Source organism: Pipra filicauda, unplaced genomic scaffold (genome assembly GCF_003945595.2).
Source record: "Pipra filicauda isolate LSUMZ 115617 unplaced genomic scaffold, ASM394559v2 scaffold91_size2508729_pilon, whole genome shotgun sequence".
Classification (NCBI taxonomy): Eukaryota; Metazoa; Chordata; class Aves; order Passeriformes; family Pipridae; genus Pipra; species Pipra filicauda.
In genome coordinates, this window is record NW_024105109.1 from 965459 (window position 1) to 1109637 (window position 144179).

Below are 144179 nucleotides of genomic sequence, written 5' to 3' on the forward strand. Positions count from 1 at the left end.
CCTTTGGTTAGTGGAGCGCAGAGACCACAGAACAATTAAGTAACTGTCCCTTCCTTACCTACAGCTCAACATGAACGGGGATTTCAGAATTGTATCGCACTGATATTTCTGGAAGAGCGACAGCTGGTGCAAAGGAAGTAGTTAAAAGGAGGGCTGCAGCGCAGACAGACTTGCATTATTTTGAGCAACATTGCACCATTCTCTAAGCAAGGGTAGAGCATATGGTAACAAAAAACTTGTCATGCTTTTTGTCTTACAACATTATGCTTTCAGTAAGTCCAAATGAGCACTAAAAAGAGAGCTCTGAAGTACCCCCCAAGCTTAGCACTGCAGAATAGTACATGCAGCACATCTAGCAACACACACCTGACTGGGTATTTGCTGTCCTCCTCTGGCTGCACATGAGTCGTGCTACTGAAGCATGTGCTTATGCTGTCACCTCCTGTGAAGCCCTGATTCTCACCTCAGGACTTGCCAACTTCAAACCAGCCAAGTCTGGTTTGTTTTCCCACCAATAATTTAGCCAAGAGATAATAGGTCATAAGAAACAAACTGAGTAGGTGATCAGGGCACGTGGGCTGATCAAAGCAAGTTTCACTGGGGTGCCTGAAGAGGACTAGAATTGCAAGAAGTCCTGTCTGGCACGCTTTACAGCTATGTTTGCCAACATTTCTGGTTGTGGGCCCTGATTTTTTTCCCGCATGCATAATTTACATTTTTGGATAATAAGCTTCTCTCATTTAACTTTCCAAGAGTCCAGGAAATGCTCAGGTACTCCCCGCTCCTTTCTTCTCCCACAAATGATCCACAGACCCTTCATTGAAAACCACAGCGCAGTATGGACCACAAAAATCTCCAGTGCCACAGTGCAGTGCTGTAGGTGGCAGGCATCATCACGCAGCTGAAGCTCAACTTGAATTTTTAAAAACATCTATTGACAGCTTACAAACCAAAAGGAAGGTAAAACCCTTTCAAACTGCTCAGGTAAAGTATCTGTTTGAGACAATATTGACCTGAATATATTACCAAAAACCTTCAAGCTACATTTTGAGAAATAAGCATATGATTGGAAACAGTATCCCTATAATGAACAGTTAATTTATAGCCACGCTGACAAGAGAGGGCACGGGGCAGTTCAATTCCACCGAAAATACAGGTGGGAAGAGGGTGAAGCCCTCCAGACTAAATAATTTCAATCAAGGATCATCTTTGCCCTCTTGTGGGCAAACTTCCCTCCTGCAGCTTCTCAGCAGGTTCCTGTGCAGATGGCATGAACAATTCAAAATACACTGCAGGCTTTCCCTGTGCTTCCTTCCGCAGGCAAAGAATAGCTATTCCGAATCCGAAGAGCAGTCACACCCAAAGACCAGCCAAGCAGTGAACCTTGCTTGGTTCCTGCACTATGGCAGCTCTGTGATAGAGCAGGTGGCCAGTTGTGCTCCTCACTGTAAGGAGAAACCCATCCCAAAGCAAGGAAACACATACGTGCCTTGGACAAAGGATGGACAGCCGGCAGCAACCAGGTGGTGCCTGTGCACTCACAAAGAAAAGCCACAGACTACCAGCCCATATTCTGCCTTGCTGCACTATGCTGATAATTTACAGTAACCTAGTTTGGATTACACGCCTGAAAAAGGAGTTGCCATGACTTAAAGTGCGTGGTCATGATTGGAATTATTAAATCTAGGACTTCTGAGTTACTTTCTCGTGGTGTGTAAATCCACCACTGACGTACCCTTTTAATACAACATTTTGCCTCAATTGTTTTCTTGCATCTAGTTTTCAAATGTAATTAAAAAGCATTAGGGACCTTTTTCCCTTATGAATCCTTACAGTTACACCCATCTCTGGCAACTTCATCAGATAATGTCACCTTTAACATTTACAAGGAAAATATACTGTGGCATTCCAATTTCAGTGCTGACAATGAAGGAAATGGCATTCTCCTCCTGTGTACCAGATGACCACAAGGTAATAAGCAAATAGGATTATGAGACAAAAAAAGCACTACCCTGCCAGAAAGCATGCAGGTTTATTTCCTTTTCTTCACCTCCCATCATTGATAATCAGCCAAACAATACTTAAAGTATCCAGCGGCTCTCCCTCAATCAAGTGACTTGGTCACCTGCATTTTTCTACACCAGAATAAATTGTTTGCACTCAACACCTTTTACTAGGTCATGCTCCTTCCTTTAGCAAGTCTGCCACTTTGCTTTTTTCAGATCCATGTGATCAATAGGAAAGAGCAGCACTTGGATTATGCTTGTCACAGTAACCTAAAGAGCAGGGTATGTAAAGGCTACTGCAAACTAGTTTGACCTTATCAGACCTTTTCTCCTGGGAGCTTTCCATGAGAACATCCAGCTTTGCAGGTTAGACCTTCTTCCCCAGTTAACTGGCAAACACAATGCAAGCTCTTTCCTCCAAACCAGGAACAAAGAATGATGTTATTTCCTATGGTTGGCTCTAGGAGAACTACATAGCAACACCAAATCATAGAGGCCAAAACAAGAAACACTTAGGTTATTTACTAATATTTTATTTTAAAAATTATTACAAAATATTTTATAAAGTTCTTTAGAACAAGAAAGCATAATACATTAAAAAAGATCACAGGTTTAAAAGGGAAAAGAATTTAAGCATTTCAAAATTATTTAGATGGAAATTCAAGGCAACATTGGGAACAAAATTGTATAAAATTTTTATTATATATAAAACCATTGTATTATCATCATGATTTCATAAACATTAAAAATCACTTAAGTTCTGACCAGCATAACATTTAATATCAAGAGAACTGCTTATGTTTACAGCAGTAGACTAAAACAGAGATGAATTTCCATCTTAAAGGCACCACCAGCATCTTGATTCATTAAAATTTTACAGAACCTTTCAAAAATTTCATAAAATATTTCTCTTCAGTGTAGAAAGCTTGGTATTTTTAGTGCACAAATCTGAATGAGGATTACCGTGACAGCCATTATGCAAAAACATCTTGTGCTGAGCTCTGAGATTTGCGTGAGATCACTCACTGCTCTTCCAGGTTGGAAGATGCAAAGGTAGAACTCAGCTGTAACAGACCACAACCCTTCCCTGCTATTGTGAAGCACAGAGTGCAGGCAGTAAGGCACAATTCCTTCCCATACTCAGAACCACACAGCACTGGTAGCACTGTGATTTTAATGTGGGCTAAATGCCAAACAAAAATTAACAATCTATATAATGCCCAATGCAGATTTTCAGAGAAGCTCACAGTCCAGCCACTGAACAAGTCCTCACATGTCCTGGAGAATCCTCTCCGCTGATTCTCAAGGCACTGTAAACAAAGCCTGAAAGTGGGTGCAGAACCTTTAAATATTTTTGGATGTGCTCAGCTGGAAAACACTAAAGCTTTTATGTGTCTGAGCAGGCTTGCAACACCACTGCCAAGCACTGTGGTGAAGAATGGAGAAGACAATCCCCAGACACATGTACTGGGACAGTTGCTTCTTTCCACAGGTTTTACCACCAGTTATGATGTACAGAGATGGTTGCTTTGCAAAAAGAAGAAGAAATTTGAGACAGTTGCCTCTAACAGCACTTTTACCAGAGTTCCCACCACTCTCCTTAAGAATTCCTAAACCACTTAAGCAAAATCAGCCACCTTAATGGAGACAATTTAAATAGGTGGTTTAAATAAGGTAGGCTGATTTCATCAGAAGCAGGGTGGGAAACAGGCAAACCACTTTGCTGACAGAGCATGGGAGGGGTAAGAGACATCCAGCCACACACACAGAGCTCCTGCAGAACCAGACATTTAATGCGGCTCCAACGGCATTCTCTAGGATCAGTCTAATTAAAAGGCAGACATATAAAGCCAGCACCTGACACCAGAAGCATCAATGGGGGCATGTCCAGACTGCAGCAGACCAATCTGCTCAGCCACTGCAGCAAGAAAGCCTCTCCCCTTCCTAACCTGGAAGGGCAGAGGAGCAAGGAGTGATAAGGAAAACTAAGAAGCTATAGGAAACTGATAAAGCATTTAAGAAAATGACCTAACAGAAGCAGAGAACAGCATACACACTACCAAACCTGCTTCTCAGCTACTTAAAAAAAATAACAAAAAGAGCACTTTATGAGTTGTTAGGGTTAAGAAAAGAACACCTGATGAGGAGCCTAGGATTAACAGTAACCACCATGCATGTTAGCCAACAACTGGTTTGAAAGCAACAATTTAGCAACTGCCTTAAATCTATAACCAATATGTGACTTGCTTGTAGTATTTAACTACTATGTGACAGATTCATGGCTGGACTTCGGGAATGAAGATTTGGGAAGGGCTCTACCCACGTTTGTCACAAGCACGCTGGTGGCTAAAAAGGCCAATACGAGACAGGCATGTCCGGTTGCAAAAGGCACAGCAGAAAGACTCCTTAGGTGGTAAATTCTGCAAGGCACAATTCTTTCTGCGTTGCCTTATGTGACAGATTATTGCCAGGTAAACTGCCAAGGCAGAGAGATGACTTTACAGATCCCTTTTGGTACCAGTGCCTCCAGTTCAGGAACGACACCAGCAACATAGCACTTTAGGTGGGGAAAAGTCTATAGAAAAAGCAAGCAAAACCCAGACTGCTAGTAACATATTTTCAAGCTGAGAAAAATTACAGAAAAAATTACCTCAAGATAAAAGTCATGCCATGGTGCCGCATTGCTTAATAAATATCATCAGCACAGTATTGCTCTTACACTAATATTTACAGCTATTCATTACAAATGAAGATTTAGAGACTACAGACATTTTGATGTGAAAGCAAATTCAGTAGTATCCTAGCCAATAAGAAAAAAAATGAGACACCCCCCCCCCGAATGTTAATCACATAGGCATGATCCCCAAAGTAAGAGATTGCAGATCATAGCAGAGATATTTCTCACTATGGATATTTTGTATCATCAGTAGCATCACTTGTAAACAAACCAGCTCTAGGCTACACAGTTATCAGAGACAGCTACAGCTCCGTACACCTACACTAAGATCAGGTTTTAGTGCAAATGAAGACTAATAAATACAAGGGGAAAAAAGCCAGTCTGAAGAGCATTTCTTCTTTACAGTACAGGAAATTCTAGGAAGGAAATGTCTCTTTCATCCATAGGTCTGAAACCAAGCTACAGCTTTAACTTGGTGCTTCACACCACCTGTCAAAATTTTACATCCTCCAAGCAAAGTGTAGTGTTAGGCTTAAGTCTCAGGCTATAGAGGGAGAACATCACAAACTCACATTCATCAGAAAGTGGCAGCAATGGAAAAAAAAAAATCATTGATCTGCTATTACAGTCCTTTGTCTTACAACAGCTTCTTCTTCCTTTCCCAAATACAGCTTGCTCAGCCTATTTCTGGGGGGCTTAGTCTCAATGCTGCCACAACAGGTGACAGGACTATGAACATGTCAGACTAGGGTAGTGATGAAATGGACTTAAGACATGGCAAATATCATGAGCACTCAAACAAGAACTGTTTTTGCATAATCAGCTTTTTCTCATTTGCTTTGGTATTTTGAAATGTCTCCTGGCTTACAGCAATTTGCTCTGCTTTTGAAGGCTTTCCTCTTAGAAGAGGTGCAGCATCTTGCTTCTACCTCAGACAACTGAAAAATGCTTTTGCACCCCTTCATTTCTTTTACAGCCATCAACATCTGGTCTGACACATCCGTCACTTGTCTGATACCTGTCATATCAGCAGTGTTTCTTGCAGACCTACAGACTGTCGCTTTCAAAGCAAATCGAGGCTAAAAATGCTTATTTACCTGTTTACCAACTGAGCTAGTCAGTAGCGAGAACTCTCAAGGTACTGCCACATATTTATAAACACAGAAAATAGTAAGGTTCACAACCATTCTGGCAGAACTTAGCATTATCTGTGCATAATCAAGATGCATATGTATTAACTTTGCAAGCAACATTCACCAGGATAGTACCAATGGGCTGTTAGGTTTTTCCCATTGATATTCTGATTTCTACTTTTGAGATTACTTCATGAAAATATCTAGTCTTTATCATGTTCCTCCCCCAGGTGGCTTTTCAAGTTTCTTCCTGCAACTTTTATAGCTTTTCAAACCATCTGAAAGAAGATTCTGGTACACAAGTCCAAACTTTGACAATCATGGGGTGCAAAACTGTCTCCTTAATATACCATTTACATTACCCTCCCCATAAAACCCCTACAGTCACTGTTCCATTAAACTGATCTCCACAGACAGAACTGAGACACAGGAATAGTAAAAAAACCCAAACCCCCTTACGTAAGGATAAGCATTTCTGTAAGGATAAGCATTTCTGTAAGGTTCCAACTAGGTATCCCTTTCACATTCAGTTTCATTAAGTACAAAAGTGAATTTTGCTGTTCTAATTTATAACTCATAACAGAAGCATCTGGTCCATTTATACAGGAAATATCTTTAGGCTATATCTCAGAATTTATGCCTCAGACATTAACCTTTTTTAGTTACCTCTGCCAAAATCAAATCAGCACACTGATTGTGTGTTGTCCTTAAGTTATTTTAGTTAGACTCAAGGTTTTTAGTGCATGTCACCTGGGCAGGTGACAAGACCAGTCATTAAGCAGGACCAGTTACCTTAGAACATTGTGCTCAAGATGCCATTACTTGACATAAAAATTTTGATGAGCAATGTGTACAAAATTGATTAGAATTAAGAGACAGAAGTTGTTACCTACAGTGCACTGAAAGTTCATTTAAGTTTGCTCCATTTAAAAAAAAAAAAAAAAAAAAAAACAATTTCACGAAGTTAGGTTTGTTTATTCAATGGCTGATTTTCTGTGGCTCTCGGAGTGTTACCAGGATTTTCAGATTGTCCAGCGACGTTTTGTTTTCGCCTGTGGATGCACTGTATAACAAATTCAACTACAAATGCAATACTTGCAAGAAATCCAAATGTCTGTGAAAGTGAAAGAAATATGTGATTTTAAAATGCATAAAAACAGTAACAGTATCCTAACATTGTCTGGAGAGATTTGCTGGACCATTTGCATACATTAATAACACTTACATATTAAGATTACAGTCCTCCTTATATTGATAGTTCCATTTAAATTAGAAACAGATCAGAATTCATAATTCTAGCACATTTAATGCAGAAGTTTTTACAGTTTTCATTCTTTTAATCACATGTGAACTCTATACTGTGTTCTAAACAGCCCGTAATAATAAAAATATATTAATTTTATTGCCAAAAATCAGTTACTAAAGCAGTATGGCATTGGTGATATAGCACAGATTTTATCCAAGAGATGATTGCTGATTGAAGAGAGTAAATGAAGAAGAGCAACACATGGAAGGTGAAGGGAGATGAGATCTGTAGACCCTATGCAAGTCCTTACAGGGTCAGCAAGGGAGAACAAAAAGACATTTTGTGAATGACATTTTGTTACTAGTGTTGGCAAGACAGTGGTAAGGAGAAAGCTGTTATTAGCTGCTTCTTTCAAACTAGGAAAGAAACATGCACTATTCTAACTCTACCTAAGTTTTACACAACTGGTTTGGTCCAAAGCAGTTTGACGCTAGTAAGTATTAAATCACAGTAGTTTTTATTTTTCCTGCACCAGAAAAAAAAAAAAAAAAACCTGAAAGACTTTATACTGAAACTATTAGGTCTAAATATATGAACATCACAGAAGATAACTATACAAAAGTGTGCATCTCTAGTAGCTCATCCTGCCTGTGGAACAGAATTATCTTGCTTTCTTTTCTAACTCATTTTTTCTTGTTCAAGAATGAAATCAAAATTTGATGTTTTAAACTAACATATTCACAATTCCAAGGTTATTCAAAAGAAGTGCCAAATGACTAAGGAATTATGATATCCACAGCACCCCAAAGCCTCTTCAGTGCCTTGCATGCCCTGACTATTTCTGTCACTGAGGAAAATGCTGCTCTTATTGCAGCCTTTGCAAGTCAGCATTGTCCACATATGCTTTGTAACACCTGGCAAAAGACACAGTTTCTTGCTGACTTTGTAAGTGGGTGGCATTATGACAGGACAATTGAAGGGAAAAAAGGAATTTCAGAAGCAGGGTATCAGAAAACTGGGAAAGCTGCAAAAGATAACAACATTGAAACAACAACAGACGACAGAAAATAAAACAAATTCAAGAGAGCTTCCCAGCAGGAAAATGCTGGGGAGCTGCAAGTACACACAGAACTTTCCAGCAATCCTCAGGAATGCCTGCTGTTTGGATTTCCTATGTTAAGTTTCTGGAAGTTCTGAAATAGTTAATTCCCCCTGAAACATCACAATACACTGAATTCTATTCCCTGCCTAGTTTCTTCCCTGCAAATTGAGTGAAGTTAAGAGGGCAGAGAAATTAACATACCAGATAAATACAAAGTAAATCCTGCCATTTTAAGACTTACACATGCAGCACTTTCAACAGCAGAGCCAGAGCTGGTCAGAGCAAACACTATTGATGCTAACACAAACCAGGCAGCTATGACTGGCATGGCCAAAAAATTCTGCAAATATAAAGAAAAAACGTTATTGAATTGTAGATGGGTTACCTGAAGAGAACAAACATCATAACAGCAGCTGAGTTAACCTGCCTGTGAATTTATGTTTTGAAATTTCATGCTAATGGAATCTTCAGAAAATATATTTTACAACTACATTCCAAATGACATTCAATATTATCAGCTATTTAAACAACAACAATTATCAGATATTTAAGTCTCCCCCATTTTTGTCTTTTTTAAGTATTTAATTAATTTCACCTAACTTTTTTTCACACTCAAATTCAACCTCAGAACAACCATGGTAGCATTATTCCCTATGTAAAAGATTTGGGAATTTAGAAACCTGTAAGTAAATGTGCTCATTCAAATCTTTTACTACACTCCCTTAACTTTACCTTCACATAAAACCCCAACTGTTTTCTCTGAAGGCAAGTAGGAAGGGACACTTGTAAGACAATATAATGTTCTTACTGACTTTACAGAGCAACCTTCTCCCACTGCTGGATTTTCTGAAATCTAAAACCATACACTGTAACAAGTATGATCATTACCAAAAAGGAGGTAGGCTACATCCAGTAGGAAAACAGACAGGGTAAACTGATAAATTACAAGTATCCTGCTGGCAGTGAACTTTATTCTGTCTATATACATATATGTGATGGCTATACAGCAGTATTAGTCTGTGTGAAAGATTTTTTCACACAAATCCTAAAATCCTGCAGGTAGCCAATGTGACAGTTTTGGAAAAGTTGTCAATATAAAAGGGAGTCTCAAAGCTTGATCATTTTTTAACTATAAACTACTTTAACCTACCCTTTAAATGGAAAAGAAAAGGAGATTCATTCTGCATAGCCTTTTTACTCCACAGCATTCTTTATGCACTTTGTTTTTTAAAAAAATAAATTTCCTTACCAGTTTCTCTACTTTATCTTCCCCCAGTGTTTCATATACATCAGTGCAATACACAGACAGAATCAGGAGGCTCAAAAGAAAGGCACTGCAGCTAGTGAATTCAAAGAAGTAAAGTCCACCACAATTGCCGCAATCCTGCACAATTTCTTCACAAGTAACAGCCACAAAGGAGAAAATCTGCAAACAAATAACATGCTTGAGTTGAAGCAAGTCTCTAATATATTCAGCAAACAGACATCTCTGATATGAACATCAATAAAGATAGCTATGAGGAAAATCCTCAATCTACAAAAAGTCTGGTAAAATGCTGCACTATTTTCTTACAGGCATAAATAATTATATGATGACATGGTTTACAGTTGCTGCTAAAGGTGATTGATAAACTACACTCAGGTAAGCTGAGCACACTGCCAAACACAAGCTTCTGGATTAACAGTCAAGATTCCTGTTTTGGGGTTTTGTGCAACTGCCAGTTGGAAGCAGACGAGGAAGGCAGCATGGGGAGCACACATCCTGCTCAGAACAAGCGAAAATGCTATCCCTTACTACTTACGGCTGCACTCAGTTTTAAAGGCATTTGGGTTCAGGGAAGTGGGGGAAAGTGGGCAGCAATGACACACTCAGCTACCTCCCTAATAGTTTACAGCTGATGTCACCTTCCTCGATAAAACTCCAGAGAAAGTACAGGGAGCCAACAGCTCGCGTGCTTATGACCCACTAACGACAGAAGCTCAAATATTTCTGTAGGAACCAAAACTTCAAACTGTGTTTAAGCTACGTTGGACAATATTTAATCTATGCAGAAGCTCATCTTCACCTTCCTGCCACAGTATGTTTTGAGGAAAGAATATGAGTTAATTAATAACTGCTGGATTTTCTACTATTTTATTGTACAAGAAAGAATATTGCTCTATTTAACTGTGCTCTTATTTTGGCCACTTCTTGCTCGTTTCCTTCATCCCATAAAGTTGACACAGCTTTACAGATCCTTTTAGTATGGAGTTCACCAAATTATAAGAAAACCATTAACAGGAATCAGACTCAGTCATAAAATTGAGAATGACATAAGGATGACGATCATACTTTTAATAAGAGTATATGAGCAGTAATGAGGTTGACAGTTCTTAAAAAAAAAAATCAAATTCTAAAATTCAGAATTCTCAGAAAATAACCACTGGTCTTCGGTTTCAGGTTTTTAACAGTAAAAACAAGAACAACAATTTAGCAGTAGGAACTGTAAATTCCCCCTGCTAAGTAAGACCTCAGAAGGGCACTTCAAAGAATGATGTTTTGAAAATGCTACAATCATATAAAGTAAACAGGAGCTCCGAAAGGGAAATAAGCTGAGCTGGGAAACTGCAATATTACTACCAGGCCTCCACATTCTTCCCTTTTCTCCTGCAGTGGCTGGCAACACAAACTTCTCAGCAGCCCTCGGACCTAAAACTGTGACTACAATGGCTGTCCAATGAATGTTTTGAATTCTGAATTTCCGATTTTTATGGGGGTTTTTTGCATTTAAAAAGATCTGCTTACAGCTACCTCCAATGACTTTCAATTTCACATTTTTCACAAGGTCAGTTGTGAGATATGTTTTCATGTGTAGTGCTATCTCTTTTTATAAGCTGAATGCCATTGCTTTCATCTGGGCTGAAACAGAACAGATAGGAAATAAACCCATCCTTAAATAGAAGTATAAGTCCAGATAACCATAATATAACCTAAATAACTGAAAAAAGCCTCACCACGGAGTGTACAAACAAACTGAACAAAAATCCCACTCAAAGAACAGTTTTAAGCGGTTCTGTGTTAAATACATGAGATTTATCAAGTGGAATCCTGTGTGAGGCTTTCCAAGTCAGTGTTCAATTTTTTATTAATAAGCTGAACAATAAAATAGAGCATACCAATAAAAAAACTTTGGCTGGAAAAAACTTTAAGTTCTTTGATTAAGTTGGTGTACCAATAGCACATTTATAAGACGCCAGAGAATTCTGCTTGGGTTTCTTAGTTTGCTTCTTGATACCATTATCAGAAACAAAAGGAATTATGCTGTTGTCCTACTGCAAAAAAAAATAGTTTTAAATACCAAAAGCATTGTTAGAGAAGGAGTTGTTTGGGGTTCTTTTTAATTTTATTATTAGTCCTATCTGCCTGTAGGTACACCAGAAATTAAACAGCTTTATCTGTCCCTTACCAGCAAGAAGTTATTCATTGATATTGACATTAATGTTGGAATTTTCTACACAAGTGTCAGGTTTGTAAAGGAGATTTAATAAGTAAAAAGCTACAAAAGAATGCTACAAACATAGAGCAGATCAATGAACGTGCTAACAGGCCTGTGAAGATGCTTGGCAGTGGTATTCCCAGCACAAAATCTTCTAGTTCAGATGGGTGGACTTGCTAATACCCTATACTATATATAATACTATAGAAAGTGAACAGCTCAGAAAAAGAGCAGATATTTAGGGCTGAATTACAGCTTTCCTTTCCAGTTAGGGCACTTTTGTTAAAGACAAACAATAGTTGATGACAACTATTTCTCTTTTAGATAAGAATTTGTTTCTACCTCAATCTTGGCACAATATACACTGTGCCATTTACCTTTGCACAGAATTTGAACCAGTCATGGACTAACAAAAACATTTCACCTATTTATAACAAAACAACAACAATCTAGAAACCCATGCAACAACATGCCTCTCAGCATCCTTTTGGCAGTCACATTTTCCTTATTTCACCTGCCCTAAAGAACAGGCTAAGGTTACAACATATGCCATTATTAATCTGAAGAAAAGTATTTCTTAGGTCCAGAAACCAGTTTTCTGCAGGTGATTTCACAGTATTTTATCAAACATTTGATCGCTATAATGAGGAGAGCTCACTTTCTGATTGCAATACCCTGTTTAGCAGAGTGATTATCCCACTAAAAACCACTATTGCAACACAAAGGTTATAGATGTTAAAGACCATCACTGGCATTTCCAAAAATCAACACTTTCCCAAAACTGGAACCTTTTTCTTACCACAGAGACTGAGGCTTCCTTCCACCTTCTGGAATTTCGGGGGCTTGTTTAAAGTGTTTTAACCAATAACTCCAAGATCTGTGCATTTTGATAAAGGGTTACAAAAATGGAGCAAAAAATGTTGGCAATTAGGAGGGTGAACAACTATAACTCCATCTTCTTTTTCCTCTCACTGACAGATGGGTGCAGGCCATAAACTGCTAATTATTTCAGAGCATATCGAGCACCTATTCATCCTGATTAGAATGATAATTTTTCTTCTTCCTACCTAGAAAGTTTTATAAATAATTAAACATTTTAAGACTTTGGTACACCAGTAAATTTGTATATGTAATCGCTTATTTTATTGTAGTCAATTAACCCATCTAAATAAACGATCTCTTTATCAGGGAGCAACAGCCAGCACATCTTACTTTATTAATCTCCAATAAATGAAGTTAATGTCCTGTTATATTTATTGAAAGCATTCTTGGGTGTTATTTTTTAAAATACTCTTAGAAAACTTTATTTTTGGCAGTGTTACCATTACCTTTACCAGCATTGAAGCGTATTATGTTTTTCATTGAGGGTTTTGACTGTGTATGAGACGAAGTTTAAAAACTAAATGTCCTCTGGCGAAGTAATGAGAAAGGGTTGGAAATCACCTACAATTCCTGTGAGCATGACACATCTGACTAAAAAGCCACTGTGTTGGCTGCAAAATGTACAGTGACACACATTTACAGTCAGCTGCCCTTCTCCACTGCTGGTTTCACTACCTCCCTGCCAGTACTTGAGAATGATGCACCTCACGTCCTTAGCAGCAGCCAAACTGGCACATTCTGGAAGAGCCCATCAGCAGGCACAGAACAAACAGGAGTTTGAACTGCGAGCCCAACTGCTTAATGTGTTCAGGAACAACATTGCATGCACCAAAAAAGCAAGCAGAACATGAGCCTTTTATTTCCTGTTGGGCCCAGGACTGCCTGAGATGGAAGTGACGTCTTGTGCAATGGGCCACCATCAACAGTACACTTTTCTGGTGGAATTTTCTACCACAGATTATGGGAGAAGTGAGCACTCTGGTTTTAGCACAGACAGTGTAGAATGACAAGCTTACAAAAGGGCTGCAGGAGCAGCAGGAGAGGGAGGTCTGGATATCATGACCCAGTAAACCCTTCCCTGTTATACTGCCCTATTGTGAGGTTCAACCAAAGGCTTCTACATCCTGTTTTCATCCAATGTGACCCTCAGAAAAAAATACTAAGTTTCCTGTGACGTTTCCCTCAGATTTTAAGCCAGAGCAGGTGGTTTTTAAGGCCAACAGGCAGCTGAACCACGCCGGCTGCAGCACCGCACCTCGGCCGCACGACGCCGACGGCCATCACATGTCAGCACCTACTCCTGTAGCTCGGACATGGAAAAGGAATACTCCTGCCACTTCCCCACCATGAAAAACTCTTGAGCCTGCATTATAAGGCACCGCGCCGGCTTTTCACCTGAGTTACAAGTCTACACAGCTTCAGTGACCCCATGCCACGTCTCAAGTCAGGACATCTTCCCGGCGGAGCCAGCCCTTTTCTAACCGACAGGAGCCCTTCCCACGAAGCCTGTCCACGGCCATCTCCCCAGCCCGCGCTCGGCCAGCGAGTTTAATTTTTAAGCGGCGGGAGACTACCCGAAGGTCATCACAACATGCTCCTTTCCATCCCAGCGCAGGGCACCACGACGGCCCCCGCCCGCTGCTCGCCCCCACCCCGCCGCCCGCCGCGCTCATCCCGCGGCCCCGGGCAGCCATTCTGTCAAGGGGATGCTGTCTCCGCGCCAAGCCCGGCACGCCCCGCCAGGCGAGGAGGGCACTCACCGCCTGGACCGCCTTCGCTGGCAGCCGCCACCCCGGCAGGTGCCGCAGGGTGCAGCCGAAGGGGCGGCGACGGGGCCGCTTCGCCTCCGGCTCGGTGGTCTCGTTGTAGACGGCACCGTTCTCCATGGCCGGGCCGGGCCGCCGGCTGTCAGCTGGGAAAAAAGCGAAAGCAAAAGGGCGGAGGAGGCGGCGGGAGGGGCGGGGAGGGAGAAGGGGAAGGGGAAGGCGGCGGGAGGGGCCCCGGGCAAGGCGGCGGTTGGACCCGGCGGTTGGTCCCGGCGGGACAAAGGCGCTTCCTGCGGCGCGCGCCATCGCTCCCCCTGGCGGCGGCGGGCGGGGCCGGTGTGTGAGGGGCGGGCGGCGGGGAGGGCCGGGACCTCGGGGGCTGCCTGAGGCCCCGGTCTGTGCTCAGTTCTGTAAACGGGGCTTATTAAATAAAGTTTACAAGATTATCCACTCTTCAGTTGTCACACGAAATTACGATATCAGAGGAGTTTTTTAAGCCAGAGCTTTCCCATGTCAACTAGACCATGGCACTAATTGCCACGTCCAGTCTTCCCTCAAATATCTCTGGGGATGTGACTCCACCACCTCCCTGGGCAGCCCATTCCAGTGTCTAATCACTCTTTTTGTGAAGACATTCCTGCTAATGTCCAACCTAAACCTCCTGTGGTGCAATTTAAGACTACAGCCTCTTGTCCTGTTGCTAGTTGCCTGGGAGAAGAGGCCGACCACCACCTGGCTACAACCTCCTTTCAGGTAGTTGAAGGGAGCAATAAGGTCCCCCCCAAGCCTCCTCTTCTCCAGGCTAAACAAGCCCAGCTCCCTCAGCTGCTCCTCATAGGCCTTGTGCTCCAGACCCTTCACCAGCTCTGTTGCCCTTCTCTGGACTTGCTCCAGCTCCTCAATGTCCTTCCTGAATTGAAAGGCCCAGAACCGGTCTCAGTAATCAAGGTGTGGCCTCACCAGTGCCGAGTACAGGGGAAGAATCATTCTCATTGAAGACATTCTTTGTTGTCAAAGAGAGAAAACATACATATCCCCAAGTCTATCCTAATATACTACCTTTGCCCAAATCAACTTTTAAAAGAAGCTAAAGATTTTGATGCCTACAAAGAGTAGATTAAGCCTGTTGTATGTAAGCAAAAGTGCGTTACATTCACTTCTATATTATGATCCACATAATCTATTATGGTCCTTCATAGTCAAGTTCAGTTATACTTCACTTACTTAAATTCAGTCAAATTTAATAGGCTGATTAGATCTACTGGTAGAAATCTGAGAGAAATCTACTCATAGAAAATATGATTTACTTTCTTAACGTTAGCTGTGTAGGAACAGATTCCCTGCTAGGGAGATCAGGCTGATCAGACAGTTCTTTTGGAACCACATGGTGCAGTGGGAGTGTGTGTGCTACAGGAGGTAGAAGTCTCTGCAACTCTGTCAAAGCCCCCATTAACTGGACAGATGCAGCAGTATGGGCCAGATATAAGCAGCTGGGCTATGCTCCATGCTGAGTGCATACCAGCAGTCTGTTTGCCTGACTTCTCACAGTAAGACAACACAAGCCAGGGGAACATATGGTGTCCCCAGGCAGATGGTACAGATTTGTCTGTGCCATAAACAATGTTTGGCTGCAGGAACTGGCTTGAGAGGCAAATGAGTAGGGCAAGTCCTGTAATTCCCAAGGCATGGGAGTTTCTGCTAAAGTGAGGTATCACTTTGGGTGTGCCCTAGCTTCTGCCTGGAGTTGGAATGAATCTAACATAGCTCTGTTGGCAGCATCCCAGGCTACAGGACTGAGCAAGTAGGTGTAGTCAGGCAAATTTACTGTTACTGCTTATAAGTCCTCAGTGCCTTCATTACCTTTTTTTACACTAGTACTTTATAAGTAAGATTATGTGACATCTCTCTTCTGAAGGAAATTCCCTTTTAGTTTTGTTTTATTCCTTGATAATATTTCAAAACTGGTTGAATAACTCCAAAGCCACAAAGCACATGTCTAGGCTATGCTGTGGTCTGAGTGGGACAGGACTTAACCAAGATAGAAGCAATTGTCAGCTCTTTTAAGATGTTTGGTAGCATTAAAGGCTATTTTGTAATTGTTCCGTTTTGAGTCTTTATGAATGCCTTCATGCAGCATGGCTAGGTTACCGACAGAGATGTTAGTACTGAAGACAACTGTCTTGAGGACAGCCTGCTTTCCAAGGAGCCACAGAAACACGAGAGAAGCCTAAGAAAGATAATATAGATGGCAACCTCTTTCTAGTTACTTCTGCCTTTAAAAAGAGTTGGTTTCCTGTTCAGGCCTTCTGCAGGAAATATCTATCAATGATGCATGAATGATAAAGGTTAGTGTGCCATTTAAAGCCTAACTTATTGAGGCTACCTTATTTATTTATTTATAAGGAGACACAGCAAAACAACAGCAAAACCATGGGAACTGTAAGTTCTTGGGACAGAGAAGAAATGAAAACTGGACAACAGCATAGGATCTGATAGCTTAAAAATACTTAAACCATGATGTTAAATCATACCAATGCTGCTCTTCACACAGGTGCAGCAGGTGTTCCTCACCCTTTTCATCAGCACTATCTTTCAAGTGTAGTTTCTTTCCCTTAAATAGGGAATCAAAATAACAGTTACAATAAATAATAATTATGTGTAATGGAAATAATAGTAATTGGCTGACTCTCATGTGATGGAAATCCCATTCCAGATATGCATCCATTAGTTTCCTTTCATTTATGTGCTACATCTGACAGTTTTCCGCATAGAGAAGTCTTTCTTACCCCACTGCAGCCTCTGCTGGAATGGCAGGACCAGAGCTAAAGGCAGGACATGGTGGCAGAGAAGCAGCCCTGCAGTTAGATGCTGAGCTGTGGTAACATCTCCAGTCAGCCAGGCAAAGTGGGAGATCGGTGGAAGCAGATTAGTGATGAGTGACCTAGTTTTCTCCCTCATTACATCTTCTCCAAGATACCTTCCATAGTGACCAAAAAACAAAAGCAATTAAGTTGAGAAAGCCACCTCATTAAGAGATTGCAGTGTATACAGCAGAGCTGTATGACAGTCGCCACTTCTTGCCCCCAGTGTTGAAATAATTTACAAAAAAGTGTGACAGGAGCTCCTTGAAACAGTTGAGTAAATGCCAGCCACAACGATAAGGTGGATTCAGGCCATGCTGCATCACCATTTTCATCAAGTGAACCCTGGTGGCTCTTTGGCACTATCTGTGTGCTGTGTTACAACGTGATGCTAAAGCCTGAGTCCCTTACACTCATGAATGAATGTTCTCCTTTTCCCATGTTCATAAATGCATTTGTGGGACTTTTTGTTTTTCTTCTCAGAAGGCGAGGGAGAAGGAAGTAGAGGAATGGGAAGGCAGCTTAAAAGCCCAAACCACCAAAGGACACAGACTTGGTTTCATTGTAAGAGCAGTGAGGTTTATTGCTACTGCACTGGCGAACTTTACTGAAAACAGCCTGTCAGAGGCATGTCTTTCTCCTTCATTTTGATGTTCTCACGTAGGCCTCTCAACAGCTTTTGTTCATGACTATCACTGTGTATTACATGAAGTAAATTCAGGATGACTAGCAAGCAAGCAGAATATTCCAAGTACTGCAACAAATTGCTCAGAAAAGACTGAGTTAAATGTGTTGCATCTACTGAAGCTTCTTTAGCTCTTGAAACTCTATTTTTGGGCTCAGTATTGCAACTGAACTTCACGAACCCCAGTCACCATACTAACATGCTAGAATGTGTGATTTTTAAACAGCTGAAGAATTAAGCTTTTAAGCAGCTATATCCCTTATGGCACAAGAGATGAAACCCCCCAAAATTCCCACATTTCTCAAATGCAGGACTAGGCCAACTCTTGTCAGTGTTTTTCTCTGTGCATCTGCATGGCACAGTGAAGAATTAAGCCATGAGGTATTCAATAGGCAACAGTTCTGCAGCTGCAGGTGTCCCACTACGAACTCTTTGCTCCCCAAGAGGAGATGGCAGCCCAACAGCCTGCTGCTTGCATTTCAGATGTATCACTAAAAATTTAAGTTTAATATAGTAGCTACTCCATATAACGTAAAGTCACGTACACATTTCAGAGACTGCCATTTTCAGCCAAAAAATATGACCTGTCTGGAAATAAAGTGGCCATTTACTCAAAAATTTCAAGCTTAAAATCTGCAGAACAGCTATATTATAAATAGTATACTCAAAAGAACTGATGTAAGAACAGGGTAGAGAGAAGCAGGAAGAGGAAATTTATAAAATTCCCCTGAAACAACTTAGTTTGAAGCTAACCAGCTCCTTGTCTACATAGAACTAGCCCTGAAAGTCTAAAGGAATCTACTTATTGTAGCATTTTTTTTCAGTGTTCATACTGCAAAGCATTTAAAAAGTATTGTTATTAAAATTGTCCCCTGTAGTTCTTGTATTACCTCTGCTTTTTGCATCTGATGTGCTAGTCTGAAACTTTGTACTTTGCACTGAAGTATTAAAGGCACACAAGAGTGATTAGAAGCAAAATCAATGTTATGCATGCTGTTACTCTTTTCAAAATTGGGGTAATTGCAAACTTACCCCCTCTCAAACTAGAGCAAGAAAGCACAATGACGGATTATGCAGAAGTATCCTTGCCAAATTAGCTTCATTGTTTTACCCAGCTTATTTAGTTTGGTGCCCGACTTGATGGGGAAGGAGGGATAAAAGGGAGAAGGATTTATTGGCACCACGTTTTGCAAAAAGAGCCTTTTGTCACAGAGACTCATTTTGCATAATAGTTCTGGTAGATCCCACCTTAATTGCCTACTCTCATGAAAGTAGTAGTTGGGGGAATTGCAGCTCAAGAGGACAAACCACCATGAAAATCTTGGTCTCATCAGCGGGAAACGAAGCCGAAGCCACAGCCATCAGGTTACACAGAAACATTCTCAGATGTTTTCCTTTTGCAGTAAAGATACCTTAAAATATTTTTTTCCTGCAAACAGCATGAGCAGACTGTAAGAAAATAGTGACAGTGGTATTAAAAGAATTTGTACTTTAAGGAGGGAAGCAGGGTGCTTTAGTCTTATGGAACTGAAAAGGCACGGTAGGGAGACAGCCTTTTTCAAAAAATAGTAATAAAAAATTAACCAAAGAACCCCAAAGCTACTGGTGCTTGGGGAAGAAATAAATTTAGAAGCTTTAAATGCACAGAAGTGACATTTGTTTTAAGAAGTGAAATTAAAATGAGTCATTAGTAAGGTTTTCCCCTGTTCCAGCCTCCCCCCAAAAAGGGCAATTGCAGGAGCTAAAGCTGTCTTTCGAAAACCTGGACAGTACCAACTAGTTTAAGATGTTGCCCTAAAATCCAAAGTTTCGCCCCACCAACACACGAGACACTGCAGTTGTGCAAGGAAGGGTGCTGTGATGATACAAGCAGGACCCATTCTCCCAAGTACATCTCAAATTCTGTTTCAAGAAGTTTACGTAAGGAATCTAGAGAACTGTTCTGATACTGATGCATGCTGTGCATCTATGATTGGAAGTCCAATTATTTTTTAAGACATAATTTATTCTACACAGCTGTTCATCAGCAGGTCATGCATTTCCCCATGTATGCAACCTTTACTGAATCGCTGCCACAAGCAAAATTTTGAGTTACAGTTACGAATCTCTACTGAAATTTGTCAGTCCACAATTCAATCTTCTAAGTCAATTTTAACAAGTGTGCTTAACTCTAGGGAGTTCAATGTACAAAGAATGTATGTTGTTCTTGAATAAGTTTAGGTATTTTGAAAATATGGATGTAATTTAGGTAGAGGGAGGTGATCCTGCCCTTCTATTTTGCCCTAGTAAGTCCACACATGGAGTACTGTGTCCAGTTCTGGGCTGCTAAGTATAAGAGATACATGGATATCCTGGAGCAGGTCCAGCAGCAGGCAACAGTGATTAAGGGACTGGAGCATCTCTCTCAGAAGGAAAGGCTGAGGGAGCTGGGCCTGTTCAGTCTTGAGAAGAGATGACTTAAGAGGGGTCCTCATCAGTGTCTCCAAGTATCTGAAGGGAGAGGATGGATCCAGGCTCTTCTCAGTGGTGTCAAGCAATAGGACAAGAGGCAATGGGCAGAAACTGATGCACAGGAATTTCCACCTGAACATGAGGAAGAAATTCTTTACTGTGCACGTGACCATGCACTGGAACAGATTGCCCAGAGAGGTTGTGGAGTTTCCCTCACTGTTTTTGAATATCCAGATATTCAAAAACCATCTGGACACAATCCTGTGCAATGTGCTCTAGGATGACCTTGCCTGAGCAGGGAGGTTGGAGCAGATGACCCACTGTGGTCCTTTTCCAACCTGATGCATTCTGTGATTCCATGAATTTGCTAGAACCACTACAGAATGCAGGAAGTGGAGGAGAAGAGTATCACCATGTTCAAAATAAAGAGATTTCTAAATAATCAGAGAAACTAATGTAAGATTTCTTGATTAAAAAAAAATAAAAAACCTGAACTTATTAGAGAAGTCACTTGATCAGGATATACCTTTTACACTTCCTGTTCTGAGGCTATAAGCGGAAAGTGACTACAAATTTCACAGAGTAAAAAAGTGACACAATATTTGCGTAGTGAAAGCTTAAATAAAGTCTCAACCTTAGTGGTCAACTACTTCTTAGACAACACACTACTACAGTCATCAGCAGGATCCTTAGTGTAACTAGTGAGCTTTTAAAACACATTGCAGCAGAAAACCACTCAAGTAGGATAAGCTAGTTTTACCTCTAGGAGCAAACACTGCAGACTTATCCCCTTCCTTCAGGATTGTATCCAGATGATTTCTGAATATCTGGATATTCAAAAACAGCAAAATAATGTTTTAAGGAAGTTTAAATATCTACCAGTGATATTATTCACTGAGAGATAAAAATATAAATGTACGTTTTAAGATGTTTTACACCACATCCTTAGATTTAACTGTAAACAAACAAGAACACCATGGCTCCAATGAAAGTTATTTAAATTTGAATGCAGAGAATACTTTATTAACTGATTACAGTTTTGATGACCAATTTTTAAACCATAAGTAGTGTGGGAAACATAGTGGGGGACATTAAGGCCAAGCCATATATATATAGACAAATCTGGATACTGATAATCTGTACATTTAACCTCTGCTTTTTCTTTATACATCTTTTATTCAGTGTCTGAAATTAATCAAAGAGGAAAAACCCAAAAGAACTGGCCGCTAATTTAGTCTTATACCTGGAGCTTTTCCATGGGTTTTTGAACGCAGTGTAAATCTCAGTGGAGATCAAACAGATTTTTTTTTTAACCATACTCCCAATGAAGTGTTCAAGTATAACTGGAGTTTGTTTTTGTTGTTACAGACTTGTGCAATTATTTTTCTCTTTCAAAAACTAGCAGTAGTTCTCTCGTGTAGAGGTTAATCTACTTAAGATAGTATTAAACTTAGCTAACAGATTCGGAAATCAATATAAATTAAGTGCCTGTGGTGTGTATCAGTTTTCCTGCTCTAAGCAACCCCTATCACTTAAGTGGACATACTTGCAATTTTACAGAATTACACTGACTTTTCAACAAAACCCAGAAAAAAATTAATTTACTATTCTTGCACCGTGAGCAGTGCTCCTACACAATGTGATAACCGTTTCCCATTTGTACAACTCCCTTTTGTAAAGTTGGGCAACACATATGAAAGGAAGACAGACATCAATTGTTTGTGTTCTGAAAGAAATTTCAGTTCTTTAGTTCCAGTCACTGAAGGAAGAGGCAGAGGCAAGTTTGAATTATCCCAGAAAACTGAACAATTGGTTTTATTTGGTGTCTTCAAGATGCTTCACCTTCTGTGGGAGATGTAGATGATGTAGGAGAGACCATTTCAGGTTTTCGTGAAATTCTGTCCAATTCTGCCTGAACATCTGTTAAAACTGGCTTCTGACCTACAAAATAAATGTGTAATATTCAGTCATGTTTATGGAAGTCATATAGTATCTTTAATTCTCAAATCAGAAAAATCCTAAAACTTGTTATCACACGCTTTGGGCGCAGAGTAAAGGCATAAGGCCAAAACCCAGAAGAAACAGAAAGGAAACAGTACAGAGAAAGTCATATCTTTTAATATTTCTGATTTCTCAAAGAAACTTCCATAATTATATACTGTCAGTACATGAAGAGTTAATGTATAAAATATAAAAGAAGTTTATTAAGGCTAGCAGTTATGACTACTTCTATGCAATTTTCTGTATATGTATTTTAAATAATTCTGAATGTAAATCAGAATTTAAATTGACTTTACCAAGCCCAGTAAAGTCAGTTCTGCACTTTTTGTCAGCATAAACATGACACCACTGCTCATGGGTGCACACAGGCTTGCAAATGGCAAATCCCTTTCTTTCCTCACCCACTTGCCTCCTCCCTACCTTGGAATGGCACAAACATTTGTGCAGTCATACTCAGACCTAATTCAAGCTTAAAACACACCATTTCCCCCCCATCCTTTTAACTCTTACTCCCCAGTCTAGGTTTCACAAGAATGGAGAAGACAAAATGGGAAAACAGAATATTAGAGTCTAATGCCAGGACAAGTGTGCATAGTTATCTTGGGCTGTAAGGGAACATTCTGATACACATGTAGTTTTTTTAGCAGTGTCCCAGCACCCTTTCTGAGGATGCAAATTAAGAGAATTACCCACAAAGGTAATTTTAGCCAGATATAATATGCTGCTCTTCAAATCATTTAACAAAAGTTAATGCTGTATCAGAATCAAAGCAGCTAATATTCCAACTAATAAGCAGAGGAATTCCCCACAGCTGCTGAGGGAAAAGTAATTGTCAAATCCCAAACTGCTCTTTTAACAGCCAAGTTTCAGATTTGAAGAGAGAGTGCCATAGATATCACCCAATACAAGACAGCAAATACTGAGGAAGGTGAGGAGGCCACATCTAAGCCAAATGTATGTTGTATTTATGGTAATCACTTAAAAGCACAGCCCTTTGCAACATTAAACTGGCTACACCGTAACCCTATTTTTGTTGCATATTAGGAAATTTCTGAGAACATTTTTGCTCCCTAATAGTTTAATTCTGTTCTTGAAGTTTCTGCCGTGGCCCCGGACACGACACTTTTCTGGAGTGCTGCCTCCGTTTGCTGGGCATCACCCAAACCTGCTGCCCAGCTCCCCACAAGATTCTTCAGCGGGTGCTCTCTGCACCTCATATTGCATCAGCTGCATTTGTTTGAATGATCTCCATATGCTGTTCAAACTGGAACTGCTGACTTTGCCTACAGCAGATTAGGAAGTACTCACACTTCACTTTGCCAACTGAGCTTTGCATTTAAAAAACGGAAGTGCACACATGTAGGAAAAAAATCCAAACAGGGTCAATCTACACAAAGTGTTTGTGGGAAATGTGTTCTTCTCTTTTACTGCATAGAATTAAATGCTGCTTGTGTGTCATTGGTACTTGACATTACTCTCCCCTAAGTGCAGCATTACTAACCTCTGGGGAAGCAGAGAGGGAAGGTGTCTGTATATGTATATTCTCAATTAATACAGAAATATTTTAAATTGGAATAGCAAGAAGCACCAGAGTAGTCCTGCATCTAGCTTTAGCACAGTCACTCTTAAACATTTCTAGATTAACACCAATTGTTAATCACATCATGTAATGTTAAAATAAAATAGGTAAGTATTTTACAGGCTGTCACCAAACTCAATCAAAGCATTCATCACATCAGAGCTAGAACACTAGAAGAAGAAAATTTAAAGCTATTTTAACACTGACAGTATTGTTAAAAAAATCAACTTGGAAATTTAGTCCCAATCTACCTGAATAATACTACAAGTGGCTTATAGCATAAGCCATTTTACTGGGATGGTGAGAACAAAGGAAAAAACTAAGAACTCATGTAGACACAATTCATGCTTAAAAAGCTACATGAAAAGTTTTTCTTTGCTCTTCTGAGAGCCATAAAAAGGCAATGCTAAACTGCTGTGAAAACAGAAGCAAAAAGCCATATAAAATATAAAAGCATAAATATAAAGCATTTATATATATACACACACATAGATAAAGCATTCAGTTAAATATAGCAGTGTTCATACTTCTGATAAACTATACTAACAGGAATGATCCACCACTTAATTTGGATTGAGTCGATCTTTTGTCATTAATCATACCTGACTTTTTTGCTGATGGTGCTAAATTGCCGCCAGCACCTCCAGTGCCACCTCCCCCTGGACTGCCACCAACACCACCAGGGCCACCAGGAGAACCAGTTTTCTTGCTCAGGAGACTATTGAAAAAATTAGCCAGGACTCCTTCAGATGTAGCTCCAGCTACAAGGAGAGGAAGGAAAAAAAAACACAACACAAAAACAACACAGATTTTTTAAGTAAATACTGATTCAGTGTGTTCACCAATCTAAATAAGCGTATTAAAGCAAGCAGGCAAAGCAGCTATTTTACTTCCCCAGATGTATTTGTACTCTCATAAGAAAAGGTACCTTTCATATTGGGATCAATTTTTTTTGACCCAGTAGGGATAGGTGTAACACTGGCAACATTTGATGTTACAGATCTATTTGGTGTCCTAGGAGATCCACCAGGAACTCTTGGTGAGGCATCCTATTAGAAAAAAAAACAAAACAAAAAAAACCCAAAAAGCAAAGTGTAAGCATATATGAAATGAAGCATTTTGTTATTTCTCACAGCTCCTGAGCTTTTTTTTTAAATGTAGTATCTCATGCAACTGAAACGACATAGGATTAGATTTTGCTGATTGTGTATGTGTTTTTTCATATTTATATAACATTCTTAAAACTACTAATTTTACTGCAACTAAAGCACTAATGAAACTTTTCATTTTACTCCAATGAGAAACTTGAAAATCCATCAGTTACTCAGTACCCTAATGAAAACTGTACCAATTAGATCACTGAAGAGCTACAGCAAATTTCACAAAAAGACAACACGTAGCACCAACACTGCAGAAAGGATTAAATGCAGCCCAGGAGAAAGAGCATTATTCATTACTTCAAGATAATACTTCATGTTTCTAGTTCATCTAAAGAGGTAAAGCTACCTTTGTAAGATCACAGGCTCCCCATTTAAACTTGTGTTGCCTTTTAGTTATTTTATTTGTATTTTAAATGTAGACAATAGTTTTCATTTGTCCTTAATTTTATGCCACTCTTAGTATTCCTAGAGTGATGGTGCCAAATTCAGGATATGAAACTCACCAAGGCAATTCAGCCAGCATAGTTTGCTCCTTGGCACACTCTTGGGACAGAAAGGGGAGTAAACTAACTGCTTAGATGCATTCTAACATATGAAAAGGAAAGCCATGTCATTTAGCCCTGGCTGTCAATACAAGTTGTCATGACTAGTTGTGAAGTGTCATAATTTTAGGGCACTATACAATGAGACATTAAATACTGTGTAGTTTAAAACAATTAGATGAAAGAATATTTGATAGTGCAGTTAAAAGCAACCCTCTAAATATATGAATAATTTTCATGTGATGATATTTAAAATTTTTATTACTAACCACTGGCCTTCCTGCAGCAGTAGGTGGTTGTTTCGCCAACTGTGACTGCAAAAAAACCAAACATACACATGAAGTGTTAGATATTACAGTGACTGAGAACAAACCCCAAAATCTGTATTGGGAATGTTGTTAATTGAAACACTGGCTGCTTGTTTTATAGACAGAAAGTTACCTGCTGCTTCATAAGAAACACTTGGTCATCTTCTGCTACAATTTCTTTTTCATGAACAAACTGCAATATAAAAACATAAACATAATTTTGACTAAAAGAAAGAAAGGTATTTCCTTTAATATCTCCTGGTGAATATGACCAAAGCATTCAATAATGAAGTACATGTATAAAATACTATGATGACTGCATATCACATTTTCCATATTTAAGACTGCTGCCTCAATGATTCCATTTAAACTAAGTTAATTAGAAGTGAAATAGAGGTATCATTAACTCCTTTGACCTGGCAGGCATAAAGCTCTAGATGTATTTGTAGAAAGACCCATTAAAAAGTTCATTAAAGCGTTCAGTAAAAGAGGAATGAGGTAAATTGCAACAGGGCACGTTCAAGGCTCTGAAGATGTGTAAGAAACATTCATGGATGCACACACTCTGCATCGTGCTCACGTCTCCGTTAATTTATTGAGGCCTCCCCTTAGCATTCCTTTATAGGTAACTATGGCCAACATGACTCTTCACAGGTGTTGCATTAGACTGGTATATTAACTGGACACAGACATCTCCCTGGACACAGATCCCAGTCCTATGCATCAAACTGCAAGCCCTCTCCTTCCAAACAAGCTCATCAAAAAGTTTGCCCAAAGAAGCGCGGCAAATATCAAAGTTTACAATCCAGGCCTGAAGTTTACAAGTATGCAAAAGAAAATATTGTCAGCTTTACTTTCCTTGGACACCTATTTAACACACTACTGTATGTGCTTTGATTTTTTCCCTAAAGATTGCAGAAATGACATAGTATTAGTTTTCTCAGCTAAAATAATTCCCACTTGGAAATATGATCAGTCACAAAAATCCTAGTTATGTTAGAAAAAAGTCATAGAAATATTTGTCTTCAATAACTTTTGCATGCATGGGGTCCACTGTTACTGGCATTTTGTTCAAGAACCTCATTTATATTTACAGGTAGTTCTGTCATAGCCTTTTGTTAAATAGTACAAGAGAGAAAACATACTGAACATATGGAGAATCTGTTTTCACATGTTTATTTTTGATTTTACACTGTCTCAAGCTTTCTGATTTTAAATACTCCAACAGAAACAGAAGGCATTATGAAGTTATAAGCAACTCAGAGCAAAATGGAATGTTTTTAAAAAACAGTAACTCAATCTGACAAACAGGCAAATGACATTCAGGCTTTTCAATACCAAATACATATTAAAAGCAAACCAATATATTTGTAGTCTTGAACAATGTAAAAGCGGCAGAAAAAAAAAGTGCAAGCTCAAGAAAAGCTATAAAATACATAGGGTTTTTTTTTGATAGCTGAAGAAGAACTTTAAGAACAAAACAAGAAAACCCCCCACAGGGTTTACCACAGTTACTATAGGCTGGAAGCACAGTCTCAGTGAAAGAGAAACAGTCAAAAAACTGACAGGCAAATAAATAGCAAAGAAGTTGAATGCCAAAACATCTCAATTTACCTTTCTGACTGGTGGTTTTGTTATGATATCTTCAAAACTGTCATCTGCTTTTAGTGTCTGAAAGTTCTCATGCAATATTCCTATCTTCTTGTCATTATCCCAACCTGCAGGACTAGAGAAAGGATTATTTGGCTTAAAATCCTATTGTTACTTCAGGCTGTTCATGTATGCACTCCTGAACTGCACAGAACTGAAAGCCAGGAAAGCTGTCATAGCTCCCATTCTCCTGTGCAAGCAAGTCATTGATCAGTACAAGCAGGGAGAGATTGGTTCACCATAACAGAGAAGAGGAAAATCTTCAGGTTTAACATTTCCCTTTGGGGCAGTGAAATCTTGATCCACTGGCACTCACCAAACTCATGAGAATGTTAAATGGAACTTTAAAAAACATAAACCAAAAAAGGTTCTAAATGCTGCCTTATGGTATTACACAGATACATTTTGCAGTCACGTACACATAATAATGCAAGTAACTTACATAAATACTGCATCTTTTTCCACAACAACAGCTGGAACATTGAAAGGAAATCCATACAACTTCTGGACTATATATTTATATACTAAGTCAATGTTTTTGTTTTCTTTTACTGAAGTGTAAATAAGTGCTGCCCCATCTGAATAAACTTGTTAAAGAAAACTTAGTTTAGTGGCTAGTAAGAGACACTAAAGTAACCTTTAAACTACCAAAAAAAGGTGATCTACATTGTAGAATTTAGAGCAGGAATACAAAACCAAGTCAACCAAGTTCCAACACTTAAACAGTCTTCTGCTTTTAGTGAACAAGGGTTTTCATGCCATATCCTTATATCTTGTCATTATCCCACCCTGCAACACAGTCACAGCAACATTAGCATTAGTAGCTTCAAAAATGCCAAAGGTCTTCCACTTTCCCACTCGGGTTTTTTTAAATAGGGGAGCAAGTTCTTACATTATACAGTGATCTGCTTTTGAATGAAATGAAGGCAAATGAGTTGTACTGTATACAAGTTACTAAAAGACCAAAAGAGTGCTGAGTATTCCGGCATGGCTCAGTATCAAATTAACACATCTTATGCACAGGATTAATAAAAAAGCAATTTTTACTTTAAGATTATAGAAATACCAAGGCCCCTACATGCTTGCAATTCAGATTCTACAAGAAAGTTATATAATGGGGTCTGATTCCCATTCAGTGAAGTTTAGAATAGAATTTCAAGTCGTACGTGGCATATAGACTCATGAGGCTGATCCCTATGAATATTTTGTATTTTTCCTCCACCCACAAGAGTTATTACAGTCACCCAGAATTCCATTTTCAAAAATTAGGTCTTGCAAGCCCTTTGAAGGAAGTGCCATTTCAACTGAGGTCTCTGGTTCTTGGGTTAACTTTTCCATCTGTCGTCAACTGCTGTCTCTTCAATAGCATTTGAACTTCCCTTTACTACAGCACAAGTGATGACACAATGTAGGCATGTTACTAGCATCTAAAATCTACATCTCAGCATGTCTAGCTGACTAAACAACACTAAACAGTATTTAATATACTTCTTTAAAAATATGAAATCTAAAAGTAATAAAAGCACAGCAACATCTTCTGTGCATTGTCTCTGTACCAATATAAGAGAAGTCACACACTTCTTTCCTTCCCTGAGAACCCCATCCTGTGAAATTACTGAACACAGAGGAGACTGCATATTTGGGACAAAAAGAATAACATGCCTTATGTACATCTGGAGCAATATCATACTGAAATGAATTATCTTTTTATTTTAGGCAGTTAGTCAGTTAAATTGTCCTGTTTTGCGAACTGACTCCTAAACATGGAAATGGAGGCAAGTAAAGAAGTTCATGGTAAGGGGACATGCTAGAGACTCCTGCAGCTCTGTAATAAAATAAAATTGAAAAGTTTAATTCAACATTGGCTGTAGGTGCAGCTGAAGCAGACTGCCAGCTACAGTAAAGGAGTTGCATCCTACTTTGGTACAGATGAAAACACTCTTTTAAGCTTGTCATAATTAATAGGAAGATTTGAGTCATAATCATCTTTATGATGTGTTAAAGGATACACTGTAAGCAAAACCGTCTGATATGTGACTGAATGAAGTCAAAGTGTTCATCTCTGTAGTCATGCTCTTTTTCCAGAACACTGATGGCATCACACTGTCAAAATAAACACAAAATTAATATACTACTTCCAGGCACCTGCTGAAATAGCAGTGCTGCTACACATCCAGTTCACAAGGGGAAAGGGAGATGGAGTGGGGAGGGGTAGTGTAGAGGAAAACAAAAACCTGCTAAGACACTTTAGAAGCATAATTGAATGTTTTTGTTTTTAATTATATATAACTTGATGTACATATACTGTGGTGAAAATTAACTGGGGAGGTAAAATGATTGGCATTTTTCATTCACTCCTCCTCCCCAATCCTGTGCAATAACTCAAAGTCTCTCTTGAAAACTTACCCACTAAACGACTTCACTATTTTTTACCCAATGTTTTTTTCACACACTGTAGTATTACAAGACAGTGTTTCAATCCAGTTACTAACTAGCCCTTTGTAAAGGGAGGCAAAAGCAAGGAATGTGGAAGCAGAAAAAGAAAAAAAAGGAGTGGGAAGAAGAACAAGAGAGCTGGCAGGTGAGAAGGAAGGTGCTGCTCAGATGAGAGGGTCAGAGTTCCAGTGAAGGAACAGCATATGCATCAGAAGGTTTATGCCTTCACTGTGGGCCAGCAGAAGCTGCAGATGCAGTATGCTTACTGCCAATGAGAACTGAAGAGCCAGGGGGAGAAAAAACAACAAAAACAGCCACAGGAGAACCACACCGTTGTTTTCTTTAGATTAAGAATATGGTTACATATCTAACAGAAATCAAAACAGATCACAAACACCCTAAGAACTGAGGAAAGTTAATAGAGCAGCACTTTACTAACTGTAACTCTCAAATACGTTCATCTTCAGAAAAAAAGATCAGAAATATTAAAAAAACTTATCAAAACACTATGTTCAGCCCAAGGAGGACTGTGGAAATCAAGGGGAATTCTAGTTGCTTACTGACTAGCTCACTTCTGTGAGCAAAACCAGATCTGAGGTGTTTCTCAATTCCTTGAAAACTGGTAGAACTAAAGGAAAAGATAATTCCAAAATAACATGTAATGAGAGGTTCCAGAAAATAACCAGTCTTCAACATTAAACAAAGAATTTTTCAACAAGCTATTCAGAATAACTTAACCATATGCTTCCCTCCCCAATTCCACAACTGACAGAGAGAGTTGCTTAATTTAAATATGCAAAAAACCTAAAATGTGAAACAAACCTTTGTACAAACTACTACTACTGGAATGCCTAAGTTACATGTTAGTGTATCTGCACCCAGGGGTAAAATCACACTGTCATCTTTGTCTTCCTGTAATGAAGTATTTCTTCTCTGTGGAGAAGCTGGAAAATCCTCGCCTGGTTCTATATATTCCTGGAAGTCTCTTACCACTGAAAGTAAAAAAAGTTATATTAAAACATCAGCTATTTTATTATTTCAACAATGATTTCCACTGGCATTGATCTCTAGCACTGTTGATTGCATAGTACTTCTGCATCTTTATGTTGAAAAAATGGAGCATGCATCTAGTGCTGACTAGTTGTTTGCTCTGTGCAGCACAGGAAAGAACTAGCAAGTGTAAGATCTGTTGGACTGGCGGCCAGAAGAACATGATCTAATAAAACTGTCCATAAGGACAACATGAAACCATTTTTATTTTATCACTGTGGAACCACTAGGCAGGTGCTATTAACGATTACCGTTTCATCTTTTTCCTGAAGGACATAAGTTTCCTTCCATTCTCCTTGGCAAAATTAATGGAACAGTTTGTCAGAATAAACAGAATTAAGCCCAACACATACTGCTTAGCTGCTACCATATACTAGGTTTTATCTACAAACTCTTTGTCCATTCTTCGCTCTTTGTACAGAGAATCTACGGTAGTAATAAACAAAAAAGAACAGAATACACAAACACTATTTATTACCTAGCTTTATAATTAGTTAATGGCATATTAAATATTTGGTATGCTTTTAAAAGAGATCAGACACTACTTTAAAATTTAGCAGGGAGGGTAAGTCAGAATGTAACTTTCTATTTTCTCATTCTTGTCGCAACTGTCTCGTCATGTTCCACTGCACACACCCAAGCCTCTCGTAGCACAGCCACTTACTATTCCTCCAGTCGGGGATGCAATCTTAGGCATAAAATGTCTGTATCTTTCACATCATGTCCTGTTCCACACAGCAGAAACAAGATTCTACCAAACCAAACCACTGATTACTATTCCATGAGTAGCACATGCTAATTCAGCAAAAGAAGTCAGGCAGCAAAGGCAGTTCAGCTGCATCACGCACAGGGGCAGCTTATCTACCCCCATGCATTCTCGCTTCTTTGTCCTGATTTGTGTTAACCCACTGCTACCTTTGCTAGACTGACTAAAGCCCTTCAAATTAACACCTAGAAAAGCACTTGTGGAATTAACAGAGCAAGACTTACTTCAACACCCTAGAGGAAAAATTATATTAGGTCAAGATTATTCAATTTTTCTGCAGCTCTCTGAGTTCACAATAACAAAAAGCACGTGCACCGATTATAATCTCTACTTGAACAGTCAACTTGGGCTCTTATTCAGGGACTGCTGCTACTTCAGTCTGGCCTGAGAGCCTCCCAAATCAACTGAATGTGTTTTAAACCCAGAGTCCTCACCAACGTATGCCAGTCACTCAACATCTTTCCTGCACAGTATCCTGTCTGTTCTGGGATAACTGCATAAAATAAAAATCACACTACTCCAGTGTGTGAATTCCTAAAATTCCCACTGTATGATCATAACATACTAATCTTTATATAAGTACAGAAAACAGTAAAAAGGAGGATTGATTTAGTGTATCACACCTCAAAGACTGTGAAATACAATCTCAAGTCTTCCTTAGAGACACAATTTCATTAGACACAGACTAATTCAGTAAAGAGAGAGGGCTTTTGCAACCCTTCACACACAGCTGCTACATACCCCCTAATATCTTTCCATATGAGTTCTAGTCCTCCCAGGGTCTGTCTTTGAGAGAAGCTAAGCTGCTAGAACGGGAAGACAAACACAGCAGCATATCTCCAGAAAACTACACACACAAACCCTCTGCAGATTTCAGCCTTGTTAGCAAGTTAAACCAGCTCGAAGGAGCACTGAGCTGACACAAGAATAAAGTAGGACCACGTAGCCAAAAGTCATGCAAGCAAGACTCCTCCCTGCTTCTTCTGGCAGTATCAAGCTCCTGCCTGCCTAGCAACCCATGAAGCCACATCACAAGAGGATCAAACAGCTTCCAGTCACATCTGGATTGTGTCCAGGGCTTCTGTTATACCCAGTGTATAGACTATCAGTATCTCTAAGAATTAGACCAGATGATAAAAGAACAAAACAACAGAAAAAACTAAACGAGTAGCATGTTTTCTTGACTTGCCTCATGGCTTACAGTTTCTGGATTTTGTAGAGTTTTGCTATTCTGTTCACTCAGTCAGTAAGGAAGCAAAACTACCAGCTACACATTTTCGATAACAGAGATATTGCATCCTTACTACTTTCATCCAGCAAAATCATATCCTGAAATTGTATGTCAGGATGTTTAATACACGTACACACACTAACTCCACTCCCAAAAACCAAAACCAAAACAAAAACCACATCCAAACAAGCTCAGCTCCTCCCTCCTAAAAAAAGTTATTTTCGAGGAAGATATGATTCTCAATGATACTTCCCTTAAAAGAATTTCTCTCTTAAAAGGATAAAGAAAACGACCAACTTTCCCCCCTTCTCCCCATTCTGAAGTATCTACAACCATCGCCTGACAGCTTATCACAGCACAGCTACAACCTGCACTTCTAAAATAACTATTCAGCAATCTGGCACTCAGATGCTTAAGAACACACCAGTTACAGAGTGACTTCAGACTTACAAAGTTTAATCATCCTATTTGATCTTAACACACAGCTTTCTCAAATACTTTTCCTTGCAGTAATTCACCAAGAGATGAATGGGAAAGACTCATGTTTTATTGCCCCAAGGGAAATCACTTGTGCCCAAAAGTAATATGGAGCCATAATGTTAGCAAGTTCAGGCAGACAGTTTAGGGAATCCTGAAATATTTTTGTGTTCTGCATGTTTAAAACTAAAAAGACAAGACACTGACAGAGCCATATCCTATCCATGCCAAAACAAATATATAGTTGTGTTAATGTCAATAACAATTATGATAAAAATCTTCAAGTAGAAAGGGCCCAGGCATAGCCATGTTGTCATGAACTCTCTCAACACTGACACTTTTGGCAGACACAGAACAAGTCCCAGATTCTCTGAGTAATTACAGGAACGATTATGAAGCAGATGTAGTGACCTACCTTTTAAATAAATTAATAAATTGAAAAATTGAAAGCTAAGGATTTTTTTTCTTGGAATATCTCATCTAGAAAAATATGTAAAATGCAAGATTGTCATTTCAGCTGTGTTTATTCTGAAAGTTTTTTCCCCCCCAAATTGTTATTCTGTTAGAAAGAAGTACTAGTATTGTTCATATAGCTACTTCAGACTTATCTGAAGCTTGACTGGCTTGATAATCCCTAATTTTAAGTAACATTTCCAAAGAATGAAAAAGACTGCAATGGAGGGATTAAATGGTGTAGAAAGCATTAAGCATATTTAAATGGATTCCCATGTATTTGCAGAATACTCACACTTCTGTTCCATTTCTTTCATTTCTTCAGGAGGAATTTTTAACTTGTCAATATGTTCTCTTACAACACTTGCCCATTTTTGTAAAGAATCCAGTGCAGTCCAGGGTCTAGACATGTCTACTACCAACATAATTAGAGTGTCCTTTAGAGAGCTCGCCTCCATTGCAAATTTAAGAAGACCTTTGTGATACAGGTCACCATCCAAAATCCATACATTACATCTTGTTTGGTCTACAAAAAAAAGGAAAAACATTTTATGAGATTTACTTGAAACACACCACTACAAAATGGCTAATAAATCTTCTTTAGACATGTAAAATACAAGGAAGAAAGCAGATGACATATCTTTATCAGTCAATTGAACATACATAACATCACAGCAAACTGCATCTTGTGGAGACAAGCTCCTCCTCTTCCAAACCCTGATGTTTAATGGCTGATAACTGAAGATCTTAAATACATCATCTGAAAGGGAGAGATAGCATTCAACATTTCAAAAATAGTTGTTCACCATTTTAGAGAGAGAAAATGTTTTCTTCAAGATGCATCTTAGAAGAGCAGAACTGGATGAACTCAGTCATCCCTTTGCAGCCCTCGGTCTGCTCAACTCTCAAGGGCTGCCATCTCCCCTTCAAAACTCTAACATGATACGCCTACATAACTCTTAAACTACAGAATGTACCTTGGCCATTCAAAAAACTGAATAACTGCAAGTTTTTAATGACTGAGATAGACTTGAAGTTATTCTTCCAATTTGTGAAAGTGAAATCAACATACAAATAGACCATCCCACTGCTTTTTTTCCTCAAAAAAAACCCCCACCATACTCCAGTATTCACAGACACTTCTACAGTTAATGAGCTGTTGATTCAAAATTAAGGAGCTTAACAGAATTACATTTTGCCTTCAGGTAAGTTTTTATCACTTGTTACAGAAGTCTGATTTAGATCAAACTCCCAGTACTCTTAACCCTGGTTTCAAGTTACCTTTGAGATCAATAGCCAGGCATGAAAGTCAGGAAAGCAGATGATTTCATATATTCCCCCCCAAAAAAAAAAGAGGCCAACTTCTTCTGGTTCTCCTTCTACACAGATTTGTTCTTATAGTATAGACAAGAATTCCCATTTTTCCCTAAAGCTTCCAGTACATCCTTATTCACACCCCATAACTCCAGGTATTTGGATCTTAAACAGGATCTTAAACATACTTCTTACTTTCTAGCAATGCCTTCACCCAAACTTTTGGATGGGTGAATTTTTCCCTAAAGAATTCCCATTTTTCCCTAAAGCTTCCAGTACATCCTTATTCACACCCCGTAACTCCAAGTATTTGGATCTTAAACAGGATCTTAAACATACTTCTTACTTTCTAGCAATGCCTTCACCCAAACTTTTGGATTACTGGTTTTTGGGTTTTCTTGTTGTTTGTTTTTTACATCTCCCTTAGCATCGTGCACATTTCCCCACCCACCAATCCATGACAGTAGTCGTGCAGATTCCATGCCACCAAGACAAAGGTTTCTCTGTAGGTTTATGGCAACTACTTGCTATAGTAATTGAAATGGAATATAGGAGCCTGGGCATCTTTTCCTCTAGGCCTGAGGAATGTACATCTATTCAGAACGTTGCAGCTAAGTCTGCTTCCCTGGTCTTTTCAGCCTTTTCTTCTGACGAGTTCTTCTCCTCCTCTACCACTTAAGTGGTCATTCATGGTATCTACTAAGGGAATTACACTGACAAACTGCCTTACCATACAAATCCCGTCTGGTCTAAGCCATGATAAAGAAAGAAGATCATCCCACTATATTATCACTATGTTATCACCCAGATATATCACAAATACAAACTTACCATCTCGGTCTTCATCATGCACATTTAAATACAAGTATTCCATTCCTCTTCCTTTTTTGTACTCCTCTATTCCTTGAATTTTTCCTATTAAGCTAGTTTTACCTGCTCCATCTTCACCTGCAGAGACAGAAGTAAGATAGCACTCAATCTTTAATCACTGTTACATATTAAAACCCACCTGGGGCAATAAGAAAACCATATCCTAACAGGGTGACTGACCTCACTGAAGTTTTGAAATATAGCAGGTTTTGCCCAACTTATCCATCTGTTCTAAGTGCATGTCTCAGCTTCAAATCTTATTTCTAGTTATTGATAAATGCAATTATGCCACTAACTATCTTATCTGAAATAGGTTCTTACACCTATCTTTAAAAAGCTCTGTTAAGGAGTAGTTAAATACCTCAAACAATTTCAGTCTTTCAACTACAACCAAAGTAGTAGCAAAGTTTTTCTAAAGTAGTTTCTAAGCTCCTCTTACAGGCCAGAAGAACATGATTTAGAACTCCCTCATATCAAACAGCACACAACACCAGGCTGAGTAAGGTAAATCTGTTTCCTTAGCTTTTATGGGTAGGTTCCTTTGAATATTTTCTCTGTTACAGGTCTGAAGAAACCTTAAAAAGAGGTGACAAACAGTAAGCCCACTGCCTTACAGTACACCTGTGTGTATTTGGGTAGCACAGAGGAACAAGCCTGCAATCCAGATCCATTCACTCCTATTCTCTTCCCTCCAAAAGGAGCTCAGGTAACCAATGAGCCTTACAGCACATGCACAATGTAAACACCTCAACTAGCACCAGAGGCTCTTCTTGAAAAACCTAATTTCTGGTCATATGTCCCAGAGTTGGAAAACTTCACATGCAGTTTTTCCAATTTGAAGGAATAATTAAGCTGAATTTGGTCACAAAGCAGGGTTTTGCCACTCTGATTTGCAGAATGACGTGGATGTAACAATCAGACATCAGAAAATTCTTGAAACTCACTCACAAGTTACAAAATTAAGATTAATCCCAGGTCCCTAAGAGGCACCTTATGAGTTTTATGTCAAACGCAACATTTTTTTCCCAAGTCTCTCCTATACGAGGAGAGTATAAACACTTGCTTTCAACCACATAACAAAGAGGAAAGGTCAAGGGCAGTAATTTTCACTGTTAAACATAATGATGTTTTCCCTTTACAGGGAACTGATCATGACCTTATAGACAATATTATGGCTACATTAAAAACACTACAGAAAAAAAAACACTGGGAAGAGCAGAAGAATTACACTTTGATAGACTGATTTTGAATTTGTTTAACATATCATTCCTAAGGTTACCACATGAAGCCTTCAGTTTAGAGGTAAGCTTTATTTTCATATTTCACTAACAGTCTAGAAAACTTAAGACTGCTGACTTTAGGGAGTCAAGGGGATTTTACTCGATTGAATGAAAACGCTATTTTAAATAAAATATATTTTTAAAAATAGAAAAAAGAGAAAGAGAAATAAGACCAGAACTGAAGTTTAAAGTCTAGTTTAGACAAGTGAAAAATTAAGTTGTATCAATTTAACTTTTTCATAATTGAAGAGCTCATTTGTAAGTTTCTTAACCATATTATATATATCACGACATACTTGAGCAAACAACTACAGCTATAATTAAATAGTTTTAAATAACTATTGAAAGGCACTCCTATTTTCTATTCATACATCAAGCTTTTCCTCTTCTTGTAAGAACATTCTATAAAATAAAAATTCTGACGAAGAAGTGAGGAGTTCAACCTTCATCACCAGAGATGAATTACAATTCCTCCTCTGCTCTCACCCAAGTACTTATCCAAGCTTCTCAAAATCGTCATCTAAAAACAACTGGAAGGAGTTTATTAGCTGCTACTCTGACATGTTATGAAGTTACTTCAACTTCTGCCAACAATGTCTGTATGATTCATTGGGCTATTTTAGCTTTTTGAACAGGTAGTTTCAATTAATTTGTGCTAGCAGAAGGCTCAACAGGTAAGACAAACCAAAATTATTCCTTTTAATGAGGGGTTGCACTCAGCAGCGTTCTTAGTTTCTCAGAACAGCTGACTCCCAGCTAAGTTCTCGTGTTTCACACAGGTGGCAATAAAGATTTCAATTGCTTGCATTGGGAAAGTTTAATATGTTCTGCAAAGCATATCTGCCAGTTCTTAGCAAAAGTTGCTGCAACAAGTCTGCATAACTGCAGGTGTTTTTTAAAGTTCTACATCTGACAAAAGACACACTTAAGCAGTCTAAATCATGCTTTTACAGATGTTAATAGCTATGCAACTATTGTTTGAAAGTGCTCATGCTAAACAATATAGAGAAACTTGAAATATATATCCCACAAGCCTCTTACTTATCACAGCTCTGTGTTATGTCATTTTCTCTCCACCCTCATATTTCCAACTGCCTAAAGTAAATTGGAGTTCAATATTGTTAATATCTTACGGCAAAATAGGAGCTGGAATTTTATTTCCTCCCCTAGATTGGAAGAAATTTTATCAGTACAGCATAAGACAAGTTGAGTTGATGTAAAACTGGTACCTCTGGACACGTATGCACACGGTAGAGTCATTTCTGTCTTCCATCACAGAATTACCTAAATTCACTCTGTTCCATGAAGAGGACTGTCTACTCCCTTCTCATTAGCAAATATCCACCCATTTCAGAGCACCAAGGTCAGGCAGGTGGATCACTGACACATATAATGGTACTGGACGAGTCACTGCATGCAGAGAGCAGCGCTCATCTTTCAGTAGAAAGCCAGAATGATGCATTAGTGAAGTTTAAAGGGATTGGTACTACTTTCATTAATTACTCAGGTAAGGAAGAGAATAGTATAGTTTGCAGAGGATGTAAGAGAAACCAGAAGATCTGTGGAGAAAAGAGTTAGAAGCAACACTGACAAGTGGTCCAAAACAAGTTAGTAATCCATAAACTAACAAGTTTACAAACAGGATGACCCACTTGCAAGAGTGCAAGACAGCTGCCTAGCCAAATGGGCCCAATTCCATAGGAGATCCAGAGTTCTTGACATATTTAAGCCAAATTAGTCAGTATTTTTTCAATATCACTGAAAAAGCTGTCAAAAAGTAAAACTAGAACCATTGTATATGACATAAGGACTTCTTCCTTTTTGTCCAAGCAATTGATCATAAAAAGTGAGGAAAAGATAACTGTCTGGGCAAGAGAATATAGAATCATAACTGAATAGTTTGGGTTTAAAGGAAATTTAAAGGAAGGGACCTCTATAGTCATCTAGTCCAACCCTCACACTAGTCTAACCCAACATGCTAAGACTTGAGGTTTCATCTGCCTCCACTTTCTATGTTTAATATGTTGAATATACCTTTTAAAATTGTGGAAACTCCAAATGTATTTGCATCGCTGTTAATTTTTCCAACCTGAGACTTCAGTATAAAACACTTGAAAAGTCAACACACTTTGAATATACCAAGTTATGCTAGGAAAGAGCAGCAGTAGGATTTTGTTTTGTAGCTACTCTTCAGCAAGAATATCAAAATACAAATCAATTCTAAACGAGTGCTTATCTAAAACTCCTAAGTAGTTACTAGAAATCTAATTACCAAATTAATTCTGAGTTCATGTAATGCTAACTCTTAAGACTTCTCAAAACTCAAACATTTTACTGCACTATCTTTAGTGTGCACAAAAGGTTCTCTCCCTAAGGAGGGGGAAATATTTGTAAGGAAATTAAAGTCTATTAGTCGTTTGAGGTTTGATGAATAATGTACAGCATAATAATGCAATTAGCTTTAAGTCCTACCAGGGACATATATAAAAGTATATATGCTTTGGAAAAAACCCAATAAGAATACATATATACACATATACTATATGGCATTCGAAATGACAAACTTTAACACACTTAAGCATATTTACCTTTGTTTGTTGTCTCTGGATATCTCTAAAATATCTAAAAAATAATGCTGCTTAGTTTCAGACAAAACTAAAATATCATATTCCCTAGGCTTAAACATCAATGCATACTAATATTATGAAACAGAAGTGGGTTTTTTTTTTAAAGTGCTACTGAAGGAGTACATAAAACAGAGCCTTATGTACCTTCAAAGAGAGTCATCATCATCCTCCAGTTCCTTTAAAAATTCTAAGATGGAAAATCCTCTAGCTTCTTCTTTATTTCTAACTGTGGGATTATTAAATTAATTATTGATTTCCATACACAAACTCACTGAGCAAAACATTTCTGACACCATTTTCGTAAGGAATTTCAAGGTAGAATAAAAATCAGGTAGATTTTGCATCCTGCTTTTGCAAACAATACAAAAGGTCCTCCTTTTGCAGAGTAAATCCTAAAGAACTAAAATGCCCCATTACATCAAACTGGACTCACACACTAATACTACAGTGAGGACACAGAAGTGATGCTTCTACCAAGCAGTGCTATGCACCAAAGCTGAACACAAGTGAGTCAACAGATTTAATTTTGCAGAAAAGTCAGGACAGGAAGCAGCTGAAACAAAGCCAACTCAATCTGCTTATGCACAGTATTTCACCATCTTGTTAACAAAACGGGAAGTCTTACACTCAACTAAGCGAAAGCCATTGCATTTTTATGCCCACACTTCTACTACTTCATCAGAGTTTGGGGTTGTCAAAGCTCCTCTGTCCAAGGTGCTACTCTGTCCACAAAACAGTTTGACAACATCCTTGTTGCTGCCCTCAAACATATAAGAAACTATAGTAATACATACCCTTGCCAGCCTCCTCCCTTCTCACTACTCCAGGCAAAACGCATGTTTACTGAGCAGAAAATCAAGCCTCACTAAATGTTCTGCTACAATACAGAATTTAGCAGAATGGTCACCCCCAGACAGGAAGGATGGGAAATGAGGTGAATGAATTGCCTTCTGCGAGTGCAGGCAAGCGGGCCCTTATCGATGTACTGCTACACAAACTGTTCAGCCATAAGCTATCACATTAGAGAGAACTTAGGCTCTATTACACAACTTCTTCAACCTTTCAATTACACATTTTAAAATTCAGAATATTTAACACTTCTGCTTTTTCCACATTTCTTTTTTCTTTTAGAAAATTCAAATAGAAGTAGATTTTCACTTGTCGTAAAACAAGACATTTCTTACTTCTCAGAGAAGTCTGTACATGGAAGAGCAACCAGTGTGTTATCTCCAGGACAGACATGGGGTTTGACTTTTTATTTCAATTGTTTTTCCACTGCGATTACAACATGTCAAGGCAAAGAAGCACAAAGTGAACATTTCTTTTGTGCCATCAGTATTGATGGTCTGCACCTCTTCGATCTAGGGCTTTGATTTTTTTTTTCAACAGTTCTTGGAAAAACCACGGATGCATTTAATTTTTTGTAATCTATAATCCTACTGGTGCCTTGATGGGAGTTGGTATGTTTGCATTTTAAACCAATCAATTAAAATTCAGCTTGATATGAGAATTATACAACTCATCTCTTAAAAAAAAAAAAGTCAACAAGGCCACACAAAACTAGAAATGGTCCTAATTAACACCTTCTGCACATCCCACACCCCCAAGCATATTTTCATGAATTAGCTTCACACGTCTTACAGTGCAAAAGACAGCTTCTGGGTAGAACAATTTAGAACATCTAATACCTGTAACATAAAATATTGAGTACTTTTATTAATAGAAAAACATCCATCTTGCTTAAATATGATAGAACAAAGCCATCAAGTCTAAACATGAGTTATTGAACAGGACCAAGACGCCATCCCAGACTACCAGAGCAATCACTATTGTACACCATGTGAATGACTGAATCCTGATACAGTGGTGTAGAGACATAAAGGTCTTCTTCCTACTAGAACCAAGCACATGGGTACTACAGCTATTTTCAAGATGAAGTACTTCTCACAGACTAATAACTGCTTTTTCTACAGCTGCATATTAGTGAAAGAGGCTTGTTCATACATTCTATACTAATTGAAGAATTTTATACTTTTGCAGAACAAGACCAAAATAATCCGAGTAAGCCAAATTTAGTTTGCTTTCAAAGAACCGAAGAACAAATGAACTATGAGATGATGAAATCCTTCTCTCAATCCCTCAAAACAACATGGCAGTCCACAATAAATAAGTCATATCAAGCCTTCACATAACTTGCCACTAAATTATTATTTACTCATTGGATAAAAAGTTTCTCCTCCTCCAAGTTTGTTTTGCACTGCCAGGTTAAGTCTTTCTCCTCACATATGATTTTTTTGGTATCTTTGTGGCACCAAAAAATTATATAACTTCTCTGAGGAGCACCTTAATTGCACTTCTGCATTTCAACAGGATAGAGAGCAGATTGTAGACAACTCTTCCAATATGTCTTTTGCCAAGTCCTGCACCACAAGAAAACAGGGCCTGACTGTGGAAAAACGCACAGCAGAAAGTGTTACTTATGCTTGGAGAGACCCACAGTCAGAAAGCCAAATGTTGCAGAGAATTCCATAGTGAATATGAACAGCATCCATCTCTTAACACAAGCCTTCTCCTTTAACATAGCAGGAAGTCATCTAGTGTATTTTACCCAGGCTCACTGCTAAAATAGAATAATCCCATGTTACTATCCAAGGGACACCTTTATAGGTACTCCTGCCACTAACCTGCCTGGAAAAACAGAAGCACGATTCCTTTCACTGTTCTTCACCTTTGAAGCTATTTCAGATACAGATCCGGTAACCAGCAGCATCTCTGACAATGATGAGACAAACTAAAATAAATGCAATTCAAGGATTTCAGAACTTCCTATGCTGTTCTAAGTGAGTTTTACTACACAGCATTTGTGTAATTCTGACTTTTTGGAAGGGTATTATAGCTGGAAGGACACTACAAAGAAGTACTACTTAATTCTAAAAAAATGTAGCTACAAACCAAACAACTAGAATTTTATCTAGGTCAATGCCCCATCAAAACAATTGACACTTTAGGAGTATAACTCTGCTGACTGAAACAATTTGGAAGGCTACGTTGACTACATTTGGAAGGCTTTCATTACCAGCAGAAGGTGAAGAAGTTGCAATAAGAGGAGGAAAACAAGCTCTCTGACTTAACTTCTGCAATCCTATGGAATTAAGAAACATTTGACATTAACAATATGGACAGTGTGAACAAGCAGTATTTCATCAGTTACACTGATGATCTGATCACAGTGGAACTTTCAGGTGTTTGAATAGGAAAAAATAAAATGGAAAACTAATTTTCCTGGTGTTGAGTACAAATTTAAGTAAGAAGACTTTACATACTCTCATGACAATTTGCCGTAATGGAACTTAAGAAGTTCACTATATTTCATGGGTCCGCTAGAAGAAAGAGCTCAAAGATTCAAACAGGCCTGGCCCTGAGAAGTGAGATGTCTAGGGTAAAGAGAAAATGTGGACACAAAGCAGTTGAACTCTCAGTGCCCATAAACTTAAAGCCTTTATTATCAAGTGGAGTAAAATGAATAAAGAAAACCAAAATGCTAGTGATTCAGTAGAAGCATAAGTGTGCAATACAAGACACGGAGTCAAGTGTACACGTGTCACTGGATGGTTTGAAATTGCTAGAATTGTAGGCAAAGAATATACTATGCTCCAGAGACAGAGGAACATATGAAATATAAAGCCACACAGAAAACAGCTACTCAATCCACTTGCCAGTTGGGAGCCTGTTTTCTGGTGCATCCTGGAATGACTTTGAACATTACTGCTCGAATGCATGCTACAGTTTATTGGATAAATGATTAGTTCGGGTCTCTGAATCCAAGTCTCCACACATTTTATAGCACTATGGATTCCATCTGTCATCTGCAATGGTGACTTGTCAGCTGCTCCCTCTACTCCACTGGCTGGTTAAGATATATCAGAAAGGGAACGAACAAGAGAGCTCCCAGTCATAAGCATCAGCCTTCTCATCACACTCAATAAAAAGTATCTCCTGCAATCAACTACCTTTATAACATAAGGGAGTAGAAGAGACAGTCCAGGAGAAAAAAAAAAGAAGCAAGAGCAACAAAAACACACTCTTTCAGTTATCTGCAAAAAGCAGCTAAAAATATCAATGAAAGCAGTCAATTTCCTTATGAAGGCAGGGACGTCGTATATTTTCTGCTGGTATAGTCTGCTAAATGAGGTAGCTATGGTCACTATGACAGAACTGCCTAGGAATGAGAGTGTGACTTACATAAAGTTTATGAAAGCTTGAGTTTTCATTATTTGTTCATACAAGAAGAGAGAAATGCTTTCATGCTACATGTGGTGCCAATCAGAGTGTAAACTCTTCACAGAAAAAGTGTTATTGAAAAAATGTCTGCAAGTGAAACAATTTTGGAGGAGTAAAACTGTGAGTTAATTAATATTTGGTTGATACTAAGCAGGGGATTACCAATATTATATGTTAACCTTCACTTCATGAAACTATGTGCCATATCTAGAGGTTAACATTTGGCATTCCAGTTTCCTTTAGTTATTGCTGTGATATGTCAAACTGCTTGCCAGATTCTTAAAAATGAGATGTTAACATAGCTAAAAACAAATACTGAAATAGGAGAATTAGCATGCCAGGTTCTCAGAACAACTAGGCATACAAATGTATGCACTGTTTGAAAAATATAAATGTTGTAGGCAAATTAGAAAACTTGTCCTAGCAAACAAAAGAACACTACGTGGTGGGTTTTTCCGGTTGGCTTTTCGGCGTGGGGGAGTGGGATGCTGGAAGCTTAGGGAATTTTTTTAAAATGCAGATTGTAATGAAAATAAGCACTAATTTGTTACTGTGTATCATGTTTCAGCTGGTAAGTTTTGACCAATATGACTGTTTATACAGCAAATATTTGTCTGCCACAAAATGCATGAAAACCATCAAGACTTTGGTCAGCTTTACAACTTCTGCTTAAAACTATTGAAAGCATAATGAAACTGAAAATAATCATGGCAAGAAGTGATCTGTATTAATAATAAAAGTTAGTAAAAAACTATCAAAAGGAACAAAGCTTGAACACAGAGGAAATGTGAGATAACAGAGAGACTGCAAACACACAGCTCAAGAACCCAAACAGACAGAACTTCACACACTGAATCCGTCCAATACAGAATACGTAAGTTCTCTCCTTTTTTCTGTGCCAGTGTGCTTCAGGCACAGCATCATGACTTGCAAGTGAACAACAAAGGTTAGGTATTCTCACAAAGAACATGGCCATGGTCCTCACTGGCTGGTCCTCAGATCTGATGTTCTTTTACCTAAACACACGTCAAGCTTTTTTTTCCCCCCTTTGGACCAAAAACCACAATTTCTAAGCAAGAATCAGAATTTCCTTTACAAGCTTGCACATCTTTTAAAAAATGCATCAGTTGAAAAAAGAAAAAAAAAAAGTATTACATTAAGTCATTCTATAAACTCTAAGTAAATGGTAAAAAAGAAAATTTCTATACAACAGGTTGAATATCACAAACTAAATGAGCTTTTGGAAACATTCTACGGTGCCTTCTCTAGCCCCGAAGGAAGCAGTCTCCAGTTATTGACTACTAAGGATTACTTGACTATGAAGAGAAGAAAAACAGAGTGTAATCTTCTTGATAAGGATCACAGTTTGAAGAAGAATCTTTCAACTTCAACAAGGACAATCATCCATTTTAGGTTCAAAGTATCACATGAAACGCTGTCAATCATTATGAAATCTTTCTTTACTACTACTAGAACTTCCAATCTCAATATCTTACTTAACTACATAACATTAAACGTAACAAATTAAAGGGGAGTGAGTCTTGTAACAGCTTCACTAGACCATCCTGTAGTCCTTGCACAGTCTTCTCAGTCAGTTTTAAGTCACCACTCAGCTTATCAAAACAGGAAGAAAAGGATCACAGTGATTGCTTTAGGATTATGGAGGGAAAAAAACCTTAACTTGAAAAACCTCAAGAGACTATAAACCACAAGACTATGCAGAATTATAGCGTGCATAGAGTCTGCATGAAAATCTTACTGAGTTTTAACCACGTTTCCAAATATTAACATGCAGTTCTTTCAGGGGACAGGGAGGTTGGCAAAGGAGTGGAAGAAGCAGCTAGTTATAAATCCATCCACTTGGATTCCTCATGTTGTCTACTGGTATTAGGATTTAATAGTCTTTCAGGGAAAAAAAACAACAACAAAGCAACAAAACCCAAAAAAAATCCCACTAATAATAATAGCAATAATATATTCATACATACATGAATATGATGCTTGGGAGCATCCATTTCTTCTCCCCCCGCCCCCGAAATTTTTAATTTTGACGAATCATTTTTCTTCTTTCTCTCAACAGTGAATATCAGCTGGGCCTCTCATTATCGCCTTATCAAAGTCCCCTTCCGTAACTCCTCGCCCTGGCCAGGTTGGACTAAGGCACTGGGTGGAGATAAGCGGGCAGCAGCCGGCGATGCCGCCGCGCCACTTGCCGATGCTGCCGCCACGCCGGGTGGGCAGGGCAGAGCCGGCACAGCCAGCACGCCCATACGGCCTCCCCGCCCTCCGGCCCACGGCAGCACCGTCACTGACACCGCTCGGGCCACGGAAGCAGTTTTTGTGTCTGCATGACACACCACCAGGACCGGCAAAGCAGCACCGCCGGCTCAAACGGGGGAGGTTTCAGGGCCCGCACGCGCCCCGAAACCAGCACTCGTGGGGGAAAAAGACAATAAAAGCTCCCCATCTAAGCCATCTAAACCTAAGGAACCAGGGTGGGGGAAGGACAGCGAGGGTATTATGGCGGGGTACCTACGATGAGGGGCGTATCTAAAGCATCTCTGGATATTACATATCCAAAATGAAGCTAAGCTATGGAAGGGAAGAAGCGAGAGGGTTAAGACAGCACCTTGCCACCCATCAAGCCCCCCTCCCCTTGGGGCGCTAAACAAGGGAAGCTCCAGAGAGGGCTCAGGAGCCAGCCCGTCTGCGGCGGGGATGGGAGAGGGATCGGGATGCTTTTCTCAGCCTGTGTGCGGCGGGGATGGGAGAGGAATCAGGATGCTTTCCTCACCCAGCAGGAGGACGTTCTTCCCCGAAGGCAGCTTAGAGCGGGAGCGCGTGGACACCTCGCTGAGGATGCAGGACCTGGCGTGGAGAGACGACACCGCTTAGGAGGGGGCTCCCGCTTCCTCCCGGTCCCCACCCTCGCCATCTCCCGGGAAAGGAGGATAAGGCGCGGGGGGCAGGGCAGGAGTTGCCGCTGCCAAGGGGAGGTGCCCCCCCAGCTCAGTGACTGAGCGGGACCGAGCGCCAGCGGGAGGGGAGGATTATCCAGTCCCCCTCCCCTCGCCGCCCGCAGGGCACGGAGCCGCTGAGGGCGGCGGCGGCCAGCGCGCCCGGGTCCGCGGCCGCGGGGCGGGGCGGGAGGGCGCTCACCAGAGGTTCTGCCCATCGTCCTCATCGGCGCCCGCCCGCAGCTCCGCGTTGTTGTTGTTGGTCGTGGCCGCAGAGGCGGCGGACGAAGCCGAAGGAAAGCCGGCAGCCGAGGAGAGCCCGGAAGAAGCAGAGGAGCCGAAGGAGCCGACTCTCCCCACCGCCGCCGCCATCTTCGCTGCTGCCTCCTCCTCCCTGCCCGGCCCCGCCGCCTCCCCGGGACGCGGAGCGGGCGGCGGCGCCGCGCCGGCGGGAACCCGGATGTTGGGAGGTCGGGGGCGGGGACGGGGCGGGGGGATCGGCGCTCCAGTCGCCTCCGTCGGCCGGCCCGGGAGCGGAGCGAGTGCCTTTGGGTCGGAATGTCTCCAGCGCCTCTCCCCGCTGCGAGGTGTTACTTTGGGCAGGGAGCTGCGCTGTGCCGTTTGCTCCCCCGGCAGCCCCAGCCCTGAAGGAAGCACCTCGCATCCAGGAGAAGTAAGTGCGGCTGGGGGCGAGACGTGCTTTTTGGGGAGGACAGGGTGGCCATCCTCTCCAGGAGGCCTCGTTACTTCATCTTCTCTCACGAGTATTGCTGGAGACCTGGAAAAAGATGGGTCGCATCAGCACCATTTTAACATCTCGACTCTTGCTGGAAGTCCCAGAAGAAGCAAGGAAGCAAGTCGACCCTTTTCCCTCTCTTTACTTTGGTAGCGTGTTTGTGAGTGTAACACGTGAATGGCTTTGAATTCTATAAAAGTTTAATGGGTGAGTTTTGTCCCTTCGGGGGCATTCAGGGAAAACCCAATGCAGGGGACGTTTCCTTGTGTACCTCTATTTCAGACAAAGGGTGCACATTCCCAGAACCTCTGGATATACAGAAAGGTATTGGCTAGATTAGGAACTTATGTATGCCAGCAGTTTGTACTTTAGTTTTTTCTTGCTGCTGTGTTAATTTTATTTTTTCCTGAAGACACTGTTTTTATGTAGTATTTCGAAACAGGAAAAAAATTATCCCTTTTTCTTAGCCATGCATTCCTCTCAATGCCTTTCTGTTTGCTTTGCAACCCAAAATACAAACATTCCTCTCATGCGTTTGTTGTTTTAGTAGAGATCAGGTGTTGCAACTTGTAGGTCACCATTCATGTAAGTGTATTTCTTTATTCAGGTGTAAAATAGGTGAAACGACAGTAGTCATGTACTGAATTACAGGTACTTTTTACGGCAGATGTGCAGTTATTGATCAGAAGTATTTTGTTGCGGGTAGAACACAAGTGTGGAAAACTGGCAAAATTCTGGTGGAGATGCATCATCTCGTTAACGGTGACCACTAAATAGAGGAATGCTGCTGAAAAGCCACCAAGAAAAAACACTTGCTGTATGACCCCACAAGGCCTTCTTACGACCTGCTATGAACTGCCTTCCTCTGTTATCTCTAGTTTTCCTCACTGTTGGGCTAACTGATTTAAATCACTAAAATAGCAGAAAACTGATTACTAAAATGGCTGAATAACACTTCCAATTTAGTGAGCTGAATCATCTTGTGGAAAGTGTTTGACAAGTGGCAGAGCCAGAACAAAGGGCGAGGAACAGAACTGACCAGAGATTAAGGAGAGAAGGGGTTTGAATTTGGAAATCAGGGGGATGGGAACGCCTTGCCATTGACAGTAAACAGATAAGTCAGCTCAGCTGCAGGTCAAGATGCGGTTCTAAGAGAAAGCAAAAAACAAACAAAGAACCTCAACAGATTCTAGAATACATTTCCTAGCAGAAACACCTTCTAAGAGTCCAAACTTTAGCAACCTACTTCAATCAAAAGGGATAATACTGGTTTTAACATAATTTGAGAAATGGATTGCTATTTATTCTGGTGTGTGGTCTTCATATTTTTGTGAAATGTTACTAAGAAGTGGAAAATCACTAAAATTCGATGAATTACCTTTTAACACCTTACTTGCAGAGTCACTGAAAATAACGAGAGTTTCAAACTACTTCATGTTGCTTGTTATTTTGAATTATGTTCCTTATCATATTGTTCACGTGTGAAGTATATTCAATTGATATACGTAAATGATATTCCCCTAGGACTTTTTTGGAACTACAATGTGTATGACAGAATTAATATTTAAATATGTGAAAGTAGTAGAAAATAAAAGGCTACAAGAAAGAATGATAAGAGCATGTTGCTTTGTGCTTAGTAAGGAACATATTGATGCTGAGAAAAGATGATGCAATTTTCCTGGGCTTCTGATTTTATAGAGGCTAATGTTGCTTCCTGGAAAAAAACCAAAACCTTGTGATTATAAATCTACCAAAGATTGTTCACAGTGAGAGAGAGACCACCTCTTTTCTTTCTCCACTCCTCCTTCCCCTGACATCCAATCATTCTGGAGTCTTTTTAAGGTGGCTTTCACTGCCTCATCCGCTTGTAATAGAGGATTTTACTGTGTACCTGTGAAAGAGATGTGTACAGTTAAAATTCTCTGAGGATTCACTTACCAGATTATCACAGCTGACAGTTTTGATGATGGTTGTGTGGTGTGTTTTCTACCTTTAGCAGAAGCCATCCCTCCCTCCCATTCTGCCTCCTCTCCATTTTATTTCTGTCACAGGAGCTATAGAGGAGAAAGTGAAAATGGAAATGCTTGGTCATCATACTCCTAGGTCAGGTTACAAAAAAATCAGGATGGAAGCGAAAATGTTGAGAGAATCAAGCCTTCATCAACTGCGGTGTGCTGATATAGTATCTCAAATTATTCACAGAGCTATACAGCATGATAGGAAGAAGAAATTTAGGAAAAGCTGTAATGAAGCAACCGTGGAAAAAGGAGGGGGGAATCAGTAAGACATTCTTTCCTTTCCTACCCTGTGAAATAAATTTCTACCTGGCAAAATGATCTTGTCAATGTATGGGAACAGTCATTCCATGCAGTGTTTTCCAAAATGTAACTGTGAATAGGAGCTGATGTTAATCATGCCTAGCAAACTTAAAAGCCTCATTTTCTCCTACCTCACCCAACCTGTAGATGTTTATCTAAGCAACTTAAATATAAGGTCTTCCCTAACTATCAAATTGTAAGTTTTAAAGTTAAAAGTATGTTCTCTTACCTAAAAGTACCATTCTGATTTGATAGGATCTTATATCCAGTGGCTGTTATGCTTTCAGAGGTAGGTATGACTATACAGGACAAAGACAATGAAGAATCAAGTCCATCAACTATGATGAGAAATAACATTGTTTCAGCTGTTGATTGTTACAACAGTTCTAACTTGAAAAAGCATTGCCAACAGCTTAACTACATGTACGCGCAAGGGCAAAGACAACATCTCATTGGCGAAATAATGTAATTTCCTAATACAGGCAAGATCTACGTCCCTCTGCTGCCAAAGTGCAGACCCTGAGAGGGAGTCAGCTGTGTAGCTTTGAGTCAGCTATGCTGTGCTGGCCAAGGAGGCACCAACAGGGAAAGGAACCTCCTCAGCACAGCTGGTTGGCAGTCGCAGGAATGGAGTCTTGGTTTCTCTCGCATTCTGTGCCTCTTCACTTTCTGATGTGCTTTGATTATTCTGTACTCCTCTGCTTGTTCTTAACATGGGGCTCCTTGTTGCCTTTCTTCACATAAAAACTTTTGTCTGAGTTGGCATTGTATGAAATCCAAAAAGTGATGGTCCATCTTCTCTGTCTGCATCTATTGTCAGTGGCCAAATACTATAAAATTGGTTGCAAATTTAGAAGGCTTTCTTTTTTCTTAAGCCTATGGAAATGAATTGTTGTAGTTCAATTACATTTAAAAGATCTGGTTTGGGTTCTTCCAGAGATTTTGCCTTTAAGGCAAAACTGGCTTCTTAGCAATGCTGACCTTGTTGTTGAAATCAAAATTATAAAGGTCACAGTGCTCAATACATACTTGGAGTTCACTGTGCAGAAAGCATCTCTTTGAAAAGGCAGCAATGAAGAAGCAGAATACACAAAATTTCCAACAAGATGTTTTGTTGCCTTTGGCTGTAGTGTATTCAAAAGTGTAAAACTAAACCTTTAAAAGAGAAAGATAAGGCTATTTGTCATTATTTGTGGGTCTGAATTTGTGTGCAATTAACATTCAGAAAGCATTCATGAAGATGGTAATGATTATTGAAAGTGCCTTTTTTGTAGTATTAACAGTCATCTGAAATTTAATCTTGAAAGTGAACTACTGATTATTTTCTTGTTTACAACATTCAAGTTATTCTGTCGGGAAATGAGAAAATAGTGTATGCTTTAGCTGAATAGTTGCAATAAAACAAATTACAAATGGGTAACTTCAGCACGGAATTAATTTTTCAATCTGAAATTTGTTAATATAAACTGTATAGATAATAAGAATAGCAAATATGTCTCAGGAGTCTTAATGGGAAGAATCCATAAGATATTATTAGACTATGACCAGCGTTGTGTATCGCATTTCTGTTTTTCATTTGATCACGTATAAATCTTGTAATTCATCTAGTTACGGTTTGTGCTTGTGGGTACCATAAGCTCTGCAGACCATGCAGCAATGTACCACTTATTTCTAAATTTATTTTCTGCATACTGCGCTGTAAATTTTTAAGAATGTGCATGGCTAACTAACTTTATGAAGTAGTGTATTATGGCCTGCTGCAAAGGAGACAAAGACTGTTCTATTTCACAGAGACAGTGTTTCATTTATTTAACCTAAATTGGTTACCATTCTGCAGCAGATGCAGAACCTTAAACATATGTTTAAGTACACCCTTACTTGGAATCTGTGGGATTTAAAATGTGCTCTACGTCTGGTTGTTTAAAAATATGTGCTTGCTATGTATTATTGTGGTTTAAATCCATTGGAAGACAAGGTATATTCCCTCTCAAGACACATTCAGTTCTTTCAGGGCCACATGGTGTAAAACTGTTCCATTGGTTTTAGCAGGATCATTTCTTCAAAGAAAGAAATGTCATTGGGTTTGTTTGTTTTCAATACAATACTGTTTATTCATAAAAAATATATATGAATGAATATTTCCCAGATTACTGTAGAGGCAGTCAGCAGCAGGCACTTTTCTTGTGCATTATCTACAATTCTATTCCTTTAGTCAGTTGTTTACCTCGGGGAGCTGAGTGACTGCTTCTCAAGTAGCTGGCTTGCTTTATACTGGCTTTTTGTTTGTCAGATGGCATGGCTACTTGGATAGGCTACCATAAAACAAGGAAGGATGTGTGTGTGTGGTGTGGTAGCTACTTCATGCAGGTTGTCCCAAAGTGAAAATTTAACTGCAAAATAAGTGTTCAGGGAGGCAATTACTGCAGAGTAGCTAAAGTAGTGTAAACCTCTACTCAGGCTACCTTGCAATGATTTCTGTAAACATGCTGTTCTAAGCAGGGACTGCCGAACAGTCACCCAACTGCTCTGTGGTGTGGTCTGAGAATCTCATCTACTGGACTTGGTTTCTAATTGTTCATTTCCCGCTGGCCCAGTCCTTGGGTGGTATTTCCAAAACTGTGTATAAAAACTGTAAAAGGGGCTAATGTTACAAAATCTGGAGTCCTTTGAAGACACTGAGCATTTTTAGCTGCCATCTAAGTAAGCATTTTGGAGTACTTAGCTTGGAAAGAAATATTGTGGTTATGTGAGTATTAAATATGTTTGGGTTAGGTTTTCATCATCTCAGTGGCTTAATGATCTCGACACATAACTCCTATTTTATGCTGCCTCTGCACGGGAGAGTTTACATTTTTTGTTACAGCTTTTGTTCTCTCCCTTCAGTTTGCTATCTGTTAAAAAGCAAAAACTTTGCAATACGTTTTATTTAGTTACACAAACCAATGTGAGTCTCTCCATTTTTTGCTTTCAAAGTCTAGTCATTGAAAGCCTACAGAGTTCAGAGATATATATACTTCCTTAAACTACTGGGTTAGAAGTTGCTATTTTAGCTAAGTAGTGTATTGTTTCTCGTGTTGTTTCATGTGTTGGAGGAGGATATTCTTTCCCATATGACTCTTTCTGTGAATTGTGCATAGTATCTCTGATAAGGATGATGTCCTTTTAAATAAAATTTCATGCTAAAATCATCTTGATCTTCACAACTCCATAAATGGATGACTTTGATTATTATAATCAAGTATAATTATAATTATAATCCTGTACTCTTACTTTCTGTGAATTGGTAGAAAAAATGTAGCCCAAACAAGATATAAACAAAAATTGGCAGTAGGGAGAATTGCCCTGGAATAGCCTCACAATGTCTTAGAATGATTAACAGAAAAACAAATAAAAAAGTTATTAATGGGGTGAGAGTGGAAACACTGGCAGTAAGAGTTCTCACTTGAAAGCCAACCTTAGAGAAATTATATATTCAGTAAACAGAATTAAAAAGGTTCTTTGGAGTGGAAGGAGGCCTGCTTTGGTTTTTTTTGGCATTTGTTTAAGTCCTGATAAAACCTATCCATAAGTTGTATTAAGAGATGTGATGCACAAAAACAATTAGCAGAACTGCACCCAGAGTGCCAAGAATATGCATTGCTGAGACACATTTCTAACATATAAGGCAACAGTTAAAAAATAGGGATGGGGATATCATGTCATGACTGGAGTATATGAGATCTCGGCAGGAGGCATTTGTAGCTGTCCTTGAGATAAACAGAGTAATGGGACAGGGCCATCATGGCCCTTTGCCTAACTGGTTAAAAATAAACACTGCGCACATTTCATGTGCATCTCTCCCTTCAGTGTGTGGGAGGAGAGAAAAATCCACACAGAACAGATGCTTTGTTCTTGTCCCTTTCGTGGCACCCTCCCAGGTTCTTATCCCTGCCCTTGGCTCAGTGATGCTACAGTCAAGGGAAAGGCCTCTGTTTAATTCTTAATCTCTGTGTGATGGGAGCAGGTTTGTGGATGTAGCTGAGGATTAACTGATTATTTTATATATTTATTTACTCATAATAAAGGAATAAATCTTGCATCTTGTGGATAATAAAAACAATTCCTCATTACTTTGGTAAGAATCTTGACAGAGTAAAGAAAAAGGATCAAATCTGAATTCAGAGAAGTACCGTCCTATGAAACTGATTCACAGCAAGGATACCTAGGTGAGAAAAAGTACCAAAGAAAATAAAGGAAAGAAAAATTCTAGGTTTATTCAATGTGACACACTTTGTAAGACAATCGGAATTTTTTTTTGTCAAAACCAAATATATAGTTGTCCAACATTCTGTTTTGCGCTAGGGGTTGCTGGATTTGGTTTAATTTTTTTTCTCCAAATTATTTGCAAACTGCCAATGCAGCATCTGTCTTTAAGATGATGATTTATGGTGAAAATTCGCTGACCCTCTACTGTAGGGCTAAAGTGAAAGTGTTCTAGCTAGATACTCTGAAGGTTTTGAAGCGAGTATGGATATTTATTAATGCAATGTTCTGTGTTTTGGAAAGAGATTAACGGTGGCGCTTCAGTTGAAGATTTGTCTGGCTCACATCACATTACGTTCAGATTGCATCTGGAATCTCTGATCGCTTTGTTTTGCCTTTGGACAGGCATTCAGAATGCTGGTCAGGAACGTTAAGGCCATGTTGCACAGGTATATGGGCTCAGTGGTGGTGAGGCTGATTCTTCTCTTGACTTGAACTAAATCAAGTGAAACCTCTATTAAGCCAGAGGTATTGCCGCAACGCAAAACAAGCGTGAAAGGACAGTGCAGCACAGAGACTTCCTGCAGGCTTTCCTCTTATTCATTCATTTCTTCAGTGTGTGAGGAACACAGAAGTCAGGTACAGTGGCAATAGGACATTATGATGGCAGAAAGGGAATGAGGACGTACCACTGTCCTGCTTCCTCTGCTGAGCAAATACAGATCTTTCTAATTACATAGTCTGATTTCAGATATGTGTTATATATTTCCAAAATATATGTTAAGGTATAAATTACATCAAACATTTTGTGGTTTCATATTGGGGTAAATACATATAGTCTTCATATTCAACTTCAGTAATATTTTGCTTGTTTTTGTAAGATTAAATACATGTACACAGCTATTATTGTTATGTGGTGATATTCAATAACTAAATTTAAATTTGTGCAGAAGGCCACACATTTAAAAATAGAAAATCTCCATTTTGAATGTTTTTCAGTATGTCCTTTCTCTTAAGCCACTTTGTTTTTCACAGCCCCTTTCTAATTAATTTATAAAACATGAATGCCCCTCATACTCCCATCCACCAAGTTGCTCTAGGTCATTAGGGTCCTGGCACCACATGTTGGTGACCACATTAGGGTCATTAGCACCACATGTTGTGGTGCTTAGGGACGTGGTTTAGTGGTGGATCTGTCAGTGTTAGGTTAATGGTTGGACTCAGTGATCTTAGAGGTCTTTTTCAACCTAAATGATTATATGATACTATATCTCATTTGCTTTGTGATAAAACTTTTCTTACTGTATCCCTGCGTTTTGGAGCCCTTTTATGCCTTCAAATCCTTCTATAAGGCTTTTGTTGCTCTTTGTGCTGGTCTTCCCTTCATGCTTGTGTCAGGATAGAATCCATTGCCCAAGCAATTGCTCTCATTCCCACTCCTAGTCCCTGCCCTTCCTGAATTCATAAAAAGTGCTGATATGACAGTGAAGCATTCAGTCAGATAAGTGGTAGACTTCCTGAAACTGTGTTCTCTATGCAGTGTCTGTTAGTAGGAGTGACTTGCAGCAACAAATCTGCAGTGTGGAACAGAGCCAGAGAAACCACGAGGACTGAAAGATGTCCAGGTTAACTAAGCAAATTGGCTTGTACAGGGGAAAGATTGGAATGTGTGAGAAATTAAGACAGACTGCTCTTAAAAGTGCAGAACCATGGTCAAGGGTTCTGTCAATCTTCATTTCCTACTGTTTTAACGTCATTTCTTCCTTTGTCAGGCATCTCTTAGGAAGTCAGTGATAGTGATACCAGTTATCTGCCACTACTATATTAGGGAGAGGTTTCTTCCAAAATGATAAGAAGTGATGTCATTCTCATAATAGAGTTGTCACTAAGCTTCAGAATCATTGTAGTGACTCGTAGGGCTCAGCATTCCAGCAAAGCCATCGGTGCAAACTGAAAATCTTTTCAGTTTGCATGCCAGACTTTGAGAAGTATGAAAAAATTGGAGTCTGTTCCATGGAAATTCTGCATTCCAGAAAGGCAAATCAGTACAAAATCAGTGAGGAGAAAGAGCATAGTGATCCGTGGGATTAGAAGTGTACAGTGTGAGTCTGGGAGCATAATTACACTACACAGTGAAGTATGGTATAGAAATAATTGATCTAACCACCACTAAACTATTTCCAGAAGTGAATTAGTACAGCCACGTTAGTTTGGCTTTGAATACATGTTGAAGAAGACTGGCTGTCTTGGTGACAGGGCACATTGGTTTGAAAGGAATGTGCTAACATATCTGTACCGCTCTTAGAACAAGGGGCATGCGGGTATAGAATGTCCACAGTGTCTGCACTGACTGGCGTGGCGTCCCAGTCAGCTTGGACCTCTTCACATTGCATACCATGTTGTAAGAGAGCTGTGCTGTAACAGAGCTTGACTTGAGCCAAGCAGAATGGGTATTAACAGATGATACGATTCCTTTCTCTGAATGTACCACCAAAGAGGTAAAGCTCTGTTTAAATTAAGGGACTGCGTTAGGAAAGAGCGTAAGTCGTTGACTGACTAGGAATACATGAAGTCTAAAAATCAAAATGAATTTTCAGTCAGGGCAGAGACACCTCGAGGCTGCCATCTGATCGAGTTATGAAAGGGGCTTTCGTCAGCTTCTGAAAGGGATTGAGTGATATGACTGCAAGTGTAAGAGTTGATTATTTGCAGTGATTCAGGAGTTCCCTTCTAGTCCTGTGTTCCGATGTCTCACAATTCTGTTCAAGTGGCACAGTCAACAATATATTCCACTATTGAATCATCTGGGAAGAGCAGGGTCCTAATTATAACCTTGTGCAGTTGTATTCTTCTTTTATCTTTCATATATTTATTATCTCCATATATTTCAACTCTTTTCAACTATGGTGTGTGTGTGCGTGTGTATATATATATATATATTTCAGTTAACACAGTTGAGGTGTGAAAGGAGTGATTTGTCTGGTAGCCAGAGTATATAACCTTAAAAATGTGTAGGGAATTAGGCTTCTTCCGTTGTACATTTAATGAAACAATTTTGTTTCATCTTGGTTCTTTTTAAATAGCAATGATAGAACCAGGGAGGTCCTGGTCAAATTTCTTGTAAAAATACACCAAACAATATACATCATGATTTCGATCATTTTAGTCATTAGGTTTTAAGAACTGCTGATTTCAGCCAGATGACAAGTCTCCCTAACCTAGTAACTAGATACTTATGGAAAAACATGTCTGGAAGCAGTCATGCTTACAGTGATTTTTCCATCATGCTCTTCTAGCCTTCAGTGGCTAGGAGACTCTTTTGTTTAATAGTTACTGCTGACCTACTGAATAGAACTGCTGAATCAATGAAGTCATGATTTTTTTGATCCATGTACAGTTTCTGCCTCACACTATCTAATGAAAATTAGTTTAATTTATTACTACCAAAAAAACGCATGCCTTTGAGTATTTATATTATGAAAACTAGTGAATAGCAATTCCCAGCTTACCTTTTTACTAAAATCCATGACTTAATACATTGCTGTCATATTCTTTTTTACATATTTTTCTAATTCTACCATAATAACCTTTTTGATAATGGAATGACTAAAACTCCACAGAGTATTCATAATGTGTCTGTGGCCTGAGCATTTACAGGGCAGATTTTTCATGTTTTTCTCTATTAATTTTTAAATAATTCCTAAGTTTGTTTGCTTCTTTAAGCACCAGATGTTTTCAGATTTCTTTCCTGGTGATACTAGCACCTTATGGATATACATATGTGTGTACTTTCTCTTCCTCTCTTGATGTGCATTGCACTTAATGGCACCGAATAGCCTCTGGCATTTTATCACCCATTCAGTATTGAACCAAACTCTAAAGCTTTTCATAGCCAGCCCTAGATTTTCTCAGCCTAATAGTTTTCTGTCATCTGATTTTTTTTCTTTGTCTTATTATGGGTGTACTTTTCCACATTGTTTATGAATATATTGAAGGGCCCTCATCTCTCAGTCGAGCCTGTGTCAGTGAATCCTGAGAAAGAATACAACCAATATAAAATCTGACCTGTAAAAGTCACTCAGCTTTTTTTTTTCTTCCTAAAATGAATCTTACCATTTTAGTTTTATTATTTATTTATTGCATAAGTAGATGTATTTTTAATTAATTTTCATGGTGCAGTTCTGCTTTTCAAAGCGTTTATAGGATAATGGGAAAAGAAGACAACAGAAATTCACTGCTTTCTGATGATTTAAATATCACACATGTTGACTTTAATGACTCTAATTAACGTTTTTATTTCATCACTGTATGGGATTCTGGCCCATACTGACAATTGAGAGCAATTGTCAGGAAAAAAAGTATACAAAAGAAACTGTTCTTTTTATTTTTTGAATGTTAGCATGTAATGGTTGTCTTTGACTGTCTACAATCTTCTATTGGTTTAATCCACTATGCTTACTTATTAAGCTATGAATACCTGCAAATCCTTTAAAGGATTAACTGTATCTGCCTGCTAAGCTTTCCAAGGCAGTTAAAAATAACTGCAGGCTGATTCTACTGACACACTAAAAATGGGACCTACTCTACATTTTATGTTGTATTTGCTGCTGCTTTGACAGATGTAATACAGTCTGGAGGTACTTAAACCTATGCAGTTTGGTTGACCAAGTGCTCTCAAAACCCCCATTATAACTAGCAGCTGTTTTCCCTTACAGCCCATAGAGAATTAGCATTTGCTTTGTCACATGAAAAATGCCAGTGACTGAGGACATGCAAGGTGGAAAAAAAAATTCAGCTTCATATCAGTTCATGAAATAAAGGTATTCTCTGATGAAAAGGCCTTGACTTGCACAAGTGGTCTGCAGTGTATGAGGTGGCTTTTGCTAGCTGCAGTCATTGACTTCAAAAAATGTGTCTCTTTTCCACATTTACAAAATTGTTATATTCTAATACAGTATGAACATGTTTGCGGGGTGCTGGTTGGTATTATTAGGAGGAGAGCCAAACAGATGAGATTCACTAGAGTGGAAGCCTTACAAGTAACACACAGTTTTTCTCTTGATGGTCCAGAGTGCATGAGACAGCAGTACATTAAAATGTGTACTGACTACCTCTATGCTCTGCTATTCCTTCTGGCTCTCAGGGAAGAAGAGTTGGCAGTCACCACCTTCCTTGGTCAGAGAAGTTAAATTGTGTAATATATAAAATGGAAGCTTTGAGACAAGGCTTTTCACTTTTCCTTTTGCCAGATATTTTCTCTCTGAAGTCTTGTACTGGTACAGCAGAAATTCCACATTGCAAAAGAGATGCTGGTATTTTCTTGTTGTCAAAGGACAGAATGCCTGATGTGGATCCTTCTTTGCTTCAGTGATTCCTGCTTTCCTTAACAGATTCTTTAGGTTCTGGCAAAAAAAAAAAAAGTAGAAGAGCTGAAACTGGTTCTCACCCTTTTAAAAGCTGAAGGAATATAACGTAGCATAAAGCTGTTTTGGTCCCAAGTGTTGGGCCTCGGGCTAATTAATACTAAAGGGGGTGCATGAAACCTGCATTTATTTCAAATGGTGAAGGGGAAATACTGAAAACCAAATGCAGCGAGATTGAGGTACTCAAAAGAGACGACTGTCAGCATTCCTTTCTAGTGAACTCCTGACTGCAAAGCAGTATGAACTTGGGTTGTGGCTTGCCAGCCACCCTGTCAGGGTGTAAAGCATTGACACAAGTGCAGGAAGAATATTGGATTGATCAGTGTGGATTCAACCTTCAATCCCCAAATAATATTTTACACGGCTGAAGGCTGCTAAAATTCTTCAGTTTAGCTACTGCAAGAGCTAAGTTGTTGCTACTTAATTATTCTTCTGTTCAGTAATGGGAGGTCTGTAGATTTTCCTTCTCTTCTAAATAGGTAAGCAAACTGCACAATCCAAGCCGAAGGTTCTAGCTCAGACACAATATTCAGTGTAACTCCATTAACATGTGCTACTTTATGTGTAAAATACTGATTAAATTTTGTGCTGAGACAACTTCATACTGAGCTGTATCAGTAGATTACATTATCCTTTTACTAATTCTTGCTAAGGGAAGTTAACAAAAACTTGGGAGAGTTACAACATTTTAAACCATTATTATGGTTAATGTCTGCCCATGTGTGGCCCTAGCGTGCCTGAGGAGGTGCCACAGTAAAGCAGCTTCATTGCTTCTGATACTTCAGCAGTGTTTCTTAGAACTATTTGCAGAACTTCTACAGTATTGCACTACTCCGGCAATAGATGACACAGACTTACTAGGTATATGGTACAGTTCTTATTTCAATACTAATTTTTCTCATTAGGCATATATTGTTTGTTTTTATCTGACCTTCGTGGCAAACTGTCAAGTTAAATTTTACTCAACATACGTTTTGGAGACAGGAAATGGACTTTTACAAGGTGCACTTCCTAACATAAACTACTTGGAACTTTGGTATGAATAGAAACTAGCATTCTTATGTTTCAAAAATAAAAAAATCATGTGGAACCCAAGCTTGTCAGATTTTTGTCAGAAACTTGCTGGTTGCCTGCCAGCTTATCTACCCATCCACTTGGCAGGTGGCCCAGCCTTCCAAGAGCTGCAGCTGCCTCTGCGTCAGGGATGGCAGCACTTCCAGGGCTGCCGGCTCCAAAGCAGGTGGCCAGATGGACTTCCTCTCAGGTACCACCCAAAGGGTCCCTGTCATCATGGGGTAATGTGCTGCATGTGCAGCCTGTCTCCTGGCAGGGTGGAGAGCTAAGGAACTTTCAGGTCTGGAAATGTTTTCTCTTGTGTCAGCTTTTGGTAGTTTTCTAATAAATTGTTTTGTAAGTGGACATCCTATTCCTGTCACTAAGGAAGGCCTTGTATCTGAAAAGAGAGATGTATGCCTTTAACACATAATTTTTTGGCAGTCTTGCTTCCAAGGTTCATGTAGAAATGACACAAAATCCAACAGCATGTCTAGAGGAATGTTGCTTTTTAAGTTGGAATTTGGCTTCTGACAGAGCATTGGGTTTCGTTGAGGTTTTGTGCTTTTGCTTTTTCTTTACAGACATTCTTGATTCTCCTACAAATATCTAATCTTGTTTTAGATTGAATCAGACCTCAGCAGTATCTTGTGGACTTACATGCAAGTTTTTAATCAGTTCATGGTAGTTGATACAACCTTGGTATTAATAATGTATTGTGAAAGAACTGTAAGAATAAATAAAAGCTGATAAGCTTTATGTTGGTGTGTACATGGTTGTTGACCCTAATAGTTTTTCTCCTATCTTTTTAGGGCTGAGAACAGTACAGTTTAATAGCACAGAGTATTATGGGGCTTGTAACTCTTCGTGTTTGTATAAAAGAAGTGCTAACTCAAACAGGTTAATAAATAATAAAAGCACAAAGCAATTTTTCTTTCTTTTCCTGATTGTTCTTTAATATGTTACTGCATTTCGAATAGCTTGCTAGAAAACTTATCTTTCCTAATTGAGCTCTAAAATAAATCAATTCACAATAATAGGCATGGTTGGAGAAGAACCATTTTTTCTGCTCCAGCTATTGCTTGTAGATTGCTACTAGATGCCATATAAATAAATAAATCTCAACTTTATTGAAGCTAAATAATGATATTGAAAGACACATGTTAATGAAATAAAGCAACTATGATATACCAAATATTTTATAGACTGTTGTCTGGAGATGATACCTTTTTTTATGATTGCCCTCAGTGAAATTTAATGAAGAACTTTTAATTAACATAATACACTACAGCATAAGATAATGCTTCTTATAATTAATTTGTCAAACAGAAACACTGATACTATAGAAGATAATATTCTGATAGAATTTCTCCAGCTTGGTAACTTTTTCAGAAACTTAGTGATTTAACTTCATACCTTGCCCCACTAAAGTTAGTAAGTTCATTCCTGAAGTTCCTAGTGGGGTAGAATAACAGTTTCAGGATCAAGGTGGATAGTCTTTTTGCTTGTATCTACAATGCAAGAAGTGAAGGAGCAAACATCGTCTTCTTTAATGGGTCCAATGGCCTGTCAAAATCAATACAAAAGATGGAAGCATTATAATTAAAAAAAAAAAATCCTCTCCTGTTTCTCATCTATTATAATATGTTGGGGTAGAGAAAGTTGGTCTTGTTGTACATTTAGCAGATGCTTCCAATGCTGTCCAAAATGAAACCAAGCTCAGTTGATTTGCCTCTGTGCTATGCTGGCTTTATGTGCATTGAAAGCATTGGAGCTCTGTTAATAATAAAACTGGAATGAAATAGAAATAAATCGTGCACACTGTTTCTTGCTGACGTGATGACAAGTAGTTTCTCTTTGATTTTATTATTCTTTTGCACTAGCCAATATAAAAATTTTGCTAATATGTTTTTCACAACACTTACAAATAGTTGCCTAACTCCATTTCTGCGTACGAACTTAGTAACAACATGCTTACATGAAGTAAACTGGGATGGTCACATCTTCAGCTGCACACTGGCATAGCTCCAACAGCATAGCTGTTGACTTCATAAGGATTTAGATACAAACTTAAAGTTAAGCCCATGCTTAACTGTTTTGTCAGTCTGTCTCTCTCTTCCTGTCTTATGGCTCTTACTATCAAATAACATCTATGAAATTTAGCTCATGCTGACATATGAGTGAATGTTCAGGTATTCCTGTATGCTCTTTGTACCCGAGACCGTGGTGGATTTATTTACTGTTGTTTCAAGCCTGAAGAAAACACTGTATCCACTGTGACTTCCAGGGTGGTGTGACCCATGTGTGCTCTGGGTGTGAGCATGTGTATGTGTATCTGTTTTCAAAGGCAATGTATGTGCCTCTCATCTAACCAAAACTTCTGTAAGCAGGTAGATTGTATTTCAGAATAAAACCTTATCTGGGAATCTGCTCTAAAACTCATGCTTTTTGCAGCAGTTCTAAATTAAATCCCCTTTTTTTGTGGCTTTTGATTTAAATCACAGGTATCGATAACTTGATAAACATTTTTAAATTGTATTTAAAAACATTTACAGCAAAATACTACACCAGTAATAGCAGCAAAGATTTAGAAAGTGAGTTGTGTAAGAACTATTTTATAGCCTGAGATTGTAATCTCATACACAAACCAAAAGTTATTACACAAAGGAAAGTGTAATCAAATTATGACTGTATGCAGTGGCTTTCATAAAGATGTAAGTTTTTCTAATACTTAATAAATGAAGAGATTTTACCAAAAGTGTAACCTTGTATTTTTGTGATTTATGTGCATTCTTCCCCAAAATAGCATTCAGATACAATAAGGTTTAGTTGGGCATGTATGCATGACAGAATGAGTGTGGTATTTGACTGTCTGGAGAGCTGTGGATATATTTAAACAAAAAGTTTTATAACTGCTTTAATTATCTTGATAAATCGGGAGCTAAGTGTTATTGGCATATATTAGAGTAAAAAAAAAATATTTTAAGCACACATTTCCTTAAATTTTAGTTCCTAAAAAGCATGTCCACATATCTCTTCATATTTTACTATTTGCTAGATGTACTGCAGTTTCCCCTGGCATGTGTGTCCTGTAAGACAAGGGACAACAGAATCAAGAAATAAACATCTGACCATGTCACAAATCCAATTAACTCTGACAAGGGCTAGTAAAGTCAAGTGAATAACAAAGCACTGCTGTCTGGAAGCAGCTTTGTGGACGGTAGAACACCAGCTGGACAAAGCAAAAGTACTTCAGGCAGCTGAATTTTCTGCATCCACTAAGACCATCTTATACCCTGTTGAGGTCACAGCACCATAGCATTTTCAAGTGTCAGATCTCATCTCTTCACTGTTTCTTAGCGGCAGAGAGGAGGAGGGAAGCATTCCCCTCACAGAATGTAAAATATTTGCTAATGTCATTACAAGGTAATGCAGTGAAGCAGAAACTGCTGTTAACATCACACGGCCTCTCCTCAGCCACCACTGTGGTGGGTTATGGTAAACCTTCAGTAGATTTCAGTGCAGCAATCCTCAGGCAGAAATTCTGGTGGTTGTCTAATGCCAGGACCCGTGCACGTTAAAAGTAGCTCTCCTTTCCCTAGCTCTTGACAGACATAGTTATGTCCCGTGTAATGGAACCAAACGATTAAATGAGTGCTTTGCTGCATTCATTCATGCTTGAGACTCAAAAACGTGGGTGAATTTCTCATCTTGAGTATAGCAGGGTCAATCTAGTGACATTCCTTTGGCAAAGTTATTTGGGATTTATCTTGAGAGGAGAATCTGATCCCTGACCTTCTGACTGGAAATTGAAATTTTTCACTGCTTGTTTCCAGATAGAAAGGAAATATGTGCTCCATTTACTTCATCTGTGTAACTCAGACAACACTGTATTACACTTGAAGTTCTACAGCTTGGTTTCTTTTCTTCCTCTAGCCTATTTCACAGTCACGCAGTATCCCTATGTAAAATGCTCGCTTGCCATTTACGCTGGAGTAATGGAAGAAATTTTAGACCCATCAAGTATTATACAATATTCAGTGTTATTACTGCTAATTGTCAGAATTATTTGCAGCTCCTAATAACCTACTTTTCTAGTTGCCAGAACAGTCAAATGTGTAGTTTCTCAGTTTTAACATGGGCACTAAAACTAAAACAAACAGCTATCCTCAGCTTTGGGATGGAGGAAGAAATGTTTCTTTGGGAAACAACATGAGAATTTGGGTTAGCTCATATCTCACAGCTAGTTTGCAGCTGACTAGCACTGGAAATTTCCCAGCACTTTTCTAATATTTCTATTTAATTGAAACTAACATTATATTAACTTCAGCAAAACTTTCCAAAGGGAGAGTTCTCAGGTTTAGAATGGGATTTCTGTTCTAGAAACCAGAGACAAATACACACAATGACTCAGTGGTTAGGTTATTAAATTATTAGATTTAGAGCAGGAAGATGAAACTGTTTCCTCTCTCCTAATTCTACATGCTTGTATTCACTGCACCTTTTGAATCTTGCAGAGGGGCAAAAAGTCTGTGTTTTTTTCTAGTTAATCTTAGTGTTGGTCCTATCTTTCCTGACACTGAGAAATTAACATGGGGGGAGATGGGAAAATTTACTTATAAGCATCAGGATGGTCTCTGAAGTCAGGAAAAGGAGCAAGGAAATAATAATGTGCAAGATTACTTCTACAGAAAATCAAAAATGAAACATATCATCATGCTTCTACATTGAAACTTGATCTTCTTGCTACAACTTTGGACACAAATAGAATTTAGCAAATGGATATATGCTGTAGATGCAGCAGAGGCATATGCTGACATACGATTACCATATGTCAGTCCACAGTGATTCTCGAGCTCCTGAGACATGTTTTGTTCTTTAAATAGCTTTCTGTCTTTTTAACATTTTGGAACACACTGACTATTTTCATTAGGCTTTTTTCTCTTTCCTTTGAAGCCACATGCATTTAGGACTGACTTAGATTAGGCAAAAAGGACTGATAGAACAAAGCTAAATTAGCTTTCGGAGATTACTACTACAGTCAAATATATTCAGCACTCTAAGAGTCAACATGAACTACTGAAATAAAATGAAGTCTACATTAATCTTTATAAATAAAGAAAACATATGGATTGGGATTTTTGTCCTGAGTTCATCCAGGATCACCTACAGTATTTTATTCCTGGTATGTAACATGGCAAGTTAAAATTTAATTTAAAAAAACCAAACCAAAAACTTTTGTATTTAATCACGTATCATTAAAACCTGAGATTTTGACTTGAACTGGAGACCATCTGAGTCAGAAGCTCACAGACTCATAGAGAGAACAATGGTATCTGTCAACTGGTATTTCCTGTTGGTTTTCACTACAAACAAATTTGATATTTTCATATGATCTGCAGATGTGCCACATGAAGGCATTTAGATGCAAGTTTTAGAGAGGCCTACAATTTTAGGCAAATAATAGGTAAACAAACTTCCTATCTCCTAAAAAAACCTCTATCACAATAGTGTTAACATATTTCAACAAATGGTGTGATGGTCTTATGTTCATAAGTTCCTACAAGTTTTAGAGGAAAAAATACTTTAAATTTACTTAAATGCCTGTGAGAACTCTAAAAAAGTAAGGAAGAATAACGAGAACATACACAAAGATTCTAATGCACCGTGTGAAGGTAAAAGAATTGTACTGAACACATTCTTTGGCTTTTGCAACATCTTATATAGGCTTTATTGGCAACATAATTCGTATCTTTAGTGAAAAAAGAATTGCTTTATACTTCTCAAGAGAGAAGTCATCTTTTTCTGAATGTCTGAAAAAACGCTGAGAATAATAACTACCATAAACAAGTCATTAGTAAGAATTTACTTTTCCCATTTAAAGATTATTCCTGCCTGGAGACATAACATAATTTCTCAATAAACTTCAGCCTCCTAGGAACTGCAAACCAAAGACAGCAAGTGTTAGACTTCCCTACAAAGTGTACATAGCAGCTGAGGCCGGCACAGGAAGAATTCTTAAGACTGTGCTGAAAGCAGCAGCGTTTCCTCAAAGCCTCTGATTTGATACAGGTACATTGGCTTTCTATTTCAGTGTCTCAGAAAGGGTCAAAGCTCTGCAGTGTGGAAGGGCATAAAGTAGCGCTTGACACATTGGACATAAACACATATGTCATGCAGACATCCTCCCGTTATGAATAAATCAATTCCTGCTTGCACTAAAAGGCACTGATGTAATCACAAAATGTTTTAGAGACCTTTTACTCCTAACTGTGTAACACTGGAAATTTTGCCCCTCTGCAAGTTATTGATTGGGCCTTAGTATCCTTCTGTTGAAATAAAGGCACTTCTGTCAATTTGAGTAAGTGGAAACCAAAGGCCCCTAAGCTTTGGGTTAGCCTTCTGTACAGGAAAGGAAACAACCCCAAAGGTATGGTGATATGGGGATAGTTCTCCTCCCACAAACTCTTTGGTTTCCAGATTCATTGTAAGTGGGTGCACAGATTTCTTCTGGATGACACTGGAAGGGAAAAAGGACAAAGATGATATGAGACCATGTTTTGTTTCTTATCCTAGGAAAGCCTTGGCACAATTTGGGTGTTCTCTGGACTTAAACCCATTAGCAGAAAAATATAATGATGCTATTATGAGACCAAATGGAGGGACAACACATAATACCATATACAAGCAAAATCAGAGCAGAGCTAGAATGTGGAAAGGGGGAGGTAAATAATGGCATGAGTTATTTATCAGGTACTATAATGTGAGGAAAAAAAGAGCACCTCTTTTCAAAAGGGAGTCATAGAAATTTATTGAGGATATTATGACATCATTCCTCTAAATCCCTTATGTTCCACTGTTCTCTATGTTTCTCAGTGGTACTCCCTTGCTCTCAGGAGTTTTGCACCTGCTTGTTCTATTTCTATATCCCAATATTAGCAAGGTCCTGTCTGTCTAAGCTTGTCTCTCAGGCTCAGCATCTCTACTTGACTGTGAGCAAAACTGTCACAGTGGTAAACACTGTCAGAAAAATATTATCTTTTTTTTTGCATGTGAAAGCAAGGGGTAAGAAGGCCTTACTCAAGATATTTTCCTGGCAATGTGGCTGCAAGGCAAAGGCTTTTGTTCCTCCCCTGCACCACTAAGCAACGCATGTTCCAGCATCAGAGTGAAAAGCAGGATCTGAAACAAGTAAAACAGTGTCACTCAGAAACTGCAGGAGTGAGAAAAATTAGAGGACTTCCTTCTGCCTGTGAAGTCTTTGTGTAGACAGTAGAGGCTGATGTGAAACATATCTGCATGAGACAGGTGAAAGGGGAACTTGATGCTTCTTAGAAGTTCCGTGGTTGAAGTTTTGTGAGATCGCTTTATTTCAGGTGGTTTCAAAATGGGTGATAGAGATGTGCCAGTTCTCACCTGATGCAAAGTAATTTCTGTGTGAGGATATACTGGAGATGTGAGGAACCTCAGCTCCTGCTGTTTACAGCTATCAGTCTACTCCTGCTGCTCTGAGTGACTTGCTGAAGTAAACATAGCCTATGCTGGTTTATTCACTGCACACAGACAGAACAAAAACTAATAGCTTGTGATGCACCATAATTTTCCAGGAAAATACAGCACTCTGAAAGCAAAAATATTGAATTTAGATGAGATTCACATCAGTGTGTTTTACTGACTTAGAGAAACAGTTTCAGAAAAAGAGGATTACCTAGCTGAGACTAATAGCTACATTCAGCATACTTACACTAGTTTACATTGTAAATAAGAATTCCATCAGCCCAGCAGAAAAGGACCTGGGGGTGCTGGTCGACAGCCAGTTGAACACGAGCCAGCGGTGTGTGCAGGTGGCCAAAAAGGCCAGGGGAATCCTGGCCTGTATCAGGAATAGTGTGGCCAGCAGGACCAGGAAGGGATTGTCCCCCCGTAATCGGCACTGGTGAGGCCGCACCTGGAGTACTGTGTTCAGTTCTGGGCCCCTCTCTACGAGAAAGACATTGAGGTGCTGGAGTGAGTCCAGGAAAGGGCAATGGAACTGGTGAAGGATCTAAAGAGTAAGCCTATAAGGAGCAGCTGAGGGAGCTGGGATTGTTTAGCTTGGAGAAAAGGAGGCTCAGGGGTGACTTCATCACTCTCTCCAACTACCTGAAAAGGAGGTTCTAGCCAGTTGGGGGGCAGCCTCTTCTCCCAGGCAACCAGCGACAGGACAAGAGGAATTGCCTCAAACTGTGCCAGGGGAGATTCAGGTGGGACACTGGGAATAATTTTTTTACTGAAAGGGCGGTTAAGCATTGCAACAGACTGCTGATCCAGGTGGTGGAGCCACTATCCCTGGAAGTATTCAAGAAACGACTGGATGTGACACCTAGTGCTATGGTTTAGTTTGTATGGTAGTGTTCTGTCAAAGGTTGGACTCGATGAACTTGGAGGTCTTTTCCAACCTTAGTGACTATGATTCTGTCACCTGCAGGGGGAAAACAGTATTTAAACATGCCTTGCTTTATTGTATAGTGCCACCTAGGGGGTAAAGGCTTTTAAACTTTACAGTGGCAAAGGAGAGGGACCTCTATTAATAACAGAGAAAATATTTCTTACATTAAATCATTTGTCTTTTGGAATGTGGGCAAACAAATTGCTGCTGAGATTTCCATACTGTGGAATCTGGCAAAAGAATTGTAACTTTCACAGTTCCCTTTGGAGCTGGCCATACTCTCTTCCATAGTCTGACAGTGACTGAAGGTGTCACAAATCCTGATTTTCTCCTCTACTAGCCAGGTCTTGCTCATATGATCAGTGGAGAGGTTATCTACATCTCATCTACTGCTGCAAAGCTGGGTAGGAGATTGCTGTATTGCTGCTTTTGAATCTCCAAGAACTTAAAGTAGAGCCTTGAAAAGTTTGCTTTGTGGGGCCAAAAGCAGAGAGGAAACCCTGGCCTACTTCTACTTAATCTAGTCTGCTGAAGGAAGGTACTGTACAAGGCAGGAATGAGATGCTGGGACTACTCTCTGTCTGGGAGCAGCTTTGTTTTATTCCCCCGAAACTTCCCCCCCTCCCCTCCCACATTACAAATTACATTTGGCTCCTTTGGGCTTCTTATGATTCAGCCTAGAAATGGGCAAAAAAACCCTAGAAAAATCTGCCTGTCTCTGTACCATATTTGTTTTCTTCAAAATGAGTTTTGGATTAAAAGCCTGAATTGTGGAAATTTCTTTCCTGAAAGAACAAAACTCCAGGAGAGCTAATATTTTAGAAGTGGGGTTCCCCCCCCACACACACTTTTTTAGTCTCTCAAATAGTATTTGATTTTATTCTGTACCTTCCACAGCAGATGGCGTGCCTGCCTCCCTGAGTCCGGAGACCCCAAGCAGAATGCAAATTATACATTCATGTAGGCAAGAAACCCACTTCCCTGTCCTTAGAGGAAGGTAGTGATGCTACCACAATATTTTTGAAGGAAAAATGTCAACATTTTTGATTGCATGACTGTATGTTTGAACTGCAATAAAGGGCAGGTGTCTCTTCCCTTCCTTTAGTACTCTCCACAACATAAACAATTAAGATTTTATTATTAATAAGAAGGGAGGAAATACCTGATTTTATTTAAGTTCCTTTTTAAAATCATACATACCGAAAAAAAGAAAAGGCCAGCTGACACAAATGCTTTGTCTGTCCCTTAGAAATGGAAAAAAAGAAATTATTTTGGAACTACAAGCCACAAACATGGTAAAATGATGCGAGAAGATATACCAAGCTTGCTGTAAGTACCCCTCAGGTAAATAAGTTCTGTGGTAAAATAATGGCAAGATGGATAAAGCAAACTCATACAACTGTCCTCTAGATGTCATGATGTAGAATAGAGAAGCAGCTGGATACCAGGGCTGCCACACTTGAAGCTAAATGAGTTTTGACAGGATTGTTAGAGAAAAGCTACAGCAGGGAATGGTAAATTCACAGTGGTGCCCATCCTGATGCGGAATGCTCCAGAACAAACAGGCTACTGCTCAGGTACTGGCAGTAAACACTGTACCAAGCCTAAGGGAGAGGGACACACATCCACATCAGGTCCACATGGGGCATTCCAGCTCTGTCACTCAGGGTGAATATTTGGTGACTTTATTGTTTTGATAAAAGTCAGAGAGAATATGCAGCTACTCTCATAACACAGTGCTTTTGCCTCTATTTCTTACCAAAACAGCATGGTTTTTACATATATATGTACCTATACATAAAATGACAACATAATAGCGGTGATAATAGAAGTTATTAAACACAATTTGGAGTATTCAGAACTTCAGTTACAAAACAGAAAGACTCATACTGCTGTTCAAATTCTTGAAATAACCTTTTCAGAATCTTTCATTTTACAGGGCCTGGCTCATTAAAAGCTGTGGCTTAAAGGTATTCAGAGCTAATGTGTCTTAAAGTGTGTTTCTTTTTTTCCAACTGTATCCCTCTGTTAAAGGAAGCATCACCTACCCTTGCCTACAAACCTTACCTCTCTGAAGTAAACCTTTATCTAATGTACCACAGGCATACCATAGGTGCAGTCTGCCTCAGATAGTCTGGTCTTTCTTGACAAACATTGTCTGCTGGCAGCAAGGCCAAAATCATATAATGTAAAACCTGTTAATCAGAACTGGGTATATCTACACTTGCTGTCACAAATAGAAAAACAAGTCAATGTTTAACAGGAATAAATGAAGAAGAGGCAGAGGAAGTCTTGGAGAACCACATCTGGAGAAATAATACAAGAAAGTGTTCCCATATTAAGAGGTGACAATATTGTGGAAGCAGTGTCCACACTGTGACACAGAGCAAGCACATAGAGGCGCAGCACGATGGTGGTGGCAATTTAGGGTAACTTCCTGTGTCTCAGGAGCTTGACTCCAAGGGACAGACGCACAGGAAGCCTTTTGGTGCCTGAGAGGGGACACCCCTGGGGCCTTTTCTTACCTCATCCCTCCTCCCATTGTATGTATATAGGGGTTGAAAAAAGAACCCCCTGTCTGGCTCCTCTGCACTCATCCAGGGAGACCCTACCCAAGAATCTGAACAACACGTGGCTGCTGAGCCCACAAAGATACTTCTTAGCACAGGTGAATGCTTAAATGCTTGTAGATAGTATATCCAAGTCATCACAGAATCAATTAGGTTGAAAAAGACCTCTGAGATCATCGAGTCCAACCTGTGACTGAACACCACCATGTCAACTAGACCAAAGCACCAAGTCATTTCCTGAACACCTTCAGAGATGGTGACTCCACAACCTGGAGCAGCAGCCTGTACCAGTGTTTAACCACCCTTTCAGTGAAGAAATTCTTCCTAAAGTCCCACCTAAACCTCCCTTGACACAGTTTAAGACTACGTCCTCTTGTCCTGTTGCTGGTTGTCAGGGAGAAGAGGCTGACCCCCACCTTGCTACAAACTCCTTTCAGGTAGTTGTAGAGAGCAATAAGGTCTCCCCTGAGCCTCCTCATCTCCAGGCTAAACAACCCCAGCTCCCTCAGCCGCTCCTCATAGGACTTGTGCTCCAGACCCTTCACCAGCTTTGTTGCTGTTCTCAGGACCCACTCCAGCACCTCAGTGTGCTTCCTGAACTGAGGGGCCCAGAACTGAACACAGTACTCCAGGTGTGGCCTCACTAGTGCCACAGAGGTACAATAATTTCACAAACATTTAAAAATCTTTTATATTCATGACTCTGCCAATGCCATTTATCCCATGCCTGGTACTTTAATGACAAAGATAACGACAACCACCACAAATGAGATTTGGACATGACAAAGGAGGTGCTTTGCCCCTTTCCCCCTCCGCACCCCAGCACTGAATTCCAGGGACACTTCAAACTCCTGGTGTGAACCTGGGCTTCCTCAGGTCTCTGGTGCCCAAACAGCCACTTGGGAAAGAATATAGGATGCAGACACTGGGCCACATTGTCTCTTTAAACTACTATGGTGATGAGCACCTTTACAATACTTTAGATAGTCAGGCTGATAATCCACATAAAGTAGTGAATATGTTGAAGGTTTCACCATCAGCAACTGGTGACACCTGATGGAAGCCTTCAGGTCACCACTACCAGCAACTCGCTGCTCCGGAGGGAATCACAGAATCAAAGAATGGGCAGGGCTGGATGGGACCACAGTGGGTCATCTGGTCCAACCCCTCTGCTCCAGCAAGGTCATCCTAGAGCACATTGCAAAGGATTGCATCCAGACAGCTCTTAAGTATCTTTAGTGAGGGAGACTCCACGACCTCTCTGGGCAACCTGTTCCAGTGCTCAGTCACCCACACAGTAAAGAAGTTCCTCCTTTTCAGGTGGAAGTTCTCGTGCATCAGTTTCTGCCCGTTCCCTCTTGTCCTACTGCTGGGCACCACAGAGAATAGCTTGGCTCCACCCTACTGGCATCCCTCTTTTAGATATTTATACACATTGATTAGGATCCAGCACGTCCGAACCTGGCAGCAAAGACAAAACCCGTCCGAGACAGCAGCGCCAGGGCACCTCGTGCCGCCGCAGTCCTGACCACTGCCCCCCCCCCGGCCGCTCCCGGCCCCTACACGCCAACATGGCGGCCCCGCCCCTCCCCGCTCCCCGTCGGCGTCCTGACGTCACGTCCGCGCTGCCCCGGTAACGGCCGGACGTCGCGGGCGCGCCGGGAACCCGGAAGCGGCGGCGAATCGGTGCGGGCGGCGCATCGGCGGGGCGGGCCAGGCGCGCGCAGGGCGGCGGCGGCAAAGTAGTCCCGGGGGGACAGTGGCCGGGTGTCGGCGGCGGCGGTGGTTGAGGTCGGCCAGCGCCTGTGGCGCAGCGCGAAGGGGACTCTCGGCAACTACCGGCGCGCTCGGGCTGCGTGGTCGGGTACGGAGCGGCAGTGGAGATGGCGGCGGACAAGTCTGCGGGTGAGTGCGGGGGGAGCGGCGCGGCCCTGCCGTGCCTGCCCCGGGCCCGGGCCGCCCGCGCGGAGGGATACGCGGCCGCGCGGGGGGCGGTGAGCACCGCGAGAAACGGTTGCTGGGCTGCAGTATGCTGTGCCCTTCCGCCGGGGAAGTAGTGCACCGCTGTCCGGGGCCGCGGTGGCCGCCTTGAGGGGGCCGTGTGACACCTGCCGGGTCACCGGCCGGCCCGTGTGCGGACGGGGCCCTCCGTGCCCTCGGCAAGCGGCGCTGGGCTGTTGCCCCCTCCTGGCCTGGAAGGGTTCGGTGGGGAGCGCCCTATGGACTTACTGGCGGGGAGGGGGTGTTTTCCAGGGTTTAATAACCCCTACAGAAGTCGAGCTTCTGGGTTAATTTGTTAAACTGGGGCATGTGGAAGGTGCGAGAGAGATTATAACTCCTAGTGGTGCTGCTGGAGTTCAGTCAGATTCCCTCAGGGATGCTGCTTTGGTTCCAGGGCACGAGTGGGTCCTCACTGAACTCGGGCCCGAAAGGACCCTGTAGAGAGAAATCACCGAGATCGCTAAAAAATAAGTCGTCATCTGGTAAACAGGCAAAATAAATTTCAAATGCAGTTGCTGTGTAACTCCCTGGCACTGATAAGCTCCTGTTTGTCCCTCCCCCATAAGATTCCCCATCGTGCAAGAAGTCCTCGTTGCCGAAATGGTCCTTCCCTCAGATGGCAGCTCAGGACAGGTTGGAGAAGAGGGCGATGTGGAGGAAAGCCTTACTTATGGAATTGCACAATTCTACTTAATAGACTTGTAGAATATCCTGAGTTGGAAGGGACCCACAAGGATCACCAAAGTCCAACTCCTGGCCCTGCACAGGACCATCCCCAAGAATCACACTATGTGCCTGAGAGCATTGTCCAAACATTTCTTGAACTCTGTCAGGCTTAGTGCTGTGACCACTTCCCTGGGGACCCTCTGGTAAAAAAATCTTTTCCTGATATCCAACCTAAACCTCCCCTGACACAGCTTCATGCCGTTCCCTTGGGTCCTGTCACTGGTCACCTGTGTTCTTCGGGTTTTTTTCAGTTGGTTTTATGTGATGGGAGCATTATTTAAAATCATGTTAAGCATTTTTTTCTCTGGATGCTAATTATGAAATGCCTCAGTATCTGGAAAATAATTATGGGGAAGATTAGTATACTGTATTGAGTGATGTTTACTAAACTATCATGTGTATTTTATAAGAACTGTAAGTGACTCCTAAACTACAAGAAAAAAATTGGCATTAATTTTTCAATATGTTTTATTGCTGTTCTTTGAAGTGTTGAAGGAACTTCTCAGTTCCTTGAGAGATGTGAGCTATGGCAAGATATTCTACATGCTGTACTTGTTCATAACAGCAAGCTACAATTAGCTTTCCACTGAGAAGTGTTTGCTTTTTATTGCACAACACAAAAGAAGCCTATTATACCTATACTGCTAGTGAAGGGCTTCATACAAAAACTAAAGTGTAAGTCTTGGTGCCACAAACTGTTATTATCTTATAAAGGCTGGACTCCAGCTGGTCTTCATACCTTTCAAAATGCTTTTGGAGCAAGAGTCACGTGATAGATTCCTCACCTTTCAAGAAAGAGATTATCCCCCTGCCTGTAGAGTTTGGAAATAAAAAATAATTCCAGAGATACTCTGGTGTTCAACAGCACAGTTCATGCAAGATGTAATTTACAGGGCGTAGGAACAAGAAAGCTCAGGAACAGCAGTCCTTGGAGAAACGGAGAGCAGGTATGAGAAGGATAATGATTGCAGTCACTCTCAGGTGTCTTCAGGTATGTGTATGTGGGAGATGTGACTTCTTGTTGCTTTTATGATATTGTGGCAGCAAGCCCATGAGGAGAGCAATCTCCCATGTCAGGTGGCAGTCTCATGCTTTTCCTTGTTCTCCTCTCATAGAGCCAATTTTCCTGAAGTTCTGCTGTCCACCATGATGTAACTTCTCCACTAGGAGCAGCTGCCTGCTTGTCCAAAGCAAACCAGCCCCCGCGACACAGTGTTTCTGCTTCTCAGCCCCAGGATCAATAGCTAGGAAGATAATTCCCTAGCTTGATTCTTTGACTTCCAGCTCAGTGCAGCAGCTTCCTCCAGATCAAAATCTGAGTGGTTGATTTTTACATACTTTTCCAGGTTGCCCTTTTTTTGCCCCTCATCACGAGCCTGACAAGTTTCAGTTTTGGAGTTGTTCTGTACTCATGAAGGTTGGACAAATGGAAAGTTAAACAAACGGGTCCGTATGTTAATACAATTTACAGACACAAATCAAGTCCTGTCATTTGTGAAGCAGAGAGTCTGCACAGTTCTGGATATTTCAGCTGATAGCTGTAGCTGCCGTACGGATGGGAGTGTGTCAGAGGTGACTGGTGTGCCGTGTGTTACCCACACCAGGTGCTTCTGTGAGAACGCCGGACGTCCGTAGGTCAGAGCAAGCAAGCGGCGTGCTGTATCTTTTGCCAAGGAACAATTTTCCTGCCTGTTTCACTTTGAAATGCCTCAAGGAATACGGAAGTAATAGTTTTATTTGCAAGCACTGAGACAGTCATTTGCAGCCAAGAGGAGTACTTTCCCCACCCATCTAGGTGGAATTGGTGGGTTCTGTTCAGTATCTTGTGCCGGCTTCCAGGCGACTCCTGTCGGAGGGATCTCTTGCTAATAAAGATGAGCTGAAGCAGTAGATCCTGGGCTAAACAAGAATGTCCGTATTATATTAGACTGGAATGACTTTTAAGTCTTTAACATGTTTCAGGTGTGTTTGGACAAAAAGGGTAGAGAGTATCCAAAGCATTTTTTTCCAAAGGATAAAACTATGCTGTGAAATAAGTCAGCTGGACTTTAGTTTTGTTTTCTTGATAAGCCTCCAGTTCAGGTTTCACAAACCTGCTTTGTTTACTGAGTGGTAGTAGGCGTGATTGATTGGATTACAGCCATACAACTGACTCTACAGGAGAAGGGACAGCTCTGTTTTTGCTTGAAGTAGGGGGTTTTTTTAATGTACCAGCAGGCTAACAGACACAGTGAAATCTGAAGACTTGTCCTGATTTTTTTCCCTAGGAAATATATAAAACAGCTGTGTAAGCAGTGCTTTTATTGCAGACCTTAGACAAGTGTCTCTTGGTTTATCTGTAACTTAACTGCAGACATTTTACTTCAAGATTACTTCATTTGAGATGCTGGTTTTACGAACCCTACATACAATGGCAGTAATCAGTAATGCACTTGGTAGTTGATGGCTCTCTGCTAGGTAAACTTGTATGTGAGGAACCTGTTGGTCAGACTGAGTGTTATCAGCTTCAAAAGTTTTGGAGTCCCAAGGCTCTGCACTGTGTTTACCTTTACTAGCACAATGTCGAAGTCATGCTGAGCAAGTAAAGCAGATATTGCCACTGTTAGTGTGAAAGTTTGAGGGAAGTTGCATTTGCTTATTTGCTGCTGTTCTAGAGATCCTTGAAGGGAAATAGCTTTCTGTTCATCTGTATAAACCAGAAGGTTTAGAAGGTTTAGAATGGGAATTAAATCTGTGCTATATTTAGCTTGAAGGAGAGGTGCTTCTTGTTCCTTTCCTTTTTTGTTGCAGAAAGCCTTTGGCACATCAAAAATTTTCTGAGCTTTTTTGTGTTTTAAATCTCTCTTCTACCTTTCCCTTTCAAGGAGAAGGCAATGCAAGTGGTGTTGATCAATGCCTTATGCAGTCAGATTTTATAGCAGGTGTAGGCCCCTGGGGGTCCATCCTTCCAGAGTACTGAAGTTGCTGAATCCTGAGTATTGTCCAAATCACAGTGGGTCATGCTTGCAGGTGTAAGATTGTTGAGATTTTAAAATCTCAACTTTGTTGACATCTTTATGAAGGATGAAAGTCACAACCAATTTATGATTCTCGTTCAAATATGTTATTGCAGAGGGCAGTGGAAGGGATGTCACCATCTTCCCAGCAACAGGCACAAACTTGATAGATTAGTAAGTCTGTTTTATGCTCACTGTGGATGTTAATTTATGAATCTTCTGAATTTTGGCTGCCCCTTACTGTTGTTGTTTGTCCTATATTTGTAAATGTTCCTAGTCGCTGCAAGGCGATCCAGATATATTGGTGATGATGGGGAATGGATTTTGCAGAGGAGCTCATAGCTAAGTGTTTTCATTTGTTCAAAGTGAAAACAAAATTAGCAGAGTTTGCATTATGTCTCTGAATTCTAGGGAAGAGAAAGAAGGCATTAAGTTTAGAAAGCCTACTAGCCTGTTAAGATAGCAAAAGGTAGCTTAGAGCAAATCTTCCACTGTGAAATTCAAGAAATAATTTTCTGCAAAAGTGGAAACCATTGCTGTTTTATAAAGTCTTTGTTTGAAAAACGTTAAATGATTTTTGTATGTTCTGGCACATTAGTTAACACTCTTAGAAATAATCTGTCTGGTGTGGTGGTTGTGTGGTTGGGTTTTTTTTCTCCAGTAGTTTGTGTTCAGCAAAAGGAAGGGCTTAGTGATTTGGGGTTTTTTTCAGCTTCTTTGACATGGAATATCCTTACTGGGCTTTTTAATGCAACTTCACTGAATTCTTAATTACATGATGAGAAAAGGATTTAGTTGACTTCTTTCTGAAAAAATATGCTCAATGGTGAGTGAAACAAACTATTAGGAATTCTATTAAAAGAAATTGAAGACAGTTATAACCTTATTACATTGCTATATAAATGCATAAAGGGTCCACCATTATAACTGCTGCAGGTTGTTCTTGGTGTCTTAGTCTGGAAAAGGATATAGCAGAACTGGAAGAGATTCTGAGAAAAAAAATGTGAGGAAGATACAGAATAAACTGCTCCTGCTTACCTTGAAAGAGAGATGATTCAAAGAAAGTTCTGTAAGAGTTGGAGTGAGGCTGAAAAAGTGAATAGGCAGTATTTGCTTGTGCCTTGCAGTATAATCACCAGACAGCATTGGATGGAATATATTGAAGGGTACAAAAGTATAGAGAGTTTTCTTATATAATGTTTCAGGTCTGTCAATTAATATTAACAATGATGGTTCAATTGCAGCCTCTTGTTTAAGGAGATACTTTTCCACAGGGAGCTGTGTGGAAGTTCCAGTGTTTACTCTGGTTTTTGTTGATCCCTAGAGCGTCCCTTGCTTGCTGTTTAGGAAGCAGTGTACAGGATGCATGGGTTTTTCATCTCGCCCACTGTGTGGTACCTATTTTATGATGCATGGCCCTCACTGCTGGTTTTTGAGCAAAATAAGACAATCCTAGTGTATGGTTGCAGCTTTAAACTGACAATCCATACATTTTAGATTTCTCTTAACTTGGAGGAGTTTGGTTGTTGATTGAGCACAGTAATTTACATTTTATGGAGAGGAATTCACTAGTATAGAGTAACTTGGGATACTGTAGTAGGAGATATAATTGGGATATAGATAGTGTAGTAGGGAGATTGCTGGAGTTATCTGGAAAATTGTTTGTACTGGCAGGAGGATCTTGAGAACTGGAAGAAGCAAAATGTTTAAGCTGCATAGCTGTCATCACACTTGCAAACTTTCTTGTAATCTTCTGTCCACTTTACAGATCAAGGTACTGAGAAACATGAAGGAGCGGGTACTTCTGGGATTACTGATCAGGAGAAGGAATTGTCGAGCAGTGCATTACAAGCTTTTCAGGTGAGACAAAGCCAAACTCTGAGACTTCTAATTTACCACATAACTGCTAAGTGGGCTTAAATAATTGTTTTTGCTGTTTTCTTAATACAGTTGCAAATGCATCAAGAGAATATTATATCAAAGTAGCATTAGTTGGGTTGTAAAACCAGCACATGCATTTTCTGTGTGATGTGATGTGAGAAGACTGAACGGGATACTTGAACAAGAGCATGTTTAAATCTTGATTCCAAAAACTTAGTAACCTTCAAAGCTGTATGATGATTTAATTAGAAGAAGCAGGCTGCTATTCTGTGTCAGCATTGGAAATGCATGATCTCTCTGAAGAATTAATCACTTCAAGCTAAAAATGTTGTGTTAAAGGGTCTAAAGGAACCACATGTATTTAAAAAACAGCAAGGAAGCAAACCTTTTTGTCACTTCGCATTAAAACATATTCTTCTATGCATAACATCTACAGGAAATATTTACTGCCTGTTTTGTGTTTCTCAGAAGATTTTTTTTTTGTGTGTGTTAAAATTCAGGTACCCGGACTTCCGGTTTATTTCTTTCCTTATATTGTCTCCTAATTTTGTTTAGTGTGACAGGAAGTATAATTGCTTTTCTTTTCAGTTGTTGTATCTGTTTCCAAAATGCCTTGTGTTAATTCAGTTTTGGATGTGTGAAATAAATTGGGGGGAAGAATTTAAATGCTCTCTTTTGAGATTCCTGCTTGTATGTGTCACTCAGTACTTTAATTTTGCCTGGAATGTTGTCATATGAAGTGCATGCAGTTGGTCATTAAACTGACTGTAGCTGATGCTGTTCACCGATGTCTTCTTGAATGCTGTCTAGCTCAATTATTCTTTTTTAATAACGTTTTTATCCCTGGCATTTGATCCTGAGAACTGAAGGCACATGAAAGAGTAGTTTGTTCTCCACCTTGCCCACAGATCTACATGCCTAAAATACTTTTGATCTGCTATTGACTTCATTTTTACTTTTATACTGGTCCAGTGTATCTGGTCTATCTCATGATGTTTTTCTTGCTTTAAGAACTCCCTAAATTCATGGAGTTCTGAGGTAGCAACAGATGAGAGCAGAATTAATTTGGTGCCTTGTTTGCCAATTTTCTTGCAATTGAGTAGCTGTGAATAGCGTTGTGGACTGTCTTGCATGCTGCTTTATCATATTACACTTCCAATTTCAGTCTTGATAGAATTCCCATAAAATTGGTTACTGCATTCTAGATCTTGTCTAGTAGAGGGGCATAAAGGCTGCTTAGCTGATAAAAAAACATCACAAAATAAGCTGAGCATTCAAAGGTTCAAGGTTTGTAGTCCAGCCATGATTAGAAGCTGTGTTGCTGTGATCTGAAAGCTACTCCTGATGAAGAGAAGCTCAGAGCATGAGCACGGGAAGAGAATCACTGGGAGATGAACTATCTCAATTTAAGAACACACCAGCAGTTGAGTTCCAAGTCCCCATGTTTGTGCACATGATCACTAGGCAATCCATGCTGTTGGTGCTTAGAGCTGTGAAAATGCCTGTCAAGGTCCTGCTGCATCTCTCTGTAGGTTGTATGACTGTGCTTTCATGGGAGACTGAAGGAACTGGAATGGTTCCGTTGAGAGTAACTGTAGAATGGCAACTTTCTTGGGAAGAGGAGAAGGACCCCAGAGCCCTTCTCTGTTGTATTCTTTCCTTAATAGAGGAAGTTAGTCAGGAGCCCAGGAGGAACCTCTATGGAACAGAAATTAAAAAGGAGGAGGAAGTGGAGGGTGGTTATGGTACTTAAGAGCTTAGCTTTTGGTTGTGAAGCACTGACAGAGATGGAAATGAATCTGCTTATCTGTCTGACCAGATTGGAGGTAACCCTGATATGGAAGAGCTGAATGTGATTATTACTGTGTAGGAATTGAGCAGTTCAGAGTGACGCGTCATTTAGGCTTAATGTAGTTGAAAGAGTCAGGAATTCTCTTTCATTCCTTGATGCCACTAAATTCCTCCTGTACCAACACAGAAAAGACCAAAACTGAAAGCAGGCGGAGGTGAGCCTTTCTGAAGTCTTTGTTTATTCCTGAGGTCAAAGAAAGGGATTTTTCAATTAAATCACACATCAGCAGAGCATCATGCTTGGCTCCTAGTTTCTGTTTAGGCGTGCCTGGGTGATTGAATACTTCATCCAACAGCTGAACCTTGTAAAAATGTTTTTTAAACCTATACTGGGAAAGTGGCAACCTTTTTTTTCCAACCTATCTTAAGCTGACTTACATAGATTAAATTGTAACTCGCTATATATCCAGATGAAGTGAAGGATGAACATAAAATGTTGGGCTGGGACTTGTGTAAGCAACTGCAACCACTCAACGTTCACATAATCGGGAAAAGTTTATGAAAACTGAGGAAATAAGAGTATTGAAACTTAACACTTTTCATGGAAACATCTGTTTATAATAATCAACTACATAATTTGTCCTTCCTCCACCAAATTATTTTTGAAGTTTGGATATGGCTTCAATATTTATATTTGGTTCTCATACATGTTCATCTGCATAAATAATGAAATGTGTGTTTAGACATCTAGTTCACTTAACTTGCTATTGATAAAGGAAACACTTTGTATCTTCTAATGCATGTTTCTGGTATGTGTGCAATTTCCAGGCTGGAAACTATGATGCTTGCTTACAACACCTAAATACCCTTCAAGACATCAACAAAGATGACTACAAAATAACTTTGAATACTGCTGTTGCAGAATTCTGTAGAAGTAACCAGACTACAACGGACAATTTGAGACAAACCCTTAACCAGCTGAAAAACCAGGTAAGGCAAATATATTGACATGGTATTTGATTTTGAGTACTACTAAAGGTGGTGAAATCTTCCATGAAATAGGAGTAAAACTTCTGCCCCTTGTCCCTTGGATTTAATAAAAGAATAAGAAAGTAACATTACTTTTAAACATCTGAGTCAGTTTAATCTTTTATAACATATTTGGTAGTTATGTTTTTAGTTATTGTTGCAATTGATATGAGGTTATAACAGTAGAAAGACCTGCTGTGTTCTTTCAGTAGAAAGTTCCTTAACCTGGAATAGTTTATGAAATAATAAAAAAGTGAAAATATTATTTTACTACTCAGTTGACAGCTTTCTATTTGATTGTATATTTTTTTGCTGGGTTTATGTGCAACAACAGTAAAGTTTATTAGATTATAACTCCTACATATCTTTAGAGACATTCATAGTTTTGGATTATCTTTTTGTTTAATATCTGACATTTTAAAATCATAGGTACTGAAAGTCTGTAGTGAAATGAATGGTTTTTTTTTTCAGGTTCACTCTGTTGTTGAAGAAATGGATGGTTTGGATGATGTTGAAAACAGTATGCTGTACTACAATCAAGCTGTTATTCTGTATCATCTGCGTCAGTATACTGAAGCTATATCGGTTGGGGAGAAGCTGTACCAGTTTATAGAGCCTTTTGGTATGTAGACAGAAAGAAGATTTTTGTTCACACAATAACTACAGAAAGATCATTCAGTCTTGCTCACTGTCAGACAAGTGATTTTTTTTTTTATTTGCCTAATATGCTTTTAAAAAAGTAGATAGGGTTTGGAATGAAGAATGTTTTACTTATATCAAGGACAACAACCAAATTTGGGGGGAAGGTACTTCAGAGACATTTAGCAGACAAATATAAGGAAACTGAAATGGATTTTTTGCAACTTGAAAAGGTATTTATGTAAATGATATGTACAAACTAGTGAAATTATTTTAAATCTGGTATTTTGAGTCATTGTGGGTCGATGTCTGTTTTTCAAGGGACTCACATTTTTAAATATCTGCACTAGGTCATACATAATTGTATGTGCTCATATGTGAATATATATAAAGTCTGCAGCTCTTATGAGCTATGAGACCTTGTGTAGTGGAATTGCCATACTTGTATGAAATAACTTCATAATCCCTGTTGAATTTTAGAAGTGAGAAGGCTGAAGAATATGCGTGCTTATCAATAAATTAAGTAAATGCTACTGTGTTTCTCCTTCAGTTCCTCACAGTTTTCAGTATGCATAATTGGGACTTACTCTGCTGAAGTCAGATATATTTGTACAGAATCTTTTCAAATTCTGTGGGATTCTGCATTTTCGTGTGACTCTCTGTTCAGATGCTGCATCTTTGGTGCTGATCTGCCTAGATCAATTCTCAGAATCTGTGAACATGAAATACTTGTTAAGCTGTCTTTAGTCTATGCTTCTATGCTGATGCCATTTGAATGAATGAGCTTTGTTTTCAGTATATGTACCTATCTATGTGTTTCACTATATATATTTATTTAGATGGCTGTATTTTTTTTTCTTATGTAATATATTGATTTTTCTCATAATGTTGCATAAATGCACTTTGTGGTAATTTTTTTTTCTTAGTCATGTTTGGAAGGATTAGTATTAGAGCTGTAAAATCATTTTTACTTCTTTGCTTTATACAGAAGAGAAGTTTGCCCAGGCTGTGTGCTTCTTGCTTGTAGACTTATACCTGTTAACTTACCAAGCTGAGAAAGCCTTGCATCTGCTTGCTGTTCTGGAAAAAATGATTTCACAGGGCAACAATAACAGCAAGAATGGAAAAAATGAGGTAAGCTTAAAATCATATGAATGCCACTACAACTTTATCAGAAGTATGCTTTAACTCAATCCAAATTTAGTCTTTTAAAATACTTTTGAATTTTAAAACTCTGATAGATCATCTGTAGCTTTAGACACCAACTTAGACCTGTTGTTAACTGAGTTAATTATGTACAGCAGTTGTTTATTCCTTCTCTTTCACCCTTTTCTCTTACACTGAGGGAGCTAAGATGTCTTTGAGTCAGAGACAGGCATTGGAAAGACAGCTGTCTTCAGGGTCAAATATACATGGTTTTCCTTGTTTGTCTTGGATTATGACCATATGAGACCCTAAATTTGAGAGAGAAGGGTCAGTGTCAGAAAGGCATTGCAACTATGTAGCATGGGATGGGAAATCAAGTATCTCTCTTGCACAGTATCTGAAAGTATGAGGCATACTTTCAAGTGAAATCTTTTATGTGTCTTTTGGAAAAATCAGTAGAATCAGTAGTGACTTGGAAGTGAAAAAGGGACTTCAGTCTTTTCCTGTTGATGGTATGTCACACTTAAGATAAAATATTTTATCTTTAAGTATATATTAATTCTGCTAAAGGAAATATTAAAGAGGTACACTAGAATGTGCAAATCATCCTTCTGGGTAAAAGAATTCTTCTCAACTGCGGAGCAATGTAATGTAACACTAATGTTAATATAGAATTCTGCTCTTCGTAGACTGGTGTGGTTGTTTGTGGACTTTGATTGTTAAGCTCAAGTTACAATTTTTTGTGGTATGTGTATATTTTGATGTTAAATAGTGTGAAATACTATTAAATACATATTTTTCCTCGTGTGAGTTGAATCTGTCAACTGAACTCAAAAGGTGACTAACAGTAACAGTTCCATTTTTTTGTTTGACAGTCAGGTAATAATACAAATAAAGATTCTTCGAATCAAAAAGCTGAAAGTGGAGCTTTAATAGAAGTTGCCAAGTCTAAGATACATCAGGTTAGTGTCTGCATATTATTTATACAAGAACATTACTTCAAGGGGTTTTTTTAACATGAAGTCCCATCTCCAAATCTAGTTCAGCATGAATTGTGATACCCCGTCTATCCTTGTTGTAAAACAAAGGAATGAATTTATCTAACTCTTCTGTTTTGTAAGATCCATGTACAGGAAAAACTGGCCTAACACACAACCCCTTCCCCCATTTCAGTCCCTGCAGTTTATGAAAATTTCTTTAAACTGCGGTTGGCTGCACTGATTTTGTATCTGTTAGACCTCCAACAGTCTAAATCAGCTGACATTTTATTTCATTGTACTGTTCTGTTGAAAAACATGAAGAAACAGAATGCTTCTCTATCAGCATTCACTTACTGGTACTTTCAGTTTAGTAGATAAATGTCTGGAGATTAAGAGGTTAGATTATTTTAATTAGTTTGTCATTTTAAGTGCTAGTATCTGTGTTTGAATATAGAGTAGCTGTTGAGCAGTGAACAAAATGTTTGTCTGCTTATTGTAAATACAAGGCCTATAAATGTGTTGTTTAAAGTCTGAATAGAATTTCTTTTTTATGAAGGCTTTTTGAACAGCTTTTTACTACCCAAAATTGTATATAAAATATTCCATAGTAAATCCCTAGATACAGGTCATCTTGCAAACTGCACAAGTTATTGTATATTATTTAACAAATTTCATTTTTTAACAGTATAAGGTGAGAGCCTATATCCAAATGAAGTCACTAAAAGCATGCAAAAGGGAGATCAAGTCTGTTATGAATACAGCTGGGAATGTAAGTATTCTTAAGGCTATTGTTTTTCACATCTAGATCTGTTCTCTATCTTAAAACTGAATTTGCTCATGTTCTTTACCAAAAAAAGGTCTTATTGAGGGTAGATGTCTGAAGCAATGCTTTATGTAGTGATTTTGGTTTGTAATCTCTTTTTACAAGTGTAATTAATGTAGAATTTTCTTATTTGAGCTGTTTTCAGTTGCTAAAAAATGTCCTGTGTTGTTTGCGATACAAAAATAACAGTGAAACAGTGTATAATGAACAGGTTCAGCTTGCTTTTTAACTGAAACAGCACAAAACAGGTTTTAGTTTACTACAGATGTTATGGTTATTACAAACTTTGTCATTGGTGATTTAAACCAGTTCATAGAAGATTAATTCTGGCATACACAGAAAGCACTTCCCTTTTGTTGCCCATTTCAACAGCTGCTAGTTTAACAGAAATCCTTCTGGATCATGAGGTCTCTGTTGGCAGACCAGGAAGATTACAGTCCAGGAGTAATTGCAGGGAGGGAAGTGTGGGGAGGAATGTACTAGAATACAGGTGGAAGAAAGTTTGGAGATCCTCTGCACTTAGCCACTGCCATAACAGAGTTCTCTAGAATAACAGTGGGTTTGAGAGCAGTCATAGAGAGTATACGTAGTTTGGTAATTTGGAGGTGACTGTTAATCATGTGTTCAACAAAGAAATGCTACTTCTTGAAAGTAATTGGGCCTAAGCCCATTTATTTTTAAAATGGCAGCAGAGGCAAGCTGTTTGTGAAGTGATTTAACACTAGCGGTAGGAACCATAAACCAAAAGAGGACTAACTGTTGTTTTCTCCTTCACAGTCAGCTCCTTCTCTTTTTCTTAAGAGCAATTTTGAATATTTGAGAGGCAATTACCGTAAAGCTGTCAAACTTTTAAACAGTGCAAACATTGCTGAACATCCAGGCTTCATGAAAACAGGTAAAATAGAAACCCTTCATCCTGCAAATACTTAAATGTGTAGTATAATAGGACTACTTGTTGATATTGAATTCAATCATTAATAGATTACTTAATTGAGAAGGCCCTGAATGTCATGAGTTTATATGCTGGATATGTTTTTAACACTGTGGTGTTTTTCAGTGAATGTTCTTGTAGACAATGCTGTGATTGTCTATGAAAATGGATTTGTGAAGGTGTAATATTTGCAAGGCTCATAACTGAGTCTTTAAATCAAGAAATGAAACAAAAGGCAACTTACTAGATCTAGAATTTGAGATCTCAGATTGTACTTGGAGAGGAGACTGTAGCAGTTGTAATGATGATTGTGGGGGAAATGTTTCATGAAGTGTTAAAGTTTGGCTTCTATTGTATGTGATTTTAAATTACTTTTATCTCTAGAAAGTATATGTGGATGTGCTCAGAAACAGAACAGCATGTAAACATGTAATTTTTTGGACATAAAAGTTATTTGTATACTATAAGTATATCCTCTGTATATATACACTCACTGTATACAGTACTTAAATTTATTTGAGATTTAATTGACAGTTTAAAACTTCAGTTGAAAAATACAGAGAGAAAACTGTCTTGGGTCAGTAAAGAGCTAGGATTTAAAAAAGTGCTTGTGCTGTAAAACTAACTGAATTTCTTTGCTACTTTGTTCAATGCTGTTTTTGTGATAGTACTACTAATTTCTTGTCCTGTAGGACTTTTTTTACCTAGTAGGTATTGCTGCCTAAATTACTGTTAGATGACAGAAGTTTGAGTTGACCCTCTTAGTAAATTGTTTAAACTTCTGTATTTTACAGATAAGTTTCATAGAAAACATTAAAAAAATTTGCCATAATGCCTATTTGCACAGTAGAATGTTCACTTAATAGTCTTCCTATGTTTTGGCTAAAATAACATCTGTTGAATTTGTTAATGATCTGTTTCTTGGTTATTTGGATTTTTAGGGTGAGTTTTTTTCTTTATTTCTTTATTATCAATGGTAACCCTTCAAAGATTGTTACCAGCAAATAAGTTTTGTCCTTTATTATTTAGAAGGAACCTTTTACAGTGTTACCTGAACGTGATATATTTAGAAAGAGTGTATTTCCTGCTTATGTGGTTGGCTTGGCTTATTTGTTTATTTTATAAAACTTAGGCAGGTAATGTTACTTGAGAATTTTGCTTTTACAAGAGTCATCTGTTAGAAAACTTGAGGTGCTTGCTTGCTAATTTCTGTGGAAACCTCCAGGTGAATTCACTTCAACTTGCAGTCTGTCAAACTGGCTTTATATCTGGCTCTCCTAGAATATGGTGCACAAGATCTGGAAGTCTGTGACTGCCTACATATAGGTCAACTCTCCAAGAGAACTAGAATGGTGTGCAGAAATGTATGTTATTAAAGCTGATGTGACACTGGGACGTAATTCCTTAATCCATGAGCATCTCACTGAAGAACATGTTTAATAGACTGCCATAATATGCTGACCCGTGAGAGAGTGGTTGGAGCGTTTCATGGGCTCACCAACAATTTTCAGTTTCTGGAAACGGTCTTTGCTTGTTCTCCCAGGTGAATGCCTAAGGTGTATGTTCTGGAACAATCTTGGCTGCATCCACTTTGCAATGGGAAAGCACAATTTAGGAATTTTTTACTTTAAAAAAGCCTTGCAAGAAAATGATAATGCGTGTGCACAGCTGGGAACAGGCAACTCAGATCCAGGTAAGGAAGAGATTATAATAAGTGGTGGAAGAGGGGTGGGTGAATCAAGAAAATAGAGGGTAGAAGGTTTCAGTAGTTATCAGCAAAATTTGTGTTCCATCTCTTTGTGGAAGACAGTAGGGTGAGAATTTTGATGATAACTTGATTTCAGAATATAGTTGCTATTTCCAGAAATACATGATGACGATGGTGATTTGTTTTTCCTGTTTTCCTTGATATACCTTGGAGGGGCTGGGACAACTATGTCCCTCATTTATAGACTTTGACAATAAGTTAGGGAGGAATTACAAAATAAAGTTTTTGTGACATATTTTGTATAGGTTATTTGTAGTCCTGCTGACTGGGTAGAATCATCAGGGCATGAAGGATGAGTGGGGTTTTGTTGTGTTTTGTTGTTTGGGTTTTTTTTAACATGGAAGATATAGAAAATGTGGAGTATAATACTGTTAAATTAGCATTTGGAAGATGATGTGTTTCTCAGACTTTCCTACTGAACAATTTCCTACTTGTATGAGACATGTTTATCTATTGTTTAGTTTTATGGGTACTTTTATCCATCAACTTTTGTTGTAAGGATACAAAAGCAAGAAAATAAACATAATAAGTTTTCTTGCTTTGCTTAATAATACTTTAGTTTGGTTGTTTTTTTTTTTCCAAGTAAATGATTTCATAAAATCATAAAATGGTTTGGGTTGAAAGGTACCTTAAAGAACATGTAGTTCCAACCTCCCTGCCATGGGCAGGGATACCCTCCACTAGACCAGGTTGCTCAAAACTCCATCCAACCTGGCCTTGAGCACTTCCAAAGATGGGACATCCACAGCTTCTCTGAGCAACCTGTTACAGTGTTTCACCACTCTCACAGTAAAGAATTTCTTCTTAATATCTAATCTAAACCTACCCTCTTGTCAGTTTAAAGGCATTCCCCCTTGTCCTATCATTCCATGCCATTGTAAAAAGTCTCTCTCAAGCTTTCTTGAAGCCCCTTTTAGGTACTGAAGGGTCTTCCCACAGCCTTCTTTTCCCCAGGCTGAACAACCCCAGCTCTCTCATCCTGTCTCGTAGGAGAGGTGCTCCAGCCCTCTGATCATCTTCACAGTCCACCAGTTCATGCCCGGCTGTGTTGTCCCTTCAACGGATAGCAGAACGAGGGCCTGTGAATGTGAGGCCGCTCCTGTCTGACTATAGAGGGCCTCATCACTCAGTCTTCATCATTTCACGATCAAGTTATAACTTTTTTTATTTCTTGTTTTCTTTAAAATCTGCTTACTATCATGCATTTCATTGTTTTTCCTGTTCCTCCCCTGGACCTAAGTGCAACCTTAGGTATCAGTGTGAAGACAAGAAAACGTTTCATGCTTGTTAGCAGCAAAGTGGTTTTCTTCTGGAATTTCTATGAGTAACAAAGATGTGTATTCTCACATATCTGGGATTCAGTATTATTGTGTAACATTTATCTTGAGTGACAAGGAACATTCGTGGTTAGCATTTAATGTACTTCAGTCTTTATTAACGATACAATTAATTTATCTTTGACACCACTTGTGATGTGAAAGAAATTTGTTTACAGAGGGAGCCTAGTGAATTTCTGCAATGAAAGGGGTTTTTGGTAGTTTTGGGGTGTTTCCCACAGCTTCCCTCTTCCTCTTGGAGTTATGTTTTCTGCTCTCCTGAGTTGCACATCCAATATGATGTAATCCTTTTCTGCAGGTAAAAAATTTTCAGGGAGACCCATGTGTACACTACTGACTAACAAACGGTATGAGTTGCTCTATAATTGCGGAATTCAGCTCTTGCATATTGGGAGGCCCTTAGCTGCCTTTGAGTGCCTGATTGAGGCAGTCCAGGTATATCACTCAAACCCTCGTCTGTGGCTGAGAATAGCAGAATGCTGCATTGCTGCCAATAAAGGGGTAAGTAGCTTTGCAAACTTCTTTTAAAAAAATGACATGTGGTCATGGGTAGAATTGATACCTAGAGTTAAGCTATGCATTTTAAAGGCCTAATATTGCAACACCTCTGTGTAAGTCCAGAATTATTATTTTTTGTGCATATGTATTTTGCATGTTTAATCTGAAGCTGCAACAGGTGGAGGGAAATCTTTGCATGTGATCTTCTCTTCATGCAGCCAAAGCTCATCTAAAGTTTCAACGTTTCCTCACTCATTTGCCACTAGAGATTTGAGAGGGGTGAGACTGTGCTGTGGGTAGCCTGAAAGTGGCATAGTCTTAGGGAACAGTGATCAGCCTTCTCCATCCTGAAGCTCTTGTGATCACAGCTGATGGGGAACTGAATGTCTTAACTGCTGAGACTTCACCTTCTTCTGCAGGCAAAGTTGGTGGAAACCTGCTGATGGCAGCGTATTGCGTGTCCTCTGGGGCATCTTGGTTTCAAGTCTGTTTAGGATAAACCCATATGTTAAAATTCAGAGAAGTGGGGACAGGATTGTTTGCTCTTAGAAGAGAAAACTGCACTAAAATAATATGTCTGTGAAATTGATTCCCTGTGAAACTGTAATTCACCCCTTATGTGTGGGGGAGTGAGGTTGTAATCTGTGATTGCATGATCCTATGCAGTTATTTCCACAGTGTGCCCATTTCACTCACTGCACAGGATGTGTGGGATTAATTGAACAAATACCTAACTTGAACAAATACCTTTATCACTCTATTTTCCCCCCACCCCTGAATTCTGTTTTCCTTCTCTGGGTGGTCTCTGTGCATTTATTTACAGCACATTATTAAAATCCTTCCAAATACAAAATTTGTAACTCTTCTCTTGGGAAATTCAAAGGTACTCATTATTTTGGTATCTCTATTTCAGAAAATTTAGGAAAGATATAACTTTATAGCTTGATAGAGATTTGCTTATACCCCCATTTCATAGACACGGCACTGAAGATTCAAGAGTGTGGGGTCAAAAATGGGTTAACTTTGATTGTATATGTGCTAGCTGTAATCAGATTGCTCAAGTTTTATAAAGCACAGAGAATGCAGGAAGAACAGCTTTCTTCATGCTCATTTTGCAGTTTTCTGCGTCTGTCCTACTGGCTACAGGTCACACATAGATAAAGAAGACACATGTGATCATCTCTAGTGAAAAGCTGAGTATGAAAGAGCGGATTAGCTTAGGTTTTGTGGCAAAAAAAAGCAGTGCTAGGATTCCTTTCACAAGGATAGTGTTTAGCAGTCTGGAAAAGGGAAATACAGATCATTATGGAGCACTTCTCTGTTTACTGCAGAGTAGCCAAAGCAGCTGATTACGCCAGGCTCCTGAGGCTTTCTTCCTGCTACAGTGATGATCTTGTGTGGTGTACCAGAGAGCCTTGAATTCATGTCACAAAACCAACTGGTTGTTTCCTAAATGCATGATCTCAGAAGAAAAAAATTAACTTTGGATGCTGTTAATATTATAGGCAATGAGGAAGTGTCTTTAAATTATAAATTAGATTTGTAACATGACAAGTGAATCTCTAAAGTCAATACTGTGCTTAATTTGACCTTGTAACTCAATTTGCAATAATATTTCTTGCAATATATGTGTGGATTCATATTTATGCTCTGAATACCATATAGAAAAGTAATTTCACTGAAGCTAGTTTTACCCACTTTAATATTTTTGTTTATAAAACATGGATGGAAGAATATTCCCTCTTAAATGCCTGCATTTTAAACATCTTTTTTGAAATATGCGCTTTATATCCAAACTCATTGTATTTTTATTTGACATCAAATGCCATTGTTTCAATATTCTTTTTCACAATAGATTCTGATAAATTTTCTGAAAAGTGATAGCTGTTTAAATTGCAGATTTAGCATAAGTTTTTCCTTACAACTGTGACTCTTCATCACTGATTCTGCTTACCAGTGAAGTTAAGATGGCTCATCCTAAAGCAACCAAACAAACCCCAGTAAATATGGTGTAGAGATAATTCTTGGGACTGACAGAGTGTTTTAAGTTCATTTGACCCCCAGAATGTCTACATACTCAAAAATCTGTTAAACCAGTTAATTTAATGTATCTTTGCATGTGTTGTTGTTCAGCTTCGTGCTCCTCATGGAACTGTTTGAGATCAGCTTTTTCGGAGAGCGTTTTGAATGCTGTGTAAGCAGGGAGAGAAGATGGCAAGCGTTGCAGTGTCAATTCTGAATATTATTTGGCAGATCATATTATTTCTTTTTAGATATCCTGTCAGTTCTTTTAATACGACTTGGTTCATTGTTTTTGTGCTTTCAAAACAGAGGAGAAACTAGGTCAGTAGGCTATCAGACAAGCTGTCAGAACTAATCTGTGCTTACGCTGTGTGCAGTAAAACCCCTCTGCAACACAAAGACAATAGAAGATGCTTGATCCTTCATTGTACTTAAGATTTAAAACTGTACCCATTATTAATTCTTACATTTTAGCAGGGTTCAAGGTCTTCTAGCTTTCACTTATTTGTCAACCTCTCATTCAACAGCCTTGATATTTTAGTTCATTTTCCTTTCTCCTTTTAGACATCGGAGCAAGAGACTAAAGGTCTTCCCAGCAAAAAGGGTATTGTGCAATCTATAGTGGGTCAAGGCTACCACCGTAAGATAGTCCTAGCATCCCAGTCCATACAGAATGTTGTTTACAAGTAAGTATGTTTTCCGTGGGTTATTTATTTTGTTATTATAGCTTTGATATGTATCTGTTTATCAGAGGTTTTAAAAGTGTTGTGGAATAACTGTTCATTCATGTAGTGAGGAGAGAGGCGTGCTAAAATGCATTGTGAGTCCCTACTTAAGCATCATTTTGTGCCTCCTCTGTGATGGCCAGCAGAGGGCTTAACTGTGTATTCCTTGTAACTAAGAGGAGCATTAAAGCTTGAAATTGATTATCTGAAATTTATATTTCCTGCTTACTAAATCTGGCCTCTTTTTCTCACTTAAATCTTTATTTTTAGTAATCCACTTTACAAAAGTGCAGGAAGAATCTAGTTGTTCTGCCATAAAACTTCAGGAAGTGAAATCAGGGAAAACAAGAGAACTTCTTAGAATTACATAGTTGAATCTATTTGGGCATTGTGTTGTGCTTTCAGTATGTAAAAATAGCAAGATACATACATCCTCATAAGTTAAATTTGTTATATTAAAACATTATTTAACATTTTTAGGATAAAGTTTTCTCTGCATTCAGGTATTTCCAGAGCTTTGCTTTTATCTTTTAATTTAGTAGGATTGCTACTTACTGGTTAAAACTTCTGTGTCTCTTTAAGTGATGGGCAGTCCTCAGCAATACCTGTAGCCAGTATGGAGTTTGCAGCAATTTGTCTAAGAAATGCCTTGCTGCTACTGCCAGAAGATCAACAGGAGCCAAAGCAGGAAAATGGATCTAAAACTACTAGTCAACTGGGGGGAAATGCAGAAAACAGTGAAAGCAGTGAAGCATGCAGGTAAACAGAATTGGATATAAACCTTTTTTTTTTTTTTTTGTCCAGAGTAACTCTGGGCTGACAGTCTATGTCTGCTACTTATCCTCTTTGGCTAGCAGAAAAAAATAACATATTTGTAAATTGTCTTAGCAGTGTTGGCCTCTCCAAGGAAATTGTTTAGCTGCTCATTGTTCAATTGCTGGTATGCTAGTTTAAGAATAAAATACTGAGTTGATTCCTGCTATTCCTAACAACTTTATTAAATTAGACAGTGAAATTATTTTTTTCACTGACCATCTTTTTTTCTGTGCTGCAAATGTTATGTTTTCCCACACCCTCCCGCTGTGCATATTGGTATTTCTCTAATTGTAAGTGAAGTTTCACATGTTACAGTGATTTAGTGTGCGTGTGCACGTGCACCATGTACTTGATTCAATATATATATATAAATGTCGAGCAGCTCAGTTGTAAACATTTCCCCGTGATCAGATTTGACATTCATCAGCCCTAGTATGCTTTGTTGTGTTTGTTTTAGACTAAAAATGGGAAATGAGATTTACAAGGTAAGAAGGAAAGCAGCATGGAGCTATTGCTTAATAAATCATATTTTACAAAAAAAGAGTTTAAGAAAAACCTTTTTCTGTCCTTAGTTTCAGAAAATATAACTTGTAGACAGTGTATGTCAAAGGAAAATGTCTTGATTTCTTGCATCAGTCCTGATGCCTTCTGGACTTGCTTTTGAAAAGTAGCTTTGAGCATAGTCTGCACTTTCATTACAGACTATTTTGAAAGGGAAAGTGTTACAATAATTAATCTGGAAAGTGTGTTAGAACTTGAACTACTTAGAGAGTAATGAAAAAACAAAATGTTTTTGTCAGACCCAAGTACAGATAAATTTTAAGAAGTTAAAATCCATTTGTCACATGGCAGGATTTACTGCACACATGCTGTATTGCATAGGCACAAAGTGCATCCTTATATATTCAGAAGTTGCCTGGGCATAGAGTACGGCTGGGGGTCAGTGGCTGTTACTGCTACAACAGTATTTGAAAGCTATTCTCCATAACCCTTTATTTTCCCACTTACAGTTTATCTTTTAAAGTGACCAATGATTTATGAAAGTCTGGGTGGGATTGTGGTCTGTTGTTGTTGTGGGGGGTTTTGGGTTTTGTTTGGTTTGGGGTTTTGTGGATTTTTTTTTGGTTTGGGGTTTTGTGGATTTTTTTTTGGTTGTTGGTTTCGGGTTTTTGGGTTTTTTTTATATTTTTTGGTGGTTTTTCTTTGGTTGGTTGGTTGGGTGGGTGGGTTTGTGGGGTTTTTTGTGGTGTTTTTTGTTTTTTATTTTTTCCTTGCTGAGGTTGGAGGTTGTGAACTAACTTCCCCTGGCAAGTATGTATGCAGCCTATTGAGAGGAAGCTTCTCTTGTTTAACTGTGACTTCAGTTTTAAGCTTATGGGGCTCACTAAGGAGCAGTGATGAAAACAAAATGGTGGCCCTCATTCAGACAAACTCCCTTTTTTGTTTTTTGTTGGGGTGGTTTTTGTTTATTTTTGTAGGAGTGAAAAAAGGAAAACATGTCTTGTATGGGAAGATCCTTTACTACCTTCTGTTTTCAAAACCAGATGCTTCTTCAACTGAAAAAAAGTTAAAGAAAGGACTCCCTCATATCTCCCAGCGGTCACTGCCAATTGCAAAATATCCACAACAAAGGAGGCTGTTCTTGAATTTGTGTGTCACATTCTGAAAGGTTCTCTAAGGATTTGTTTCTTCTGACAAGGGAAGCTCTGTGAGAGAACAGTAAAACATATAAGGCATTTGAAGAAAATCACACTAATTGAACAGGATGGTTTTGAAGCAAATCCCACTAATTGAGCAGGCCGACTCTTAAGGCAAATTCTTATTCACAAGAAAACAGTGAATACTTTTAGTGGTTAAGGGTATTTTTTTAATCTAATTTTTGCCAAAGGCATTAAGTGTATACTCTACAGCAGTATTGAGTATAGATTTCCTTGGAGTTTTTTTGCTATCTGGTTTGAAAGTCTAAGTTGGTGTTATCTTACCTGTTTGCAATAGACATATATAAAACTCATCAATGAAAAAGTTCTCATTAAGTAGATAGACTCAGTTTCAAATCTGAATTTTTTTTTAATCAGTTTCCAAACCTTAGTGTCTCTCTCTGCCAAGGTACAGCTATTATCCATCTCTTCAGTTCTCATTCCAGGAGGTTCTTTCAGCTTATTGGAAAGTGAAGTTTCATACCCTTAAAATAGAATGAATATGTGCTCCCCCAGAAAAGCCAAACATAATTTTAAGACAGTGGAATTTTATTTTTTAAAAAAGACATTTTGAAATAAAAATAGAGGGAGCTAGGAGTCTAAAGAAAGATGTAGCACTTTGTGGGTTATCTTTCTAGAATATTTATGTAACTAGTTTTTAGATGTCTAGAGAGAGAACTAGTTTACTGCTTTTCTTCCAGTCTGAAAGAAGAGGCTACAAATGCAGTGAATTCTGTGTCCCTCCAGTTAAAAATGCATATCCTACACTGAACTTCAAAAATAGCTCAAGGCTGTGGAGAATGGTGTGGGTTGTTTGGTCTGTCAGTCAAATCCTTTCTAGCAAATGTCCCACTTCTTCCTTCTCAAATAGAATGGTTAGAATAAGAGCACATACCTCAGTCTCTGCATTGCCTCAATTCCCTGTATTTTAGGCTGCAGAATTTGTGTCCTTTTAAATGGAGTGAATAAATACCAATGCTTTTTACACTGAGAATTTTTTAATTAATTACTATAATAAGTCATTCATTATCATTAATACACTGTTTTTATTCTAGCAATAAAAGTCATGAAGGGGATAAATTCATTGCAGCTCCTCCTTCTTCGCCTTTGAAGAAACAGGAATTAGAGAATTTAAGGCAAGTAAATAATATAAAATATTCACCACTAAATGAGCCTCCTCCTAAACTGTGATTCCCAGCTTTTTTTGTAGGCACTTGACACGTTGAATTGTAGCTGTTAGCTTAATCTCTTTTCAAATGTGTGTGCTTCCTTTCTTCTGGGCTTTGAGTCTAAACAAGTAGAAGCCATCCAGATTTTCAATTTAGGAGGTAGATAAATCTGCTTGATCCCACTATTGGAAGTTCGGTGCTATATATTGGGCAAAACTAATATCGAGTTCCATAAACAACAAAACTAAAACCCTGACAATGTCATTGGTGGAAGGGGATGGAAAGTATTGTATGGTACCTTTTCCCTTTCAAGCTATGATAAGGCTAGTTTGGAATTCATTCCCCGTGGAAAGCGGCATAGCTACTTTAACCAATGAGAATGGTGTTCCTTTCAGCAGTTTGCATAAAATAGAAAACAAAAATGCCTCTATCCCAGCATTTGACTTTCTTACCATGGAACAACACTGGTAAAATTTGACTGTAGATTTTTTCATGTTCTCAAAGATCCTCAGACTACTTTTTCAGCAGTCATAGTGTTCTCCAAACAGTAACTTGCATGTGTCTAAATAAGCATGACATTATCTGGAACCTCTTTACTTGTCCACAACAAGATTATAATTTGCTGGCAATGTTAATTATTCCAGGTGGCTGCCAGCCCATTGAAAATCTCTTACGATAGCGCTTGCACCTGTTAAGAAAAAAGAAATCTGTTTTAAGTTTCTGTATACTGGTTTTCATACAGTAATTTCCCACTTGAACTCTTGAGCAAACACTCTGTTCCAGCCTAGCTCCAGGTAACTTGTATTTCATAATGACCAGCTTAACCTTTACTTTGCTCCCTATGTGTAGCAAATCTACTTGTATTCACTTAAAAGCACTTTAGAAGGAATCTGTGAGGAGATGCTACTGAGACCTTGATTATTTATTCTGAAGTGGTGCAAGTGTGCTACCCGAAATAGAAAGCGCTAGATTAAAAAAACAGTGATGTGGGTTGGTCGTGGGTTTTGTGGGTTTTTTGTTTTTGTTTTTTTTTCTCCTCCTGACTGTTGAAAATGTGGCTGCCATGTGTCAAAATTACGTGGTGTCACTTTGTGATTATTTTTTTTTTTAATACGTAGTCTTTTCTTTCACACTCAGCTTTTGTTATCTACTGATGAAGTCTGACAACATATCAGAAAAAACCTATCAGTTTAGCAAGAAGTACACTTCTTGATGCAAGAACATCATATAAGGAAAGGAAAAGCATTGATTTATTTTTTTGCGCTACTTGCTTTGGTTTAATTTTGAGGAGTTGACATCCCTAGAAAGTGATTCTGCTGAAACTATTTCTAAATTTCTGAAGATAGTTGTGAAAAGCAAAATATGTTACACTCAAATAGTAGACTTGTGTGTATATATTGTATATAGTTAGAGTGTTCCTGTAGTCTTGCTCACTAAGGAGCTAAGTGAGAAAATTTAAATTCTTGTCGAGTCAGGGAAAATTAAGAAAAAAATTCTGGATATTGTCAAGGATTATCCTAAGGAATGAGTGTCTGTTGAATTCAGTTTTTCCCTCTTAAGTCACTGGACTGAGAAACCTCTATTGCTTCTAGAACTGAAATGGGCAACTTAAGTGCCCTTTTTTCATGATTTTGTGCAGTTGTGCATCCTGGTAAGAGTTCAAAATGACTGAGTTAACTTTACCCCTGAACAGTTCTTAAAAAATTAAAAATATCATCTAGAAAAAGTTTACATGTCATATGTGTTGTTTGGTACTTGTGCCTGAATTCATTGAGTGGACTGTTCTCATAATAAGCAGTAATTCAATTGCAGGGTTTTAAAAGTAACAAGCGGAAGTCTGAGTACACCAAACATTGCTAAGAATGTATGCATTCAAAGTAGAAACTCCAGATTTTTCCTCTGAGTTTCTTCTAAACAATTCTCCTCCTTGCTACTTCTCATCCTCCAAGAAGCCAACTCCCTGGTCTGCTCTCAGCCTGTGTATGTTCCAGCACACCAGAAGAACCCAACACTGTTAGGGTACTTTGAGAGTAAAGGAGTTCTGGTAGACCACAGTGCTACATTTGGAAAATTTTTTGGATTTTATTATAAAAGTTAAGGTGGATAGCAACAGACTTCTTGTAATCTCTTTCTCCCTAGATTGAAGGTCTTTGTGTGAGACCGTTAAATTTACCCTTCAAAGCAGCTGGAAATAAAGGAATCATTTGATCACCCACTTTGTCTTGAATAGATTTGATCTGTAAGCCCTTGCTATAAGGCATGTGATCCAATTTGACCCTTTTTTCCTTCTCTTTGACTCTTCCATTGGCCGTTTCAAGTCCATCATTATCCTTTATTTATTTCATTTGCCTACTTATATTTTTCAAGCATATATACCTAGTATTGTATATGGTATTCCAAGAGCATCACTGACATTGCTAATAACTTCACAGGTAAGTTTGTAAGAACTACCACTGCCAATCAGTATGCATTATCTCTTCTCCATACCTTCCCAGTTTCACCTTATTTCTCTGTTTAAAGGTTGCAGTGGTCTGTTTGGCCCTGTCACAATACTGAAGGCTTACAATGATCATCACCTGTAGCTGTTTCACACTTTTCTTCCTCACTCAGACACTGTAGTTCTTCCCTATCTCCCCTTTGCTGGTGCTGAGTTTCCCCATTGACTAAGCACAGTCTGCATTCTGTATTTCTTAGCATTTTCTATTGTTTGCTTGTGTTGAAACATAAAAAGTAGATAGTTTGTATCCACTGTTGTGCTTAGTTAGGTATTTGAAATTACTTCAGGTTAGTGATGTTCTCAAATGGTTTATAAGTGTCATTTTTGGTAAGTTTTGAAGAACTAGATTGGCTCTGGCTCACCCTTTTCCTGAGAAATAAGGCAAGTCAGATGTGGAGTTCAGGTTCCATAAACTTGCAGTCTGTGTGGGCTGACAAATCTTGTTGCCTAGACCTACACAAGAGGCTGTTTGACATAATCTGGCAGTTTAAAAAAACATTTTTCTTTTTCCTACTGCAAAGGCAGTTTTATTTAGGGCATGCGGAGGCTCAGTGATGCTGGAAGTCTGCCGTGCTCAAAGGCGACCTGTGGAGTTCTGTCAGAATCCTGACCGGGGTGAAAAACTAGTTTGTCTTTTCCCTTGTGGTGCAATTCTTCTGCTCCGGTTAGCTGTCAGCTCTCCTGAGCATTTGGTTCAGCCAACTCAACAATGGATCCAAGTGTGCAGGAACATTACTGCAGGGAAGAAAACCTGGATATTTCCCTCTTCAGATGGCTGTTGCTGAAGAATTTTGCCAGCTCTTACGTAACTTTAACAGTGATGAGTCCTTAGAGCAGAGGAGTAGGTTTCAGTTTTGCTGGACTTGCCTATGGTGTGATTGGAGCATGTCTTGTGATTGAATTTACACTTTCAGAAATAAAAATAGGCTTTAACAAAGTTGTGGGAAATATAAAACACATTGATGTAAAGGGCAGTAGCAACCCACTCTGCAGGGCCTGACTTGTCTAAGAGTATTTTGCTGGTGACACTCAGCATCTCTGCTGATTTGCACTGTGCTTCCTTGAGGCAGAGACAAAAAGAGGCTAGTTAGAAGCAGGCTGTTATTACAGAGATTTTGTTTCCCAGTTCCATCCCCCTTCCCCAGTCACAGCCTTTCAGAAATATTTTAGGTTTGGGACTTGAGCTGGGGAAGCTTTCCTCTCCCTCTCTCAAGCTTTTGTGTGTGTTCAGATTTGATGTGACATCTGGGCACAGTGGAGAGGAAGTGGGGGGTAGGGAGAAACACTGGAGAAGTTTCTTATCCTGCTTGTGCATAATTAAGGAGCATGCCTCCTGGGAAAGGGGAATAAAGACACCCCAGGTCCTGCCACGAATTACATGACTTACTGCTGGACCGAAAGTGGGCTTGACAGTTGCCAGAAGGTTGGCATAATAATAGCCCGCCTACCAGCGGGAGAGGCAAAGGCTCTCCTCCCATCGCTCCCAACGTGAGACCCCACTCAGAGGATCCACTTGTTCTCCCTGGAGAAGAACAGAGTCCTGCTCACAGCAGGGTGTTGTGGACAGAGGCTTGTGCCCTGAGGACAAGGCAGGCTGCACTGAATGATGTTTTACCAAGTGGAAAATATTCCCAAGTGCTGTGTTTGGGAAGGGGGGGAGTTATTACAACGTGTGAAGCTTGGCCTAATGATCGCATCCTGACGTTGGGTTATTGTTTGAAGGTGGAAAATGTGAGTAGTTCAGATTTTGTTACAGAAACTGGCAGCGATTTTGTGGTTTTGGAAAGACAAAAAAGTCTGTGACAGCAACAAATGGCATGGATCAATCAGAATCTTGGCACCGGGTTACAGGTCTCAGTTGAACACAAAACTGGAAACACCAAATTCTCCAGTGTTTAGTGTCTCCCTCTGTGAAGACACTGTACAATAGATGAGTGAAATATGTTACAGCTTAACTGATTGCTACTGTGTCTGTAGGTTGTGCCTTACAGACATCTAAAAATCTGCTACCCTTTGCTGCAGCAGAAGGTGAGGGCAGGGAAGTACAAATGAGAGTCCAAGGCAAAACAATAATAAGAGCATAAGAAAGGGAAACTGTCCATGAGAAATATGACACGTGGTGAAGTCCCATCTTTTTTTTAATCTGATATTTATGATCAAAACTGCAAAATCTTATTTAGCATACCATGGTGATCCTTGGTTTATACTGTAGAACAATTGAGCCCATAGGTAATGAACACTAACTCTTAAAATGATTATTGAAAGTTTGTGATTTATTTCTTCAGCACTTAACAAGAAAGAAAATTTAACAGCTGCTTTTGGAATCACAGAATTCTTCATTTAACATATTGTCTTTCTCCCCTTCCCTTTTTTTTTCTTTTTTTTTGTCTGTTTCCCTCCAGGTGCTCAATACTTGCATGTAGTGCTTACGTGGCTCTGGCTTTGGGGGATAACCTTATGGCATTGAATCACGCAGATAAACTTCTTCAGCAACCAAAGCTGTCAGGGTCTCTTAAGTAAGTCTGATGGGGTAATTTCTTCTTTCTCAGCCCTTCTTTCTGCTGGAGAGTTGAGTTGAAGCTTCAAATGTCTGTAGTTGCTTGCCAATTCTGTATCTGATACAAAGAATTGCTTGGCCTGCTCCTGTTCTTGTTGAAGCCCTGACTGAATGTCCATTGACACACAGCAACATGAATTCCCTTCTTTGTGTATGAATTCCATGTAATTCAGAATCTATTGCTGCTTTTGTTGCTATTTTTCCAGCTCTGGGTCCTATGCCACAGCAGGACCATCAGGTCTCTGTCGTGATTCACTGTGGGATTGCACGTGCTTGTGTTGGCACAGCACAAGGGGCAGGAACGTGCAGCTGGGAGTTGGCAAACCAGCCCAAACCAGCATGCTGTTGAAAGATCACTATGAAACTACAGCCTTGGAGGGGAAGATTTGCTCAGTCACTTGGGTACCAGATCTTGTGTGTGCAGGACTGTCGCTTCACCTGCTACCGTTGCTTATATAGGTTCCATTCTTCTGTTTCTCTTCTTCAGCTCTCACTTGGCACTGTATTTTTTGAAGGATATCCAAAGCTTATTCTGTTTCTACCCACTAGTTGTCATACAGCTCTACAAATTCAAAAAAGGCAACTTTAGCCCTATCCTTCTGACCTTGTTTGTCCATTTAATACCTATGTCATACACAGGGTAAAATATAGCAGGGGTTTTAAGGTAGTAATATTTTTCAGAACTGGTTATGTACTTGTAGAAGGCAAGGTAACTTTTGCTTATTTTTATATGCTGGCAGCATACTTTTAAAATGGTCCATGCCAATTAAATTCGTTGGCTCCTGCGCTTCAGACTACTGCAGGAGCTCATCTTTTTGCACAGTCATTGTACAAGCAAGATTTTTGAGGAGTTTGCAAGGTAACACATAATTTTATGTTACCATTATGTAATGCAAGAAATACTAAATGACAGTTTTTTCGCAAAGACAAAGAGCCATATGTCTTGATCTCAGGAAAATAGGCTTTTTAAATTGAATCTGAAGTCATTTAACACTTTAAATTATAGATATATCTGTATTCTGGGGTGGCTTTTTTTAATTCTCTGAGATAAACCCATACCAAGGTACTTTCTTTGTGGAATGGCAATTCCTGTGCATGGATTGTCTTTACTGAGGTGCAGATTTTTTTTTTTTTTACAGCTTTAGTGCCTAAAAGCAGTAAATGGTAGAACTGGGTTATTATGACAATACTGTATGAGCAAGTTAACTTCCATGCAAGTGTTTCAAGTAATAGTTTCCATGTGCTCATGTTAAAAACTGCGTTCAGTTTGTCTTGCATAACAAACTGTGGGGATTGCTGTGCTGATATTTGTACCTAACCCTTTGCTGTTGTAGGTTTCTCGGGCATTTGTATGCAGCAGAAGCTCTCATCTCTCTAGACAGAATATCTGATGCTATCACTCACTTGAATCCTGAGAATGTCACTGATGTTTCCCTTGGGATCTCTTCAAATGAGCAGGACCAAGGTTAATGCATCCACACTTCATTACAACTGGTTATGCTTTCAACAGCCTTACTGCTGTAACTTACTAGACACAAATATCATGATGATTAAGACACTTTGTTTTAAGACCATAGGTTGTTCGGGGTGGGGGGTTGTTTGTGTTTTTGTTGGTGAGTTTGCAGTTTCCTGGCTTTAGTTCCTACTTTGTGTTTGGTGTGTCTTTTCCCTGTTCTTATGAGGTGGTTAATTCTGTAATGTAAATAGAACTGTATATTGTAGCATTCTAGCTTGTTTGAAGGGCACTTCAGAAAGCTGCTTTTAAGAAATGTGCAGTTATGGTTACGTTTGGGCTTCATACTGTCTCTTCCAGCCTTTTAGTCTCAAAACCAGGCTTTGGAATACCAGTGAAATCTACTTAAGTGAGAGAGAGAAGTGGGGAGAATTTAGTTAATCTATATCTTAATTTTCTTGATGGGTGTGTATTCTTTAAGAGAAAAATACTTCAGAGTCCATCTGTATAATGAAGTCTACAACAACTCTGATTTCAGTGACATGTCTGCAGTTTAAACTTCACTGTACTCATCTGCAAATCTAAAACTGCAGCACTGAAGATAGGAAGTCTTAAGTGACATAAACTCTTGAGCAGATTGATATGTTTTCCCTCTTTAATGTTAGACTGTGAAGAGAGGAGCAAATTTGTATCTTTGTATTATTTTTGTAATAAGCTTTAAAAAAGCTCACAGAACATGATGGTTTTTGTGGTTTGGTTTTTCTTTTTTTTTCTTTGCAGGGTCTGACAAAGGAGAGAATGAGGCAATGGAATCTTGTAAGTACCAGCCACTGTATTCAGCAGAATACAAGAATTTACTTGGCCAGTAGGAATAAAAGTGTAAGAAAAATTTTTTTTTTATTGCAGCTGGCAAGCAAACCCCACAGTGCTACCCCAGTTCGGTCACGTCTGCACGAACAATGATGTTATTTAACCTTGGAAGTGCTTACTGTTTGAGAAGTGAATATGACAAAGCTCGAAAGTGTCTTCATCAGGTAGGAAAAACAAATCTCAAGGCAGCATTAGGGACAAATGTACTTCCTTCAAAGTGCCATTTAGATCACAGCAAATTCTGGTGATTTTGTAGCCCAGGTCTGTTTGTGGACTTTGCTGAGGTGGTGACTCTCTTCTATCTTTATGAACCAGTCCCTATTAGTTACATAAAATGCAGGATTCCAAAATTCTTACTTGTGTAAAAAGTTCAGCACCATCATATGAAGCTTTTTCCCCCCTTAGGTCATATCAAAATAGGGGAATATGACTAGGAAGCCTTTTCACTTTTTCTAAGTTTGCTTGTTTGGATTTTTTTGTGGATTTTTTAATGGTCCAATGGTAATTATTATATTTTGGAGGCGGTTTTCTCCCTAGTTAGTTAATAACTCACCATCAGAGATACTATCTTTAGGGCTGTGAGAATAAACTGCAATTCCACTAGAAGTATGTTCCTTGTCTCCCTCTTGTCTCAAGAATTTTCAAGTACTGCTTTTGAAATGCTGTCTTCACTTAGCCTGTGTCATGTCACTTGGTCTTTCTCATGGCTGGGACTCACCTCTTTCAGTGATGATGTTTGTCTCTTTCTGCAGCCACTCCTGTCTGTCAGGAAGACTATTCGGATGCATTGTTGAGCTACACACAGCAATAGCAGTCTTCCGAATTACTTCACATTAGTTGTGTAGGTGAACAGATTCGAATTCTGTGAGGCTCTCAATTACTTAAGGCAGTTGTCCAGCCCTTTTTCCTCCTGAGACTTCTTATGATGAGGCAGGTATCTGTGCTCAGGCTCTGTAGCACCTGTGTAAAGCCCAAAGGAGTGCAAGGCCACCCGTGGATGTAAAATATAGGTCTCTGCATCTATAACAAATTCATTGACTTCATAGCTGAAAAATAGTTGTATCTGGAAAGCTAATGAATGATCCTTGTTACTGTATTCTGAGCTTTGGAGTAGTGGAGGTTACCTCTTTCACCTGTTATCTCACCAAGAAACCACAGTAGGCTGGCCCAAGAATTACAGATGCATAGGAATGCATCTGTATGCACACAGCAGATGGTCTTGCTAATTAGTGTGAAACAGTCTTGCTGTGCAGATAATCTTGTGGTCTCTCCTTGCATGCTTCAACCTGATAGAGTGTATTAGTTTGAAAAAATGTGATCTTAGTTAATGAATTATTTTCTTTGGTTTTGTTACCTAAGATGGTGGTAGCAATCTTGTCAAGGGACACTTTCTTTGTGCTGGATCTTTCTCTTAAGCACTTTTTCTCCCCACCCTCTTCTTTTTCAATAAGGCTGCTTCGCTGATCCACCCCAAAGAGATCCCTCCAGAAGCTATCCTGCTGGCTGTATATCTGGAATTACAGAATGGTAAGTCTGGAAATGTTCTATCAACCTAAATTTTGGATACAAAGGGAAGAGGGCAGTAGTCATTATTCCTACTCTACAGAGAAATGTGCCAGTGTTTTGAATTATACCCTTTAGGCCCTGCCTCCATTTTAGACTGCTATGGATCCACATATCCACACCTTCATTTCCACAGTTTATTGCTATCCCGTTCTTACACACTCCACATTCATTGCCTGAGGTCTTCTATGCTTTGTGCAGAATTGGATAGCCTATTAAAACCCTTGATGAGGTATATACTATAAAAAGGATTTGAAAGGCTTTCCATTAAAAGACAACCACAGTCCAGTTTCCCAAAGAAGCCATGTCAAGGCCCGTGTAGCAAGTATAGCAGCAAAGCTTGTAATATTGACAACTCACTCTTCCAAAATGCTTTCTTTTGAAGGTTCACTGTGTTTGTATGGGGGGAAAAACTCTACATAATGGGAAACTGGAAAGGTTGCATCTGAATTCTGCAGTGTGAGCAGACTGGTGCAGCTGCTGATTGAAGCTGTCATGGTTGCAGATCTGTGCCCCTTGGGACTTGATATCCAAGTGTTGTGAAACGTTCTGTTCTGCTTCAGTTGTCTTGCATTGCAGGCAGGCAGAGGACTCGAGTATTTGCATTCAGAATTGAGACTTTTGCAAAGCTGTTCTTACAAAGATATTTCTAAGTTGGAATTTTGGAAACCTTTCTGCAAAAAGATGTATGGAGCAGAAGAGAGTAGAAAGTGGGATTTACATCTCCCACCCCCTTTTAAGTATATAACAAAAAAAGACTGAAGACATTTTTTGTTCTATAAATGACAACAATCTCTTCTGAAACTAAAACTTCAGTGAAAGAAAAGTATTTGTAAGAGGGAGAAATATTCCTTCAGAACTCAGCATCTTTTCTCCTAAATTGTACAGGTTTAATTTTTAACAAAGAATAGGTTTTCCATTTATGTTGGTGTTTATTTGATGGGCCATGCATACAGTTGAAAATGAGATTTCTTGTTTTAAAAATGTTTTATATACACCCTCAACATTTGCATTACTGTCTGCAATGTCACAATGTGAGGGCATTTTGTGTGAGATCTAGAGTCTAACAACACAGCTGGGAGAGGGAGGAGGTGCCCTTCAGGAATATAGAAGGTGCTCTGGCATCTTCCAGCTCTGAGGTAAAAAATTGATGTCTTCAGCTAAGAATGACTCAAGCAGAAGTATTTTTTTCAAGTTAACTGTTTTCTAATGCTTTTCATGTCCATGTCAGTGTTTCACTGACTAGGAAGACTGCTGGAGTCTGTGGGCTGGGCTCAGGGCTGGCTCATCAGCTCTGTCCCTAGAACAGCAATTCATAAGTCATAAAATGGTATTTTGTTTTTTTAAATCAAATTTGTCTTGTAGGTAACACACAGCTGGCACTGCAGATCATCAAGAGGAACCAGCTGCTCCCTTCTGTGAAAACACTCTCTGACATGCGGAAAAAGCCTGTTTTCCAGCCAGTCCACTCAATCCAGCCCATTCAGATGCCAGCTTTCACTACTGTTCAAAGGAAGTGAGGTTGTTCTTCAACTTGCTGCTGCTGTGCCCATGAGGGCTTGGGATTTTGTATATTTTTTTAACCTAGGACACCTGAATACCCCAATTGCTGGAGTGTGTTTATGTAAATTTTTAATAAAACATATAACCAAAACCCCTTGTTTTTAAAGGTTATTTCATGAGCAATGAGAGATGGGTATCTGCTTTGAATGGGAGTGGCACTTTACTTACCAAGAAGAATTGGTTAACCAAGTGTGTAATTCAGCTCTTTTTGAAGAGAATGGGGGGAGGGAAGTGACTGGAAGGAGAAAATCATTTACTTGAACTAAAGTTCTTGAAAGACCAGTTGAGCTGTTGTGTTGGCTGCTGTGTTTTAACATCTATGAGCCATGATATTCCTCAAAGAGGCCTTTGCCCAACTCGATGTAGCTACACTCCTCTACCCTGCAGCAGCTGGGAGTTGGGGCCCTGCCATTGATGAAGCTGCCTCTTCAGCTGTGGGGGTGGATGATGCCTGAGGGAGAGTGTACTGGTGTGATGGGGGGGTGTCCTGGGTGGGGGGCTGTGCTGTTAGGTGAATGCCCCTTCAACAGTGCTTCCCTCTCACACTGGAGGGACTCTGACTGCTCCTCCTGTCTCTGCAGCAACACAGGGGGCAAGAGCTAAAAGGCTGTTTGCCAAAATAATGGATCAGCACCTGCAAAGCATTTATCAGTGCTGGGCAACAGTAGCACTTTAGCTGGATGGGGCCTGTTGGCTTTTTTTTTTTGTTGGTTTTCTTCTCCCTGGTTTTCTTTGCCCAAAAGAAAGATGTAATGGTGCAGGTACAGTGGAAAAGTGCTTGGCTGTAAGAAAAAGGTATTTTGTTTTCTGGTTGGGTTTGTTGTGGTGGGTTTTTTTTCAAATGCAGTTTCCATTGTAGAGGAATACCTCTCAGGAAAAAAAAAATCTGCCTTTTACTCAAACCAAGAGTTTGTAAGATAATCAAGGACTCCCTGGTTACTCATTGCAAGCATAGGCAAAGCAGTGAGCCACCCTGCCTTGGGACTTAATGCAGGCATAAGATAATTGGTGCCCAGCATGGAGCCTAGCACCTCTCCTCACATTCCCTCCTGGGCTGTTTTGTGCTGTTCCAGCTATTTGAGCCTTTGCCCTGATAATCTCCAGGATAGAGCTGAGCTAACACCTTATCTCCTGGTGCTGCTGGCACTGTACTTTGCCTCCAGCCACCACCAAGAAAATCACTTTTCCAAGCAGCACCTGGGATATGAGGCCTGCAAGTTCTGCACTCAGTCTCGAGCATGAGGCAGTGCAGATGTGTGCAGCAGAGGAAGGCAGCAGGGTAGTCTTGGGTTTGTGCCCTTGAAGAAACAAGCCACAGCTGACAGAAGCAGAACAGTGAGTATTGAACAATGTGCAGGTTGTGGAATGAGCACAGATGTGTCTCCTGCAGGAAGCAGTACATCAGCAAGCTTGGGACCTGCTACTAGCCCTCCTGTTAGATAACTGGCTTCCCTGTTTTTCATGCCTTTCAGAGCAACGACCAAGTAGCTGCCTCTTTCAGTAACTTTTCTATCACTATAGGAGGTGGCACACACCCTGTCCTCAGCTAGGGCCAAGCGGTTTAGAAAGAGTAGGAGTTAAAAAAAAATATCAGTAAAAAATAGGTAGAAATCGCTTTTCTGAAAGAAGGAAGAAAGGGACTTGATACATCCCTCAAGTCAAAGTAGATTGACTGACGAAATACAAAAAAGGTTAAAGATGCTCCCTGTGTGGTCCCAGGCCCTGAATAGAGAATATTCTTCCCTGCCCTTCCCCGCCCCCCAGGAATGCGGGGCATTCACATGCAAAAGATGCTCATGCCTTGCTCCAGCAGTGGCCAGCTCGGGCGGGAGCCATCCAGCGCTCCCCCCCTGCCCCCCCTTCCGGGCTGGGTGAAGGATGCAGTTGTTCCCCAGATAACACGCATCTTACTGCAGCCGTATTTTGCATATGTGAGCCACAGCCTTTTCAACCCCAGCTCTCCCCTCTACCGCCTGCTCCTCTGCCCTAGGGCAGCTGCAGTCACCACAGCAGCTCTGCACTTTTCTTCCCCCCCCACCCCCCCCACCCGCGTTGCGACTTGAAGACACGGATGGATGAGTGGAGATGATGGCTTTCAGCTTTTCAGTTTTACTATTAACAGAGAGGAAAAAAATAAGTGTAAAAACACAGCTCAGGAGGGAGCAGTCAAGGACTTGGCTTCCTCTCTGGCACTGCCATAGAGCCACAGTCCACTTTCTCTTCTCTCTGTTTCTTTTAGGCTCTGGTAGTAAAGAGTGAAGATCAAGTAAAACTGCAAGCTAGCCTGGGATAGCAGCAGGGGAGAACAGGAGCAGCACAGGCTCAGGTGTGTGTTAAGTTAGTAAACTCAACAGTGCATATAATTTTGGTTTGGGCTACTTCTTAAAGGGAAGGTTGCCTGTCCCTTTCTCCCCCTCTCCTCCCATTACCTTGTGGCCATGCACTGGCTCACATTCCCACAGAAGGAGAAAGGGGTTGCACTCCCTTTCCCCCCACCAAGCACCAAAAGCCTTGTTGCTGCCTCAGCACAGTTCTTGCACCAGGGCCATGGGCAGTGCTGTCCACTTCCTTGTCAGAACCTTTAGCTGAGCCCATGGCTCTGGTGCAAGAACTGGACAGCCCTTGTTTAGCAGCACCCAGAGCTATCTCATAGTGTTCAATTGAGCTTCTAGGTTCCAGCTGTTTCCAGAGAGCACAGAGGAGCCAAGGGAATACAGAGTAATACATGAAGCTGGACAAACTCACCTGGGCAGCCCTTTGTCCTCTTCTTCACAGGTCCTTCCCTCTCCCTCCCTCCCTTCAAATTGATGTGTTCTCTGTACTGCTGATGTGTTGCCAGCTGCTCCAGCAGGAAGAGTGAGCAATGGTCTGGTCAAGGATTTTGATAGATAGAGCCCAGCATAGTGCTGAGAGTCCTACAGTTGTTCAGGGCCAGAAAGCACCTCGGCTTTGAAGAACTAAAGCAGTCAGCACTTTCAGAGCCTGGAACCCACCTCCACTACTGCCCGTGCTGGGAATTCAAGCAGTGGCCTTAATTCTCAAACTTTATTTGAAGAGCATCTTCCTCTGCTCACTATTTCAGTAAAGGAAAAGGGCACCTTTTCCCCTTACCCAATTTGTGATGGCAGTCTGCCCCGCAAGGTGCTAGAGACACCTACTGAATGTTCGGGGGGCTTTGCTTTATTTACACTGCCACTCAGAAGCAGCACTCCTTCACAGTTGCAAAGGTGAAGAAATGGAAGCCTAGAAATGGACCTAACAAAGTTAAACCAGGAACCTTCTGGCAAAATACTATGAAAAATGCATGGAGTTACAGGCAGTGAGTTCAGTATCAGAACTCTTTTCTCCAGTCATGACAGTGACGATTTTTTTCTAATAGCACAGACAACTAAGAGTTTTTAACACTGCATCACCTCTTTTTTTTTTTTTTGTAATCCCACTTCAGTATTTTTCCTCCTCTCCCCTTTCAAAGCAGATGCTTCTGGTTAAAGTTTTCAGCAGTCACTATTCTGGAGATAGCCAGGTTCAAATTTAGGCAGAGGCTTTTCTTTTTTGCATTCTGACAGAAGAGAAGGCTTTGTCTGGGTAATACTGAAACACACACACACAGATTTGCCATGGAAAAACCCCCTCACATTTATTTGATTAAACAAAAATAAAATAAACTGCATAGGAACATTTTAAAGTCCAGAGAGACACTGACTTTGTTTTAAGGCTGCCAGTAGCTGATACATTGTCTCCTTGCTACATCCTTCAGCCTTCCCTATGGACCACAAAGATACATTCAGAAACCTCCATTAACACAAGGGTTCTAACAGTTTGCTCACTTATTCTACATAAAAGTTTGCACATAACCTGTCATGCTTTCTTTTCTGCAATACTCAACATCTGTCAACTAAAAATTATGTCACTTTTTGTCCAAGTGGAAATGTGATGCCCTGTTTGCAGCATAGCAGTTCTTGCCACAGCCTGTCTCATTTTCAATTAGATACAAAAGCTCTGAGAAGGTCATTAAAAGCAGAGCACTGTCTGTTCTCCTGAGATATTTTATTATTAGGAGAGCAGCATGATTAATCTACTAAGGCAGAAAAAAATCCAACTGCAACAAAGGAGGAAACCACAAAACCAAATCAACTCAAGACATCCAGCGTCCAAGGACTGACAAAATCATCCTGGATTCCAGTGCAATCCTGCACCAAGGCAATGCTTCTTATAAATAAGCAGTGAAAATTTTGTAAGATGGGGCCATACATCTACAGTCAATTAAATAAGGGGAGAAAAATGCATGTTTTACATTGTTTTCACATGGATGAGCTTTACTTTGTTCAAGGCTTCCAATTTCTATTTGAGTTAAATCACAGGCATGTGTTCAACACCCTCAACTACTGCAACAAACTGTGCAGCAACCAAGCAGTGCATGACAGGTAATGCACAGTACAAACAAGAGTCACATACATAAGAAACCCCCACCAACTCAGGTGACTACGCAAACCTTACAAACTAGTTAAAAACTTCTTAGTCATATTAGGAAAAAAAAACTAAAAACAAAACCCAGAAACAGACATCTCTCCCTCTGAAGGAAAAACTACTACATTGTCTGAAAAGTACTCTACAAACCTATAAAAGGACTTTTTTTTTAACTAGTCTGGTAGTTCAAAAGGAAGTTACTTAACTACATCAGTACACAGACACTTAACATTCAGTCAGTAAGGCTCTACAAAAAGAGCTTAACAAATTATCTACCTGAGTTTGTAAGTTGATACAATCATTAAGAGAAGGTCTAAGACCATGCAGGTACACAAAGCATTTTTAGAACCATTACTGGTTGAACAATGATGGAAAAAGATGCCAGTCTGGCTTGTTAACCCGTAAGATCACTTAGAGACATCAATGTATATTTTCCACCACAACATTTACCAAACCCAGCATAGCCTATTGTTATTAGGGTACCCTGTGCCCACTTTGCCACCCCTTAATATGAACTGGGGAGGAAAAAGGATTCCCCCCCCCCTCAGTTGAGTAGTCTGAAAATGTACTTCTGCAACTCTACTCCACAGGTAAAACACAGGGTGTGTTCCACATCACTACTAAAGTTGCATAAACCCCCAAGACAGTGGTTTTAAACTGCCTCTCCTGAGTATGTTTGAACCTAAACTGCCCTCCTGGAATAGGAACTTGGTTGCTTTGTCATGGTGGAAAAAATCCCATTGAGTCAAGAAAGCTAATACAATCACCAAAGTCAATTAAAAAAAAAAAAATCAGGATCTTATTCCCTTCAAGCATTTGGTATAGCATTGTGTTTACAGCAATCATAACACCAGTCTTTCCAAGCAGGACACATCGGTAGGCATGCGTAAGTTTTTCTCTTGTAGAGAGAAGACCTAAAGGTCTTACGGGCATAGGAACACTGCAAATGAACATGAAGTATGTCATGTCAGCTAGTAGTGTCATAATACTGAACAAAAGTTTACGCTTCCATGCCCCATAGTGAAACCAGAACAAACTTGGAAGTGTTTCGGGTCTCAGTCCAGTTTGCCTGAACATTTGGTTTTATTTACAGATTCTCTAGCAAGGGCAGCTTAATATCTCCATAGGCAGGCAGCAAAAACAAAAGCAAACAAAAGCAAGCAGTCACCACATAGTACACACTTAGCATCTCCATTTTAATTAAAATGCTTTTCCAATAGGCAGGATGAATCCTTCCCCCAGGCAGATTATCAACTCAAACCTGTCAGATGCTAAATTGAGGTAGATGATTTACTTCTGCTAAGTGAGGTAGAACTTCAAACAAAAGATAGTGGCATCTCTAGTTGTGCATTTTGTACCACAGCAAACTGGGTTTCAAACTCCCAAGGACTCAAAGACCAAAGGTACAATATTTGTCTAACTCAAGTACCAGTGTTCCTTTTTTATACAGTTCCAAACTGTTTGTTAAATATATCTACTTTTAAATACCCTATTACCTTTTGGCACCATTTGGCTTACACTCCTTTAAAAAATAAACAAAACTTTGGCACAGTATTTTTTTTAACCTAGAACTGAACAATGAAATCTTATGATCAAAGTTATGGCAAGATGAGCCTATAAACCTTCTCTCTTCAGAAATTAATTTTGGTTTAACTGTAACATAAACAGACCGGGCCCACTTTCCTGCAATTCCAAGGGAATGCCACATCCAAGTGCCTCGTTCTTTCTCCCAGCTTGATTATGTCTGGCCCCAACACATATTAGTTTTCAGGTATTGTCTTCCTTCCCTTGCTTTCTTTAAACGTTTAAGGTTTATGGGTTTCCTTAAATAATTTATATTTAAAAGGTACTAAATAAAAAGGAGTGAGTTATCTGAAGGACCTGTGTTATCAAGTACTGAATCTGCTTCAGTTTGCTACTGAAGTTCCTGCTTAAATAATTCTGAGAAAGGACAAGATTGCTCCTAGGCTGAACACCCAAACCAGCCATACTGACTGCTGATTACATTTTGTCAAACAAAAGGTTTACCTAGAGCCACTGGTTTAACCTGGCATAGTGAAAATCCTTTGGGAGTTCTAGCAGACAGCTCTGTCACCCACATTTGCTGTTCCCCAACTGAGAGGCACACGCTCACTTCAACCTTTCTCCAGGCTATTTCCCCTAGCTAAGAAGGTTACTCTGAATGCTTGTTTGGTTTGCAATCCAGCTTCCAAGCCTTGCTTTTCCTTTCTGCATGTATGTTATGATACTTGGGCATTAACCTGAGAACATGCATGGAAAAGCACAGCAAGATTTGAATCTCACTTAAGTCCATTACTTTTTAAAGGCCCCTATGGGGCAGCTGATGTTGGCATTGTATATTAGCACTACTTCTTTTCATTGCATATAAACCACTCCATTTTATAAGCTACACTACCACTTTTCAATGAGACCAAGTGTGCTTAGCACTATCTATGACAAAGATAAGAAATTCTTTTTGGGTAGCTAAATAGTAGTGTTTTTAAAACGAAAAAGCTCCTCAATACATGAGGTCAAACACTTGAGGTTCAGTTTGCAAGCAAATCCCACTGAGTTAAATAGATAGCAACTTATAAAGAGTTCAAGTCACTTCTCTTCCTGACTGACCTGGACTGGGGGTTTGTGCGATGGCTCCATACAAATCAGCAAAGGGCAACTTAAGTGTCTGCCACCTTCTACGCTGTGCAGGCTGGAGAGGGGCAAAGGGTTCCTCCAGTCCAACACAATCCCGACTGCACACTTCTTTTTTTAATGTCTGGAAAAACAACTCCCTTCTAGCCCCAGAAAAGGGTGAACCTGACAAGCATTAAAGCACAAGAGCATTTCTAGGACACTCCAACACTGTCAGCCACTCTGGTCAAAGTATTAAGAGACCTGGCATTTTCATTAAGACATGATAGGATAAATGTGAGGACACTGCAAACTATACATTAAAGCTTTTTTAACCAGTTTTCTTTGGTATTTAGATCTTGAAGGGTATTAGTTTTCAAAGCCCATGTTGCTGAATAATACAAGACAAACATGGACATCTGTCACAGCTGTAGGCCACCCCCTGGAAGGGAGGCATGTTTACAAGCAGAACTTGCAAAAGTTGATGGTAAACTAGCTTTCTCTCATACACATATTTTGAGTGGCCACAGAAATTTAATGACAGACGTCCACAAAAAACATCATCCTTTAAAGACTGTTTTTAAACCATGCCATCCTAAGATTAAGCCTAACTGAAACACACTGCTTTGAAGAGTTTGTTTCCGTGAGGCTTTGGCTGAAAGGCAGCACAGTTGTTTTATCTCATTTAATTTAGGTGTTTTTCCTCACCCTTCTTTTGAAAGGTTTTGCCATCTCATTAATCTTTGTCTCCTTCTGGTTCTTTAGTTTAAACCTCCTCTAAAGTGGCAGCTATATCTGTCTGCACACGTCATCAGTATTTCTACAAAACCCAGAAAGTTAATGCTCCTTGGAGGGAAAAGCAGCAAGAAGGAAAGTGCACCTTGTGATTTCTCACAAACTTGTAAAGAGCCTTTCAATCTCAGGTCACTTTTGTGCAGGGTGGCTGGCAGAGAGATGAACCCTTTCCTTGGAGGATGGTTAAGGCTCTTCAGACTTTTTGACAATGACCATGTTTACGTTTCAGAGATCTCTTGCAAACAGTAAGGCAAATCCCGTGGCATTTCCAAGCCTTAAGAGTACTGATACAAGAGTTTCCACTGCAGAGAGAAAGAAGAGCCCTCTGTTCCCTACTTTAACCATTCTTGTTTGCCAACAACAGAAGGTGAAGCTACACATCTGTAGAGGTCGTATCTGCATTAACAGCTAAACTGGAATGCAAGAAATTGAAGAATAAAACCAAATCCTTCCAGGGACTCAAAGTCACATTTTGCTGAAGAGATCTCTATTTTCCCCAAAGGTTTCTGCTTTTCACAAAACGCGTTTTTGTATCCCCAAAAGGGCAAACTTCCCGTGCCTCCAAGCTTTTAAGGATCATATACATGGATTTTACACAGAATTCTTTGGTACTGCCCTGGAAAAAAAGCAGCAAAGTTTCATCTTGATGCAGTTTGCCTTACGCTGGTACTGGTAACTCTTCACTTGGATCTGTAGCAAGAAATCCTGTAGTAGGGAGCTACAGGCCCACCCTAAAAGCTACAGTAGACATTCCCAAATTCTTCAGTCCAGCTCTTTGGGGAAGCCAGAATACAAAAACAAAAAATATTTTTGTCACTGATAGAGTTATTGCAATCCTCTTTAAACAACAACAACAACAAAAAACCTCGATCAGCTGACTTCTCCAAAACACACCCTGAATCTCCAAAGCTGTGCTTATTTCTTACTTTTGGAAAAAGGTACCACTTCTGTTCTAACAAATTCAAATGTTATTTCCCTTAAAGTCTCTCTATGGGGAGGGGCAAAAAAAGCTAGTAATTTCAAAGAAAGTAAATCAAAAGGGTTTTGATTTTCCCTGTTTCAATGCTCCTTGTAACCTCTTGTTACCCAGATTAGGTGCACTGATAAGAAACACTAACTTTTTTAAAACTAATTTAGCTTTCAGGTGAAAAGGAATAAAAAGAAATACTCAATGACAGAATACATTAAAGGAAGCCTTGCTTTTTATCTAACCTTTACAACAACAGCACTAAGTCACTAAAATGAACAATTTGGTTTAAACTTAAAGAATTTTTGTGCATTTTCATCAGCTTCGCTTTGTGCTGTTATATTACTGTCTTTCAGAAAAAAATATACAGAAATGCCAAAAAGATGCAAACTTGCTCTTCCTGGCGAGTGAATCGCACTCACTTTCACAAAACGTTCAAAGTCATCTGGGAACAAGATGCTGTGCTCACCAGTAAATCAAACACACTGAGGTATAAAAAAGGAGAACAGGAAAAAGTTCTCTGCTGCAGCAGCAATTCAAAAAAAAAAACCCAACAAAACAAAAGTTCCGCCCTCCCATATCCCCACCCACAGAACTGCAGTATGGTCAAGAAAAACAAATTCTCTACAAACACCTACTACCATTTTCTCCACTTAAAAACTTACATAGCGCCTTTTTTGGCTTAGTCTAACAGAACTCACCACACAAACCACCTAATGTGCACAGCAACACTTGTTTGTGCATGAAACCCCATTGGGGGGAAAAGAGGTAAAATGTTCTGAACTATGAGTGTGTGGGGATGGGGAGAGGGCGAGAAACTGGGGAGGGAAAGGAGGACGATGAGGTAGATAGAATTCATTTTTACAGGCTCACTCCCTGCAGAAAAGATAAGTACATTCATCTGTAAAAAAATTAAAGATGAGGTAGGTTTGAATTAACGTTGTATTTTTTCATTTTCTCTTAGAAGAATTTCCCTGAGACAGTTTCTTCCTAATTCAAACACAGATTAGAAGACGAGAATTCGATTGTTTCCAAAGTCGACCACAACAATCATGCCATCAGGGGTGACAGCTATACCTGAAGGACGGTCCATCTGACCAAAGCCGCTTCCCTGAGTGCCAAACTTGCATAAAAAGCTACCATTTGACTCGAATATCTGCACCCGGTGGTTTCTGGAGTCGGCCACGATGATGCGCCCTTCTTGATCCACCGCCACTCCCTGCGGGCGCAGGAACTGGCCATTCCCGGTGCCCTCCGAGCCCAGAAAGCGTGCTGACTGGCAATCTGGATGGATGACCAGAAGGCGATGGTTGTTGAAGTCTGTCACTACCAAGTGGCCCTCGTGATTGAAAGTCACACCTCTGGGGGAATCAAAGTGCTTCCAGAGTGCCCCTTCGAAGCCATACTTGTTAAGGAACACGCCGTCGGGCCCAAACAGCTGAACGCGATGGTTCCTCGTGTCAGAGACCAGAATCTTGCCCTCTGCGTTGACGGCCACGTCCCATGGGTAATTGAATTGCCCGTTCTTCGTTCCTTTCTCCCCAAACTTCAGAATGAACTGCCCCTCAAATGTGAAGATCTGGATGCGATGATTGTCCTTGTCAGCCACAACGATCCTACGCGAAATGTCACAGGCTACGCCGGCAGGGCGATCGAACTGTCCTGGCCGGCAGCCCAGCGTGCCAAACTTGTGATGGAAGGTCCCACATGGCTTGAACACCTGGATGCGGTTATTACTGCGGTCGGCAACAATGATGTAGCCTTCTTTGTCGACGCTAACCCCCCAGGGGCGGCAAAGCTTGCCGTCGCTGTCTCCCTCGCTGCCAAAGGAGAGCCCTGGCAGCCCAATGCCTATGTAGCTGCGCCCAGACTTCACCACCACTTTGAAGGGGCTGTTCTCAATGTGTTGGTTGCACATCATCACGGACACCAGGTGCTCTCCCTCGAGCTGTGGACGGTAGCTGACCAGGTAGGTCCCATTTTGCTGATCGCTGACATCTGCCCCGAAAAGGTTTCCATCTGGGCCCATCACCACTGCAGAGATCATGTCGCCTCCTGAAAGGCGAGGCTCACCATCGTGGTCGTAGCCGATCACGGTGAAAGAGGTCACTTTGCCCTGCAGCGCACGCTTGAGACCTTCCCCAGTGGCTTTGGTCAGAGGAGCAAAAGCCCCACTGCTGACAAAGCCCATTGATTTAATGGCCATATACAATGCCTGGTCAGGGGGAGTGAACATGATCCTGTCGTCTTCCTGTGGCTGGAGAAGGCCTCTCACATTCTTCAGCTCCTGCACCTGAGCCAGCATGCGGTCCCGAGCCAGAAGAATATCCATGGTACGACCCTCCTCCAGGACCTGCTGAACAGCACTAATGGTGTTATCCAGCTTGTTTAGGTTCTGACGTAACTTTTCAACTTGCAAGTAGAGTGACTTAGCCTTGACTTGACGAATCTTTTCCACCTTGCAGGAGACAAGGGAGAGAGAAAAGCACACTTACATTAGGAAAGACAGCCCACACCACAGACATTACCTAGTGTCACCCTTCTACATAAAAACAGCTGACCAGGTGTTAGAGCACGTTGACACAGCTGCAGAACAAACCTCCAGAAGCCACAATGTAGACAAGTAGAAATGAGGAAAAGTAATTAATTATCCAAATTCAGGATTATTACTATTTCCTACCCTCCATGCAAAACCATACATTCTTATCCTGCAGATCTGCTGCAGAGTGCCAGTTGAAAGGGAGAGTCACTTGCTTACTAACAAATATTTGCTTCCTCAAATGCTATTCTGTTTTCTAGTTGCAAGGTATTTGACAGATCAACTGAAAGCACATCTCATCTAGCCCCCAGGGAGAACAGAGGTTACTGCAGGCTCTCAAGAAGGAGCAGAGGCTGAGGCTTCGCTAACCAGAATTGAGACCAACCTCAGAAAGTGGACTGTTATCACACAGAGCTGACTGAGGCTCAGAGTCAGCATCAGCTAACGCATGTGGGCTCCTGTCATTCCCCTGCCTGCCAGCAACGTTTTCATCCGACTAGCAATACCAGACATCTATCTCCAGGGATTTTTAGGGTCCTATTATTTTAATATTTTCTTGTAAATACTGGCAGTCATACTGAGCTCATGCTCTACAACAGGATGCTTTGTCAATGTCACTTCAAATGACACAGAAGGTTGCTGCCAGTCCCTGTTTGGGGGACTGAAGTTTGTGCAAAAACGATTGGCTTGTAACTCTCCTTTATATAAGCCTCTGTTTATCTTTACTTGTGAAAAACCACTTTGGACCATCTGGCAAAGACACCTGCTTTGTGAAACTAATGAAATGTATTTGCTTTTTTGTTGCAAAAATACATTTCCTGATGTCTGAATACCTGCTTGGCTGCAGAACAATACCTGATATGTTTTTTAATGAAGGAAGACTCAATGTCTGAAGACTCCTTGGCTATGCACTGTCTAGATAACATATGTACAAGCATACTATTTCATTTAAAGTTCAGGCATGCAGGTTTTACCAAACTATTTAAAAAAAATTAGAGAGGTTTCCTCCAACAGATTTCCAAGACAAATTACTAATCTTAGGTCTCAGCTCAATCCTTAGACTCAGCTTTGGTATCCGAAATTGTTCATTAACACACTTGATACAAGGGCTTGGATAGCTTGTTTTGCTAGAATCATTTACCATCACCACCAAGTTTCCATCTTAAAATAATGTTTTATAACTTGAAGAAAACTTGCTATCAGTGCAGATATTACAATGAAGTGCATTTATACAACCTCTTGGGATAAAAATAGCTTAGGGGCAGCTCTTACTCTTCCTATACTAGGAATACCTCAAAAGAGAAAGCTGCCAAGCTTCTTGGAGAAGGTTAATAGTGGAAAGTGAACTTGTCTCCCTCAATACAAAACCTCAGAAAAAGCAGCATTAGAAGTACAGTAACTCTATAAAGTGTATTTTTAATCTTGCCACTGACACTTATAAAAAGAACTGTAGAAAAACAAAAAACTTCTCCTGTAGGGGATTAGTCTCACTGTAGCTAGAGCAGTTCCACACCATAAATTCTTACCAGATTAGCCATTTTGCTGACAACAGATATTAAACCAGAAAATTACTGTTTCAGTTAATGTTGATGGAGAAGAGGGGAGAAATGCTTTAGCAGGATGGCACTGCTTCTGGGCAGCATGTGCCTCATCAAGGACATGTACAAGCCATCCTGCCTGGCCCTGCTAGTACAGGCAGCAGCCACACAGCACCTGGTTTCCAGCCACACTATCTGGTGTGACTGCTTATTATAGGAGCATTGTCAGTTTACTCATAAACCTCTCCCATCTTGACCACACGTTTTTTGCTCCCCTTTAATAGTCCTAGCAATCATGTGGTCACAGGACAAGTCAGCTTGACTCACTTATCTAAGAGTCCTAATCCTACAGCAGAGTGTTTCTGTTCAATTCTGCAAGTGGGACCCACAGGGCCTATCCAAGCTAATCTGTGCTAAACAAGCAGAGAAGAGCCACAACCACTAAGTTACCCTTCCGGAATAAGGAACTTGGCTGTTACTTCCTTTCCTCCTCTCAAAATACCACACATGCATCATGGCTGAAATTAGGCCATGAGCTTGGCATTGTGCAGATACTCTTGCTGGAAAGTATTCTTTTGTTATACTAGTTTAAAAAAAAAATAATCAGAGGGAAGACACTACCTTGATTAAGAGTAAAGGTTTGTAGTTATGGGCACAATGAAAGTTAGTCTCACAGAATTTCTACTAGTCTTTTTTTTAAAAAAAGGGCAACATGCACAGCTTTGCTCCTGTCCTTTATGAGAAGTGGACTGGAAAACCCAAACACTATATACCTAGTTCTACAGCAACATATTAAAGATGTTTTGAAGAGTTTCTTTAAACATGGTGTTTAAATGGGATCTCCCTGGCCAGCTGCTGAGCCAGCAGGGGGAGTGCCCACCTCATGTGTGGGGCTGCTCTGAGGATAAAGCAGCCCCTACAAAAACCTCCAGCACAATATCAACCAGGGCCAGAACCCAGCACCCTGCTACCTACAGAAAAAATAATTCATGGTAAATTGTAGTGTTTCGATTCAGTTTTCCTTGGATATCAGATTCTGACCATATACTAGCTTAAGGACTTTTTCAGTTTGAAAAGGCACTTGTCAGCAGTACAAACCACAAATGTAAGGGTGCATACCTTCCAGAGCAGCTCACACTCCCGCTCTTCCAAGGCCTTCTTATGTCTAGTAGTCACGACTTTGACTTCAGACTGTACCACCTTCGCTTTCATCTCAACCTGCTCTGCCACAGCCTGGGCCTGTTCAATACTCAGCTGTGGAGAAAAAAAAAAAGACAAACACACTTAAGGTTCAACCAAACCAATTAAAAATGCATCAGAGGACTACTGCTTACACTTCACTACACCTTCAAGTGAAGGCATAAAGTGACAACTCTTACTTTCTTATCAGGCCTTCACCCGTTTCATACACTGGAGCTTAAAGACTGACATTAGTTTTTAAATACATCTATTACATGGAGTTTACACCTTCAATGTATCATGCATCAACACCCTAGGACTAAATTCCCTGTGCAATTCCAGCAAGCAGCTAGTATGGCAAACAAGAGACTGGCGCAGAAATTCATATTAATGTTTTACTAAATATAGAGAACCCGGTTTGTCTACTCCCTCCAAACAGTTCAGACTCTCACTGTGGGATGGGTCTGCTTCCAGTAAGAAATTACACTGTAGGGAACAGACTATGCTGTCTATGCATCTGAAATACCCCTAACAGAATGTGAAGTTAATCAATTTTAAAAGAAAAATCAAAGATCAGACAGTTATCATTAAAAAGCAGTCATACAGTTGTTTACAACTCAGAGACCAAATTCTTTCTAGTGTAACCTTGCAATACTAGTATTTGAAAAACATTCTGTAGTAGTATTTTGCAAATATGCATAATGCACCTGAAAGGAATACGTCTCTCTTCTCCTCTCAAATTAAGAACTGTTTCCTCAAAAAATCCTTCCCAAGCTACTCGCAGTTTCATAGAATATTACAGAAAGAGGCATAAAAATCAAATAAAAAAAGCAGGCAAATCTTATCTTTTTCTTACACATCTGAGGAACTAGTCCATTTCATAACTGGAGGTAGACCTCAAACTGCCTTCTCACAGTTTCTGGCAGGCAAATTTGACTTAACATTTAAAGTTGACAAAAAATTAAAATCTCATTACACATTTAGCAAATGACGTCAGAAATGGCCCCAGATTAAGGCTTTGTAAGAGCCAGCAAACCTCAGGCCTAGCTGGAAGAGTCCACATGTAAGAATACTGTGCCTCTGTCACCTCTGGTTTGCCATTCAAATACAGAACCTGTTTCTACTGCAGGGAAAAGGTATGCATTTCTTCCAAAACAGACCTGGATTCCCATCAAGTAGGGCAAAATCCCCTCATTCTCTTACAAAGAGAAAGATGCATCTCCCTGAGAAGTGTTGTGCTATCCAGTCATATTCCAGTTCTAACAAGAATGTCTGTGAAAGCATGAAAGTCTGGATTACTTATTTGTGCTTTGTGTATAGCAGTACCCATTAGAACCATGATCTGTGTATATGCTTCCTTCATACCTTACAGATAAGAGCAATCCCAACTTCCCTCATGATTCCCCACTAAAACCAGAGTCCACCTTTCAAGAACTCCACCATAGCAGGAGAGGTAGCAATTCCCCATGGATGCTGCAATCTTTCAACTTTAGGAACCAGTTATGGGTAGGGCAAGTAGCTAAACTCAATAACACAAGGTTGTCCATCAACAATTCATGTCATCATCTGAATTTATTTTTACTTGCCCAAGTATGAACAGCTCAGATCAGTGAGAGATGCCCAAAACACTAAAGCTCTAATATTGTCCAGGATATTAGTAAAGCTTTGGTAAAATTCAGATGATTCTGGACTCTGCTCATTTAAGCTAGAACAGCCTAGGAAGGATGACCAGATGACCAAATATGCAGAGGTATGGTGGGGGGGAATAGCAATAGACAAGTTATCTATATTTGAAGCAAAAGCCAAGAGCATTAAGTATAACTTTTGGGAGCCTACTTTACATGGAAACCTCTTGTTCACTTTGATTCCTGTAAGATGTCAGAGTTCTGCCACGAAAACTCACTCCTGCTGTTCTGCAGGCATTTCCTGTGTGGAACTTGTCTCAGAGAGGTCAACTTTTTAGGAAACATGCTAAGCAGCAGTGTTTCTTGTTCTGGTCAAACATCACAGAATCTTTTTAATAACTTCTTGTAAAGAAAAACTGCTTTTATGATGCACTCTCCTCATGGTATGTCATGATTTTTCCAGCGCTAGTGAATAAGATGGTCAACCAGTTCACATGCTTGGGAGATAGAAGGCAAGGCCTGTGTTTAGCCAAGAATTGTGCTGAGTTATTGAATCTGAGATGGAGAACAACTGCTTTGTTTATTGCTGTTGGCCAATACAGTAAATCGCCTATTTGCAGCTGTGCCTATTCACTTGTGGCTTCTCAGGGTTCCAAAGACAGCCAATACCACTCCTCATTTTATTAGAGATGTCACCAGTGCCTTGTGTTTGTTAAAAACAAGTAAAACACTTTGCAACGTATCTTGTAAACTTTAGGGTTGAAAATGGTACTTCTAATTCCTCAGAGTAAAATTTAAGTAGCAACAGTGCTTATGCAAGGTGATATGGTTCCAGAGGGCCACAACACAAGGAAACTTTGCACATGGAGCTTCCAGTGGAGCAGACAAAACTGTTCTCATGAAGGAAAGCAGTGTGGACATCCATTACTAGTTATTGCTACCAGCACATTTCAGTTTTGAGTAACAAGTGAAGGGCGAAGCTGTATTGGAACCCAGGCATCCTTTGCAAGCTCCCTTTAGGTGGGCACCTCCGTGAGATCCCCTTCATCTACATTTTATTGCCTGAGGGAAAAAGTAGTAATGATCTTACTACAGTGACACTGACACAGCTACTGATGCTACAACACAAATCTATGAATAAACCAACTGCAAGAGTCAGAAGAAGCAAAGTAGCATTGTAGAACTTGGCTGCACTTCTGGATGTCTGTCTGGGTTGACCACAGAGGGGCCCAAATCAGGATTTGCCATTCTGTAGAATGGCAGTTTCAGTCAGTTTTCACACTTCCTGTCTGCTGTTGGACATTAGGAAATGGACCCTCAAGTTACAAAAAACTTCCTACAATTTCATGTTAATTTAAACATTCCCATGGAATATTTAGTGTTCTAGAAATATCGCTGCTCCAAGTTTTTGCTACTGGTTCTTTAAATTAAAAATTATGATCAGAAACATATAACACTTCAGGAGAAAGAAAAAACTATTACAAAGCTCGTGTTCTGACAGACTACAAACAAGAACAGAGTGACTTTAAGGGTGCTGATGCTCTCACTGCATGGTTTCCACTGTCCAATACTCAAACTAAATCAGTATGTCCACAGTTACATCCACACAGCACACAGTTATTTGAAGAAGCTAACTTAGGTCTCTGAAACAGCAGAGCCTGTTAATCCAGATGCTGAGCCATGATGATAGATTACATCAATTCAGTTCTGAAAATTATCCAATTGAACAAACTGCAGCACAACATGCCACTGTACCAGCACCACGAGACACGTAAAGGCTGCTTTACAGTAACTGTATTGCAATGCTGGCTTGCGTCAACATTTTTGAAAAGGTCCCTAGGATTTTTTTATTCCATCCATCTGAAGAAAAGAAGGATGCATAATTTCTCAGGCATTAATTCCTATATTTAAGTCTCCTATTTTAAGTTTTCCAACGAAGGTACAAACACTGGAGAGAAAATTCAAACTTAAAAGCAAATTTTGTTTTCTTCTGAGGAATTCTCCAATATTTCAGGGGTGAATGGACCACAGGTATTGGCTAAAGAATCTTAACTACACACTTCCCTACATCACTAGGGAGGATTTACACTTCAAGGAATTTAAGACTAAGTTATCCCTGCTTAAGGGGGGGAAAAAGCCGAGATGCCTATTCATTAACTTAACAAACTCCTCTCCGGCTTTTAAAAGCACATTAAATAATAATAAAAAAACCAAAACAAAACAAAAAAAACCAAACAAAACAAAACAAAAACCCAAACCACTCAAGGAAACCTTTTGGTATGTCTCAAGTTATCCCTCTTCCACCAAATGGAAGGTGTTCCAGCCATAAATGGTTTGTTTTCAGTTCCTTATGGTAACAAAAAGATACAATGGGCTTGTTTCACTAAGTTTCCAGTTACTTATCACTGTTTCAGAGCAGAATAAAACCAGGACATAACAGCAGTCTGCCTTCAGCATCAAGAACTGGATATAAATTTCCTACACTAGAAAAATTAACTGGAAGATCCTACAGAGTATAGTTACAGTAAAGACACTAGTATTAACAAGCTTAGCAGTGCATTTGCAGTAATATTGGTGCAGATATAGCACAAATCACAGTAGCTGGACCAATTTACATGTTTCAGCGTAATAAGCATAAAACACTAAACCATTCTCAAAGTTCCCCACAAAGACAATTTTAAAAGAAGCTTTGATAGAGAGAGGGCTAGAGGCCAGGTAACCTCACGTCAGATACCACTAAACAATCATTTTGGTTTGTATGGCAAGAACAGACTTTTTGCCTACAGTTTTAGGTAGAACAGTAGTTTAGACAGTTTAGACAGTGAAACACATCAAATTCATCCTCCCCGATAACCATCTGCTCATATGCTGCACTAAGGAACCCACTGAAATACAACACAAAACAATAACTAGAAGTACGAAGAAATTCAGCCTCTATTGATAAAAATCCCAGATTTAGGAAAGCACAATTGACTCCATTTTGTTTACAAAGTTTCATTTCAGATTCTCAAACCCACAAACCTGACTTCAAAGCCACACACAAGGGGGCCTGAGCTAACTCAAAGTGACAACCCAAAAACGATCCCTTGCAGCACAGCGGTGCCATCCTTCTCAGGTATCGACCTCCCAGCAGCACAAATCCATATGGCAACCCACAGGGAAGCTTCCACTGAAGGGCAGAGGCTCAAGGCAACAGATCAGCTTCCTCTTCTGGCTGGCTGAGTTTCTTACAGTATCCCCTCGCCCCCCATAAAGGCGCTAATTTACTTCATACCACCTCCTCCACAATTTGGGAGGGAAGAGGCATTGCCTTAATGTCTGACCTGCCTTACCACCCGCTCCTAAGCTTTTCATGACGGTAGATAAGAGAGTAGCTCCCACTATGTTCTGCACATGACCAGTCTCACTGGTCAGTGAGAAGCTTGCACTGTCAAACATCCCAGCAAAAACAATTATAGGCTCAGCTATAAAGGAATTTGTTTGTTTTCCAACAAAACCACTTTTAAGACAACTGAGATGAATAAATCAAATCTTATTGTAATATGTTCACCTGGAAAATTAACCCTAAATGGGAGTGAGCACTCAGTGCTTTACTGTCAGGCAAGTGCATTAGATTACACGCATACATACATACATATATACAGTTACACACGTATAGATGTATTTTAAGAACGTGACATTTTGAAGAAGCCATTTATCTTTCATCATAACAGATTTACGTTCAGTTTGTGACCTAGTCCTTGGAAAAAAATCTGAAAGAAGACAGCTAAGTGTGCACTTTCATGAGGTAAAACAAGGCAGCAGGACATGCTCCCCGCATAGAAAGGCAGCAAGCAGTCCTGATTCCTCCCACCTCATTAATCCAGTGTCAGCTTTGGCTTTCATATCATCCTATGAATCCATCTGAGTCTCTGAAAAGGCTGGAAAAGTATCCCAGCAAGGAGGATAAGTTTCCACTGAGATAAGAAAGAGGTCCTACAAGCAACTGAGTTGGGTGTTTCTGCTTCATTCCCTGGCACCATCGACAGTCCTTGTAGCAGTACAGTGAATCAGCCAGGGGGCTGACCCAGCCAAAAATTAATCCCACGGAAAGGTTACCCATTCAGCTGGATCAACTCACCACACAGGCACACAACCACAAATTCTTGTATTAGGGACAGGCTTAGAAATGCATGATTCTGACCATTGTGGCACAGAGAAGCAGAGAAAGCTTTCCATTGCTACAGAATTTCACTGAGGAAAAAAAAAAAAGAGCAAGCCACTTGCTATCAAGGCTTGCTATTTCTTACAGAGGACTTCGACTCCTTTGAAAAGTGAGGTTTGGACTTTTCTGGAGTGACAGACTACATCAGGCTTCAGTGGATCAAGAGGCTGAAATGTATCCCAACTCACAGCAAATTTTTTAAGTCTGAAAAACAATCTTTCCTCCAAAGCCACAGGAAGAGTTTAAATAAACATTTCTTCCTAAAAGCCTTCAACTTTGGTTAACCAGATACTCTCCAGCCAGTTGACTCATGGCTTGATTTCCTCTCTCCTGCAACGCCCTTCAAATTCCACCTTTTCCCCTTTACTCTCAACTATCCCTCCTCATCCATCCTCAACATCTCATGTCAGGGGAGCTATCACTTTCAGAGCCTATTAAGAGTTTCTAGTACAGCATTAGGAATCAGTCAAACTAAGAAGTGTTACTACAACATATTACTTTTCAAGCCTCTTAGAGTTCCAGTCTGAGAGGAGCTCTAAAGCAATATGTTCCTCATATTACAGCTTGTACTGGCATTTAATTCTCTGTTGACTATTTCCATACTTTAAGAAAACCACACAAGCCAATTTCTTTTAATTTAGAGTCTAGTTAACTTTAGAGTTTGTTTCAAATCCATGTTGACATGCTGTCTTCCTCCCTAGGATAAACTTAGAGCTTCACAGTCCTGTTGTCCCAACAAGGAAAGTTCTGCTTTATGTAAACTTGATGCAGTTTCATTGTATCAACCCTTTGAATTGGGCACCTTTGATTTTAAGTCACGTGCTCTTTTAGTTGCTGCTGATGTTGCTTCAGCAGTAGCTGTCTAGAACTGAACAATCTTCCCATTCCTGCATATGCACATACAGATTACCACCCCCTCAAATTTATAATCTGTTTGCTGACTACCCTTCTTTACAGTGATCCAGATTAAAAAGCCCACTAAACCAATAAAATAACTCAGCTCTTGAAAGCATGGTTCATTTTACAGATCTTTACAAGACACCCGTTTAACACTTCCAAGATAGCCTCTTCACCTGGATGGGCTGTGTAGTGAGACCAGGGCGAAACTGTACAAACTTAAATTCAGTAGAACTGCTTGTTCGAGTTACATGAACATAACCAGTACCATCACCTTTTATCTGCCCCATCAATGCAATAATCAGCTCACCACAATGGCAGGAGCCTCCACCATAAAAGCCAGAAGAAAATGGGGAAGGACCGCACAAAGTAAACTCAGTAAGAAGGAAACCAGGCACAAGAGCATTCATGCAACACTAGCAGAGTGGTACTCAATGCTATCCCTGCTCGTTTTTACTCCAAGGCACAGTCCCTTCTTCAGTGATTTAGCCTCACCTGTTAGATGATTAAGAGCCCTGGAGGTCAACAGCAATAATTTAATTACTAACAGACAAGCCCTTGTCTAGGACAGCCTGGAGAAATTCAGAACACTGCACCACTGCACTGAACTCTGATGATCTTTAAACTAGCATAATCCCTTTCTTCTTGCTCATTTTGGGGACATGTGGGATATTTTGGGGACAGTATGGATACTGCTGGCGAGCCTTATGATTCAGATTAAAACAAATCTTGGAAGAAATTAAGTTTTGCAGGACTCTGCCTTAAGGTAGAGTTTTAAATTAACCACCCACCTGCAAAAACTTGGTGTTTACTGTTCTGTTGTAACAAGTTAACATTGCAAGCTAAACTGAGACACCAACAACTGTTAACTATCTATACCATCAAGTATTATTTCATTCCACAGAGGTAAAGATTAATGAGCAAAGGGTTAGCTGCTCCTGTCCCACGGAACAAGTTTACTTCCCTCATCTACTAGAAAGCAGTGACGAGTGGACAGTGAGCTTTGGTCTATTTTAATTATTGTTTATACCATGCATGTGCCAGGAAAGCACACCTAATTCAGAAAGTTAGTCTACTTCCTATCCATGACATTCTACAAACGTTTACTCAAAAAAAAATCTTATTAGTTAAAGCACATAAAACTGTTGAGTTTTGTTATATCCAGCTCAAGTTTAGAACATGAGATTCACAAAACTACAAGGCAGTAGATACGGAGTGAAGTTTCCCACTATGCTTTCCAGATCCAAAGTCTATCTATACAAATAAAATTACTGCTAGTATCATAGTAGTTACTGCTAGGTATTACTCAGCAAAAGTAAGTATCTACATGCCACTGCAGTTTAATTCCCTGCGTAAATTCCTTTTCTAGTTTGAAGCACTATACTACCCTCATTCCACATATAAATATTTGCATTATTAAACATAGCTGAAGTAGAATAGAATAACAGGCATACTATGCATCTGTGTGTGCAGAGTAATCCTTGAACGGAGATAGCTCTAGATGGTCTCTGCACATGCAGGTTAGAAATTTCACACTAATTCCAACAGCTGATTAGTATTTCGTATTTGGCGGCAACACTTAAGACATAACCAGTCAAAGGTAGTTAAAGTGTTAGATGCTGTACAGGCAGAAAAGATCCTAAAAAGAAGTCTTCGTGATAAAAACAAAACCAGGTTTGGCACCGCTACACAAGACCAGAGCTTTCTTCATAATGCTTCACACCCAAGTGCATTTGTACAGAGCTTCGTATATATATTGTGATTTACATGACAGGATTATGCTGCAAGAATGCAAAACTCATAACAGCACTTTATTTTCAGCTCCACCACCACTTCTGTCAGAGATCTGAGAAAACAGAAGGGGTGAGAAGACTGACAGCAGAAGCAGAGAGCTTTCTGCCTTGACACCTTGCCCTGTAACAGACAAGCTGTGGGGGGGGGAGAAGGAGGGGGAAATAAAGTACTCAAGTTGGGAGTATCTTACTTGAATAGCCTGTCGTCCTTGCTGAGCATCTGCCAGGAGTTGAATGGTGAGAGTCCTGGAATCCTGTAGGGCATCTTGGAGGTAGATAAAGCTGTGACCCACATGTCGTCCCATGGTACATTCACGACATATGGGGACAGAACAGGTATCACAGTAGAAATGCAGTACCTTTAGGGAGGAAAAAAGAAATCTGTATCATTATTTAATGAAGAATTAAAAAGAAAACAGAACCAGAATGTAAAAAAATCCAAAAGCTCAACTATAAAGGAGATGGTTAGAGGCAGTAGCAATAGGCAAAGACCTCACAATAGTTTCTCCACAGAGGAAGAGCTATCCTTCCCAGTCAACTCCAAATCATACTCTAACAGTTAGATGGAAGTATCCTTGTTTTCTTTGCAATACAATAGTAGGAAGAGTGTCCACAACAGCTCCTCTTAAGAGCGGAAGCCATCTGCCAACACTTGCAGATCGGAGATGCCATCTAAGGCAAGTTTCAGGTGAAGACTTTTCCTGCATAAACAAACATCACATTCTCTTAAGTGGGTCATTCAATAACCAATACACTGGAGAACCACAGCACCAGCACTCCCACTCCCCAATAAAGAGAAAACAAAATCATGCATGCAGAAAACCATCCTCTATGTTTTCAAAATATGCAAATCCCTTATGTCCAGGGCAGCAACAATATTAGGCAAAACTGCCCCCCCTGCCACTCCCAACAGCAAAGCAAAAAACCTTTGCTTATGATGGTGTTTCCATGCTAATGATGCTTCAAGATGCTCGAGCTGGAAGAGACTGGAACCTTAGCATGCCCATCATTTGAATGCCACAGTGAACTGTGGGTAACCACTAATATCCCATTCTATTCATAAAGCATTTACAAACCCTACAGTCAAATCACAATGAAAGTCTTACACCAAGATGTTAGCCTAGAAAGCTGGATTCATTCATCAGCTGTAACTGTTTCCATTCCATCCAGTAGAGGGAAGTAGCACACAGAATTAGCATCTTCCATGGACATGTATTTTCTTACAGGGGAGCAGAAGCCAGCTGTATTGTTTTTTGTTTTCAAAGATGCAAATGAATGAGTACAACAGTTCAACATGAGAAAGTTCTGTATTGAAGTCTTGCCCTTAACTACATACACTACTTTTCTCAACAGCATAACGTCAGAAAATCTAGATTACCGTGGAAGAGTACAATGTTACAAGGTTTTGTTCTACAAACAACTTTTCCATCACCAGATATTTCAAGTCTACCTCACAGAAAGGAGCAAGAGCAGAACAAAGATTGGACATGTGTTTGATATGCCTGTCTTCTCCCAGCTGTCATCCAGCCACTCCCAATTCCAGCTAGCAGCTTGTGATACGGTGCATAACATCCCCCTTTCTGTTCTCCCTCAAAAGGAAGGGGAAGGACAGGACAGGTGATTCCCTTGGACTGCCTGGGCTGCATAAAGTGACATTTTATGCTCCTGTAAGTGCAACAGCTGAAGTGGTATATGGATTAATTTCTCAAAGGGTTATGTGTGCGTTTGTGCACATGTCAGATTTTACTAAAACTCCTTGTTTTTCTTAAAGTTAAGTTTTACTGTAGGGAAACTGAATGGACTTATGTTTTGCTTCTGTCCAAATAGTAAACCCTCAAGCAGTTAAGTATCTCAGGATCTCTGACTTTACCAAGTAAAAAGCTGCCTTGGCTCCAAAATGCATTGCTTAAATGCAATATCTTCCTCAACTAGAGGCCTCCTTGTCTTTATGTGGCAGTTGTCTAAATCTGTATACAATGTTCACTTGCACATGCAGTTCTGTAATTTTTCTGTTGAAATTACAGGGAACTTTTATTACATATGCCCCAATAACTCCACTTAGACAACTGAGAAGTTGAGAGAGAATGAAAACCAAGACAGGGTATCAAGTTAAAGTCATATGAATCTGATATACTTTAAAAACATACAGCAGGGATTTGGGGCCTCAGTCAAGTAGAGCAGTTGAAAGGAAAATGGTGACCATATGACAGAAGACCAGAAGCAAATCAAATCTGTTATTAGTCCTCCACAATAGCCAATACCAGAAGCAAAAGCTTGGTCACTCCTGCTGCAAGGAGTCACCCCAGGCACTCCTGATGAAAGGTATCCACTGGGACAAAGAAAAACCAAGTTTAAGCTGTTCATTTGCCTCTTGTCACCCACCAAAATGTGGTGGGAAATATCACTCTTAAATTTAGAATGAAGAGTGACAAGAGCCATAATCTCATTTCAGGAATATGTAGATTACATAGGACATGGCAGGGGAAGGTCTTGAGTAAATACTACAGAGCCATTGATAAAGCCTCACATTTGTTTCTTTGTAAAACAAAACCAGTAAAAACAACCTAGATTTAATCTAAGAGCAAAAGAGTTAACAGGTTTGGGCAAAAAGAAGCATACCGTGATGGATGGACCTCCATCATTACACTGTTACCTTAAACATATGCAAAAGCACAAATGTGTTACCCCTACTGCTCTCAGTGGGGTAGGGAGCTAGTCACCAGAAGAGAATTTAAAGCCAGCCAGCTTCAAGATGAACTAGCAACTCCTCAGAAACTCCTTTCTACACACAAAGACTACAACAGAATCCCCAAACTTGGCAGAGGTACAAGGGCAAGTCTCCTGTGGTCAATCTCACATACTTGTCAGGAGCATCCAACAGGCTGTACATCAGCTTTACCCAGCAAAGGGGGCACGCTCCCGGAGAATAAAACTGGTAAGTCCCCAGATGTGCAGGGCACAACAGGGAGGGGGATTTGTGCCAGTTGGGCTAAGGGGCTTGGGCACAGCATCCAGCTTGCCTGTGCTTCCAACCACAACCAGGCATTTACTGTTAAGCTCAAGCCTGCTCACATCCCAGTCCCTAGGTCATGGCCACAAAGGTCACATACTGCTAGATTAAGTTTCTGTGCCTGTTTCTAAATGGGGGGAGGGGGAAGGGAAGAGGGAGGAGGGGAAGCCAAATCTCCCCCTTTACCCCCCACCCATCAAACAAGCAACTCCCTGTAAAAATCATACCAACAATATATGTAGGGCAATCCACAAATGTGTTCTCAGCTCAGATCTGATGCACGTACAGCGTACCTAAAATGTTGGCAGAGTTTCCCCTTCTTCCAATTTCAGCAATGTGAGAAGGCCACCCTACATTTCATTTGCACTGTTACTATAGCATCATCCTGCTCTTCCTATACTCATTGTAAGACAAATAACAGGACTCATATTTAAGTGTGGATAGGCAGGAATAGTAGGAGGAAATGGAAGAGTAATACTAGGCCTTCCTTAGCAGACATCAACTTATAATACTCAGCTTTAAATAAAAAAAAAATCCTCAAATACTCTAAAAAAAAAAAAAAAACCCAAAAAAAAAAAACCAGAAAAGACAAACAAACAAACCCCACATAACAGTACTTCAGAGGAAAGTCCTGTAAGTTCCCCCCTCCACATCTGAAGAGGCAAAGACGATACAAACCAAAAGATCTATCAAGTTGTAAATTAACTATTGTCCTGTTAATTTCACTATTTACCCAAACGTATGAAAAAATGGTTTATAAGCAAATACCTTCAAATTATGCTTGTTTTTCCAAACCATGCAAATGTTCTGATGGGCAGTAAGGAAAGAAAGGAGAAAGCAGAGACAGACTTCTCCTTTCAAAAAAATTAACAGTGTGAATTGCATTTCATGAATTCTTTCTTTCTGTAGTATTATTAAGTAATTAAGTAAAAATATAATTAAGATAAAAACCGCTGCCTTTCCAACACCCATTTTGTTAACGATCCAGTAAGGGGAAGAAGATTAATAAGCAAGTTAAGTAGCATTTTTTTTTAAACTGCTCCACTACGTTAATTAGTATTTCAGAATTTCCAACAGAATTAAATGAAGATACAAGTCAGAAGGAAGAGGGGACTAGTTTTAGAGATAGTTAAAAGTGATTTATTTTAAAATAAATCAGCTGTGGGTTGATTACTTCCCAAACAGGAAATATTTCCTGAATTGGTGGCATACAATTTTAGACACAAAACAATAAAGGGAGCCTACTTCAATTTAAACAGAATCAGTGAACCATGTTACAGGGCTATTCATCTTTTACAGCCACAGCAGCCCAAGAAATACAACAGCAAGGCCATAAATGTGATTGCTTCAGGAAAGGCTGTACAGTGCACCGTAAAAACATTTTACAACAGCAGGAATTCCTGGGTGTCGCTCTCCCCATTTTTTGGTCCATCTGCTTTCAAAGGGGGCAGGGGGATGGGTGGAGATGTTGTTAAACGTCCCCCGGGACTGCACAGCAATCAATCATCATCTGATGAATGGCCACTAAAGTTAAACCCTGACCCCACTCCACAATTCCCACACCAGCCCTTCTCTCCTTACTGTTGACCAGCTTCCAGCGTGCCCCCCCACCTTCCAGCCCTCACCAAAATTTCCCAAATACCAAGCCCAGACAAAAGCAATGGAATGTAGTAGGCACCATGACAGAGGAGAATTCAGCAGAAACAGCATCTGAGGAGGCTTATCCTTAACCTGTGTTTAAATAAGTGTTCTTTCAGCAATACTTGCAGTGCCCTTCTCCTCCCAGCTAGAAAACACTTAATTTCTCTCCTTTTCAGAGCTTGCATGCAAGCAATCGACAGTAAAGCATGGGGAATCTAGTCACGTAAAAAACATTTGTTTCTGTCATGACTTTTCGGTGTCTTGCAAGGATTTTATTTAAGCCTACAGCGTTAAGAATTTGTGTAAGGCAACAACACATAAGGTCACATTACTTTTAAAATGCAAGTCTCATGCTCTAAAAAGCTACCCCGTAATCTTAACCAACAATAAAAAAAAGCCTACAGACAAAACAGTGGCCTCTTGGTTTCTACTTCTGGAAAAGTTTCAGTATGGCACTTGTAGGTTAACTTAGTTTTATTTTATGATTCCCCCCAAAAAAGAAGTCATACTTACCATAGCTGGTTTAAAGTTTTCCATTACTGAAGGTGTTTTATTATCAAGTTCCCTTGACAGTAACTCAAACACCAGTGGCTTTGTTAGGTAGTGTGTAAGGCTTAGATGACTGGGTTTAGTAAAAAGTAGTGTTCCAATGAATTTTGGTCCTACTTCCTTAGCACTTTGGGTGTTTTTTTGCTTCCCTCCCTGGAGAAAAAGCTGCTTCCCCGCATGCAGCAATTTTTTTTTTCCCCTAACAGCATATAAATGAACCAGTCATCCTGGGAGGTGTAGAGTTTGGTACAGATAATTGTTGCAGGTTTAAGTGAAAATAGGTAATATTTTTACTCTGCAGGAAGCTGGTCCTTAGCTTTCACTTTAAATGGCAATTCATGACAATTAGCTTGCTTCACACCACAATGAGAGTAGTATTTTAGGAACCTTAACTTCTGCACTGATATAACTCTTGAAATTTGAATGCTAAATATAAAGACTAAAGAGATGAACAAGTAATGTGATACACATCACAGCTACAGGCTGTTTCCCAGTATACCTGAAACATGTGGTATCCAGAGATACCTAAAACCCTCACATTTCTGTGTACCAGTTAGTGATCAAATTGCTCTTAGAACTTGTATTTTAACTTGATGCTCTGGTGTAGAAGAGACTGGCTTAACACCAATCTTCCTCATTGCACCCAGCGGTAATGGGAAATGGTATACCATCTCCAGAAGGTCTCCACAGCAGACAAGAGAGTTACTTCTCAAATTCAGCTCAACATTCTAACAGAACTTCTACAAAAATACAGGCACCTCGAAGCACTACAGCCCTACACTACACAGGGTATGCAGCACGCACAGAAAGTTGTACCAAGCGGGAATAGTGAAACTAGTTTACTATTACCTTCCTTTGCCACTTGGATGAACAGAGATGGGTTTTGGTCCATTTAGAAGTTCAAGTGCAAGAGGATCATTCAGCCTTCCCATTAAATTCACCTTGATTTCCTTACCCCACCCAATAAAACAATAAAAGCCAAGCTAACAGATAAGTAAGACTGTTTGTAGGAAATAAAGCTGTAATTCCACATGCTTTTTTTCCTCACCATAACCCTTCCCTCCCCACATGCTCCAGTGGGTTCTGTTCCTTGTTTCTCAGCCACATAGGTATTTCTTGGCCCAGCAAATGAAGGGGAAGGAAGCTCACAAATAAACCCCAAACGTGAAACCACACACAGCTCAAGGCTGTCCTTTCACTTCACAGTTAAACTGACAGCTGCTCCACAGGGAAGCCCTATACTTCCCCTGCCTTGCTCCTCGCCTCCCCTTTACTGCTCCTCCAGTCTCAGTGAATAGATTTGGGTATTTTTACAAACAGCAGAAAATTAATTTTTGAATAAACTATTTTTAATCAGTTGAGTCTGGGATTAGAAGTTCAGTAGGACCAGCATAAGGAAGGAGGAACAACCCATAATTAAGGCCACAGAGACATTTGATGACAACTATCTGGTACTTTGCCAACCTCACAGCTGGAAATCGGTGTAAATCTTTCACTGATAGCATTTGTCTCATGTTCTGACTGGAAGAATAGTATCTAACTGGAGCTGAGTTAAATAGGCTGTTAAATCAAACAGACTACTATGCTCTTACAATTCTTAATTTTTACCTTCTTTAATCCTGCTGTGAGATCATGAATCCAGTAAAAACAGCTGCATATTTTAGAGTGGTGACAAGATTGGGTCAGTCTAGGTTAAAAGCAAAGTTTTTTGAATGACACATAGTCCTATTAATCAAGTTTAGAAGACCCAATAGGTATTAACAGTCAGCTGGACATGGAGCAGAGACGTTTAAGTTGTCTTTGCCAATGCAAACAGCATTTGCAAATTCAAATGGATTTGGGTTAGAAGTGACAATCAAGATCCACTTCACTCTGAAGGCCAAAACATCACTGGAATGGTGCGACAACAGGCTGCTAACTGGGGCTGGGAGACAGGAAGTCACACCACTGACAAAGGTGTTTTAAGGATCTGCTGGCTTCAGCCCACTGTAGAATTGCACCCTCTGTGTTTTAAGTTAAAAATCTTGTAAATAAAAATTCATGTGACAACAGTAGCTCCTGGTTATAGGCACCCACCTGGAATTGCAGCATCCCAAGTATTTCTCTCAGCAGCACCTCTGCACGCCTTGTTCATCCACTCTGAATATGGGGAGGGACCACCACAGCACTTGCCTGGCCCTTGCCCATCCCATCAGCTAACTTTCTAAAAGCTCTTGGGTACAAGGTAACTTGGTCATCTCATCTAATACCTCAGAGATTCCAGTTACTAATGAACTGGAATGGACATCTCGAATACAATTTAACTCATTGGTCCAATTCTTCCTAAACAGGGATAAGCAAGCCTTAATTTTCTTCTAATGTCAATACTGAAGTGATGCAGGTATAATTATCCTACTACAGGCTATCATTAAATTACTACATAACAGTAAATCTACATTTAGCTATTTTCTTTTAAATAGGTTGTTCGGGGTAAGAAAATCTATATTTTGTTTTTAAAAAACTCACAGCATCTGTTCCATCACTGAAGCAGGTAAAGTAGCCAGTCTACAGAAAGATGCAATGGTATCAGTAGCTAGTAGATTACTCAGCCCAAGATAAGTCACAGCTCTTTTATGGGATTTCAATAGGGGAGACCAGCCTGTGCTTCAACATGCAACTCATTAGCTGTTTAAATGCAGCTTCTGTGCCAAATCTGCATGACACGAGTAGCAGCAGGGTGGTCTTGGCACAGGGGACAGTGGGTGGATCTAAATATTCAACAGTTCAAGCATGCAAGCTAATAGTCTGCTGTGGAAGCAGACAGAGTGTGTCAGGACCCAGTTCTACTTTCAAGCCCATCTGTCTGAGTCACTGCTGTAAGTCCCTGCAAATCCTTCCCTGAGCTTTCCTAACTCTTCAGCTCTCTGAAAGCCAGAGTGTTTTTAAAGTTCTCAGCCAAAGTTCGGCCATGACTTCAGTGATGCTGTAAATAAAAAAGGGTCGATAATTTCTTTGCTGTTGCACAGGTGTTTGGTATTTTACAGAGAATCAAACTTTAACATTTCTACGAACTCCTTAGGTAACATGTTTTCCCCCTTCCTGCACAGCTCAGCATAAGAGCTTCTGAAATTTTTCCTTCTATGCATAGGAAGGGTTAAGTCTAGGAGTCAGGGCACACTCAAGGCTCCTACATCCTCTCTGTGACTACAGGCCTCACTTTTTAAAATCCATATTCCTCAACTCCATGCTGTTCCTTCACCACGGCAGAGAACACCACATCCATTCAGGTCCTTGGCAATTGTTAAACTTTGTATGAAAATCTGATGGCAAGGATGCCATTACACATTGCAATCAAATATCTATATAAAACATTTTTCTCTCTGAATACACTGGAGACAAACCTTACTCTTTTTTGATTTGATGGGGGAAGGGAGTGGAAAGACAAACAAACAACCCTAGAGTTCCCAGTTTTCACTCAAGGGCAGCTCGGCAGAAGACAAGCCAATTATGAAACATCTTAAGCAGATGGGCTGTGTGCAGTTTGCCAGAGAGGTTCCCTGATCCCAACACAAACAGGTCTTTTGTAGGATTAATTTTCTTATACAGCTAGTCTATAGTCAAAATACCACTACCTATGAAAATTCACTTTGGTGCAACCGATTTCCATTAATATTGTTAGAAGGCTTCTCTGTGTGTATTTGAAAACTCCCACAATTGAACCACCACATGAATAACCTGTAACTCAAACTGCAGTAGCTAGAGAATACTGAAAAACTAAGTACCAGAAAACTAAGCAAGCATGAATTCTGAGTCCACTTTGCATCTTTGTCTAATTGTTCCCGCTTACTTAAGTGGCCAATAACAGGGGGAAAGCAAAAGAACCCAGAGTCAAAACAACTAATATAGAACAGCGCTCAAAAAATAATAACTTTCAGATAAAGATAATTTTATGTGGAAGTAACATGAACATAAAACCAGCAGTAAAAGGCAGCTCAACATGTTTAATTTCTATCTTCAATGTATACGTTACTTGGGGAGAGTTGTCTCTGTACTGACTGTTTAAAATAATTTTAATAACAGTACATAGTCTCTACAGAATTAAAAAAGCATCTCTTTATACATTTTAAAGGAATATTTCTGCTAGGATGAAAGAAAAAAATATCAACTTCTAGACTAACAAAATCTCAAAGCCCTTTTACCAAAGAGGTTGTTAGCACACATTTAGCAAAACAAGCAATTCAGATATCTAACACCACCGCTACTAGACTCTGGTAATTCCACTTTGAGTAACTACCTGGTAAGCAAAAATCAGTCCATGTAATTTGTACAAGACACTTTCCTTCCCCCTCTTTCCAGTATCAGGTTTTCCAACAGTTAGCTAGTATTATGCAAGTTAATATCACTACAGAGATAGCACAGCAACTACTCAAAAGGAATTGGGCTGCTTACAATGAGATTTGGATATTTTACATATACAAAACATTAAATACCTCTATCAGCTTTAAACTTAAACCATAGCAATCCTACAGCAGTTTCTATGGGGAATAAAAGAAAATAACAGCAAAAGAAATTTACCCATTAGGGCATAAGCTGATCAACTGGGACACTTTGAATTCCTCCTCCCCAACATGCATTTTCTCAGTGGGAAACTGCCCAGTTAGCCAAGTGTGTGAGGCAGACCCCGAAGAGGGGAGAAGTGCCATCCTTTTCTCTTCTTCTCCCCACACCACCCCAGCATCAGTCACTGGATACTATTGCAGCCCACATATCTAATGGGAGCAGCACAGTTCCGCTGTTCCTCCCATTTCTGCCTTGAATCTCTGCCTTCAGAGAAAAGCTGTAACAGGAACAGCCAAGGTACTGAGCCCCCCACAGCAGGAAGTGTTAATTTTTCCTTCTTTAATTGTGAAACAATCCACTCCTATTAAACAAGTCCAGTTACTACCAGTACCATATGCACATCAAACTCATGTCAAAGCGAGTATGACCAACTATAGACTTTTATTAGGAAATACAGCCAAGTCTGCTGTCTGGGAGAACTGACATATAAACCCACTGCAAGTGTTTTATACTGCAATGTTTTTAGTTACTGCTTATGTGGAACAGCTTTTGTGGAAAGCACAAAGGCAGCACTGAATTGACCCACTCTGTTCTTTGCCTTCCCTTCTTCTCTTGCCTTACTCTGTCTCGAACACTATTTTTACAACAACTATATACCCACACACCAAACTCCTTACAGAATAAGGCCTTTGAGGGAACTTCGCTTCATCGAACCCCAAAAATGGCTAACACGAACATTTGGAAGGTTATCTTCTCAAAAAGCATTCAAGCTCTACCCCTTTACCATCATCCTCTTAGACGCTCACACACCAAAAATATGCAAGTGTAAAATTTTTACTAGCTTAACTGCACATGTTTCAGAGCAGGAAGAAAAGTTACAACAGGTTGAGGTTTCATTTGGGATTCCCCATAAATGAGGAATCTTAATTAAGCAAAACCAAATTTGGATAGCATTGAAAGAAAAAACAAAATTGGTTTGCTCCAGACCCAAACAGTAGTTTCTAAAAGTGTATTATATGCATACTGTATCAGGCTTCCTCAGCTAAGATCATCAAGTTGTACTATCCACATCAAAAATAATCATTATCTGCTCCCAGTATAGGACTTGGCACATACACTGGAGTATCTTATTCAGAGAAACAATGTTGTCCTTGAGGAGCAGAGCTTTGCTGCTTGTAGTAGAATGTCAGACTACATTTGTCATATTAATATGCTTGTTATAATCCCTCTTAATTTTAAGGAGGATTATACAATCACATTTTATGAAAGATACCTCATTAAAGTGTTATCCTATGGGTGCTAGTGCACTATTACTTCCAACTGAACTCTAGTATTTAATGTTTATTTTGGAAGACCTAGCTGTCTTAACAGCCACAGGGCATTTCAATAATCATATAACAAACACTACTGCAGGTTACTCTTTAATCCCTTGCGAGTGAATGAGTAAATTCTTGTCCATCTATCATATAATTACACAGCTCTGTAGTTACTGCCAGAAAGGAAATGTAAATCATAAAGGAAAGACATCCAAGAATAAGAAGAACTGTTCCAGGAAGTCGAAAGTGTTTACTCAGAATAATTTTTTTTCTCCATTACCATAAAAAAGCAAGAACGACACTTTTTGTTTACAAGCCATTAACAGAGAATGAGAGACATTTTAATTTACATATGAATATTTAAGCCAAGTCCTGGTGGACAATTTAAGTGTGCCTTCATTTATCTCTGTTTTCCTCTCTGTATGTTTCAGAACTCTAAATTAATCACTTACCTCTCTCATACTTATTTCCAAATGGGTAAAATACAAGTACAAACAAGTTTAAAAGCCTGTCGTTTCTCCCCGCCCCCACCTTCCCGAGTGGTCTTTGTGTGTGGTTTTTTTTTTTTTTTTAACCTCAAAACATACTTTCTGCCCTTCCGTTGTAGATTTAAGAGCTGCACATAATAAACCCTCTTCTTCACAGAGAGGATTTAAGATTGCTTTCTGAATTTGGGAAAGGTGGGAAGTGGTAAGCATTCCAGAATGAATATTCAATTAAGTGGAGACTGACAGCACAATTACTACTCCTTCAAACTGCAGGATAGATTTGAAGTGCTTACAGATAATAAGAAACACTAATAACTTCACTTTGTCATTGTGCCATAGATGCTGTTATTGAGTAGTAGGTTCAGTTTTGGTAGAATGAGGATAATCTTCTATCCCAGTCAAGGTTTTAAGTTATGATTGATACACACTATTTTTAATCCATTCCATGGTGTTCCACAGGTCCAGTGTATAGCAAACACACTCGTTCAGCCACCAAAAAGATCCTGTTGTAGAGCATTATAGCTTGGGTCTAACCGAACTGCAGTGGTTTGATTCCACCCAGTCATGGTTCAGCAATATATTTCAAGGACCTTTCAAGAATTTAAAAGCATTCTTAATTTTTAGAATGCTTAAATGATTTGAATCCTTCAGTGAAAGCACCAGCCTTTTCCATAGCAGCATCCATCATTCTACATTACACTAGATTGCTTCTGCATTGTACAGGCAAGTTAGCCTTACCCAAAACTTTAACTATAGCCTTGTTTAAGCTTTAAATCAGGGTAAACATAAATTCAAGAAGACTTGCTCCATCATCAGTGAAGGGAAGAAAAGCTATCCAGGCTGAATTAGAGGGAAAGATTTAAATGTGACTCACTTTACCAAAGGAAGAAAAAAGAGGGTAGGGATGGCTAAGAAGGTTAAACCCTTGCGCAATTCTTGAGGAGAAAAATACCCATTAGTCTTACTATAAAACAAACAACACCCCCCCCAACCTTTGCACTGTCTTATTATACACAATTCTAAGGAAGAGACCATTCTTAAATAGCCTTCACCATGAACATCTAAATTAGAAATAGGTCCCTTCTGACAAGGATCAGCAGGAGTTTGCAGTGTAGGTATGTGAAGTAGCCAAAAGGCCAGATTTACACAAGGTATGGTCTCACACGCCACACACACACGTCCTGAGAGAGGAAGCAGGTAGGCAAGGCAGAAGAAATTTTATTATCTCTGCACAATCAGCAGGTTGTTTTCATGAATACTCTTGTGTACACAAGTCTTGCATGTTATGCTATGGTCATTAATTTTTTATGTATTGCCAAACAAGTCCTACATGTCCCTTGTCTGCTAAGAAGAAAGTCTGTGCAGGTTATAGATTAGATTTATTCTCTGTAAAGAGGAAAACTACTTTCTGCAATCCAAGCAGAAGAACAAAACACGCTTAACTAGATTTCTAAGCACAAGACAATTAACCTATTGAGTCAAGTCTGCTTGGTCAAACAACTTTCAATGAACCTGCCTGCCTGCCTCTAGAAGATTCTTTTATTGTACTGTTTTCTCCCAAAGACAGTTATGCTTGATTAAAAAAGAAGATGGCCAGGCTCTTGGGCAGTGTTGTCATGTAATTCTCTCAGCAACTATGTGCACAGTGCTAAGCCGGTTTCCTATGTAAGTTACAAGGTTAATTTACTTTAAGACAGAAATAAGTACTGGGGCAGTACAATAGGCATGTGTGATCAAGAGTGCAAGGGAGAATTTAAACACCCTAAGTTAACACAACAAGGAGTTCAGGAAATGCTGCATTTCTACCTTTGTTCTCTACCAAAACGTTAACTTCTTGCACCCCACATACCACCTTTGCTATCAAAGTAAGGGAGCAGCTTTAAGAGCCACACACAGACAAGTACCTCTGGTAGCTTACTGCCAAGACAGACCTACTGCATCAGGAACATCACTTCCTGTAACACTGCTTTCAAGTAATAACCAGACCCACTGATTCACTTAAGATTTAATGAGATTACAGCTTGAGGTGATTTGACTGGAAACCATAAAAGTTTTAGGAGCCCATCTGCTCTGCAAAACTAATCTCACACACAAGCCCGGGTACCTTTGAGCTGACCTTTGAGAGCTGCAGTGTAGCAGGAATCAAGTCCAATCAGTATTTGTGATGGGTGCACATACCAGGCAAAACGAGAGATTTGCACTTTCAGGCAAAGAGTTTTCATATGCATCACTACCCAAGGGGGAGCTTCCCAAACAATCAGCAGTCTTTTCATTATGAAAAGGAGAGCCACCTCAGGGTTCTTTCCTTGCCATTATCACACCATTAACAGGGAATGCAAACTGTACTGACAATGCTTGCAAAATTACCGGTATTGCAAAAACCTAATGCAATATTCACCTTGTGTATACACAAGAAATCCATGACAAGGTACTCTGGAGCAGTGCTTTAAAAAAAAAAAAAAAAAACAAAGGAACTTCCTAGTCGCACT

The 144179-nt window shown here is 39.7% G+C and overlaps 4 protein-coding genes and 1 long non-coding RNA gene across 15 annotated transcripts; 1 reads left to right on the forward strand and 4 right to left on the reverse strand.

The window, feature by feature from the left end:
• Window positions 1-6770: 6770 nt before the first annotated feature.
• CMTM6 (CKLF like MARVEL transmembrane domain containing 6) lies at window positions 6771-14609 on the reverse strand. The gene is made up of 4 exons (XM_027733342.2): window positions 14283-14609; window positions 9414-9590; window positions 8406-8504; window positions 6771-6930 (listed from the first exon to the last, which is right to left on the reverse strand). The coding sequence occupies exons 1-4, from the start codon at window positions 14592-14594 to the stop codon at window positions 6781-6783; spliced, it is 738 nt and encodes a 245-aa protein (XP_027589143.2). The 5' UTR covers window positions 14595-14609; the 3' UTR covers window positions 6771-6780.
• A 6662-nt stretch (window positions 14610-21271) lies between these two features.
• Window positions 21272-47656, reverse strand: DYNC1LI1 (dynein cytoplasmic 1 light intermediate chain 1). The gene is made up of 13 exons (XM_027733341.2): window positions 47470-47656; window positions 47105-47178; window positions 36084-36200; window positions 34234-34464; window positions 30784-30953; window positions 29535-29628; window positions 27968-28103; window positions 27490-27601; window positions 26009-26068; window positions 25837-25881; window positions 24794-24914; window positions 24468-24626; window positions 21272-22226 (listed from the first exon to the last, which is right to left on the reverse strand). Exons 1-13 carry the CDS (start codon window positions 47637-47639, stop codon window positions 22114-22116), a joined length of 1602 nt encoding a protein of 533 aa, XP_027589142.1. The 5' UTR covers window positions 47640-47656; the 3' UTR covers window positions 21272-22113.
• Window positions 47657-47846: 190 nt separating this feature from the next.
• Window positions 47847-107606, forward strand: CNOT10 (CCR4-NOT transcription complex subunit 10). Of its 11 annotated transcripts, none has more exons than XM_039391242.1 (21): window positions 74116-74242; window positions 75658-75711; window positions 76111-76568; window positions 79529-79620; window positions 82261-82422; window positions 82933-83083; window positions 84089-84234; window positions 85122-85208; window positions 85912-85995; window positions 86827-86944; window positions 88524-88673; window positions 90384-90586; window positions 93170-93291; window positions 93913-94089; window positions 96899-96979; window positions 101912-102025; window positions 103401-103531; window positions 104300-104335; window positions 104426-104553; window positions 105841-105916; window positions 107318-107606. In XM_039391242.1, the coding sequence occupies exons 6-21, from the start codon at window positions 82954-82956 to the stop codon at window positions 107470-107472; spliced, it is 1938 nt and encodes a 645-aa protein (XP_039247176.1). In that variant the 5' UTR covers window positions 74116-74242; window positions 75658-75711; window positions 76111-76568; window positions 79529-79620; window positions 82261-82422; window positions 82933-82953; the 3' UTR covers window positions 107473-107606. The 11 variants fall into 11 exon arrangements, with proteins under 11 accessions (XP_039247177.1, XP_027589148.1, XP_027589149.1 ...); XM_027733349.2 differs by lacking the exon at window positions 76111-76568 and adding an exon at window positions 77877-77934; XM_027733352.2 differs by lacking the exon at window positions 76111-76568 and adding an exon at window positions 77877-77934 and having other exon boundaries at window positions 74116-74237.
• On the reverse strand, window positions 58805-68730 carry LOC120325289. The gene is made up of 3 exons (XR_005567212.1): window positions 68456-68730; window positions 62456-62605; window positions 58805-59965 (listed from the first exon to the last, which is right to left on the reverse strand). It is a non-coding gene; the product is annotated as an uncharacterized LOC120325289 (long non-coding RNA).
• A 9360-nt stretch (window positions 107607-116966) lies between the features above and the next one.
• TRIM71 (tripartite motif containing 71) lies at window positions 116967-130500 on the reverse strand. Its single transcript, XM_027733397.2, has 3 exons — window positions 130339-130500; window positions 121569-121703; window positions 116967-118830 (listed from the first exon to the last, which is right to left on the reverse strand). Exons 1-3 carry the CDS (start codon window positions 130450-130452, stop codon window positions 117379-117381), a joined length of 1701 nt encoding a protein of 566 aa, XP_027589198.2. The 5' UTR covers window positions 130453-130500; the 3' UTR covers window positions 116967-117378.
• Between the last annotated feature and the right edge of the window lie 13679 nt (window positions 130501-144179).

Coding starts and splice junctions, on each gene's coding strand:
- CMTM6 (XM_027733342.2), bottom strand. CDS start 14,594: ATGGCGCGCGCCGCAGGAAGCGCCTTTGTCCCGCCGGGACCAACCGCC. Junction 9,591..14,282: donor CAGCGAAGGCGGTCCAGGCG/GTGAGTGCCCTC, acceptor ATTTGTTTGCAG/ATTTTCTCCTTTGTGGCTGT. Junction 6,931..8,405: donor CTGTTGAAAGTGCTGCATGT/GTAAGTCTTAAA, acceptor TCACTTTCACAG/ACATTTGGATTTCTTGCAAG.
- DYNC1LI1 (XM_027733341.2), bottom strand. CDS start 47,639: ATGGCGGCGGCGGTGGGGAGAGTCGGCTCCTTCGGCTCCTCTGCTTCT. Junction 25,882..26,008: donor TGTTTCTTATGAAGCAGCAG/GTAACTTTCTGT, acceptor GTTTTTTTGCAG/TCACAGTTGGCGAAACAACC. Junction 24,915..25,836: donor CTGCTGCAGGAAGGCCAGTG/GTTAGTAATAAA, acceptor TTTTTCTAATAG/GATGCCTCACCAAGAGTTCC.
- CNOT10 (XM_027733344.2), top strand. CDS start 74,545: ATGCAGTTGCTGTGTAACTCCCTGGCACTGATAAGCTCCTGTTTGTCC. Junction 79,621..82,260: donor GTGCATTACAAGCTTTTCAG/GTGAGACAAAGC, acceptor TGCAATTTCCAG/GCTGGAAACTATGATGCTTG. Junction 84,235..85,121: donor GCAAGAATGGAAAAAATGAG/GTAAGCTTAAAA, acceptor TTTGTTTGACAG/TCAGGTAATAATACAAATAA.
- TRIM71 (XM_027733397.2), bottom strand. CDS start 130,452: ATGGGACGACATGTGGGTCACAGCTTTATCTACCTCCAAGATGCCCTA. Junction 121,704..130,338: donor AAGGACGACAGGCTATTCAA/GTAAGATACTCC, acceptor TTTTCTCCACAG/CTGAGTATTGAACAGGCCCA. Junction 118,831..121,568: donor AGTGTGAGCTGCTCTGGAAG/GTATGCACCCTT, acceptor GTCTCCTGCAAG/GTGGAAAAGATTCGTCAAGT.